We start from the raw sequence: 144,179 nt of genomic DNA on the forward strand, positions 1-144,179 counted from the left end.
CTCCTACAGCCTCTTCCATGTCCCGCCACGCCATTCGACATAGTCGGCATCGACTCATATGGTTCCCTACTTCTCTCCGATGGGGGTAACCATTGGATTATAACTGCTGTCGACCACCTTGCATGCTACGCTGAGACAGCCCCTGTACCGACTGGTTCCGCCGAAGAGGTCGCTAATTTTCTTTTTGCAAACAATTGTCCTGCGTCTTGGCGCTCCTCGGATGCTTCTAAGTGACAGCGGGACGGCGTTTTTATCGACAGTCGTTGCCGAAGTTCTTCATGCGTCATCCACTCTTCATAAGACAACCTCAAGCTACCATCCCCAGACTAACGGTCTGACTGAGCGATTTCATCGCACTCTATCCGATATGATATCCATGTACATCACACCGGATTACCGAAATTGGGACACTATTCTACCATTCGTCACATTCGCCTATAATACAGCAGTACAGCGGACTTCCCGGTTACTCTGTTTTTCCTCGTTTTTGGCCGTCCTCCCACTACAATGCTCGACGTTCCTTCTTCTCTACGCCCTACTATTCCTCATCAGTACCAGCCCAATTCTTATCCCGTGTGGCCAGATGCCGTCAGCTTGCCAGCCTCAACACAGATGCGCGCCAGGAAGACCGCAACAGTCGCTACCATTCTACGCATCGTGCGGTCTCTTTTCGTCCCGGTGACGACGTCCTGTTTTACACACCACTGCGCGCCTCTGGCCTTAGTAATAAATTTCAGCGTCGCTATCTTGGTCCCTAAAAGGTCATAAACCAAACTTCCCCCGTGAACTACCAAGTCACACCTGTTGATCCCCCAGCCGATCGACGCCACCGTGGAACTGAAATTTTTCATGTCTCCCCCTTGAAGCCGTTTGTGTGCAGCGGTGCATCGGTTGGTTAGGAGCGGCCAGCCTGGCCGCGCCCGACCCCCCTGGAAGGTTGTGTGAGCCTTCCATGGATCTTCTTTCATTTGTACATACCATAATCTTCTTCCTTCTTTTGTACATATCATCGTCATCGTCCTGCTGCGCCGGCTCCAGCACGAGCTTGGGTTCACCATCAGATTGAAACGCTGACACGGCGTACCTTGCCTTGCCGTCACGATTTGGAGTCTCTCATCTGGCCTTCTTTCAATATAAATATATCAGCTTGACTATGCCCACTGAAGGGTGAAGTCCTGTCCCATATTTCTCCAATTAACCAGGTTCTGTGCCAGCTGCATTCACTTGACCACCTATCTTTCTTCCGCCACCTGCTACGCTTTCCTTCCCTTGCAATCCAGTTTGTTACCATAAGCGATCATTGGTTATCCTTTCTTTGCACTACATGTCCTGTCCATGCGCATTTCTTGTTCTTGATTTCCACTAGAACGTTAGTAACTTGAGTTATTTCTCTGACCCACTCAGCACGGTTCCTATCTTTTATTGTTACCTTTTATGGCCTTCAGGGCCTGTAACACTGCAGAGCCTTCACCCATATATATATCATGTAAAGGAGCGAGCAGTCTACGAGCGCAAAGCGAATGTTCGGTTGCTTATACAGTTGGGTTTCACAGGAATTTGTCTTATGGGGATTATGGGGATAAAGAACATTGAATGCAAAGCGGAAGGAAAAACAACGCGCCGATTGTGGGAATCAAACCGACGACCTCGGTATGTCGCGCCCATTGCTGTTTCAACTGAGCTCCATCCAATTTTTTCCTACATGGTATTTATTTCACGTGGTTACGTACAGACAATGTTATGTACACAGGCTATTTATACGGCACTCAGCCATTGTTGAGCTGCACATCAGAAAACAAAATTAAAAGTGAAGCAAAGATAAACACCTTGCCACCAGCGGAAACCAATCACATTGAAAGTTATTTTCATCATAAATGTCCTTCAGTTGCAGCATCATTCCGCTAAAATGGAGTCCAGGTGGAACCACAGGTTCAGCGTTGCGATCCGACATGCGTGTCTCCCACAAGCTATGAATTCCAATAAGGAAGCGCATCGTATTGTGCGTAATCAGATTGTGTAATAGCAAGATACCGCACACTGTACGAATTTAGAACAAAGTATTTCTTTAGAGGTTTTTGCTGCATGACCCAAAAGAGAATTGCACCTCTGCAATGAGTGAAACAGTGCTCGATTGTTTCCGGCACATCACAGAGACGGCAGTTTACAGAAGATACAAAAATATGTTTCCTATGTCGAGCTTCGGTATGCACTTTAAAGAAAAATGTTTTCGTGTAAGAAGAAATCTGCATTTTACGCACCCAATTTTACACATCATGACCCTTACGGACGGCTGTCCCACCTTTCGCTTGCTTGGGTATATATGTACTATCCGCTTTATACATGTCAACGTGCACCAGCGCCATCCTAATTCCTAGCGGCGGATGTGAAACATCTTGCTATACTGCGAGCGTCACGTAGCACGTGATCATTAGGGAGGACAGCTTGGCTACACCCTCTTACGCTACCTTTGCGACCTCCAGACTGCCAGAAACTAGACCCTCGCAAGCTATTAAGCACACAATTGAGAGGGAAATCAGGCCCTCGTTAATAAAGAATTTAACGGAGCGAGCCGTCTACTACTGCAAGGCAAACGTACGGTTTCTTCTTTTCTATGTTTATATGGTTGGTATTTAGAGAAATTTGTCTTATGGTTATTATTTGGATAAAGAACATTAAATGCCAAGCGGAATGAAAAACAGGATGTCACACAAATTTTCCAATTATCTATTTTATCCTAACTACAGTTTCCGACGGTGGACTGTCCTTCTTCTGGGTATAATTCTGCCCTGGAGAAGAACGGGCCACCGTCCGAAACTGTTGTTAGAACGAAATATATCTGATAGGGAAAATTGTGTTACACACTGTTTGAATTTAACCCTGGCCCATTAGTCACAAGCAAACCATGTCTATATATATATATATATATATATATATATATATATATATATATATATATATATATATATATATATATATATATATATATATATATATATATATATATATTGTTAAGCGGGGATCCAGGCACTGGTAGTGGGCACTGGTAGCGAGTAAGACCGAAGCGGGGGTGGCTCAGCTTGTAGACAGCTTGTCCGCAAAAAGGCACTTCGTCTTTCTCGGCGATCTGTCCGCCTGATTGGAACTTCTTCTTTACAATCTTGTCCCCGCAGAAAAGAGGAGCCATCCTGCGACTCAAGGAGACGAAAGGATAGCGGGATCGTAATAGGGTTTCAAACGGTCCACGTGAACAGTCTCACGCCCACGGCGACGAATGTCGCTGGAAGCGGCTAGCGGTTCAACTAGGTAGTTGACGGGAGACGTCTGTTGGAGCACTAGATATGGTCCGTGGTATTTGGCAGTAAACTTGCTGGTCAGACCTGGTGGTGTCGATGGGACCCAGAGCCATACGTGAGCACCGGGAGAGAATTGATGCACAGGGTGGCTGCTGTCGCTGTTCGCGTTCTTCTGGGCTTGCTCGTCCGTAGTAAGCGAGCGAGCCAGCTTGCGAAATTTTTCAGCGTGCTTGGCAGCTGCTGAAAGTGATGTGTACATGAGATATCAAGACGGTAGGGGAGGATGGTGTCGAGTGGAGACGAAGGTTCACGCCCGTACAGCAGAAAAAATGGTGAGAATCCGGTAGTTGCTTGAGCGGCGGTGTTATAGGCATATATTATAAATAGGAGAATCTTGTGCCAATCGGAGTGGTCAGAGGTGATGTACTTGGACATCATGTCACCCAGTGTGCGGTTGAAGCGCTCTGTGAGGCCATTGGTGTGAGGGTGGTACTCGCTGGCTGTCCGTTGGATTGTCTGACATTCGCGTAGGAGCGCTTCGACAACCTCGGATAGGAAAGACTTTCCTCGATCACTTAGAAGTTCACGAGGGGCCCCGTGCCGCAGAATTAAATGATGAAGAAGAAAGGACGTGATGCTGTGTCCGGTGGCATCCTGAAGTGCTGCTGTCTCCGCATAGCGAGTAAGGTGATCGACGGCCACGATGATCCAACGATTCCCTGCAGGTGTATATGGCAGAGGTCCATACAAGTCGATGCCAACACGATCGAATGGTCGGTGCGGGCACGGAAGATGCTGTAGCGGAGCCGGCTGATGGAGAGGAGAAGGCTTGAGACGCTGGCAATCGATGCATGAACGCACATACTTATTGACGAAGGTGTACATACCGCGCCAGTAAAACCGCTGTCGCAACCATTCATAAGTCTTAAATACACCCAAATGACCACACTGCGGATCATTATGGCAAGATGCGCATATATCACTACGGAGGTGGCGAGGTACGACGAGCAGCCACTTACGGCCACCTGGCATATAACTGCGTCGATAGAGAAGACGGTCACGAAGGGTGAAATGCTGCGCTTGACAACAAAGGGCGCGAGGAGCCGGTGAAAGAGTGACGAGTTCGTAAGAAGATCGATTAGTGATGTTAGCCACGGATCCTTGCGCTGTTCTGATGGCATGTCGTTGATGGACAGAGAAGACAGGACAATGCTGGAGGCAGGTGACAAAGAGCGTCAAGCGGCACCGGCGAGCGAGATAAAGCGTCTTCGTCGGAATGCTTGCGCCCTGTACGATGGATAACTCGGATAGCATACTCTTGCAGTCTAAGCGACCAGCGGGCGAGACGGCCGGTGGGGTCTTTTAGTGAAGACAACCAACACAAAGCGTGGTGGTCTGTAACCACATCTAATGGGCGCCCGTACAAGTATGGCCGAAATTTCTGAAGGCGCCCAAACAATGGCCAAGCATTCCTTTTCTATCCATCAACAACGTATCCATCAACACCGGGTTTTCGTTGAGCAAGAGCAGCGCCGAGGCCGACGTCGCTGGCGTCGGTGTGCACTTCACTAGGAGCAGCCGGGTCAAAATGGCGCAATACGGGGGTGAGGTAAGTATCGTGCGCAATTTCGTAAAAGCAGCATCGGAAGCCAGCGACCAGGCAGAAAGATCTTTGTGAGCGCTGAGAAGTCGCGTCAGAGGGGCAATGATGGTCGCAAAGTTCCCAAAACGCCCAAAATAGGAGCATAAGCCTATAAAGCTGCGTAATTGCTTGATAGATATTGGCTTCGGGAACTCAGCGACAGCGTGAAGTTTAGATGGATCTGGAAGGATGCCATCTTTGGACACTAAATGCCCTAAAATAGTCAGTTGGCGAGCGGCGAAATGGCACTTTTTCAGATTGAGCTGCAGACCGGCGTTGATAAGGCATTGCAAGACAGTTTCAAGGCGAGTTAGGGGGTCGCGACGTCGGATGAAAATACAAAAATATCATCCAAGTAGCAGAGACATGTGTGCCACTTCAAACCGCGGAGAATATTGTCCATCATGCGTTCAAATGTGGCGGGTGCATTACACAGGCCAAATGGCATGACGTTGAACTCATAGAGCCCGTCGGGGGTGACAAAAGCTGTCTTGGCACGATCGTCCTCAGCCATCGGAATTTGCCAGTAGCCAGAACGTAAATCGATTGAAGAGAAATATTCCGCTCCATGCAAAGTGTCCAGCGCGTCGTCTATGCGTGGTAGCGGATAGGCGTCCTTTCGTGTGATCGCATTAAGGCATCGGTAGTCCACACAGAACCGAATAGACCCGTCTTTATTCTCGACTAAAACGACCGGGGACGCCCAAGGGCTGCTGGAAGGCTGAATTACACCCTTACTGAGCATCTCGTCGACTTGCTCATCAATAATGCGGCGCTCTGAGGCTGATACACGATAAGGGCGTTGGCGTAATGGGGCGTGCGTACCAGTATAGATGTGGTGAGAAACAGTTGATGTACGACCCAAGGATAGCTGCTGGATGTCAAAGGAAGCTCGGAATCGGTTCAGAAAGTCGAGGAGCTCGGCGCGTTGATCTGGAGCGACAGCACTGTCGATGGCTTTGTAAAAGGTAGCCAGAGGCGATGAAGGAGACGAGGAACGAGGTGAGCTAAGGGCACTGACGTTGTGGGACATTGTGTCGGCACAAATGGAGAAAACCGGTGGGACGGTTACAAAATTTTCTGATCGAACCGGCTCAGCATGTCCAACGCACTCGCCACGTTGCAACGTGAGTGGATAGAAGGAATCGTTAGTAATGGCTAGTTCGGTGCGTCCGCTTCGTACACTAAGGACGGCACAGGGCAGGGGAAGACAGCGTCGCGAGACGAAGAGGAAGATGGGGTAAAGAGCACTGTACAGTCTTGTAGAGAGGGACAGTTTATAGGCAAAATCGCAGCAGATGAAGGCGGGATATCAGTAGCATCCGCAACGTGACATTTGGTTTCCCCAAGAACGGTAGCGGCAGTCGATGCGGTGCACAGCGGAAAAAACTCTAATTCGGCACGAGCGCAATGAATTACGGCGCGATTGCGACACAAGAAGTCCCATCCTAAAATAATGTCATGAGAGCAGTCACTGAGAACGATAAAACGGATGACGTAGAGAACGTTCTGAATGGTGACTCGAGCCGTGCATGTACCGATCGGTTCGATGTGCTGAGCAGTGGCGGTGTGCAATGAAACCCCAGAATATGGCAGAACAACTTTTCGTAACAAGCGGCGCAGTCTAACGTGAATAACCGACACAGCAGCACCAGTATCTACAAGCGCAAGAGTACAAATATTTTCAAAGGTAAGTTCAATTAAATTATTCGGTGGCGAAGCAGGACTTTCACTGGTCGACGGAAGCGCACTTCGTGCCTGCGGAACTGCGTCTAGTGGTTTTCCGGCATTGGCGAGGTAGAACGGCGACGCATCTGCGACGGAGAGCGACGGCGCGGAGAGGTTGAGCGGTTGTCATTCGAGAAGTTGTAAAAGTTGGACGAGGGCTGAGGGGACGCACGGAGATGGGACGGCGGCTGCGCGTAGTTGACCGGGCTCTGATCGAAAGCGTACGGGGCCGGGTGACGGCAGCACAGGGGTGCAACATGGCTGGGGAGACCACATGTAAAGCAAATGGGCCGGTTGTCAGATGTGCGTCAAGGGCGTAGAATAGGTGGCGCACGGCGCTGGGTGACAAATGCCCGCTGAGGTGAACCGTACGATGGAAAAGGCGTAGGAGGTGGTGGTCTTGCGGCAACCTCAGCATACGACAGTGGAGTGTGTGCGAGCGTCGGAACAGCGTCGGCATGAATGAGCGGAGCTGTCAGTGGAGCGGCATGAAGACTTGGTTGTCGAGGGGGCGGAAGTGCGTCGGCAACTTGTTCCTGAATAACCTGCGTATGGTCGGAGCCAGGTGTGAACTGGAATGCGGAACGTTAGGAATTAGGGATAATTGCCGTGCAACGTCTTCCCGTACGAAGTCTTTAATGTCTTGATTTAGTGTGGAGCTGACAGGGGCGTCAGACATAGCCGCGATCGTGGCTTCAGGTTGTCGAGGGACGATGCGTTGCCGATGAAAGTCGTCGTAGCTTTGACACATTGTGACAACCTCAATTACAGTACGGGGCTCTTGTGCCATCAGAATGTTGAATACGCCTTCGTGGATGCTCATCATGATGTGGCGAATCTTCTCGGCTTCAGTCATCGATGCGTTTACACGATGGCACAAATCTAAAACGTCTTCGATGTAGCTAGTGAAGGTTTCTCCTGTCTGCTGCACCCGCTCGCGCAAACGGTGTTCGGCGCGAAGCTTGCGGACCGCAGGGCGACCGAAGACATCCACAAAGCGAGATTTGAACGAGGCCCAAGATGGAATGTCAGCCTCGTGATTGGTGAACCACAACTCTGCCACTTGTGCGAGGTAGAAGATAACGTTGTTAAGTTTCAAGACGTCATTCCACTTATTGTGGGTGCTTACACGCTCATACGACGAAAACCAGTCCTCCACGTCCTGATCGTCGGTACCGCTGAAGAACAGCGGGTCCCGCTGTCGAAGCACCCCGGAGCATGCAATTGAAGAGGCCGAAGAGGCCGAGGTAGCGGGGCCGGTGGTGTTGGTGCTGGAGTCAGTCATTGTGGTTGCAATTCGGCGACTGCGGAGCTCCAGGGCGAGAAAGAGAAGAGAACTCCCGCGACCTCCACCAAGTGTTAAGCGGGGATCCAGGCACTGGTAGTGGGCACTGGTAGCGAGTAAGACCGGAGCGGGGGTGGCTCAGCTTGTAGACAGCTTGTCCGCAAAAAAGGCACTGCCTCTTTCTGGGCGATCTGTCCGCCTGATTGGAACTTCCTCTTTACAATATATATATGGCAATTAGCCTGCACTGCCTTGACACCATTCCCCTTGTCTTGCCAAGTGCCCAGCAGCAGTTCCTCCGACAGACGCCTCTGGTCCAAACGCTTCTAGGTACAGGCTAGCACATTTCTTTCTCACACATACAGTGGGCACACCAATAATATATGATCCACAATCATTGGGATGCCACATATTTAACATTCCTGGCAATCCACCTGTAAATTCAATGTACGTACTCGCACGTGAAAGCCACATTTAAACGTAGTTCAAATACCAGGTATGCATGATGACACGAAATATCGCGCGGAACACAATATTTCAGTCTCCGATCGAGTCTTTTTACACGAATGTGTCGGGCATCTTGCTGGGCATGGTACGCTGCCATAGCATTCTTTATAAACTTCGTAAGAAGGCACGTCGTATCCGCTTTTGAAAAAGGCATAGATGTTTGGAGGCAATTTCTGAGTGCAGTTCTCGCTTCAACGTCGGCCTGTTCATCTCCATGTAGCCCGCAGTAAGCTGGTATCTATTGAAACATTATCCTGGCGCCTTGCCGTCGGGCAGATGGGACAAGCTTCATATTGTTTAGTGCCTGAGACTCGTAGGTAGTGTAGTGTAACAAATTTTGCACAATTAGCAATGCAGTCTAACAGTGTGAATATATTTCATTTTTGAAGGGTTTGCCCACACATATACAGCGAATAGATTCCCGAAAGATTTTCTTCGAGTATATTAAATTCTCTAACGTGCCAATATCAGGAATTTCTCTTGCCTAACGTAGCCCGTTACGCACCCAGCATAAACGTCCCGCATGGGTTGTAGACTAAAAAATCGGACTTGTACAGTTCCGCGAAGTATAGCCGGATTTGGTAATTCAGCGAAATATATATAGAAGTTGAAACGAACAGTATAAAATGGTTGGAAAGCAATAAAATAAGGGATGGAAATAAGGGCATTATATTTAATAAAACTTATTACTTGCGACATGTAGCTAAATCAAGTATTTCAAAATTAATAGAATATTGTAGTTATACTGGACGCAAATCAGCTTCGCAATGATGTGCAAAGCAGTCCATGCATCGTCTGTGTTATTTATTCAGAAGAATCAGGACCGCACGTATTCAAGCAGCTGTCTTCGTCTTCGAAGTTGTTGCAGTTCCCCTTACGTCCATACCATGCGAATCCTTCGCAGGTTTTGGTGTTATTGTCAAAGTACCACCGGAGGAAACGATTGTGCCCCATTGGGCCTGGCAACGCCGGACACCCACACACTGCGAAATTAAAAAACAAAGAGGTCAAAATCAAGGTTCACATTAGGTTATCGAATGTCTTTCTCCGATGCAATTTTTAATCGACAGCCATACCATATCCGGCTCGCATACAAGAGGCCCATGGTTTGAATCCCGCTTCCGCAAAGTTCTCTACGAGGTGTAAAAGATACGCGTGTTGATATAATTGGGTATATAGGTTAGGGGTGCGACCTAATTCCGTTGACCACTTCCGCCAATGCAAATTCTCACCAAAACAGGAGTTGGCCACCATGGTGAAGTAATTGGCCACAAAACTTCCCGTGGATAGTCTAAAAAACTCTAGCCCCCAGTCACCGGCAGCTGCAGAGCAATTAACCACAGCTACGGTCAGACATGTGCCGCAGTGAGGGTGGTAAAAATGCCTTGCTCCGGACAAGTCATCATAGGAAACTGACCCTGGTAACGTTTATTTCTAGAACACTAGCTAGTAAGCCCAGTTTAGCAGCGTTGTTAGAGTATCTTGGGGTTTGAAATGCGATATAACAGCGCTTATATATGCCATTTCATACCCCTATAACAGACCAGATAGAATAGGCAGAGATAACAAAGGTAATCGATAAACACAATGCGGCCGATATAAGGAATGATAACATTAAGAAAATTGCGCATTCTGTAAAGAACGGGGGAAGCCTTAAAGCAATGAAGAAGAAATTATGCATAGTCAGAAATAAGATATATGCGCTAAGGGACAAGGCGGTCAATGTCATCACAGATATTTACAAGATAGTCAAAGTAGCCGAGGAGTTCTATACCGATCTCTAGAGTAGCCAAAGAACTCGGGACAGTTATGAGATTGGCGGTAAGGAAATGCAGTCAGACGTTCCGCCAGTGTCGAAGGACGAAGTTCAGAAAGCATTGGAAACTATGAAAAGGGGGAAAGCAGCTGGAGGGGATCAGGTCACTACATTTTTTTTCAAGGACGGGGGAGTATCGTGCAAGAAAAACTGTCCACCTTGTATACGCAGTGCCTGATGTCATCGACGGTATCGGAACCATGGAAGAACGCAAACATTACCTTAATTTATAAGAAAGGAGACTCTAAAGACTAAAAATTACAAACCAATCAGCTTACTGTTTGTTACGTATTAGGTATTTACCTGGGTAATCTCTAAAATAATTAGGACTACCTTAGACTGCAACCAAGCAAATGATTAAGCAGGGTTTCGGAAAGGGTACTCTACTATCGATCATATTGTTACCAGAAAACGCGTGACCGATGAGTTGGTGCGTTCACAGATCGCGATGACGACCGGGGAACGCGTAAACGATGAAGTGTTCTAGAAGCCGACGACGCTGCCAGTGTGGATGGTGGACGGCCCCTGAAGACTTTGCGCCAAGTTCCGCTCATGGCAGCGGCAGTTGCTTCAAATACATATCCGTAACATCTTGGTTGAGGTCACGGGTTGGACACGATGCTGGATCTCCGCAGTGGCCGTCACCTCGGAACCATCTCGATGACATCCATCTGAAACACCAACTGTCAAAGTAGCACATCCCCATAACCGCGGACAATTCTGCGGTACAGATGAGGTGGATGTCGAGGACTGGTTCTCGCTTTATGAGCGTGTTAGCCAGCACAACGGATGGGACGCCCCACTGATGCTGGCCAACGTCATCGTCTACCTTACTGGAACGGCATGCGTGTGGTTCGAAACACCTGAATCGGATATTCCTTTCTGGGTGTATGCAAAGAAAAACTTCGAGGCCTATTCGGAAAGCCTCTTGGCCCTCAGATCGCCGCCAAGAGGGACCTCTCCACTCGTGTCCAGACATCTACCGAGCATTATATCACCTACATCTAAGACATTTTGGCCCTGTGCCAAAAGGTTGATAAAGACATGACGAAAGCTGTAAGGTGCGGCACATTCTCAAAGGCATTGCCGACGATGCCTTTAATCTTCTACTCTGTCGGGACTGCTGCGCTGTTGACTCCGTTCTACAGGTTTGTCGACGCTTCGAGCAGTGCAAACACCGACGCATTGCGAATCTCTTCAACCCGCTCAACAACACCGCTCCTAGCTCCATGTTAGAGGATCTTCCGACCGTAAGGCAGCTTTCAATCCCTGAAAACGTTACTCGTGAACTGGAAGCGCTCGCTGCTGCTGCACCCAACCCGCCGATCTCGGAGTGCAACATAGCGACTATATCTCTTATTCAAGGCATCGTCCGCCAAGATGTTGCCAAATTGGGTGTCACCTGTAGCCGCACCGCGGAACATCAGAGTTCGAGCCCCGTCCCTCCCATAGTCGCTATTGCTATGCCCCGCCTAGCAGTAGCGCCTATACCTATACGCCACCTTACACCACCTTACCGATACCGCAACCCTGATAAGTAGTGCACCCGTGACGATCGGCCGATTTGTTTCACGTGCTCGCGTATTGCCTATATATCTCGCCATTGCCGCAGCCGCTGGTCTTCACCACGTCGACCTTTATCTTACGTTGACCGCTACTCCGACTACGGCCGCCGCCGTTTCTCGCCTCGTTATGAAGCGCCCTGCACCAAGACAACTCCACCTCTGCGCCTTCCTGTGTTCAGTCGCTTTCCTTCCCCACCAGTCCCCCGTTCCCGTTCACCTCTTCCTCGCCGTAGTTCCTCACCGTCCTCCACTGGCCGCTTCATGAGAAACTAGATAATGCAGCTCCCGCAGGTGATGGAGCATTGGTACTCTAGTCTGGAAATCCTCTACTGCCTATTTCTTTGCTCTGTCACCTCCTCTCCCAGTTCGTGGATGGTGTTCTTGTCTCTGCCCTCATTGGCACTGTCGCTCAAGTCTCGATCATGAACTCATTTTTTGCCGCCGCCTCAAAAAAGTACAGCCCCCGCCACTTAGCCCACCGTTCGTGATGCCGATGGCAGTACTGTTGACGTCACTAGCCTATGAACTGCCCGAGTCACCGTTGATGGGCATCACATCCCTGTTTGCTTCACCATCCTCAACTAGTGCCCTCACAATGTGATCCTCGATCTTGACTTTTTAACGGCCCACTCTGCCCTTATAAACTGCTCCAGCTGCCTTCTTCGTTTGGACCTACCTGTTTGCTTAAAACCTCCTCAATGTACACCCCGCCTTCGCTCCACTGAGTTCGGTCGTCTGCCCCCTGCCTCTGCTATTTACCTACCTCTATCACTTTCTCCGCCTGTGCCTGACGGTGACTGTGTTGCTTGCCTCATCACCAAGGCCTTTCTCGACCGCAGCATCGTCCTTCCTCACCTCATCATCCGCGTTACCCAGAACAGGACCTACCTCCCTATCCTGAACTTCAGTCTATCGCCCCAAGCATCCCCAAAGGAATGTCTCTTGCTACTTTGTCTCCTCTCAGAGACTGCGCCATTTGTGCACTCACACCTGGCCCACCTTCAAGCACCCTTCAAGCACCCGGATTCCCCACCACAATTAGCGACCCTGTTCCCGCGATGATTGCCTCCGACCTCAGGCCTGAACACGCTCAGGACCGGCACAACCACTTGTTGTACTTCAACGACATATTTGACTTTGCCGCCGGTTATCTGGGCCGAACATCAATTGTAACTTACCACATTGACACCGGCGATGAAAAACCTGTACATCAGAGGCCTTATCGTGTGTTACTTCATTAGAGCCAAGTCATCTAACGGGAGGTCGACAAGATCTTGGCCAACGATATCATCGAATCTTCGAACAGCCGCTGGGAATCTGCTGTTGTGCTCGTTAGAAAGACAACAGTTGGCGCTTTTGCGTCGTCTATCGACAACTGAACAAGATTGCAAAGAATGATGTCCACCCGCTTTCTCGAATCGACAATACCTTGGATTGTTTACATAGAGCTCCGCTACTTCTCCTCCATCCAACTTCGTAGCGGCTGCTGGCAAATCCTGTTGTGAGAACACAGCTTTCGTCACACCCGATGGACTTCACCAATTTAAGGTTGTGCCTTTTGGACTTTGTAACGCCCCTGCCCCGTTTGAACGGATGATGGTCTCCTTACTCCGCGCCTTCAAATAGACGACTTGTATCTGTTACGTGGATGACGTGATTACCTTCTTGCCGTCATTAGAAAGCCACCCCCGTTGCCTTAATTTCATCTTGGCACTTTTCCGCCGTTCCGGACTCCAGCTGAACTCAATGAAGTGCAGTTTTGTTCGCCGCGAACTATAAGTGCTTGGCTATTTGGTGAATGCTACCGGTGTGGAACCTGGCCCCCACAAACTTTGCGCTGTAAGTGCTTTTCCATCTCCCCGTTCTTGCGTGATGTTCGCAGTTTTATAGGACTGTGCTCGCATTGTCGCCGGCTCGTCCCAGACTTTGCCGTCGTTACTCGCCCTCTCCCCAAACTGCTGCTGAAATGCGTCCCTTTTCTTGGGGGACCAGAGCAGGCTACCGCATTCTCCAACCTCATCACTGTTCTCACCAATCCTCCTGTGTTGGCCCATTTCAACCCGTCTGCCCCGACGGAACTCCGCACCGACGCCAGTCGCCACAGGATTGCTTCCATTCTTGGACAGCGACAACGCGGTCAACACTGCGTGATTCCGTACGCCAGTCGTCTCTTGTCTTCAGCGGACCAGCACTATTCTATTACAAAACAGAAGTGCCTGGCTTTCGTTTGGGTCATTCGAAAGCTCCGACCCCACTTATTTCGCCGGCCCTTCACTGTTATTACCGACCACCACGCCTTATGTTGTCTGTCTTTCCACAATGATCCTACTGGCCGCCTCGACCGCTGGGCACTGCGCTTGCAGTAGTATATCTTTTCGGTTGTATACAAATGCGGTTAGCTCCACCAGGATGCAGGCTGTATGTCCCATTATCCCATCGATCCACCTTCCCCTACAGACCATGAATTGTACCCTTGTGTCTTTTCTATATTCGACTTTTCCCGCATCGCCGACGAACAGCGCTTGGACCTCATTCTCAGCTCTCTCACTGACCTCCTCCGCACAGACAGCCGTGATTCTTCCCTCGCCCTCTTCCTCTTGCGTGGGAACCCGCTGTATCGCCGCAAAATGCGACCTGATGGCGCTCTGCGCTTGCTGGTCACTCCTCAATGCCTACGCACTGGCGCTCTCTAACAAATGCATGACGATCCTACAGCTGGTCATCTTGGCCTCTCACTCTACCGCTCCGCACAACGGTATGTAGCTGCTTGCGACCTCTGTCAACGCCGGAAGAAACTGACTGTTCTGCATCCTGGAGACCTGCAGCCGACTGCTATCCCGACTAAGCCGTTTCCTCATGTTGGCCTTGACCTCCTAGGTCCCTTCCCGGAGTCTTCATCAGGAAACAAGTCGATCGCTGTGGCCACCGTATATGCCACGCGGTACGAGATCACTCGCGCCATTCCAACTAGCTGCGCCACTGACGTTGCTGACTTTCTTTTTGCACGACGTCCTATTTCACCATGGTGCTCCCTGTCAACTACTTACTGACCGTGGCCGCTGTTTCCTGTCCAGAGTTGTTGATGAAATACTTTGTTCTTGCTCTATTCGGCACAAGTTCACCACGGTGTATCACCCTCAGACGAACGGCCTTACGGAACGTTTTACCGCACACTTACCGACAGGCTCGAAATGTATGTATCCGACAGTCACCGCGACTTGGACATTTGTCTGCAATTTGTCACATTCGCATATACCTCTTCGCGCCATGACACTGCTGGGTAATCTCCATTCCATCTTCTCTTTGCAAGAAACCCCTTACTGCCCTTCGACACTGCTTCCCCCGCTGACCCCGTCTCAATTTATGCCCGCGATACCATCGCCTGAGCCGATGCCGCTCGGCAGATTGCTCGTCACAAGTTCTCTACCTCCCAAGAACAAAAACGCTGCTACGACGATCACCACCGTGATGTTCATTATCCTCCCGGATCTCTCGTACTGCTCTGCCTCCCGTCCCGCCATGTGGGGTTGTGCGAAAAACTTTTGGGATGTGGGGGACGTGGTTGGTTGATCTACGCATGTGTGGCTATTGCTATATATTGCAGGTCGTTTCACTGCAATAAACCAGATGTAGCAGCGCCTGCCCCATGTCCTTCGATTTCTCTCGTGTGCGTGTGTGTTTTTCTGCGCTAAGAATGCCGTCTTAAGTAGAGTTCATTTTTACAATGAAAAGCGTGATTACTTAAAATGCGCCCTTGAAGGATTACATTTCCTTGTGTAAAGCTCTTGAAAGGGTAGAACCAAGACTCACAGGACCGGTCAGAGAGAAAGTTCCCCAGACATTTTAGCATTTTGCCCCGAAAGCCAAGCTCTCCTAAATCACGCAGGGTACCATACCTCCACTTAGTATCGTAGGCTTTTTCAGGGTCAAAAAAGATGGCAAGGCAGAGTTGCTTATGCAAAAAGGCTTCTCGGACTGTATTTTTGAGGCGAACAAGTTGGTAAGTAGCAATACATGTTTTCTTGAAGCCGCAGTAGTGAACGTCAAGCAGTTTTTGGGATTCGAGGACAAACATGAATCATATTATGAATATTTCCAAAGCTCTTTGCTTGACAGCTCGTGAGGGCTACATGCATATAAATTCCTGGAGGGTTTGGCGACTTCACAGGCTTCAAAAGTGGCACTATAATGACCTTCTTCCAGGTCTCCAGAATTTTCCCGGATATGCAGATTTCGTTAGAAGATTTCTGATAAATGGGCTAATATTTCGTAGTGAACAATATTTCGTAGGGTCCTGGTGCAGTGTGTTTGCCAGCGGACCAGTATGATATGTATTTCTTCTACTCTAATTAAAGCATCGAAATGTTCATTATCGCTACCAGTCATTAGGAGCTTTTATTCGGCCTTTAATTTGTGCTTTAAAAAAGACTGTGTACAATATGTAGAACTTGCAACTTCCACAAAACATTATCCCAGTGTGTCTGCTTGTTCGTCTATATTCGTTCGTGTGCAAGAGATTGTCTGAAGTGGAACTGTAAAGGGGGAGAATTTTCCATCCAGTTTATGAACTTTTTGCCATATGTTTTTGGATGTAACCAAGCTGTAGATGGAAGATACATACCTCTTCCATGATTGTTTTTCATCTGGGAGGCGGATATAGCGCACTTTAGATTTTGTCTTGCTGAAATTTATCAGGTTTTCGTGCATTTGGTAGCGGCGTAAAATTCCGCATGTTTTGTTTTGCTCCTCTTTTTTTTTCAGCACTCTTACGTATACCATGCTTTACCATTTTATTTCACCACGCCAGAACTCCAAGGAATGGCTAGGTAAGTGGCAGGAATAATACATGCTGCGAAAGTTTCGCTTAATTTGTCCACATCAGTACTGTCCGAATAGATTTTTTCTAGGGCTGCTTTTTCGCTAAAAAGCGCCCAGTCGGCCAAATTTCACTTTCAGCGCGGTGGTTTTGCTAGAGTGATTGATGGCGATGACTGTGGGCTGATAATGGCTGGAAGATGATCGCTCCCACAGTGGTTATCAGAAACTCCCATTTAAAATCGGTAAAAGCACTTTTTGAACAAAAAGACAAATCGTGCCAGCTGAATTTGTCAGTGCCTGGAGAAACGTCAGTGTGCTTCGCCGTGTTCAATGGAGCAGATATTGTTGCACGGAACAAAATTTTCCGAAATCTTACCTCTGACGTCCGTTTGTCTGCTGCCCCCAAAAGAAAAGTGACTATTAAAATCCCCAAGTAAACGATATTGCCGCGAAACCTTTAAAACAGTATTTGTTGTTTTTTAACAGCCGCCGGCATACAGGCTTATCACTCTGATTCTGGACCGCGTATCAGTTCCGTAATCTTTGTTTGTTAATGCTCGATGCCGCGAGTCACACCTTTATCAGTTTAGTTGTAGCACAAGATGCACCGAGATATGTCTCGAAAGTTCCGGCCACTCGGGTGTCTTTCCACAATGTTCCAGCCCGTGCTGGTAGCTGCTTGCGACGTTACCTAGATTGTTCTGTGCAGCCTTTAAATTGAGCGTTGCCGAGTGTGACGGGCATTCTTTGTTCGACGATCGACGAGCACGTTTGTTTCTATCGCCGCCGCCGAGTTGCTTAGTTATTTTGCGGGCGCAAGTCAGCCCAAATAAAGAGTTTCTTTAGTGCAATCATCGACCCTTCATTTGTGTCGTCGACCTCGTCACCACTACGTGACATCTGGTGGAGGTGCTGCCTTTGATCCTTCAAGCGAAGACCCAAGCCCTGTTCCTGTCGCCCTGGAAGACAAGCCTACAGGTCACCGAGCCAGCCGCCGACTTCGAGGCCTACAACCCGAACACGGTCTGCTGCTTGACCCCATTCGATCTCGAAAGGCATCGACGCTGACAATGGCCCAGCCTACAGCACCGGTTATTTTCTTTCAACCCCGGGAGCCCCCCTGCTTCCATGGACTACCGGATGAAGATGCGGGAGATTGGATGGACCTTTTCGACCTGTGTGGCAGATTTCAACGGCTGTAATGACGCCGCGAAACTTAGGCAAGTCTACTTTGTTCTTCAAGGACATGCACGAGTTTGGTTCGAAAATCATGAGGCAACTATGAAGGATTGGGAGACTTTCAAGGAAACGTTTCTGACTGCCTTTTCAAGCATCGTCCGAAAGGAAAGAGCCCAGGCCCTCCTTCAGTCAAGACTGCAACTTCCTAACGAGTCTGTCCTGGCGTACGTTGAGGAGATGAAGCGCCTCTTTCGCCGCGCCGACCCTAACATGACTGAAGGTGAGAGAGTCAAACTTTTAATGCGTGGCGTCAAAGAATCGCTCTTTGGAAATTTTGTCCGAAATCAGCCAAAAACAGTGGCGGAATTTGAAACGGAAGCGTCTGCCATCGAGAAGACGTTGTACACCCGGATGCGCCACTACGAGCGGCCACTTCAGCCAGACTACTCAAGCCACTGCTCCAGCGCATCTGCAAGTGGAGAGAACCTTCGTGACCTCATCCGGGAGATCGTGCGAGAAGAGCTCCGCCGAATGCAGCTATCATCACAACAACCCCAGGTGGCGACGCTCGCGGACGTCGTCCGTGAAGAAGTCCAGCAGGCGCTGGGCGTTCCTGAAGCGACGGCTGCGACTGTTCCAGCACAAGAGGCAACAGCGATGAACTACGCTGGTGCATTACGTCGCCCTCCGCCCCGACGTGATGACTTTCCGAGCCCTCGTCGCTACCGGCCTGTTCCTGAAAACCGCCCCTTGGCTCCCGCCCGCCAAGCCTACCAACGACCAACAAGCCCCAGGAAGTGCGACGCATGGAGGACAGCGAACAACCGGCCATTATGCTTCCACTGCGGTGAGGCCGGCCACATTCTGCGGCACTGCCCGTACCGACGAATCGGTATCCGCGGATTTGCAGTCGACGCTCTACGACCACGTCCAGGTGAACGACCGCAAGAAATCGACAACTATCTGCGTAGCGGTGAGATTGCGCCACCAAGCCGTCGATTCAGGTCTCCATCGCCGTACAGGGCCCGCTTTGCGTCGCCAGTACGTAACTATGATGATAGTGTGCGCGGAAGGTCCCCAAGCCCCCGTAGGGGAAACTAAAGGCAGCAACCTTTGGAGGTGAGGTTGCTCAAAGGCGAAAAGACGAAGATCCTCCGCCGCCGACGACCACTAACGACGACGCAGCCGTTTCACCGCCGCTCCACATGACGTCATCGACGACAACACGACCAAACTGCAAGCAGACACCGCCGCCCAGCGAAGCAACAACGGTATGCCCCGGCCATGACCTGAAGAAACGACGGAGCCGAGATCCGACACTAAGGCCCACGTGCAATGCGAGGACGCGAACAAGTGGCCTTGAAGTTGATGTCAACGGTCGCAGAGTTACTGCCCTAGTAGACACCGGAGCTGAATATTCGGTCATTAGTGGACCGTTAGCCTCTCAGCTAAGAAAAGTTATCACCGCTTGGGATGGCCCGCTGATTCGCACAGCAGGTGGCAACCTGATTACTCCATCGGGACGATGCACCGCAAGAATAACCGTAAATGGGCGTACTTACCCCCCCAGCTTTGTGGTCTTGTAGCAGTGCTCCCGCGACGTTATTTTAGGCATGGACTTCCTAAATGAACATAGGGCTATCATCGACCTGCGATCCAAGCTCATCAAGCTCTCGGCAGACAAAGCCATTCCTGCTACGACGACGTCGATGCAACACATGCCTCTAAACGTCCTCGACGAAGAATTGAACGTCCCGCCCCGATCAAGTATCGCAGTCTGCGTAGGTAGCGCCAACATCGAAACAGCTGAAGGCATCGTCCAAGGAAATATCCAATTGCTCTTAGAACGAGGTGTCGGCATCGCAAGAGGCATCACGAAATTCCGGAGAGGTCAAGCTCAGGTTCTGGCAACAAACTTCACCGAAGAATACCGGCACCTCAACAAGGGCACGACGATCGCCTTTTTCGACGAATTAGCGAAGCTCGAAGATGTATTCACCCTCCACGACCAAACGCTGGAAGACGCACCGGACCTATTCCGTCAGCCCACATTTAACATCAACACGGCATTGACCCACAACAGGATAGACCAGATTCTCAGTCTGCTTCGAAGCTACGGGGAGTGCTTCTCATCGTCATCGAAGGTACGACAAACACCACTGGCCAAGCATCGCATAATAACGGACGAACACGCCCGACCTCTGCGCCAAAGCCCTTATCGTGTATCGCCGCGAGAACGCCAGGCCATTCGCGATCAAGTGGAGGAAATACGTGATGACGTAATCCAGCCATCGAACAGCCCCTGGGCAGCACTAGTCGTTTTGGTCAAGAAGAAAGACAGCAAACTTCGCTTCTGCGCTGATTACCGCCGCTTGCATAGCATAACGAAGAAGGATGTCTACCCGCTTCCCCGCATCGACGACACTCTCGACCGGCTCTGCAATTCAAGGTACTTCTCATCGATGGACCTGAAGAGCGGATATTGGCAAATTGAGGTCGACGAAAGAGATCGCGAGAAGACCGCATTCATCACACCGGACGGCCTTTATCAATTTAAGGTGATGCCATTTGGCCTCTGCTCCGCACCAGCCACGTTTCAACGAGTAACGGACACAGTCCTGGCAGGCTTGAAGTGGCAAATTTGTTTGGTATATTTGGACGACGTTGTTGTCTTCTCGTCATACTTTGAAGACCACCTAAAACGACTACAGACAGTGCTGGAAGCCATCAAGTCATCGGGGCTAACGCTAAAAGCAGAGAAGTGTCACTTCGCCTACGAAGAACTCCGATTCCTAGGTCACATCGTTAGCAAGGACGGTATTCGCCCAGACCCGGAGAAAACGGCTGCAATCGCGCAATTCCCACCGCCTGCCGACAAGAAAGCTGTGCGCCGATTCCTTGGGCTGTGCGCTTATTATCGACGATTTGTCAGAAACTTTTCGCGGATCGCCGAACCGTTGACGCAGCTTACAAAGGCTGACGTACCTTTTAAATGGGAAGCGCCGCAAGGAGAAGCCTTTGACGAACTTAAGCGCCGCCTGCAATGCCCTCCTGTACTTGGCCACATTGATGAAAACGCCGAGACCGAAATTCACACCGACGCGAGCAGTGTAGGCCTAGGAGCCATTCTCGTCCAGACGACTGCCAGACAGGAAAAAGTAATCGCCTACGCTAGCAGGTCTCTCACAAAAGCCGAAGTCAATTACTCGACGACCGAGAAGGAATGCCTTGCGATCATCTGGGCTACTTCTAAGTTTCGTCCATACCTATACGGCCGACCATTCAAGGTGGTTAGCGACCATCAAGCGCTCTGCTGGCTGGCTAATTTGAAAGATCCTTCCGGCCGCCTTGCCAGATGGAGCCTACGACTTCAAGAATTTGACATAATTGTTGTCTATAAGTCGGGCCGGAATCATTCCGACGCAGACTGCTTATCCCGCGCTCCCGTCGATTCTCCCCCGAAGGACGATGACGATGACGCATTTTTGGGACCGGTAAGCGCCAGCAGTTTCGCAGAACAACAGCGATCAGACCCTGAGCTGAAAGCGCTAGCCGATTACTTGGAAGGAAAGACCGCTTCCCCTCCTGGTGTGTTCAGGCGACATTTATCATCCTTCGCGTTAAACAATGGCCTCCTCGTGAAGAAGAACTTCGCACCCAACAAGACCGCGCAGCTTCTCGTAGTGCTTAAAACCCTTCGGCAAGGAATTCTGCAGGCGTTGCACGATGAGCCCACAGCAGGCCACCTCGGGTTTGCGCGCACGTTGCGTCGAATCCAGGAGAAGTATTACTGGCCGCGACTGCCTGCCGAAGTTGCCCACTACGTGAAGACGTGTTGTGAGTGCCAACGACGCAAGGCGCCGCCGATCAAACCAGCAGGACTACTAAACCCGATTCCGCCCCCAATCCTGCCCTTTCAACAAATTGGGATGGATCTCCTCGGCCCCTTTCCATCTTCGTCTGTGGGTAACAAGTGGATCATCGTTTCCACTGACTACCTTACCCGTTACGCCGAAGCAAGCGCACTACCAAATGGTACCTCGGCAGAAGTCGCCAAATTTTTTGTCGAACAAATTCTCTTGCGACACGGCGCCCTAGAAGTGCTCATCACGGACAGGGGAACGGCGTTTACGGCAGAGTTGAGGCAAGCCATCCTGGAATACAGTCACACAAGCCATCGACGAACAACTGCGTACCATCCCCAGACCAATGGCCTTACGGAGCGCCTGAACAAAACGATCGCTGACATGATCGCTATGTACGTCGACGCTGAACACAAGACCTCGGACGCCATCTGGCCGTACGTGATCTCCGCGTATAACACGGCAGTCCAGGAGATGACCAGAGCGACTCCGTTCAAGCTTGTGTACGGTAGGGAGTACACGACGACGCTCGACGCAATGCTACCGCACGTAACCAACGAGGACAACCTTGACGTCGTCGCCTACCTGCAGCGTGCAGAGGAAGCCCGACGACTCGCACGGCTGCGTATTAAAGACGAACAGCGCACCGACAGCCGACGATACAACTTACGACGACACCACGCAGAGTACAATCCAGGAGACCAAGTGTGAGTTTGGACACCTGTTCGCCGTCGCGGATTAAGTATTTTATTTCTAATCTTCATAAATGATTTACCTGCTAGCGTTCGTGTTAATATGAGGCTTTTTGCTGATGATTGTATATTATACCATGAAATAAATTCGCCAATTGATCATGTAGCACTTAATGATGCACTAAAATCAGTACGTGAATGGTGCGCTAAGTGGCAGATGAGCATTAATACTGAAAAATCAGCCGTGTTACGAATTACCAGGAAACATAGTGTGTCCGAATTTTCATACACACTAAACAATATTCCGCTTCCCACAGTTACACAGCATAAATACCTAGGCCTAATTATATCAAATAATCTTAAATGGGACACTCACGTGAACTTCATTACATCATCAGCACTAAAACGACTTTTTTTTCTTAAGAGGCGCCTCCCAGACGCCCCATCAGACATTAAATTACTTTCGTATAATACTTTTGTCAGACCCGTACTTGAATACGCAAATGTAGCCTGGTTTCCGTTTACAGATAAACTAATAAAAAACTAGAGGGCGTCCAGAGGAAAGCTGCTAGATTCATCTATAACAAGTACAGACAAACGGACTCACCCACAAAACTAATAAACAAAGCTGGAATACTCACGTTACAAAACCGCGCCAGGCTTGTACGGCAGAAAGTGCTTTACCAACTCATTCATAAAATGATAAACATAGATACTTCGAGGTATATTGCAAAACCAGACACAAGAGCAACACGACATAGACATTCACAAACACTGGAAGAATATCGCTTTAACACAGACTGTTTTAAACATACATTTTTCCCGACAGCAATTAGAGAATGGAACAACCTACCATCATGTATAACACGTTCATCTTTAGAAACTTTTTTGCAGTCTTATGAAGCCCACCTACTCGTTTTACAATGTCAGTTATAATCATAGTTCAAACTCATTCAGTGCTCTATGTTAATGTCAAGTGTGCTTCGTTGTGGTGTGTTTTCAGGCATTTTTTTTAGTTACTCTCATGTTATTTGTAATCCGTTATTATCAAATACTTGCTATTAACTGTACTACTGTTTCAAACCGTTGTAACGCTGTATATTTTTGTACTTTTGTTGTGTATTTCCAAATTTGTGTGCCCTTCCTGCAATAATCCCGATTGGGATTGGCAGTATTTCCAAATAAATAAATAAAGTGAAAAGTTGTTGCGTCGATACTTTGGGCCGTACGAAATCATTCGCCGCGTCGGCCCACTGGGCTATGAAGTCATTCCCGACGGAATGTCAGCATCACAACGGCGACGCGCATGCCCAGAAATTGTACATGTTGTACGACTGAAGCCATATTACGTGCGTTAAAGAATATGTGGTGTTTAAAATTTGCAGTGCTTATGTTTAGTTGCTTTGTTTTGGAACATCGAGGCGATGTTTTTTTTTAAAGGGGGAGTAATGCCGCGAAACCTTCAAAACAGTATTTGTTGTTTTTTAACAGCCGCCGGCGTACAGGCTTATCACTCTGATTCTGGACCGCGTATCAGTTCCGTAATCTTTGTTTGTTAATGCTCGATGCCGCGAGTCACACCTTTATCAGTTTTGTTGTAGCACAAGATGCACCGAGATCTGTCTCTAAGGTTCCGTCCACCAAGGTGTCTTTCCACAATGTTCCAGCCCGTGCTGGTAGCTGCTTGCGACGTTATCTAGATTGTTCTGTGCAGCCTTTAAATTGAGCGTTGCCGAGTGTGACGGGCATTCTTTGTTCGACGATCGACGGTCACGTTTGTTTCTATCGCCGCCGCCGAGTTGCTTAGTTATTTTGCGGGCGCAAGTCAGCCCAAATAACGAGTTTCTTTAGTGCAATCATCGACCCTTCATTTGTGTCGTCGACCTCGTCACCACTACGTGACAATATGGCACTGGTAGTTGTATTAAAAGAGTTTCTACATCATGAAGTGTGACGGCTTAATGAGGTTCAGTGTATATGGAACATTTTGTTATATTTTCAGAATGGAGCACTGGGACTGCAACTGCTTCGTATGATACTTTAAGGACGATTTTTCGAATTACAATACCACCTTGGTCCACAATAGCAGTGCCTCCAGAGATTCTGATCGACAAAATAACGGCTTGAGGGGCGAGTTGGTGCATCATCGTATTCAGATATGTGATGCCAACAAACACAAACTCAGGAGAATACACTACACACGCGCGTGTGTAGTGTATTTTCTCCTGTGTTTGTGTTTGCGCCACATATCTGAATACGATTCTGATCGACTTCTGTCGGTCGCAACGAAAGATTTTATGCTTTTGGAGCGCAGCTCTTTGGCGCCCGTTCCTGCGTTTCTCGTCGTCGTCGGCGTCGGCATCGTTGTCCCTGCAACCTGCTCCGCAGCTGGCGCAGCGCGCACTTCTTCATTCACCACCCTCCCGCTTCCTCTATGGCGGCGACCTCACGTGTTAACTGATTGCTGCGCGCGCTCCCCCCTCTTTGGGCGTGGCGGCGAGGGTGCTCTCCGGTTGCCGAAAGGCCGGCTCGCTATCAGCGGATCACGGTGCGTGCATCGCAAGCCGAAACGCACAGCCACGTTTTCTATACTTGCTAGCGGCGTCAGTGGCATCTGTCAGTCGCTGCTATCTGTTCTCCACGCAACTTACCTATGGGCCCATGAGCTGCCTTCCGCAACCTCCCGATAACTTTCATTTCTCCGACCACAAATCTTCTTTTATGACAGCCGAGAACTGCTAGTGGAGTGTTTCTTGAAGGCCCGCTGACCTGAATTTCGATGTAGCATGTTTTGGGGGTAGTGGAGCAGGACTAGCCACTTCAACCAGGGGCACGGATTGCACCACTCCAGGCGCTCTGTATTTGGCCTGGAGCACAGCGGAATAGAAAGGGTGTTGGATTGAAAACCATTAGTGTGCTTCGGTAAACGTGATGTTTTCTTTTACCTGTAGAGTGATAATGTATTTTTCGCTCTTCACGCTTTTGCAGCATTTGTAGTCTGTCATAATTCCCATTTGTCGTCGTTCCCTAGACTAGGATACCATACAAATATTTGGAATAGAACAGGGAGTAATAGAGTGGTTGTTTTAGCCAGACAGATACAAGGGAGGCTATTGTTCTGAGACATGCGAAAGACTTTGCGAGCTCAGAGAGCAAGTGATTGACATAAGGGGTCCAAGACAAGTCTTCGCTAAACCATACCCCAAGAAACTTCTGAACACTCACTAGCTGTAAATTTTGTACACTGTATTCCAAGCGAATTTTTTCCCCTTGCTTATTGATCGGCTTAAATACAATGTACTTTGTTTTTACGGCATTCAGTTGAAGTTTGTTTTGCTGCAACCACGCGGATAGTTCGTTCAGATAAAAAGCTGCTGATTGTTCGATGTCGTGCAATGTCCTACCTGTAAAAAAATAGACTAGAGTTTTCTGCAAACATGGTTACTGTGGGGGTTGTTTTTAATTCCGTGATGTCATTCACATATAAGAGGAAAAGTAAGGGACCTAGTATCAACCCTTGCGAGACATCTAGTTTAATATCAGGTTGCTTTGAAGCAATACGCCGAAATAATAAGTAACTCCTGATAGGATCCACTGTAACGCCTTGAATCCCATAGCAATCTAATATTATAGCTAAGATTTCGCGGTCAACAGAATCGAACGGTTTACGCAGGCCGCAAAGTATCTCCAAGGTGAAAAGCTGATCTTCAAGATTTTTGATTAATTTACTGTTTTACGGTAAGAAGAGCGTCCTGACTTGTCTCTTTTTTTTAAAGCTGTATTGTGAGGGTGGTATTATATGATACATAGTTAGGCATTTTGACAGCCCGTTGTTGATTGACAGCGCGTAAACCTTAAAAAACACTGGTAATTCATAATATCATCAGTTCCATCTCCTTTGTATATTGGAATTACTTTGACCTGCTTCTGTTTGCCCAGAAAGGCTTCTGTAGAAAACAAGTTTTACGAGATGGGCTAGAACAGGGCTGACTATTAATGACACCTGCTTTATGGTTTATACTTTAATATCATCGTACCCACTAGCAACATTACTTTCAATGTGCATTATAAGATCAATAATTTCTGTTTCGGTAACGGCTTGCAATACGAATGAATTAACTCGGCGAGAAGGCCAGCAGTCCCCATCGCGATGAATAGATGACTGGGACACGGCCGCTTTGCCACTTATGGAACCATTTATTACAATTTGGTTTCCGTTAACCTGTGAGAAGTTTCTGTGGGTAAGGTAATCAACCTGCCCCCAGATCTTAGCTGGATTCGTTCTTATCCTAGAAAACACTGCTTCGTAATATGCACGTTTGACTTTCTTAATATCTGCGTGTAATTTGTTATACTTCGTAAATTATGTAAACAAGTTTCCGGCTTTGCATTGTAGGAATTTGTGGAACATATTATTTTTCTCTTTAGGGCGTTTTAGTAAGGCGGTGCCAATATAGGACTTCTTAGCTTTCCGAATGCATCTTTTATGCTATTTTAATGTAAATGCACGATTATAGCAACTAAGAAAGACGCCAAGAAGAACCTCATATGTTCAGTTTTATTCTGCTGTAGGTACACATCTGACCAGTAGGTGCGCTCAATGAAATAACAAAAATAGTTTAAGGAGGCATAATTCACCAGCCTATATTCAGGCCTGCGGCATTCATAGTTATGCTTTATTTATTTGAACATACTACAGGCCAATACTTCGGCCTGTGCGGGAGGGGCAATACAAGACATGCAATGCTTCACAGATAAAAAAATTACAATAAATAGGCAGTTCAGGAGGTTGTAGTCAGTAACCAAAAACAACAAAATACAGCACTTGTTTACTCAAAGAATGCTCCTCTAGAGCTTTACTAAAAACGTGTTGTGTGGCGATGTATATGGGTATATGGTCGCTGATGTCGCTTGATGATACGCATGCTTTAGAGTCCAATACATTCAGGTTGGAAACACATGTATCTATAGAAGTAGATCTGTTTCAAGTAATTCGGGTTAGCATAGCAATCGCATTTTTGCACCCGTAAGAGGACAAAAGATTCATCAAGTCCCCCGTAGAAGAGTCATCGGCCAAAGTATCAATGTTTACGTCTCCCAAAAGAAAGAACTGCTTATTGGGAATAAAACAATACATTATTACAATTTCTAACTGCTCTAGGAAATGCCGCTTGTATCCAGTTGGCGGCCTGCACAGAACAGTAACTAGAAACGTGCTAGTTTCCACAGTTAAGCCCTCTAGATCCCTATTCATCACTGTGTACTCAGCAACAATATTACATGCATACTTGCGCTGCAGGTAAATTATCAGGCTGCCCCCTCTGCCTTTTCTGTCTAGTCTTATTGGGATGTAGTCAATAAATGTAGGGGAGGGGTCATCTTCGTTTAACCATGTTTCTGTGAACATGAATGCAACAAAATTGAGTTGCAGGGAGTTTGGCCAAATGTCCAGCTCATCTTGTCTCTTTTTCATGCTAGGGATATTTAAGTGTAGCAAGGAAAGAAGTGGGTGCAACTGACGAAGATTTTTCTTTATGTGGGCGATTCCGTAATGAAAGAGTCCGAGTAATGCATCCTATTTGTTCGATAAAGAACGCTAACTCAAACACTGACGTCTGAGGGTATTTGATGCGGGTAATATCATCTTTGTTTGCAATTTGAATAGCGTCGGTATGTTCATCCTTGCGTGGCAAACGTTTCCCCCAGCTGACCTATACGTATTTCCATCCAGCCTTTTTCTTTTCCTTAAGCGCAGCACCAAGTGCTGCTTGCTGTGTCGATATGGTTACACATTCGCATTCTGCGAGAGTAGGTGCTTCATAAAGCGGCCTGGGAGTGCACTCTAACTTAAGCTGGAGTGGCATACACCATTCCTGCTTCGACACTGCACTGTACCTTTCTTAGTTTGCATTACGGCTTTTAATGAGTAAGAATGGGTATGATCTTGGTTTCTTTCTTATATAGCAGTTCAGAGATGTCATGCACTATAAGCGCCGAAAATACTGGATGGCATTCTTGCAGTTTATTTCAAAACATCAATTTCTGCTCTACGTGCATAGGTAAGAATACGCATACATACATCTATAAACGATCGACCCTAAATTCGAGTAGAAATACTCGTCAATAATGGCAAAGTCGGTACGTATGACAAGCCTCTATGTGGTGTTAGCCCAAAGCCTTATGATGGGCAGTATACAAAAAATTCCTTTGAGCGGGCACACCTGGAGATATTGAGCAAGCGCGCTGCGACATGGGCAGTTTGGCAGTGACATGAAGGAGGGCCACCACGAGCAGCGTTTGCAACTTATGTCACTATTCCTTAAAAATATGTACCAACTAGCTCAACTTTCCGTGTTATGTCACTGCATATGGTGCTTTGGGTGCAGACATGAAGCAGTTGTGAGCACCTGTTCGGTATGTTTAATAAATAAACTAGATTAAATAGAACATGAGACTGGCTTTGAAGCCGAAAGAGAGCAATTGGCGCATGCTCGGAGACATATCGTATGGACGCTCGAATTAGGTCAAGGCTACTGGCTTGACGGTGATGAAAGCCATCAGCTTGGATGAATCTCAGTAATATTTTCGTTGCATAACAAGCGTCTTCGCCTGCGTCTGCACCTTAAACACTTCATGACGGCCATGGAGGTTTTGCACTAACCTAACAAAAGATTCTGGTCAGATGTACGTGTCAGAATAGATTTTGCCTGCTGAAACGGGTCGAAATTTTCAATTAAAAATAGATTTACTATGTTCTCACCGCAAACAAGGAATCTCTGTTATGCGACCTTCCAGGAGCAGTTCACCTCGCTTCGTTGGGAGCATGTTGGTCTGTAGGACTGGCCATTAAGGAACTACACGCGACAATTGAGGTACCCTATCGTTTCCGAACCATAACCCACATGCCAGTTTCGCCTCCTAGAAAAAATAATCATGCGTGGGAGCTTCTAGTAATGAACAAGTGTTTGCCGGGGTTACGGAATCCAATATCAACAGATAGTCAAAAATGTGTCCGAAAAAAAGCCATAGAAGGATTGTACATAGTGTAGCTGCGCAATATACACGACAGGGAAGAGGCAGCTGCATTATTGGTAATAGAGAAAGAGCACTCGTTGCAAGTAATTCAGCGGCAGTGGCGTGTCTGTACATTGAACTGTAAAATAGCATTGACCGCAACTCCGCCTGGCGATCTTGAAGCCATGAGCTATCCATGTAAGCAGCCATACATTCGTTCATAGAAGATCCCAGCAAGCCAGTATGGACCGATCAGAGGTGTTCGGAGCAAGGGATGATTTACAAACCACCTGCAGCAGATATCAAGGACCCAAGCTTTGGACAAAAGTACAGAGCAGGCGAGAGCGGCGAATGGCTCATGGTGGCGATCGGGCCAGCATTATCTGTCCCGGCGCCGCACTTAGTTTGTGGTTTTCACTGCTGCTCGCATTAGGGATCAGCACAGTGTGAACACAATTATTCTTTCAAAAAGTTTTGAGAAGAAATCATTCTTTCAGAAGGGATCGTAAGGGGGCTCAATTTGGGTTTTAAGCGTTCACAAAAAACTCGTAGGGCGTAGCAACTTGTGTTTGAAAGTTGAGAAAAAATTATTGGGACACACATTCTGCCTTTAAGCGTATGACTCGGTAGTTTTTACTACCAGCCCACATATAAAGCCGCCCTCTAACCAAGTCGTATGAACTAGCTGCATGGCCTAGATTTAACGTGAATGGTAGTGTCCTGGCAGGCTGATTCTGATGTCACTCTCCCATATGGAAGAACACCGAGTTGACAGATTCTGCAAAACGTAATGTCAGGCAATCCTGCTTCCAGCTAGTGCTGAGTTGTGTCCACTTCTACCTATCGATCATTCGTTCAAAATGCCAATGCTGGCGGATAGCGACTGGCCCCGGATTTTTGGCGAACGGACCATTTAACGCTCTCGCGCTAAAATAAAATTGAGCAACTAAAGATTAGTAGTGTTAATAACATTTTAGGTAACCGTTCCCGCAATTCATTCTATGGCGCACTGTGTTGAACCGCTTTGTCAACAAAGCCTCGTAAACGACGTCGGAGCCCAGTACTCCACCACAACCAGTCAGCTAAAGTCGCATGTCAGCCATTATTGAAAGGTGCGCTCTGATTTCTAGACAAGTATTACACAGACCGGGTGTTCTCAGGGCGCTGAGAGGGGCTCTCTAAATACTGTGACTGTAAGTGTAAAACATTTATTCCTGTGAATTACTCGTCAAGACATTTATCACATTCTAAGAGCTCCTCTTGCAATGAAGTGCACTAGTACCACCACTTTTGCCATGTGCACGAAACATGGGTGAAAGCGATTTTTGCCATATGTTAGAAAACTGCCTCCAAAGTATTGACTGCATTCTTCACCGTACAAAATTGAAGTCTATTTATATTGTTTTATGTCGCGGGGCACCTGAACAGGAATATAGTGCCGCTGAGAAACCATTGCAATGCTTTTAAGGGCTAAACATCGTACCTCAGCGTTTGCAACGTAAAAAGGTGCACTACTCGTCATGCACTTGCCAATTTATTTATTTATTTTTTCTATACTGCCAGCCTTAGTAGGCCCAGGCGAGAGGGACAATACAATGCAATAGGAAACAGGGAAACATTAAGCCCATTTAGCAAAATTCCCACTAATTGACGCATCCTTCTTGTGTTTTGCTCCGTACCTACTCTCAGCAAAGCATTTCTACAGCACTTGCCTTTCACTGCTTTAAGTTTCAGAACTGGAAGGCTGCACAAAATTCCAACTTGGTTTTCGAATATCTAACTGCGATATCGTTATGTGCCTGCCTTTGCGCCTAGGGTTTTATAGGTGAATGCTGGCAATTTTCAATCCTTTGAGTCATTTAGCCTTGATCTCAAAATGGCGGGAGTATACCCAGTTCTTTCTGCGGTAATATTGGTCTTCTACGAGAATAACAAACTAGATTCCAAGGGAAGGAAACTGTAACAAGGGGCAGCAGAAAGGTAGGATGAGGTTAAGAAGTTCGTAGAGGTCAAGTGAATGCAGCTAGCACAGGACGGGGTAATTGGAGGAATATGGGAGAGGCCTTTGCCCTGCAGTGGGTATAGTCAAGCTGATGATGATGATGAGGATGATGACAAGTTTTTTGTCTTGTCGACAGTGCTTCTCTTAGAAGTAAAAGTCTTATATCTTCTAGAATGGCTTAATGAGGCAGTCGATAGACGAACTGCATACGCATTCTTGACATGAAAGTGAAACTTTGTAGCTGGTTCTTCTGAAATACCCAGGTATTTGGCAGGGTGTCTTGCAGTTATATACGCATCGCCGCTGTATTGGTCATTTCTTTAGGAACACCTGTATGTGCTCACATGCCGGCAGTTCTCGGTCTACTTGCCCTCTTTGATACGTTTGAACAAACCTATCTTAAGGGAGATTACATTCTCACTAAATGCACGCGTCATTGTGGTGCACATATTCAAGGTCATTGGGTTAAGCAGAACAAAAAAAAAACACGAAATCAAGCCCTGTTCACGTAATGTCCACATGGACACAAAAAAAGCAACACTTAGAAATGATGCAATAGTAACTCGCGTTTGAACAAATATTGTTGTCGTCACATAATAGCCAGGGAGATGGGGCATACGGTCTGATATTAGCCACAACAAAATTCTCGGTGAAAATGCCGAGAGATTGCCGAAGAAACTCATAGCAAATAGCACTAGACCCAGGATACGTGCTTTTTTAAAAACTCTTTGCAGCAGCAGCGCAACAGACGTTGCTTAGAGTGTGCAGATGAAGCATCGCAATTTGACTGATTAGGTCATCAAGTCATGCCTAATGAGCAGGTGTTCAAACTTCCCACAATAAGTTTTTTCGCTTCCTGTCACATTAGTAGTTTCCCCATTAACGCTGTACTAGTTTTGCTTTTGCCATACTCATTGTGCTATCCTCTAAAATAGTTCTTATGCACGCATGCAGGTACCAAAAAGCCAGCTGCCTTTAGAACGCTTGAGCATGCATTATCAGCTGGCACCTGCAGAAATAACGTCTACTGTGTAAGTCTTATATGGAAGTTGAGGATATGTAGGGGCATCAGTGCACCTGAAAGACATTATGGTAATTTCGCGCTGTCGGGAAGCACGAAATTTTTGGCTTCAGTGCCGGTTTAATACCTTTTTGCCGTCACGGCCAAGTTTATTCCTTTTGCCACAATCGCCTCTTTAAGGCCCGTTCACACTTGCGACTAGCAGCGGTCGCGCGACCGTTTTGGTCGAAAAGCGACAGTCGCAAATGGTCGCATCGGTCGAAAAGCGACTGCCGCGGGCCGATCGGGCACTGCTCGAATTTCTAGTCGCGCGATTACTAGTCGCAAATCATTTCACCAATCAACGAGGTCCCGGAGTACTCGATCGAGAACCTTCTCAATGCAATTAAAGAATACCCCCACCTTTTCAACAAACGGCATCCGGAATTTAAAGGCAGGGAGAAGGATATGGCCTGGGAGGAGATTGGAAAGATATTCGGACTATCCGGTAAGTACTACGGACTTTTGAGAAATGGGTTTTTCACGCAGGCGCAACATTTCATATTGACACCGTCTATTCGTCGTCGGCGTTCTCGCCTGAAAAAGCTGAAGTGTCTGGCAAGCGGCTGCTACAGACGTTCGCTGTCATCGCCCTGCAGCTTTCCTACTTCCAACTCGTTTTTTGAGAAGGCGACAGTCGCAAGTGTGAACATAGCTCCTCTCCTCTAATCGCGCGACTACCAGTCGCGCGACCTCATCTAGTCGCAAGTGTGAATAGACCTTTAAGCAGATGCTGTACCACAGCTGTAATGCGTATTTTGGTTCCCGTGAACAGGCTTGCTCGAAGAGCAATCGTTGCTTATAAGTGCCGCTAATATATTTTCTTGAACGTAATAAGATTTTAGCACTTTGAGAAACATTGTACACAATCTACATTTTTATGTTATTATCGCTTGTTGCAGTCAGACAAACCGATGAGACTTTAAACAACGTGTTCTGCATTTAAAAAAATGCAAAAACTCAATGAGAACCATAGCACAAGACCAAATTTACTGTTACGCTAACGCAATCACAAAACTATTTTGACAAGCAGTCGTGAAACCTACTTTAAAAAGCAGCCGCCCAGAGAGGGTTATTACAAAGCACCAAGAGCTTATTTCTAGCATGAACTTCGGATGTGAAACCTTCGAGTCTCCCGAGGCTTGTGAACGGCCTGAAAAACGACTCACAACAGTCGACTGCCCATACCAATGTTACTATCGCCCCTTAAGGCCCTTGCTTTGAATACTTGTTTAACGTTTTCTTTGAAGAGCCCAACTCCCACCAAAGGGGCAGCTGTTCTTGTTATGTATTTGTTTGTTTCGCGCGATGCTGTTTTTGTTTTTTAAACAAGAATTCAAATTTAAACTCAATTAACCCTCACTATGTGCCTTATCATTTGGTAGTATGAGAATCACCGCACTCAGTAAGGCCTACACGGACCTTTACAAAAATTTCATCTTTTGAAAACAACAAATATTTGAGTAGCCTAATGTACTCTTTATACTTCTGCTTTTTTGCAAATGATTGGTTAATAATTAAAAAAAGGACTAATGTGCACAAAACACTTACTCTCAGGAAACCAACACCGCTTGCTTCCCGGCATCTTTCCACATCCTGCAGGAAAGTTGATAGCACTTAGTTCAGGAATGTATATACTTGTCAGTCGGAAAGTAAACTGCATAACATAGCTGAGGAACTACACTGTTTAAATGTGTACAATTCAAACTACATCAATACTCTTCCCAAATAAGTATTGATTTATTTTGTGAAAATATTGTGAATTATGTTGAGCATTATCGTAGCACAGAAAACTAAATAAAAAAAGATCAATAAAAAAGGAGTCAAACAGCGGCAGCGAATAGTGATGGCACTTAATCACATCAAACTCCTATCATAATTAAGCGAGATGTCAACACATTTAGTAAAATGTGTGAAGTAACTCATTAGAACGTCTTGCACATTGAATCTTCGCGATGTTTTATTGTGTAACAAACTTCATTCGATAAATTTTATATAGTTGTCAAAGCTGTCTTACTTCTGATACCTGGTGAATAGTTTCCTCACACGAGCTTCACATTTTCTCTCCAAGATATGCCTATATGTCGCACGTCGCATGGTTCCAAGGCACCTTTTAAATGTATATTTATTAAGTTAAACATGAACAGCTGCGCAGACCTAAAGTTGCAAATTAGTGAAAATGTCTTTACGAAGCAGTCACAGCATGAGAACTATAGGCTGATTATTCGATGAATAGGTTTTTGAATTCATTTAGCTTATAGAGAAGCAGGGCAGTTACAGAGAGATTATGAGGTGAGCAGTTTGTGGCAAGAGCTCAGCAGTAAAACTGAAGAAAGCTGTGCAAAGTGCTATCAATGTCGCTCTATGTAGTTTTTTAGGTTTTATATTCTCAGCAATCAGGAACAAAATGCAGAGGTTAAACCATCCTTCAGCCATGACAAGACCATTAGCCATCAGCTGGTGCTGCGTTCGCTGCTGCTGCTCCGATCTTGGCTAAATTGCGCACTTTGTAATCTTCGCGGCGACGGGATAATTAGGCTACACTTGGCTGACACATTCCATTTCCTCCATTTAAGGTTTTCCTCACAACAATAATCTGTGCATCTGCAATAGATCACAAAATTCTGATTTATACTGTTTTCCACACAGATGTATTTGCAGTCATACCTCTTTTCTCGATATAAATTAAAGCGAGTGCAAGGGGTGCATATCCAATTGGCCGCAAAGCCTTTTTTTTGTAAATGTCACATGAGAGCTTTAACTGTCTAAACGCAGCTTCTAACAAAACACTTTTGTACCGTGATCAATGCACTGCCGCCAGCGTCAGAAGCCAGAAACTATAACAATTGCTTTGTGCAGTATCAAGATCGAGGGCATTCCTGGAAATTCTTTCAACGCTCACTCAAAACGGATATTGATTATTGAAATATACTGTAAGAGTTTTGCCTTCTGCGAAAGCTTCTAAGGTTCCTTGTAGCCATTTTGTATTCATGGAATCGTTTACCTGTAGAAGGGCGAGATGAGATATCGCCACGCACAGACACCATGTCCGCCAAATGCCACTGTTTAGAGAACAATGTGTTATCGTGCGGGAGTTGAATCTGCGCAGCATAGACATGGCTGCGTTCACTCGATGCTTATATATTTAAACTAATCTGATATATATATATATATATATATATGCGTGTGTATATTGTTACCCCGCCTAGCGGCGCATGAGAAGCAGCAGAAAGAGAAGAAGAAGAAGCAGGGGAAGCGAGCCGCGCGCAGACTGGTCTGGGTTTTCTGAGCCGTGTGCGTCCGTCCTTCATACGACGTTCATCTGTGTTAAAACCATTTCATCCGTTACATTTGGTAGAGGTGCTGGGTAAAAACGTTCTGGATCCGCCAGTACCTCGTCGCAGCCGTCGTGTAGCAGGTTTGCCACCTTTATCTCCTCAACAGCACCTTTCAATGGCTGCCACCCGCACGACGCAGACTCATGAACAGCGACCTGAAGAGACGACGACCTTTCCGCACCAGCGAGAGCCGCGTACGCTCCACGGTGAGCCCGAAGATGACGTTGAAGAATGGCTCCGACATTATGAAAGATGCATCAAGTACAACCGCTGCAATTCGATCGCACGTCTGTACAATGTTGTTTCTTCCTCGCTGGCACGGCTCTGACGTGGTTTGATAACCACGAAGAACTCCTCATGACCTGGGACCGATTCGTTGAAGAAATTACGAAGTCCTTCGGGGACCCCCTTGCTTAGAAGGAACGCGCTGAGCATCAACTTTTCCAGAGAGCCCAGCTGCCCGGTGAGACATGCACACGTTACATCGAGGAAATATTGAAACTTTGTCGCATTGTAAACAGGCAGATGTCAGAAGAAGACAAGCTAGGGCACCTTCTCAAGGGGATTTCTGAGGATGTGTACAACTTCCTTATTTCGCGGGACACCCTTGCCACAGTAGCAGATGTCATCAAGCAGTGCCGGGCATTTCAGGCTTAAGGCACGTTGGATAGCACCCAAATTTGGCCGTCTTTCTAATGTCACAACTGTCGCTGGTATCGACATTCTGGAGGCTGACGACATCGCTTCTACGATCAGAAGGATTATACGCGAATGGTTTAAAAGAACGTTTAGACGGGCTAGATGGTTTTCAGCTTCAGATGGCATTCTTAGCGCAAAAAAACCACACACGCACACGAGAGAAAAGGAGGGACACGTGACAAGCGCTTGTCCCGTGTCCCTCCTTTTCTCTCATGTGCGTGTGTGCTTTTTTGCGCTAAGAATGCCGTCTGAAGATTATACACTAGGAGCTGGATATTCAGCGGCAACGTATATATTTCGATGCACCTTTCCACCCGACATCGAGGTCCGTATCATCATGGGAACAGCGCACGCCATGGGCTGCACAAATAACTCCGAACCAGCTTACAACAAAGGCGTGGCGCGGAACCTGCAACCAACATCGCGCCCTTATTTCCTGCAGCATCCAGCCCATCCGGATTAAGTGTCTCGTGGTGCTCCTCGTCGCGTTTCTGTCGCCCCATCTCGGCCTCCAAGGGATCCTGAAGTGAACTACCAGAGCCGCCAGTCACTTCTATGTTGTTGTGACCATGCATATTCCGCGCTTGCGCGCACTATTGTGTGCCTGTGGGCATGGTATTGATATGTGCTGTTTGTTCTAGGGCTCTAAGTGAGCGTGTTCACATGAATCTTTTTGTGTGAGTATGCTTTGCTTTGTCGTGACCCTACAACTGCCATGTTGGCCCTTTCAAGGGAACTCCAAGAAAAATACAAAGAAACGTCGCCCTGTGAGAAATAGCCGGAAGTGCTTTTGTTCAACTGTTCACCCTTCCCGTCGAAAGGCGCTATTGTCAAGTGAGGAATGCTATTGTCCAAAGGAGACGATCGGAGTGACACGTCCGCTGACGTACAGGAGAAGAAAGGAGCATGAGGATTACGACCATTAGAGGATTTCCCGTGAATGCAGGAAAGAGTTGCAATTGCCGGAAAGGGACAATGCTGGGAGCAGTATTCGTGGCGCACACATACACTTGGGTTTCTGAGAAGTAAATCTACTTGCCGGAACCAACATAGCGGATCTTTGCAGAAGAATCGAAATTTACCTCCTCGCCGTTCCTAAGATCTACCCGACAACAATTGACCACGACCGACGAAACAATACTGGACCAGTCAGTGCATCAGACCATCAGTGCAGTGATGTGTTCAATTGGTTGCCGATATCTGAGGGGTGTGCCCTGGAACTGATTGGGCAGCATCTTCAGAGAGGGGCTGGACATAGGGGATTTAAGGACGTTGCAGAGCACGAAATGGCGCTCTGAGCCCTGGGTAAACGGCTCATCCAGACGCTTCTCGCTATGAACTCTTAACGCGTGCCATTTTGCTGATATACCCTTTTTTCATGTAAATAAGTTCTCTCAAAGTGCCATTAAACCTGCTTGTATATACTTTACCAACATCGAAGATTCAATCCTTCATCAACCCGGAGTCTCTGCACGCTACCAAGTGAAGGCCGGGTCGACTTAGTCCCAGCGTCACGACAATGTTACGGCTATGGGGGCAGCGGACATATCTTCCGCTTTTGTCCGTGTCGTCAAATTACCTGACCCCCTGTCCAACGAGCACCACGCTTCACGAATGGTGCCCAGTGGGAGCAGCAGCCACCCGCTACCTTCTATCAGCCCTCTTCGCCTCAACGCCTTGCACGGAATGACTCCCCTGTGTCCGATCGCAGCATCACCCCCCCCCCCCCCCCGCCGCAGCGACCACCCCGTTCTCCATCCCCACGTCGCCGCTTTGTTTCTCCACCTCTGGGAAACTAGGTGGTGCGAACGATGGAGGTTAGGTCGCCGGACGGTCCATTTCACGCATACCTCTGCCTATCGTCATGCTAAAGAACAAAGTGTGAGTGTGTGTAGACAATGTTAAAACGGATGCTTTGGTTGACACTGGCGCCGCTGTGTCAGTTGTGAGCCTTTCATTTAAGAACCGCCTTCGACACAAAGTTATGTTTGTGTGGGACAAAAACATTACGTTTTCTGGAGGTGGGGGTGAAACGTTAGTTCCGATTGGCCGGTGCACTGTTTCAGTTGTCATTGGTGACGAGTGCTACAGGAGAGAATTCGTTGTATTGAGACGTGCCACGCATGACGTTATCTTGGGTGTTGACTTTTTGCGCGAGTGTGGTGCGATTTTAGACTTTAGCGCCAGTGAAATTTATTTGCAGCCGAACATTATCCCTACATTAATAGATACCATGCTCATGCCTCAGAGTCATGAAGGAGTTCTCGCCCTGAATGAAGATGTGCTGCTGCCTGCGATGACGGCAATATTTCTCACCGTGAAGTCATCTGAATCATCTGAATCTTTCATGGGTAAACACTCAATAGTCTTCGAGCCAGATGTCTCAAATGGTGCGAAACAAAATATTTGGTGCCACGCTCCGGTCGTCGAGGCGGAGGATGGTCGCGCATACCTCTGGGCTGTGAACGTGTCAGAAGAGCCTGTCCGTCTTTCTTCTGGTTTGACACTCGCGAGATTTGAGAATTATGTGACTCATACCGTGACTGAACGTCGTATTCAGCAAGACATTTTGACAACGCATACCCAAGTGTTCGGCTTTGCCTCTAACGGATCGGGTAGCCATTTCCCAGCTTCTCGGCTACAGCACAAAAAAACACAGGAAATGCACCCCCATTCGAAAAAAACCTTACAGAGTCTCCCCGACAGAGCGCAAGATAATTCAAGAACAGGTGAACGAAATGCTGCAGAAAGGAATCATCCGAGAATCTTCCGCTCCATGGCCCGCACCTGTAATCCTAGTGCGAAAAATGACAATTCTTGGCGATTGTGTGTAGACTACCGTCGTTTGAATGCGGTAACAAAGAAAGACGTATACCCATTACATCGCATTGATGACGCTGTCGATTGTCTGCATTCGGCGTCATCTGTTGATTTGCGATCTGACTATTGGCAAATTCCTCTGCATCCATCCGACCGTGAGAAGACTGCTCTTGTAACACCAGATGGTTTATACGAATATAATGTAATGCCCTTTGGATAATGCAACGCTCCCGCGACGTTCGACCGATTTATGCCTCAAATTGGAAATATGCATGTGCTACCTTGACGAAGTTGTTATTTTTGGAAAGACCTTCCAAGAGCACAATGAGAGGCTCCATAATGTTCTTGAATGCATTTGCAAAGCGGGCCTCATTTTGAATTCGAAGAAGTGCCATTTTGGAGAGCGACAAACTTTAGTTCTTAGGTTCCTCGTCAACGAGGATGGTATCAGACCGGATCCACAGAAGATTGCCGCAGTACGCGACTTCGAAACTCCACTCACCCTGAAAAGTCTTCGGAGCTTTCTTGGCCTCTCTTCTTATTTTCGTCGCTTCATTGCTGGTTTTCCGCAACTTGCTCACCCCCTTACTTCTCTACTGTACAAGGATTCGCAATTTGCGTGGACCCCAGAGTGCGAATCCTCTTTCAATCTGCTCAAGTGTTCCCTAACTTCAGCACCACTGCTGCGCCACTTCGACCCTTCTGCTGTGACGGAGGTTGACACTGACGCCAGTGGCATCGGTCTTGGGGCGGTGCTTGTACAGCTGCATAGTGGGGCTTAGCACGTTGTTGCATATGCCAGCCGCACGTTGACAAAAAGTGAACGGAACTACACAGTTACCGAATTGGAGTGCCTCGCAGTTGTGTTCACTGTGCACAGGTTACGAACATACCTATATGGACGCTACTTCACCATAGTTACTGACCACCATTCGCTATGCTGGCTCATCGGACTTCGCGATCCATCTGGTCGTCTGGCACGCTGGGCAATGCGCCTACAAGAATACAACTTTGGTGTCGCGTATACGAGTGGACGACATCACAGTGATGAAGACTGCATGTCACGGCACCCATTGCCGACTTCCGTTAACGATGAAGACGGCTTCGACAGGTGTTTAGCCTCAATCGCGTCGACGTTTCCTAGTATGGTGACCTTTAGGCGAGAACAACGCAACGACCTGTCACTACAGCCTCTTATACAAGACACAGAAGGAAGAGCAGTGTCAACGCAGTTTACTATTGAATACGGTGTTTTGTTCAAGAAGAACTACTCAGTTGATGGGGCTGCCCTCCTTTTGGTCGTCCCAAAAAGTCTCCGTGCCAAAGTTTTGCATGTCATGCACGATGACATTACTTCTTGATATCTAGGCTTCTGTCGTACCCTGCACCGAATTCGCCATCGTTTTTATTGGCCACAAATTTATAAGACAACCAAGCAAAACGTTGCGACATGTCATCAATGCCAGCGACTTAAGGCACGCACCACCATGCTGGCCGGACCTTTACAACCCGTCAAGCCACCTACCTCACCTTTTGAAAAGATTGGAATTGACCTGCTTGGTCCATTTCCAAAGACTGTAGAGGGCTGCTGCTGGGTTGTCGTCTGCGTTGGCTATCTTACCAGATATGCGGAGACTGCTGCTCTCGCTACCACATAGGCTGCTGATGTTTCCTCGTTTCTTATGCATTCCGTTATTCTTCGCCATGGCGCACCCCGCGTTATTTTAAGTGATCGTGGTGGCAATTCACTGCTGATGCCGTGGGAGAAATGCTCCGACTTTGTGGTTCACACTACCGACACTCGGCACCGTATCATCAGCAGACCAACGGTCTCCCCGAGCGCACCAACCGCACCTTGACAACCATGCTGTTCATGTACGTCTCATCTGACAATCGCAACTGGGATACAGTGCTACCGTGGGTGACGTACGCTTATAACACTGCAAATCATGAGGTTACCGGCTATTCTTCTTTCTATTTACTCAATGCAAGAACTCCCCACGTTTTCCTTGACACCATCTTCCATTTTTCCCCAACGATGATGCGTCTGTCTCCCAGATATTATGCCGTGCCGAAGAAGCCCGTCGTATAGCCCGTTTACTTACACTGGCTTCTCAAAACCGCTCGAAAGAATACTACGATCTGCATCATCGTGCAGTTACTTACTCCCCTGGAGACTACGTCGGGCTTTGGACGCCCATTCGCAAGCGAGGACTATATTAGAAGTTTCTCTGCAAGTACGATGGCCCCTTCGGCGTGTTGGACCAACTGAATGACGTGAATTACGCTATCGCCAAAGTCAAGACGGATAACCGCCGATCCCGCAGGACACAAGTTGTTCATGTGGCTCGCTTGAAACGCTGCCACCTTCGATCTGCCTAATTTTATCGAGGACGAGAATCGTTTGCCCGGTGGGAATCGTTATGCCGCGTAGCGGCGCACGAGAAGCAGCAGAAATAGAAGAAGCAGGGAAAGCGAGCCGCGCGCAGACTGATCTGGGGTTTATGAGTTTCATACGACGTTCATCTGTATTAAAACCATTTCATTTGTTACAATATATATATATATATATATATATATATATATATATATATATATATATATATATATATATATATATATATATATATTTTATTTACATTTATTTATAGGTACTGAGCTCTGGTACAGATCATAGCAGGGTGGGAAAAACAAATAGAAATACAAGCATATAAAAGCACTCAAATTCATTAAATTTGCAGGCACTTTTCAAACATTAGTAAAGAACTTTCAGTTACAGTCTCGCTATTAAGTTTATTCCATTCCGTAATTGTCCTCGGAAAGAAAGAATTTTTAAAACAGTTATTTCGCGCGTTCACAGGGGTTATTGTTAGTGCATGCCTTTGTCTCGTATTATAACCTGAAGAGTAAGTAATATAATTGGAAGTGTTAATATTATAATGACCTTTTACGAGCTGGAAAAGAAACTTTAATCGGCAGATACGATTGCGCTCAGTCACAGAAGGTAATCCACTACGCTTCACAAGCTCGCTGACAGACGCACGGCCATATGAATTAAATACAAACCTAACGACGTTATGCTGTATGCGCTCAAGTTTATGAATGTTAGTTAAGGTGAAAGGGTCCCATATAATTACGGAATATTCTAACAGTGGACGGACGAGGGAGTTGTAAGCTAATAGACGGACACTGGGCGGAGATGACTTCAGTGAGCGCCTCAAGAAAAAAGTTTGCGCAGTGAATTAGCTACAACCGCATCTATGTGTTTTGTCCATGAAAGGTTGTTAGTAATCCATAAGTCCAAATATTTATATTCTGCTCCTCCAATAATGATGTGTTGTTAGTACCGTACACAAAATGAAGAGGACTTTTCTTGTGTACTGTAAACTTGGAAACAGTATGAAGCAATTTTTCACTTGTATATATATATATATATATATATATATATATATATATATATATATATATATATATATATATATATAAATATATATATACAAGTGAAAAATTGCTTCATACTGTTTCCAAGTTTATTTGTAATCGACGTTTCGGCAGGAGCCCTGCCTTTCGCAAGTCTTGAGAAAGGCAGGGCTCCTGCCGAAACGTCGACTACAAATAAACTTGGAAACAGTATGAAGCAATTTTTCATTTGTATGTAACCTCTAGCAACCAAGTACGTCTATTTACTTATACTATATATATATATATATATATATATATATATATATGTGTGTGTGTGTGTGTGTGTGTGTGTGTGTGTGTGTGTGTGTGTGTGTGTGTGTGTGTGTGTGTGTGTGTGTGTGTGTAACACAGGTTGTTCCACGTCCACGGCTATAATTGAGGGTGGCGCTGGTGAACACTCTCATGGTTCGTATGCAGGCAACATTAATACCCAAGAAAGTAACAGGTGGGACCGCGGCCAATGTAGCTCAGTTGGAAGAGCACCGGATGCGATATTCGGAGGTCGTGGATTCGGTTCCCACCATCGCCAAGTTTTTTTTTTCTTCTGCTTTGTGTTTAACTACCTTTCCCCTAAACAGATTACATTGCTAATTTATGTGATTACCGAAGTAAAAAATTAAAAAATAGGCATAAAAAAAAATCCAAAAATGCTTTCACTGGCCTCGCCAACTGTTGGCTTCTTTCCTTCACACACACACACACATATATATAAATATATCAACTCCAAGAAGGTATCCACAAACACCCCAGCTGAATATTGGAAAGCTACAGCACCCTGATTCTCGATCGTTCCTCGTAGTTGTTTCAACCAGCTTTCTTGTGGGTGCAGTAGGATGATGTGTTAGGCGAGTTGTCGAAGTTCATTTTGGTTGAGAAAACAGCGCAAAAGAACGAAGGACAAAGTAACAAGAGCACACAGACGAGCGCTGACTCGCAACTACATTTTTATTCAAAAAACAAAAACATGTATATATAGCATCACATAACCTTTCCTTCCCAGCACACATGTCCGGAGCATACCTTAGAACGCCACATCATAGGAAAACAGAAACACCCCAACAAACCGAAATCAGGAACAACGCAATAAAATACACAAAAGACAGAAAAAAGCTAAAGGAACAGGTGTAAAATCTTTAAAAACACACAATCACTGCAAGTGCTGTCAAGAAAGGCTATTTGTTTATGAACTATCAATAACGATGGCTGGTTATCGCATTCATCTTGTCTTTTGAGAATGTGGTATGCTTCACTAACTCCTTTGTTGCCTTATCTTTATGACGGAATAAAATACGCGTTTGCGCGAATAGTGGTCTGCACACTTTGTCATTAGCATTTGAGAAATCTTGGCAGTGTTTTTTAGATGGGAATACGCTGATTCGGAGAGTTATCTGAGATGTTTTCTGAGCTGAACATTGACACACCGGCCGGTCTGTGCAATATACACTTTCTTGCATAACAGAGGAATCTCGCAAACTACTGAGCATGCACATTTCACACATCTTGACTTATGTGATATGGCACAATGCAAGGCGCTGTTTCTTGTCAAATTCCCGCACCGGTTTCTTTTCATGCTGTAAAGCCCCCCAACCTTTGTGATGCAGAAAACAACGACCACGTAAAACTTTCCCGCAATCTTTTTAGATTATGTGCAGTTCGATGCACATACAGAATTACTGCAATTTTTTGTCTTTACTTTTTAATAATGCATTTGAGAAGTGTTCAAGTACGACGCGTAATAACTTTTCTCAAGTTGCGGCAGTCACTACTTTTGGATAACCGGTGGCTTCTATCCTTTGCACTTGCAAGTGCGCACTATCTGCTATGCAGTGGTGATACGAATGTGTCAGGCTTGAACGTATGTTGGTCATTGCAATTCCTATTTTCACTAGTTTTGAATGCGCCGAGCCAAAATTTAGGATTGGTTTTTGGGATCTTGGCGAATACATTCCTTAAAAATGTCTTTCGTAAATGTGGACTTTAAACTTAAACATTGGAGAGCATTTTAGACCGGCAACTTGAAGATAAAAGGCAATGCTTTGCCACATTCGTAAAACAACTTTAGAATGTGATTTCTTCTTGCATTTAAACAGGAAATATTGGAGTAGTAGGGCACTAATCTCGCAGTGCACCTCAATGACTGCTTCATTTGCAAAGATTAAAAATGTGCAGCTGACCTTCACAATGTGAAGGTTTTGAAATGGAATATGGACAAGTTAGCAAGTGAAATCTTCAAAGAATGTGCAATCAGGAACTCGGGAGACCAATGTGTTAGCACGCCTTCTGTGGTATTGTTGAAAAAGGAATTAGATTCTTTACGCTTATCGGCAGGACGTTAAAGATAAGGAAGTAGAAGCTTGCAGCCATGAAGTGAGGGCAGAAGATGCGCGGGTGCTGATCGACATAGTTCTCAGTGCAGCGTTGTCCTTGTGTATGTGTTTGGTTTACCTCTTTTGTTTTGTTACCTGTTGTGCGGCCTTGTTCATGATTTGTGTCTTTGCCATTTTGACCGCAATTTATTACGTACTGGGAAATAACGCGACCCTGAAGAACGTGAGAAATAGCGATAATCCTTGAAAAATCATGGGTAAAGTAAGCAAGCTTACCAGTCAAATGGTTTATAGATGATTACATCGTCACCTGCAGTTGTTAAATAACCCGCCATCCACAAGCGGAGAAACTTAAACGCTGCACTTGTTTGAGTGCTGCAGGTAACATCTCAGCTAAATTCAGTGGCACTGTACAACGTCAGATTATGGCAAAGCAGCAGTGAGGATGGTTCCCGGGGATTATACCCTCGAATGGTGTTTTAGGGGATAGCTGTATCATTGGACAGATCGGAAGCTGCTGGTTGGTCCTCTATGGAAATGTGACAACTAGCAATATGCTGAAAAAGATTCGTAAAGTTCGACGAAGCGTTGAACGGTCAGTCGAGGGAGAGAACAAAGTGCATAGAAGCGTAACGAAGCGCTGTCTTTAACACCATTCATTGTTGAAGTGTGTGAAACGGCAGTTAAAGATTGAGTACATTCGCAAGGAGACAGAAAAAAGGGGCACATGGTTTGGCAAAAATGCATCTCCCAATGAATTTGATGTGAAACGTGAGTTATCCAGATGAAAGTAGAAAACCTAATAACGGCCTGTATTCTGTATATACATATTGTACACGTGGCACATGGATGGCTCACTGCAGGTTAACAACTGGACATCCTCCACCGTGGTACGGTGCTTGCTGTCATGACGGCAAGAAAAGTATTCCGCGCCACACACGGCGAAGCTTGTCTTTTAGCCAAGCGATCCTCAAACGACGGTTACAGCTCATGCTTGAGACGTGAAAATACAGTAACTGTTCACCTGGAATGACTGATCCGTGTAAACGGACTTCGCAAGCCTTCTTTTAAAAAAGACACTATTGTCTTACACGCTTGGCTTCTGCACAATATAATTGTACCGCACAGACATTTTTAGTTGAACTATTCGCGTAGTCTAGAGCAGTGGCTGGAATTCACAAGCAGGAAAGAAAGCTTCTTTTGACCGCAGAGAAAAGTGCAGAATACGTAATCGTTTTTGATTGGAACAGATACCAATGATGGTGCCATGAAGAAATTTTACACGAATTTCATGAATTCCACCAGACAAGTGGAAGTGTTTGATATCCTTGTACTATCCTCGCAATTCTAGCAATCTTGTGCTTGGTGAGGGGGACCGCTTGCTTCAAGCGAAAGCAAAGATGAGAAGAAATACACTAACATAATCTGCCTTTCATTGTCTGACTTGTACAAGAAATTATTTAAGGTTCATGTTCATTACAACTTGGGCAAGTAAATAGCCACATGCTCAAGCGTAGTAAAAGATCGCATATGAATCGAAATCAGGGCACTTTTCTTATTACACGAAATGCTTTTAAGGCTTTTGCCTCAGATGCTCAAGAATATTTCTTTTCTTTGTTAGTAATGTCAAAATTTAAAACATGACTATAAGATATATGTTGAACATAACTACGACTTACTGAAGAATAAATATTTAGTTGCAATGTTTTTTCCGCTTTACAATTAACTTCGAACTATACAAAACAAAAACTATTCTAGAAAACAAGATAAGTAATTATTAAACATACGTGGCCTGGGCTTCCATTTTTTGGCGCTGTCGGCTAGTAGAATCAAACAGAACAAAGCAGCAAAACCTAGCAACAGAGTAAGGGTACGCATTGCGGAGCTCAACCCTACAGAAGTAAGGACCAGATTCGTGTTTAACGCGATCTTCCCCTCTTTATTAAAGCAGCCGAGGTTGATATTTACAATATTCTGCAATCGCAGTCCTGGATAGGCATTTCAGAGTTTCCCAGTATGCGCTCATACTATCTCTTCACATGAACTTTGAATCTCCTCGCTCAGCCAACACATACTTCCCTTGGGGGATATATGACAACGAAAGAACTTTTCTTTCCTTAGAAGGTAAGCCAGAATTATGAATATGTCACTGCTTATACCTTTCCACAGATGAGAACTATCTCTTGTTCACCTTTCTTGAAACAGTCAGCATTGAAATGTTTTACCACAACAAATATTTTATATTTCTATAAGTAAACATATAACCTATATAAATAAAAATAATCATTTTATCTTAAAAAAGTTCATTTTGGTTTTTCTAGAGCTTTTGCAATATCAAGAAAGACGATACTATAGATCATTCCGCGACCCTCAGAGATGACGGTTTGACTGGGCTGTTAAGTTAGTTAGTCATCCTGTGTTTCTACTTCTACGAGAGCAGCCCATTTCCTAATATGGCAGCGCCCTTCAGCCCTTCGTAAAATTGCCTATACATTCAGGGGATGATAAGCGGATCGCGTCATGATTAGAATACTGATTATTTCCACCTAGATTCTTTAGTAAGGGGCCCTAGAAAAATGCTCTGCGAGCTTTCACAAGGTACACTGCGAACTTTCGCCGCCTCACTCACTATTCCTACCCATACCTGTCTTTGTGTGGTGGCCATGCACAGTGGCTGGCTCATTGAAAACGACTATATGACGGGAGTTCGACGATATACATCCGGGCGGAACACTTTCTCTGAGTGTCTAGGGCATTTCAGTGGTTTTGCGTATGTATTTCGGGAACGTCGTCCCGTGACATACGAAGATTTATCCGCATTTTCCGTGATATTCCGCGTCATCAGACATGCTTGATACATCGACTTCGTTTAAACGTGGCTTTCACGCGCAAATACTTACATTTAATTGGACAGCTGGACTCACCGGAATGTTTAACTTGTGGCATCCCAGAGACTGTGGACCATGTATTATTGGTGTGCCCAGAGTATGCGAACGAAAGAAATGTGCTAGCTGCTTCCTTGAAGCGTTTAGACAAGAGGCCTCTGTCGGAGGAACTGCTGCTGGGCGCTTGGCAGGACAAGGGGAAGGGCGTCCAGGCAGTGCGCGCTCTTTGCCGTTATTTGAGCGCCAGCGGACTTGATTCACGTTTGTAAAGCAAGCTGCTGTGTCTGTATATATATTTCATATGCCTTCTCCCACATCGTCACCCATCATGACCTTCTTTCTTCTCTCCTTCCCCTTCCCCAGTGCAGAGTAGCAGGCCAGATTTGAATCATTCGGGCCAACCTCTCTGCCTTTTCCTTTCAATAAATCCATCTATCTATCTATCTATCCGCATTTTCCTGGGCGTCCGACCAGACTGGCGTCTCGCTCCAGGAGTTCTTTAAAGAAGCATTGCACCCTTCCACATCGATGTTACCTTACAGTGCTCACATTCAAAGCCGTTCTTTATTTTTCTCAGAAAGAAAAAGATCCCCGAGCAAAAAGCTACTTACAAAGTAGCTTGACTGGGCCCGGAGCCTTCTTCAGGGCAACATACAGCATACAGCATTCATACATGCTGATGGATCCTAAATAAATAAGAGAGTTTATGGTTAATAAACACAAATATATAAACATGTGAACAACTTTCACCAATGAAAAAAAAAAATTGAAAGTGGGAACAATGAAACCGGTAGTAAAAAATGAGAAACCCATACAGACAAGCAAATATGAAATATAAAGAAACCAGAACGCTCTACTACTCAGCTTTCGTGGAATCCATGAGGACGAAAACAAACTACACTTGAATGCATATATTACTTCTGAGATAACACAGATAGCAAACGAAGGCACGCCAGAAAAAACGAAACAGTTGATACTCAAGAGAAAAAAAACTATAATTGCTTATGATATATTTCAGGAAATTCCTCAACAAAACGTTCTTCTTGAGACCGGGATTTTCATGCCACTTTTCATTTGCCTTCAATGTAGCCGGTATCAAGAATTAGTACGTTGCTGAGGTACGGTCGATTTGAGATTTTGCCCTGTATGTCTAGGTCGGTCTGTTTGTTTTAAGGATGCTAATTTCCGAAGGATGTTTCACCGGTGAGAAGCCTTATATTTCCTTAGAAGCAAAACGTTATATTGAAGCATTTTGTTCACTGGTGAAATAATATGTAGAACAAATAACGGTGCGGTATGGGCTGGATAATCTGCAGATGGAATATTACGAATCGGTTTTTTTGCATACGAAGAAGTTGGTTTATATGTGTTTGGGCAGCGGTTCCCCAGACGAAATGGCAATTGTTGATTTGTGAGTGAAATAATTCGTGGTATATTATTTACTTCATTTCCATTGGAAGCATATCACGACATGGACACTGCACAACTACCGTTTTTGATAATATACTAGTGATGTGTTAAATATGGCCATACGAGTTAAGATGCTCTTCAAAAATTATAGAATTTTATGCTTGTTGGCGACTTCAATGTCATTGACTCAGGGAGTTAGCGACAGAGGTGCAGGTGTTATACGGTTTACAGGACGAAAAACTATTGATTTAGATGCTTTCTTGGTGTTCACGTGTAAGGAGTAAAGATTGGACCAATGCAGCAACGTTTCTAAAATTGAATTTCCAGTAACCGGTACTTCATTTGAAGCTCTGCTGTAATGAAACAGGCTAGCCTCATAGGCGTAAATTATAAATTCTGCCATTTATAATTTACCATTTTCGCAAAGTCATTAATATATACATTATACACAAGAAGGGCCTAATATATTTCCCTACGAAACACCACACTTCACATGTTCAAAGGGGGAGCACTAGCCATTAATGCTAACACATTGTTCGCGTTTATTGAGGTATGATTCAATAGGCTGCAATGCATTTCTTCTGGCTCCATATCTACGCAGAATATATTCTTGAATATCATGATTAATGTAGTCAGAAGCTTTATTAAAATCAATAAATATACCATAAAGTTCGTAGCTTGTCTAATATATTTTTAAATTATTTATTTTTGTGTCAGCAAAGCAGACTCAGTTGATAAGCCCGGGCGGAAAACAAACTGAGTGTCATCGATAAGGGAGTGTCTATTAGAGAAGCGTTCTAGACGCGTACGGAAATTTTTTCTAGTTACTTTGAGAATATGGGAAGAATCGACACCCAGCGGTAATTGCTCATTTCATGATTTGAATCACCTTTCTGGAGGACAATAACTTTCGCTTGCTTCATTTTCATTGGAAATATGATAGGTTGAAAATGTGCGATAAGTGAAGCACAGTATGGTCGGCAACAAATTTAATTGGCTTAATTGTGAGACTCTCAGTGCCGGAGCTAGGAATGTTATTTAGCGCTATAAACGTTGGGAATACTTCTGATAGATATGTAGGCTGTAGAAATAAGGAGTTAGTTACAGGCTTCGTAACTGAGCAAGCTGCATCTTTGTTGTAAGTAGTATTCGGAAGATTGATAAAATACTCGTTGAAGCGGTCCGCTAGTGCGGCGGCCCGTCAATTATTAGTTGAGTGATGCAATCGTTTTGATAATGGCTGTCGATTACCTCATTCACCGCGCGCCACGTTAATTTCGGATTGTCGCCCCCGTTTTTATAAAACAGTGGTTCAAAATAACCTCTTTGTGCCCTGCGTAGTTCAGCATTCAATGAGTTCCTGAGTTTCTTGAATGCCATTGCATCACCTTTCTCCCTACTTAATGTGAACCTTTGATATAATCTATCTTTGGTTTTAATCCTCCGAATTTTCATCCTCTAGATTTATTTCTCCATGATTTCCTTATTTTTGTGTCTTCGCTTTGTTATCAAACGAAAATGAGAATTGTAGATGGTTTTAAACTTTTCAATGAAAGAGATGTAAGCATCATTAACACAAACATGGTTGTAGATGTCGGACCAATCCAAGTTTACTATTTTTTGCCTGAATTCAATTAGGTTTTCATAAGTCAATGATTAAAACTTTATAAATGAGTATGTAGTAGTTGTACTTAGACGCTTTTTTTACTGATACGAAAAGTGGACAGTGATCCCTAATTTTACAGGACGTAGTGCCAGCACAGTGACCACTTGGGTCAATAATAACGATGAAGTGAATAATGCTCACGCTGGATGGCGTAAATCATGTTGGCGAAGATGGTTTGGTTTAGTTTGCGGAGTTCAACGTCTCAAAGCGACTCAGGCTATGAGAGACGCCGGAAATTTCGACCACCTGGGGTTCTTTAACGAAGAGGTCACACTGGTAAATCTATTCGATTTAATTTTACTGCAGCATGTTAAAGATGTGGGGCTCTCCTCGTGCACATTAATATTGAAGTCTCCACCCAAAGCTAACCTATACCGGTTTAAAGAGCAGAATTCTCGAAGTTTGTTGAAATGTTAAAAAGAAGGCCCTAGTTTCCTTTTGAAGGTCGGTAGACAACGCATACGATGTATTTGTTGTGGTGCAATGTTAAAATTTCATACTGATCTGTCATAGTCGTAAAGTCCTCGGTGAATTCACATTTATAGCAAGCTTTTATGTAAATGGCAACACCCGGTACTTGTGACTGACTGTTTATATAGTAGAGTGAAAAGTGATCCAAATGAACAAAATCGCTTTTTTTTCTTGACACCGAGCGTCACTAAATATGTAGGAATCAAAATATTGCGGGAGCTCATTCAAGAGGCCATCAAACATTTCATGTTTTACTTCACTGAATGGATATTTAGGTGCAATGCTTTGAAAGAATTGCTTTTCTGTATATAGGTTCGAAATGTATGAGGAAGAACACGATCAAAATATTTTATAACTGACATTCATAGGGAGGAGAAACCTTAAGTTATTGACCCAGAACAAAAGGGCTGTCAAGACAATATTAAGGCGAAAGCCTTTAATGGCTCCTGCTGTCGTGGACAACATGTCTCTCGCTCAATGACGTCATAGAGGTCTCGACCAATCAAAAAGCACCACTATAGTATGCGCGAAAGCTGCCTTAATGACTACATGGCAATCAATGATCAATTACTATTTGAAGATAAAAAGAAAAACATAATTGTAAAAAACAATTTATTTTTACTAATCAGTGACTAATTAATTAATTTAATAACCTACATATTGAATCCTAAATACTCTTTGAATATTACCACTTGCGTAGCAGAATGCGGCTGTCAGGCTTTTGCTTTAGCTACTTTAGTCGCTAAATTAAGTCCCTCTTATCTTTATTAGCCGTGTTCGTCTAAAGGAAACTTGGCTTTGATTGATCCAAAAATAAATTATATTCTGCTCACTAGGCATCTGCATGAATATAGTTACTAACGTATGAAACCTGCAGCACTCGGAAAGCGAGACCAGAGAAAGTAAAAATAAACTGTGTCATCAGCAAATGTGCAACGGTAAGGGTCCTTTCTAGAATAAAGCTTAAAGCCTCTTGGGGCTTCCGCAACCATTATGAAGCTTTTTTCACAAGTAATGCGTGTAGGTTTTGAAACTGAAAACGATAAATGACGCTTTTATGACACACAATCATGGACCCGTCAAGGAAAAGAGAGCGTAAAACGAGAATGCTTTTTATACACCGCATGGTTGGAGAAGTGGAGGTCTGTGCTGTGTTATCAGGTTCAATCATGTCGGCGCAAAATACTACACTTGCAGCGCCCAGTTTTATGGAGAAGTAGTCATGCTTAGAACATCCTCATAGAATGCAATATTGACGGTTTTTGAAGTGTCGGTTTGTCAGGCAAACATCTGGCCATTTAGCACCCAGACGTATTTTCATTTTACCTCGCGTTTGCGTGCAGTGGCTGCACCGAGAAGGAGCTTTAGTTCTGTGCATAAAAGCTCATTTACGAACACCGCTGGGTCCGAGTAATGCTCAAGGTCTGTTGCATTCAGGTTTACCTGGCAAGCTTTGTGAAGAAAGGTGTTACGTGTCAGTCTGCGAGTGAATTGTACTAGTACGTTTTTAACCGCAGTTCTTTGTCACTGAGACACGATGAACAACTTCGATGTCAATGAAATCAAAAGGAATTTCCAATTTGCGTGCAGTCTTGGTCAAAATGTCAGGAACGTTTTCCGATAAACTGTGCGGGACATCTTTGATCTAAACGTTTTTATTACGCGAATACTGTTCCATGTTCCGAATTCGGCTTTCAGGAGCCTTCACCTGGTGCTCAAGTGCACTGCATCATGACTCAAGGTTTTCGTTAGCTTTTTTCAATGCCGCGCTTTCAGTTCACAGTTCTTCGTACCCGTCACGCATGTACTTTAAGCTCGCCTTGATTTCTCTCATTTCGTTTCTGAACTCCCTCTCAGACGATTCCATAAAATCCTTTAGGTCAGCCCGGATTTCTTGCTTTACCACTTCCATAAGGGCAACAAGCTCTGTTGGCACCGTTCAATTGAAGAAACACTGTGGCGGCAGCAGCAAGAGCCAATCCCTTCAAATATTTTGGCGCACCTTTCCAATGCGACGCTTAAGTAGGTGACGGCTGGCTTGACACTGGTGTTGTTATCAGAGCACGTGGCACCACTTCTGCATCCGACGGTGAGCCGCAGAGGCGAGCACGCCTGCGTAAAGTTCACAGGAACAATTGTGAACAAATCAAGTCTGCTGTCGCCGCTGCTGCGAAGTGATCTTCACCTCGGATGTCCGGTGGTTTTTTTTTAGCGGCGCTGTCGCTGCTTGAGCCAATCCTTTCGATGATCCTTCGGCGCCCCTTTCCAATTCGATGCTTAAGTAGGTAGCGGCTGGCTTGACACTTGTGTGGTTATCAGAGCAGGTGGCACCACTTCTGCATCCGACGTTGAGCCGCAGAGGCGAGCACGCCTGCGTAAAGTTCACAGGAAACATTGTGACCAAATGCAGTCCGCTGTCGCCGCTGCTGCGAAGTGATCTTCACCTCGGATGTCCGGTGGTTTTATAGCGGCGCTGTCGCTGCTTGAGCCAATCATTTCGATGATCCTTCGGTGCCCCTTTCCAATGCGATACTTAAGCAGGTAGCGGCTGGCTTGACACTTGTGTGGTTATCAGAGCAGGTGGCACCACTTCTGCATCCGACGTTGAGCCGCAGAGGCGAGCACGCCTGCGTAAAGTTGGCAAAAGTAGTTGTCCGGAAGATTGCGTTCAAAGGCGGCAACCTTACGTGAAATATCAAGGTAACTCCTATTCATCAAATTTTAGAGTAGTTGACACCGAAGCTACAGCAATGTCAGAAAATATCAAGCTAGGATGTAATGCCTCAATCTGCGGCAACATGATTGTGTGCTCTATTTTGCCGAAACTCGTGACACTAAGTGCTATACCGCACAAGTTCTAAGGTGCTCAAACGCAAGCTGCCCCCATGAGGCCGCTTTGATACATTGCCCGTGGATAAAAAGGAGCGTCTTTTGTGAAGCAAATGGTCAGAGCCAACAGACGCACCGCGAAGTCGAAGCAATTATTCTCGAAAGACGTGTCCGACGCAAGAGGGATTCTATAAGGGCCGCTGCCAACGACATCCCCTATGCCCTCCAAGAAACTCCATCACGGCCTTATCATATTTCACCTCGTCCAACCGTTACCTGTCCGCGTTATAATAAAGAGCATGGCCGCTCGGCAAAGGGACAAATGAAACTCTTGTCAGCTGACACTGCTACAAAACCAGGAAAATCTCCGCTCGAGCTCACATTGGTCGTGTTAATGAAGATCGAAATACAGACAAGGCAAAGCCAAAGTGTCTTTTCAGTATCTAAGTGTTGTTTCTTGCTGTGTCGTACCAACTATTCAACTACCATGCTCTTTTAGGCTTTGAGCATTTGCTTAGGAAAGGAGATTGGTATGATTTTGATGCGCTGCGAATGATACCTCGAGGATTAAAAAATCACCCCTATTCAATAGTGGTTTTTGCCGGAATCGCTCTTCTCTTAGCAGCGCCGTTCGTCTTATGTCCACAGTTCAACAGTAGAAACGAATGAAAGGTTTCTTCGTTGTACTCTTTTGTAATGTGAAATTCTTGATGCGCTAGAAAAGCTTCACATATGCAGTATAAAGGTAACATATTTTGGAGAAGCCCCCACGAGTAATCCCCCAGACTTCTAATAAGGAAGTAATTACTCATCGACATTCACTCAAGCTTAGCCAAATATCCCTTGAATATTTGACCAGCACTATTTCCACTTCAAGTTATAGATCAATTCTGTTCTCGCCCTGGAATCTGATCTGCTAACCATCCTGGCTAGCTCAGTCGATGGAGCGACTGCTCCGGAAAGGTGGTGGTGCCGCCTTCAATCCCCGGACTAAGGCGAGATTTTGTTCAACTACGAAGTTCTTAGAAAGCTCTCCTTCCTTTGCAGCCTTATTGCTGCACTTGGGTAGATGTCAATGACCAATTACTCCCTTATTAGAAATCTACTCCATCTTCGGGAATTCTCCTAAATATTTGACCAACATCATTTTCCCTTCGAGTTATCGATCAGTTCGCTCTCGTCCTACCATCTGCACTGCTCACAGTCCTGGTTAGCTCAGTAGGTAGAGCGACTGCCCGGAAAGGCGATGGTGCCGGGTTCGACCCCGGACCAGGAAAAATTTTTCTTTAACTACGAGGTACTTGCGAAGCTCTATAGCTTTTCTTTGTAGCATTATGGCGGCACTTGAGTGGATGTCAGTGAGTAATTATTCCCTTACCAGCAGTCTGATTATAGCATGAATAGATAGCTATCGCTCTAAAACATTCCTGCTCAGTGTCAAGATTGCCCGACACCTGTGTATTATTCTGGCATGCCCCATAGCGGAATGCTCACCCCTAGTGTATAACACTGTGCCAGTGGGACAGTGAGCGCAAGCTGCAAAACACCTACTTCGCATTGCTGGATTCGGCGAAAACGTGGTACCAGGATCACGAAGCTTCTTTTACCACCTGGGAAGGTTTTCGCCGAGAGTTGTTCGCAACATTTCGTACCGACGAGATGAAAGAAAGAGCCGAACTAGCCCTGCACTCAAGATCGCAGCAGCCAAATGAAAGTGTTGCCATGTTTATAGAAGGCATGGCGCGACTCTTCCATCGGGCGGATTCAGCTATGTCCGAGGCCAAGAAAGTGCGCCACCGAATGCGGGGTGTAAAGGAGTAGTTGTTTGCCGGACTTTCCCGCAAGCCTACGAAAACTGTGGCGGAATTCACAAAAGAGGTATGGAGCGCTCGTTGCAAGAGCGGAGCGCGCAGTACGGCCGACTTGCTTCTGTAGCAACCGCCCATCGCTACCCGCCTACGTCGCTGCCCGCTGAGGAACTTCAAGAGTTCGTGCGGAACATTGTGCCTAGAGCTCCAGAAACTGCACTTTGAGGCTCCCCAGGCAGGCGTCTCTGCAGTAGCGGACGTGGTCCGGATTGCGATCCGCCGAGTGGTGTAGCCGCCTCCAGTAGCCCCGCAACTAGAGCCCTACATAATGACTTACAGCGATGTAATTCCTCCTGTTGCTACTTTACCTCTTGTGCAGTACCAAGTCCCAGCTGTGCCCGTCCAACAGCAGGAATTCAGGCCCGCCATCCGTAAGGCGGACGTGTGGCGAACGCGAAACAACCGGCCATTGTGCTACCATTGCGGGGAACCTGGTCACGTTCGTCGCGAGTTCCCACCGCCAGATGGGTCTGAGGGGCTTTTCTCCCGACGCACCTCGACCGCGCTACGGTGAGCGACCACAGGAGATCGAGCACTCATCATCATCATCATCATCATCATCATCATCATCATCATCATCATCATCATCATCATCATCATCATCAGCCTGATTATACCCACTGCAGGGCGAAGGCCTCTCCCATATTTCTCCACTTAACCCGGTTCTGTGCTAGCTGCATCCACTTGACCCCTGCGAACGTCTTAATCTCATCCTCCCACCTAACTTTCTGCCGCCCCCTGCTACGCTTTCCTTCCCTTGGAATCCAGTTTGTTACCCTCAGCGACCATCGGTTATCCTCTCTTCGCACTACATGTCCTGCCCATGTCCATTTCTTCTTCTTAATTTCTACTAGAATCTCGGTAACTTGAGTTATTTCTCTGCCCACTCTGCACGCTTTCTATCTCTTAATGTTATCCCTACCATTTTTCGTTCCATAGCCCTCTGGGTTGTCCTCAACTTAAGTAGCACTACTTGCATCGAGCACTACTTGGCCGCTAGCGTGCAGACCCCGACTGCACAACGACGCCAGTCCCGATCCCCGTCTCCAAGAAGGTTCTCTTCTCCCAACCGCCCGTCGACCTCCGGGCAGTTCAGAGGCACGTCCCCACGGCGGGAAAACTAAAGACGGCGTCCTCAGGGGGTAGGGCCGCCGCAGCTGTACAAGAGCCTTGACCCGACAATTTACCACGACGGCTACCCGACCCGACGAGCCTACCGACGAGCTGCGAAAAGTTGGTTTCCACCAAAATTCCAGTAACCGCCGACAATCGTAACGTAAATGCACTCGTGGATACTGGCGCTGATTTTTCGGTAATGAGCAGCCGGCTAACCACGACCCTCAGAAAGGGTTTGACGCCTTGGACTGGGCCGCAGATCCACACAGCTGACGGCCATGTGGTGACACCGATTGGTGTCGGTACCTCGCGAATACAGATCCTAGGCGTAACTTTCCCCGTCTGCTTCCCTGTGCTCTCCGAGTGCTTTAAAGACCTGATATTTGGTTTATATTTTCTCCGTGAGTATGGCGCTGTGATCGACTATAACGACCGAATCGTGTCGTTTGCCGCCCACCGCACTCTTTATGCCGAACCCCAGCAACACATACCGAAACTGCGAGTCTGTGACGACCATGTTGTGATACCGTCAAGATTCAGCATGTTTGTGACTGTAGAGTGCGATAGCAGCCCCGGAACTCGTGGCATCGCCGAAGCGAACATGTTGCTGCTTCTTGGTCGGCAGGTCTGTGTAGCTAGAGGGCTTATTGAACTGAAGGACAGGTTAACCCAGCTTTTGGTGACGAACTTCGTTTATGAACTGCAATGTTTGGTGACCAAAACATCGATTGCGTATTTTGAAAAACTCCCGGAATGCACATGGCAGTACGCGTTGTCAGAAATCACAAACGCATTAGAAACGTCGACTACTCCAGCTAAAACTGACATCAACCCGGACCTTCTGCCTAATCAAAATCGCTGCCTAGAGACCATTATCGACGCCTTCCGGAATTGTTTTGCAACGACTTCGAGGGTTAGACCGACACCGCACACAGAGCATCAAATTATAGTGAACGACAACCAGAGACCATTACGTCAGTCGCCTTGTCGGGTTTCTCCAAAGGAGCGGGATGCAATTCGCCGACAAGCTCCAGGACGACGTGATTAAGCAGTCGACGACCCCATGGACGTCGCCTGTTATCCTCGTGGCGAAGAAAAATGGGACCCTACGGTTTTCTGTCGATTACCGCCGTTTAAACAAGGTTGCCAAAAAGACGTTTATCCTCTACAGCGCATTGATGACTCTCTAGACCGTGTGCGCCACGCCAAATTCTTATCATCGCTCGATTTAAGCACTGGTTATTGGCAGATGGAGGTGGACGAACGCAGCCGGGAGCAGACCGCCTTTATTACCCCGGAAGGTTTGTACGAATTCAGGGTGCTCCCTTTCGGCCTATGCTCGGCTCCAGCGACCTTCCAGCGGATGATGGACACTGTGCTTTCTGACCTGAAATGGCAGTCTTGCCTGGTGTACCTGGATGACGTTATTTTTTCCGACACTTTCGAGGAACACCTGAGGCGCCAGCGCGCCGTTTTCGAAGCCATTCGTTCAGCCGGTCTGTTCCTTAAGCCAGAAAAGTACCATTTCGCTTTCCAAGAGCTGAAGTTTCTGGGCCACATTGTGAGTGCCAAGGGGGTTAGCCCCAACCCCGACAAGACAGCCGCCGTAGCTGCTTTCCCCATTCCAACCGACAAGCGATGCGCGCGTCGTTTTCTGGGTCTTTGTGCCTACTATTGGCGTTTTGTAAAGACCTTCTCGCGGATAGCTGAGCCCCTAACTCGCCTCACAAAAGAGAACGAACCGTTCTGCTGGGGTCAAAAGCAACAACGGTATTTTGAGAAGCTACAAACTCATCCACTAAGGGCACCTATACTTTGTCACTTCGACCAGCAAGCCGACACAGAACTGCACACAGACGGAAGTAACACCGGCCTTGGAGCGGTCCTTGTACAACGGCAGGATGGAGTGGAACGCATAATCGCATACACAAGCCGCACTTTATCCCGGTCCGAGATGAACTACTCCAGTACCGAAAAGGTTGTGTGGGCAGTGACAAAATATCGCCCTACTTATATGACCGGCCTTTCCGAGTAGTGAGCAATCACAGCTCACTCTGTTGATTGGCGAGCCTCAAAGATCCTTCAGGGCAGCTAACAAGCTCGAGCCTTCGACTTCAGCAATTTGATGTTACGATCGTCTATAAATCGGGCAAGAAGCACAGTGATGCAGACTGTCCCGCGCGCCTCTTCAGCATAACAGCACTGAGTTGGACGGCGATTTTCTATTCCTTGGCGCTATCTCCGCGGACACTTTGGCTCAACAACAAAGAGACGACCTTGAACTACGGCATCTCATTTAGTATATAGAAGGAAGTATTACGGCTCCGCCGCGAATCTTCTCGCGCAGATTGTCATCGTTCTGTTTACGAGACAGGATCCTGTACAAGAAGAACTACGGGTCGACGAAAGCTAATTATCTTCTTGTCATACCTAGGGCTATTCGCGACGACGTCCTGCAGGCGCCCCACGACGACCCTTCTTCTGGTCACCTGGGGTTTTCCCGAACGTTAGAACGCATACGCCAGAAGTATTATTGGCCTAAGCTCACTGCGGTGGTCAAGCGGTACGTCAAACCTTGCCGGGTATGCCAACATCGAAAGACACCGCCGACGAAGCTGGCCGGACTGCTACAACCTATTGATCCGCCACAAGTCCCGTTCCAACAAGTCGGCATGGATTTACTCGGCCCATTTCCGGAGTCCTCGCTTTGTAATCGGTACATTGTGGTCGCCACCGACTATCTCAGACGATACTGTGAAACGAAAGTTCTTACCCACAGAACTGCTGCTGAAATGCCGACCTTTTTTATACAGAGCATTGAACTTCGTCACAGTGCACCCGCAGTCATTATAACTGACAGGGGAACGAATTTCACCTCGGCGCTTACGTAGAAGGTTATGCGACTCAGTGGCACAAGCCACCGAAAAATCGCTTATCACCAACAAATAAATGGACTCACCAAACGGATTAATAAGACAATCGCTGATATGATTTCAATGTATGTCGACGAGGACCATCGAAACTGGGACGCAATACTTCCCTATATCACCTTCGCGTATAGTACTGCGCCGCAAAAAACGACGCACTTCACTTCGTTTCGTTTAGTCCACTGCCGCGAAGCCATGACTATGCTGGACGCAATGCTGCTTCCTGATAGTGTTAATCCCGTAGTCTGTGGTGCTGATGAATTCGTTCTATATTTCGAGGCCGTCCGCCAACTTGCTCGACAGCGTATCCAGCGCCAGCAAGAAAACGACGCTCACCTGCAAATTCTACGCCACAGAAATACGAGTTACGAGCCCGGAGAACGAGTTTGGGTGTGGAGCCCAATCCGTGTAAGAGGGCTGTGTAAAAAGCTGCTTCGGCGATACTTTGGCCCGTATGAGGTAGTCCGCCAACTCAGTGAGGTGAACTACGAAGTTCTTCCTCAGGAAACTGTCCGTTCCTCTCGACGGCCAACGTCCGAAGTGGTTCACGTTACACGAATGAAGCCCTACCATTCTCGTTAGCTGCTCGTTCGCCCCAGCCACCCGATACTACCGATGTTCCTTGTTACTGGGATCGCCAACGGTTAGCGCCGAGGACGACGCCTTTTAAAGAGGGGGAGTAATGTCGCATTACTAATCACTCTTGTGGCGCCGTCATGCGGCCTTACCGGATTACCGACGTTTTAGCTGGCCTTAGCCAAGCTAGTGACCCCGGCCTTCTTCGTCTTCTCTCTCTCGAGCTCCCTACAGCCTTACCGCGTTCCAGTGCCGCGTTACTGTGAATAATCCCACCTTCTAACCTTCTGGCTGTTTGACGGTTACAATATCGTCCTCCTAAAAATCCTCCCTAACATCGTTAAGCTATCTACCTACTTTGATGACAACACGTATTTGCGCCTCATCCGTGTCGCGTCTTCATGGGCCTTCACGCTTCAACCGGAAGTAGCGATAACTCCTTATGTGACAATGCTGGACTTTTACAGTCGACATAGTTTCGAATCTTGTGCTACATTAAACTCGTATTTTCAAGCGCATTCACTAATTTGTGTGCCCTTCATAGTCCACTCTTAGCCGCTTCTCACAGGTCAGTGTCTTCCTCGGGGCGCTTCAGAATTAGGAAGCATAGGAATCTACAAACACCCCCTTTTCGACGTATATTTGCCTAGGCTAGTATGTGGACCCAAAATATATCCAACATCAAGAATTCAAAAGCCTCACCTTCCACTTGTGCCGCTGCACAGACAGTATTCTGTTATTAAAAACGTCATAGAAGCGCAACACTCTTCCTTTCGAAAACTCTTCACCCCACGAGCACGACTCATTTTCTACTGTGGTGACTCCGTCTCCCGGGTGTGCGCGTTGACATTCTGGCGGTAGCAAAAATTGTAATTTATCAAAACCAGCCTTATGCAACTGCTGCTGTTCATGCTACACTTTGACTTCTGGGACCATACTGATGTCTATGCGGATGACTCGGTAACATCTACTTGTTTTACTTTCGCCGTGGGCGTTCCTGCCAGACAGGAAAAAATCAATTCCTAGTCAGAACACCTCTGCTAAGAACAAAATCCTCGTACTTCGCGCAGCGGTAAGGCACATATCCTGAATATCCCTCAAAATGTGTTTTGTGCTGGGACTGTAACGTTGCCCTGCATTGTTTTCAACTGCCGTGAACCGAAGGTGACCGTGTGCAAATTGTAGTGGAGGCCCAACATCTGCCCCATCAGGCAATAGTTAATGGTCACCAAATTATCTTGCGATGACGATTAAAATATTTAGACACTGTTCGCAACGATTTAGCAGATGCTGCTGCTCGATCAGCTCGCATTACAGCGACTGAGTGAAGATACTTATTACAAGAGCCGAAACGGGAATATATACATTTGAGTGCTCGTCATTGAGTATGCAGCAATGATCTGCCTACGGATGATAGACACCTCTTTCGTACAGCCCTTACTTATACTGTAAATGAAAGTTTTTATGATTTTATTTTGCCCTGTGGTGGTGCGGCGCTTTTCTCCCGACTGTGGCAGGGAGGGGTGTTAAGAAGCGTGTTTTCTCGTCTATCGCAAATGCAGGAACTCCTAAACATTAGGGGTGTGCGCTTGAATAAGCTATTGGGGAAATTTTTTTAAGTCTTTATTTTGAGCCAGAGCATGCCATTCGGGCTGCTACACTCAGCCACTTAAGTCTCATACCATTGCAGAAGCAGATATTCTGGGGCGTAGGATCTATACCAATAGAAACATTCTAGGATCTGCATTCTGAATTTAGCAGCGATAACCTGGCCTCTGACGCGTTTATTTTCAATTGAATCACACTCATATTCCCATTAGAATGAGAGACCCCAGTTGGCAGCTCCTGCCAAACATAACGCCAGGCAACCTACGTCCAAATAATATGCCACCATGTCTGGTGCCAGCTACCACCTTTCCAGCGCCATGCTCTTGATTTTTCGCTCACAAAGCTGAAGCCATATTGTCTGGTGAATAGGGCCCGATTATCAGAACCATAAATATATATGGCAAAACTTACGTGTTATGTAGTGAAGTCACATTTCGGCACTGTCCGCCGCTGGGACTTCAAAATAATTCAAAAGTAATTTTTCCCCGTTAAAAAAAATTTATTCAACTAAATTGTTCCAGGAAATAAGACGCTGATGTGCAGCCTTGGTCAAAAGTCCTGATGCCAAATGATTCCGTATCAGCCCTAAAATAAAGCCATTAACAATTCCGTTAATCTTTTTAAATAAATCATTTCCAGGCATTTTAAATCATGTTCGGGCTTTTGCTTGAAGATAATCTCTTTCTTTTCGGAGCTTTAAACTAATTAATATAAGAGCTGCTACGTTCAACTGCCGTCACATTTTACATTTGATATTATTTTAAAAATTAATTACCACAACCAGGTAAAACGTGAAAGATGTAACTAGGCTGGAAAAATATCCATGTTAGCGAGAATTCCCAAAACACAAATGTTCTTGGTCTTAGACTCCGATGAAAATATGCAGAAGCTGCTGCATTGTTGAAATCATTGTCTGACATGACACAACATTGCAAGCGAAATATTCTGAAATAACTATTCTCTGCATCTGGTTTCACGCATTTTTTTTTTTTCGCAGACAACTTGCGCTTCTTCGCCTTAAGTTCGGACATTGCTTACATGAATACAAAAATGTTTCTCGAAAAATAAAGTTCGAGAAAACACCTTTCCAACTGTTTCGCAGAAGCCCAATTTTTCATAATTTATAGTGGCCGGTTTTGGGGGTAGGGAATGTTTCCATGCAATTGTCCTTTTCCATGTGCGCGTATTTCTAATTGAACCTACATAACTACGCCATACACCTACACCACATCGCTAAAGACAGCGCCTAACTAGACATGATATCGAGACCACTCAGCAATGAGAACTCAGACTAGCATTGTCGAGATGTTTACTAAACGCGGAAGCGAGAAAACATTGTTGCTGCAGCGCTGATTGCGACTGCGGTCGCTGGTTAAAGGCCGTAAATTTTGGTTCAGTGGTAGTTGAATCTATATTCGCTTTATGTATTCGCGTTCTTCACACCCCTCTTTGGCATGATGAGTCCTCCACCCTCTCATCTGTCAGTTATCAGCATATAGGCATCTGCAAACACAGTGCTGCCACACACTTATAACCTTCTAGCTCGGAAGCACGGAGAAGGACATACCCAAGGTATTCCAAGCTATATGACAATCAGATTACTCAGTTATTGAAACATAATACAAAGAAAATATAGCTTTTATGAAAATTTTGCTTTATCACGCTGGCTTCACTGCTCTCCCGAACAGTGCGGAGCTGGTCTGTTGCTGAAACCGCCGAAATTATAGGCCAGATGCTGGTAGGGAAGCTTCCTACTGCACCCCCAAAACATTGTCAGACGGATGCAAGATGTCCCCCCCCCCCCCCCCCGTTCTATGCTCAAAAACATAACAATTTCTTCTTCTAATGCTACGTCACTAGGCATAATTTGCAGAAAAGGTTGTCGTTGCGGAGTTCAGAAAGCAAATACAGGGCATTATGCCTAGGCCTCGTTGCACAGTCCAGGTAAGGCGCGAAATAGAAACATTATCACATGAAATAGTCTGTAATTATCAAAACTATCACCTGCCTTATGAAAAACATTTTAAAAGACTGTATACTGCTTGCAGACGGAGATATTAGTATATAATTAGATAACGTACAGTCTAAGTACCGCCAAAATATTGTTCTGCCTACATCCATATGATAAAACTGGCATTATCATTCCTATTTCGCATATTTGTAATACTTTGACTCAAAGATCAAAGCTGAAATACACCTTCGAATTAAATTTCTGCAAACAGATGTTCTTTTGAGACTGTTAACTGAACAAGTCCGAGAGAAAGCGAATATTCAAATAAGATTTGGACACTTTTGTGATTTCCGACTGAACTCAACTGATTTCCGAGAAAGCGAAAACAACTCTCATGAAGAGAATGTCATTGACCAATGAGAAGCGTATTTAGTTTCAGCTAAATATTGCCGCTTGAAGCTCATAGCGGAGCTACTACTCCAAAATAGAACGCTCTTTTAAGTAAGCTTATTTCGAAAGCCAAGCAACTAGGCTTCGCACTCGCATCGAGAAAGTTAGTTTAGTAGTGCGCAGAAACAATAGACATTAGATCTGCCATTACGCTGATCTTCGTATTATTGAACACTTTATTTATTCACAATGCTATCTTTATCACCACTGCCTGGACACCAAGCCATCTAAAATAACACATTTGGAATCTGTCAATAGTAATTAATGTTAGCTTACGCCGCACGTTATGTTCGCATAAAATTTGCGAAAGCAGTTAATGACACCTGACAAAATGCATTCAACAAACTTGCATACTTATTTATTGACATATAATCTCCAAACATCCGCACTGTTCAGGATGCTGCTATACTCCGTCTCACATCATGTTTGCAGTACTACAAAAGGTGAGAGCGGTCTGGGCTCATAAAGATATTACGCATTGCAGGACTGTGATCCTAAACGTCTATTGCTGATGCCGGTACAGAAGAATACGCGCATCCTGATTAGCCTATGTTACCCTAACGTTTCTTGGTGCTGCAAACAACTTGTGAAACGGACTATAGTTCTACCCCATCGGCGTTCTATTCGAATCCGTTGACGGCAATCAGTGAGCGTAGATGGCATAAAATGCGCGCAAGCAGCAGACAATAAACGGACGAGGTAAAACTTGGAGGCCTCAGAACCCCTTTTAGTGCTTCAAGCCGGGCGAGCTTTTTCCTGTTAGTGTTGATGTTTGCCCAGGCAGAGCGAGTGCGCAGGAGCGAGCTGCCTGGAGCGGGGGCGGCATGTTATCGAAGCGAACCCGAGTGTAGATAAGCGCATCGGAAGCAAGGTTCGGGTCTTTTCGCCAGCTTGCCGGCCAGTGAAGGGTGGCCAGTGAGCGTCAAAGACCGACGGGATTTACTACACGGATGACGGAGCGGGGTACTGCCAGACGAATCCGGAAGCAGTGCCTACAAGAGTGGCTTAGGAGTATTAGCGTGAGTTGTGTCACGCCAGAAGCAATTTTTTTTACCGTCGTTAACGCTTTGGGCCTACTACTCGCCCTATTCGCGCTGCAGTGTGTTTTGTGTTGTCGGGGTGAAGCCCTGACACTTGGTCCGTTTTATTCTTGATAGTCCATTGTCGTGCACCCCGACGGCAGGTTTTCAGCGCAGTTATGTTCAATGTTGTTTCTTTTCTATTTGATACTTTTCTGTTGGTCCGGAATAAACCGGTGTTTTTTAATAAAGACTTGGTTTTTCAATCGTCGGGTGAGACCATCGCTCGCGGACCCGTATTCTTGAAGGCGGAGCCTTCATCTGGAGCCCAACGTGGGGCTATGACAGCTACGGGGAAGTAGAAGATGGCTTGCTTCTGCGGTATATACCTGCTCCGGACACCGAGAGTGGTGAATCCGCATTTCGTGTGGTCGTTCCTAAGGCCCTCCGCAAGCATTTTCTAGAGTACTTCCACGATACACGCCTGGCAGGCCACAGCGATGGCAAGAAAGCATGTGACATATTGTGTCGCGTCGCAACACTGGCCCGCATAAAAGCGATGTCCGGAAATACGTCTGCACTTGTCAGACCTGCCAGTCCGCGAAGTCGAGGGGAGGGAAATCCCCGGGCCTCATGCAACCTATAAAGAGCCGAAACCCGTGGGATATTGTAGCCTGCGACATAATGGGTGCCTATTCCAGATCAGTGAAAGGAAATCGCTACTTGTTAGTAATCACTGATAATTTCACGAAATGAGTAGAATTGTATCCCCTCAGTAGGCTAGACTGTAAGATAATTTGGGGTATGATACTAGAACATTCACCCGCTTTGGATTCCCAGCTCAGCTTATCACTGATACTGCCACGTATTTCACCGATAGGATATTAAGTGACACCTGCAAAGCTCTTGGCCTTCAGCCCAAAAAGCCTACGCCCTACCACCCTCAAGCAAATATTACAGAGCGAGTGAATCGAAATTTCAAGACTATGATGGTGGCATTCACGGAGCGGCACAAGGACTGGGACGCTCGTATCCAGGAGATGGTCTTCGTCACAAGAAGCACGGTAAACCGGTCAACAGGTATTACGCCAGTGGCCATTCTCCTTGGTCATGAGCTCATGTTCTCTAATGGGCATGCTCTGGATAGCTCTGATGTAGCAGGTCTTAGCCATTCTAAATTCACGCATGATCTTTCCAGCCGCTTGGCCGAGACTCTGAAGGAGGCAAAGGATAACTTCGGTCTTGCCTGCCTCAAATAATGCAACCAGTACAACAAGGGAAGGCGACATTTGCAGTTACAGTCGGCGACAAAGTCCTTAGCCGCAACGCACTCACTAGCTGATGCAGCAAAAAAGTTTGCTGCTTCTCTCGCTCCACGATGGACTCGTCCTTACATGATAACAAAGCGGGTGTCTCGGCTTTCGTTCTTTATTCGCGGTGTCCCTATTACATTGTCTGCTTTGTCCCTATTACTTGCGCCATTCGCGCCGCAGTGTGTTTAGTGTTGCCACGGTAAAGCCCTGACCCTTGTTTTGTTTAATTCTTGATTGTCCATTTTCGCGCACCTTGGCGGCATGTTTTCAACGCAGTTTTGTCCAATGTTGCTTCTTTTCTATTTAATACTTGGAGACGCTAGGTGGCGTCGACTAGAACAGACGGCGGAACATCGAGCTCCGGAATTTACCGTCTTTTTGCCAGACCATCAACCCTGGGACCTCCATCGCCCAACTCACGCCATTCGGCAAGTACCTGGGATCATTCTGACTCCTCATGTGCTGAATTTGATAGCTTTTTGGCTAACAACCGACCATATATAGGTTCCGATGATGCCCGAGGCTCGCTAAGCCTTGCCACGGATCTCGATTGTGTTACCATGGCAACGGCACCGCTGCCGCCACGTGCCGTCGATGAATTACCTGGAGAAACACGTGCACACGCTGCCGAAGCACGCGCCAGTGCCTCAGACGCCAGAGAAGAACGCGCTCATACCTCTGAAGATTTCGATGCGTCTGACTGGATTACCCCAAAGAGGAAAGGCAAACAAAAGATTCCGGCGACGCACTTCTCAACGCTGAAAACTGTCGTAATCAGGGCACCAAGTACACTCAATATCGCCCAGGTTAAACCCTACGAAATTCTTCAAGAAATTTCCTCAGCAGCAGACTTGGCGCCACATGAGCGACCGGCTCTGACTCTACAAATCAAATACCACCAGAATGTCATCCTTCTGAAGACCACCAACGAATTGATCGCCCGAAGGGTAGCAGCACTTTCCTCGTTATCCATCCGAGCCAAAACTCATAACATCCAATCTTACATGACGGCCCCGGTGGCATCGTGCCGGGGCGTAATTCATGGAATCGAGAAAGGTCTTTCAGAAGCCGAACTATTAGAAAGCCTTGAATCGTGGCATGCGACGATCCTGTCCGCTCGTATGATGGGACAGACCGAGTCTGTATTAATAACTTTTGAAGGCACCCATGTACCTCGACAAATTCTGTTCCGGCGCGTCTTGTACAGTGCAAGCCTGAAAGACCAAATGCTTTGAAGTGCAGCAGGTGCCGTGAATATGGTCATCGGCTGCTGAACTGCCCTTACCCTCCGACATATCAACGCTGCCCCACCTGCTCAGCCCAGCTCAGCCAACAAGATGAACCACATCGTTGCTCCGCCTATTGCTTCCACTGCGGTGGAACCCACCCAACTTTTGACCTCGCCTGCCCTGTACAGAAACAACAAGACCAAAAGAGCCACAAGGCTGCATATGACCGAAGGAAGAGTCTCAGGGAACAGCTGGAACCTTCTGTCCAAGAACAGAAAAAGCCATCTAATTCCCAGCGTCCCACTACAAAGCGACTATTGACTACGCGACAAAAAATGTCTGGTCACTCTGGCAAGAAGAATACGCCACCCCATCATCCTCCGACTCGCGAGGACTTCCCCCCTCTGTCACATGCAAATCAAGAGATGGCACCACCCCCTCGGACCAATGTCTGGCATCAAGAAGTTCAAGAACTGCCAGCTGCCCCACGTTCGCTTCTCAAGCCAGCTACGCTCCCACCCCCGGGTAAGCCGAGCCCGCCACTTCCCATTTCCCCTCCCAAACCTTTCTCTTATACATCTTCCGATTCCACACCAGTTATAACATCTGAGAACTATATGCGCCACATAAAAGATCGAAATGACCCTATTATCTGGTACCTTGCAGAAGAAATTTCCGCCATTCGCCAAGCATTCGAACTCATGCATACCCTCCTTAGCAGTCTCCTGCAGGATGACGAACGCATGGATTTCCTAAATCATTCTCTTAAACGGCCCCGTCCATCTGCATCCCCTGAAGCAACTGCTGCATCCTCTTCTGTCCCCCCCGAGAAGCGCGCTAACGTAGCTTAAGAATGGCAGGGAACAATCACATACACATTGTACAGTGGAATAGCAGAAACCTGCGTACCAATCGAACACTCTTTATCCAATGGCTCCTGACTTTACCCTCGCTGCCCCACGTCATTCTCATTCAAGAATCGCGTGCTCCTAAAGGTATTCCGGGCTACCGTGCCCTGCATGCAGCGCATGACAGCGACTGTGCCCCATTAGTGAGCACTTATGTTCGTCGGGACATCCGATTAGAGGCCATTGAAGTCCCCAGTCGTCTTGAACGTCACCTTATTGCGTTTACACTGTATTCTGATCACTTATCTCGCCCTTTATCCATACTAAATTTTTATAACCCTCCTACAGAGTACACGCCTTTCAAACCGCTAATGCACTTTACTTCAAGATTGTTTCGAGACTCCGACTTCTTGATAGGTGGGGATTTTAATGCCCCGCACGTTATCTGGGGTTACCCACAAACCTTCCGACCTGGCCGTATACTAAACGACGCATTAAACGGAGCTCAATTAACTGTTTATAACACCCCAAACTCCATTACCCGGGAAGGTTACAGAAACCAACAATCCGCCATGCCAGACCTCACAGTGGGCCGCGGACTGCGAGAGCTCACCTGGCAAGTTACAGATGAAAAATTGCTCAGCGACCATAACATTATTAACATCACTGTCCCTAGCCGTACCCGTCCGCGTAAATGTAAAATTTCGCACACAAACTGGAATACCTTTCGCACTATACGCGACACCTCTCATACTACTGGCAGTCTTCAGAGCTGGACAAAAGCACTCAAACATGCTCAGAAACAAGCTACGCAAGAGAGTTCCACTTCAGCCCCGTCAGATAATCCGGACCCTTACCTTGTACGCATCTGGAAGAGGCGGAAACGCCTCTTGCGCACTCTTCGCACTCAGCCCAACAATGCTCGCCTCTCCGACCGAGTCACCGAATTGACGCGACAGGTTAAAGAACACTGCGTTACACTTGACACCAATCAATGGAACAAAATTTGTAACACCATTAACGGCACATTAAATCAAAAAAGAACCTGTCATTTACTCAGAGAACTACTCGGGCCTCAACCGGCGCCTGTTCCCACTCTCGAGAAGCACTATTCTCAACTAGGCGCGGATGCCTTAACAGCCCAACTCCGCGATCTCTACATTCCTCCTCCCCTACCCAGCCTTTATACTCCGTACACTGGTGCTTCCAATGTAGAACTCGATCAGCCGTTTACCCTCTGGGATCTCGACTGGGCGCTAGAACAGCTAAAGCGGAAGTCAGTCCCAGGTGAAGACCAGATTACATACTCACTTATTCGAAATCTCTCTGACAAGGACAAAGAACATTTTCTGAGCATTATAAACTTACATTGGGAAGAAAGCACACTCCCAGCATCTTGGAAACAATCACTTATAACCCTACTTCCAAAGCCAGGCAAAAAACCTGCGCTTCAAAACCACCGCCCAGTTTCTTTAACATCATGCCTGGGAAAAACCATGGAGCGGATGGTGCTCAATCGGCTCGAGACTCATCTTGAATCCATAAATTTCTTTCCCCCTCAACAAACTGGCTTCCGAAAAGTTGTGTCTACTCAGGACCTATTTTTTCTCCTCATGCACGAATTTGACCCTCCGCCCACTTCCCAGATCTAAGCCATAGTGGCCCGTGATGTGCGAAAAGCCTTTGATAACCTTGCCCACGATCCTCTATTAAACATCCTTGCCTCTACTGGCTGTGGTCCAAAGATGTATGGCTACCTCACAGCATTTCTCCGCGACCGTACGGCCAAGTTCCGTCTCCCCGATTCGATATCTGATCCTTTCCCCCTCACACGTGGTACTCCTCAGGGCACTATTCTGTCACCCACCCTTTTTAACCTTGCAATGGCTCCCCTATCGCGTACTTTAGCGTCTATCCCAAACCTAAAACACACATTCTATGCAGACGACCTTACTCTTTGGTGCACTTCTGGGTCTCCTGGAGCAGTAGAGGAGACCCTACAGCAAGGTATCGATGCAGTCGTTAGTTACCTTGATAAAGTAGGGCTATCTCCCGCACCTGAAAAATCCGAATTGCTGCGGATTGCAAAAACTCGCTATCAACGCCAACATAACCAGCTGATCAATCTCACAATGGCAGGTCACCCCATCCCTCGTGTATCATCCTGCCGGATCCTCGGACTTCATATCCATGAGTCAACCAATCAGGCCAATGTATCTAGAACCGTTAAAGTTTGCAATCAGCTTACGCATCTGGTTCGCCGCATAGTCAATAAGCACGCCGGGCTACGAGAGGGTCAAGTCAGGCAGCTTGTCCACGCATTAGCACTTAGCAAAATTTTATATACGATTCCTTACCTTACACTAACTTGTCGCCAAAGACAACAGATTGAGGTTGCGCTTCACATATTGTACAAGGCCGCCCTTAACGTCCCTGTACATACGTCCACGGAGCGCCTATACTCTACGGGGCTGTTCTTGCCCCTGGGAGACCTCATACAACAACATCGCGACCGGCAAATGGCACGTCTTTCTAGCACCAAACAAGGACATTGGATACTACAGCAGGTTGCACTCAAACCTATAGACCTCCCTATAATTACCCTTCCTTCTTCGCTCCCGGATAACCTCAGAATAATCCCCATTCCAAAAAACTTTGCACCCGACACTAACACAGGCAGACGTTCCGCTCGCGTTTCCAACCATGTTCACCCGACAGATTCCACGATCATCTACACAGATGCATCACGAACTAACGTCTGAGCGGCTGCTTACTCAATTCAGAGCTGTAGCGATGTAGTGACGCATACCCTCGGTCCATACATAGATCCTCCTCCTACAGCGACTCTCGAGACCCTACCAATAGTTACCAGTTATCAAGACCTCGCACAAGCACCCCCTAACCCTTCAGGATATACTATATACACTGATTCAATACAAGCTATTGTTACGACCGTGCATCATCCGCACTTGCGCGCTCTGTTATTCGCCTGTGGGCATGGATAAGTGCTGTGGATATGTGGTGTTGGTACAATGGCTCTAAGTGAGCCTGTTTCCAGGAATCCTGTTTTGTAAGCCTGTTTTGCTTTGTGGACACCCTGCAAATGTCAAATTGACCCTGTCAAGAGAACGTCTAGAAAAACACAAAGAAATATCCCCCTGCGGGAAATAGCCGGAAGTGCTTTCTTTCTTTTCTTCACCCTTCCAGTTGAGAAGCGTTATCGTCCAGTGAGGAATGCCTACTGTCCAAACGAGACGACAGAGTGACACGTCCGCTGACGTGCAGGACAAGAAAGGAGCATGACGCATACGGCCATTAAATGATTTCCCGGGAATGCAGGAAAGATTTGCAATTGTCGAAAACGGACAATGCTGGGAGCGTATGCGGCGCGCACGTGCACTTGGGTTTCTGAGAAGTAAATCCACTTGCCGGAACCAGCCTATCGATTCTTGGCTGAAGAATAGAAAAGTACCTCCTCGCCGTTCCCAAGCTTTTCCCGCCAACAAGTGACCAGGCTCAACGAAACAATGCCGGGCCAGTCAGTGCTTCAGACCATCAGTGCAGTGATGTGTTCGATTGGATGCCGATATCTGAGGGGCGTGCCCTGGATTTGGTTGGTCAGCATCTTCAGAGAGGGGCTGGACATAGGGGGTTTTAAGGACGCTGCAGAGCACGAAATGTCGCTCTGAGCCCTGGGTAAACGGCTCATCCAGTCGCTTCTCGCTATGAACTCTTAACGCTTGCCATTTTGCTGATGTACCCTTCTTTTTCGTGCAAATAATCATGTAAATAAGTTTCTCAAAGTGCCATTAAACCTGCTTGTACATATTTCACCAACTTCGAAGATTGAATCCTACTTCAACCCGGAGTCTCTGCACGCTACCAAGTGAAGGCCGGGTCGACATAGCCCCAGCGTCACGACAACTGGTGACCAGCGTTGGGATCTGAATCTACAAGCTACAACATCTGGTGATTCGAGGTGGGATCTGAATCTACAAGCCACAACATCTGGTGATCGGAGGTGGCATCTGAATCTACAAGCCACAACATCTGGTGATTGGAGGTGGATCAGAATCTACAAGCCACAACATCTGGTGATTGGAGGTGGCATCTCAAGCAACAAGCAGGAGCAACAATCGGCCAACAAGAAAGCAGCTCGGAACATCGATCGCATGTGTGGGTGAGTGCTTGGCTTTTCTTCTGATGTGGACCAGGTTCTAGAACAGGGTTAGATTTTAGAACTGGTAAAAAGTGTTGAAACGCCTTTAGGTTTGGTAGTTTGCACTGTTGTTTCGGAAGTAGCCGACACTCGGAGCGATCATGGACCTACAAAAGCTGCAGAAACCGGAACTGTTGCAATTGTGTGAGGAATTGGGAATTGATACAAGTGGTTTGGCACGAAAACCCTTGATTATAAAGGCAATCACTGATCTGTGAACCGATGATGAGGAGCTCAGTGAAGCATGGAACCTCATCGGTCAAAAAAAGGAGCAGCTCAGACAGCAGAAAGAGCGGGAAAAAGAGGAAAAGGTGCGCGAACGTGAGTGGGAAAAAGAGGAAAAGAAGCGTGAAAGAGAAGCAAAAAAGCTGGACCAAGAAATTGAGCTCCGGAAATTAGAACTAGAGTTGAGCAAGAGGTCGGGCAATTGTCCCCAGCTAGCGGTACCTCTTCTCAACAAGGAGGCAGATTTCAAGATGTCAAAGTACATGCAGCCATATGTGATATCAGGGGATATCGGTCTGTATCTGGCTAACTTTGAGCGAGCCTGCGAAAAACTGTCCTTCCAGAGAGACACTTGGTCTCAGAGATTATTGACGGTTCTGCCCTGCGAGGCAGCGGAGGTTGTCGCGCGGCTAAGCAAGGAGGACGCGGACAACTACGAGAAGGTCAAAGCTTGCCTTCTGAGAAAGTATAGGCTTAGCGCCGAGGCGTTCAGACAACGTTTTCGGAACGCTACTAAGTCCAGGGACGAGAGTTACCCTGAATTCATGTACAATTTAAGAGTTAATTTGGGCGAGTGGCTAAAGAGCACTGATTCCTACAGTGATAGGGACGCTGTAGTCGAGCGAATTCTTTTGGAGCAGTTTTATAACTGCCTCCCAGAAAAAGAAAGAAATTGGTTACAGGACCGAGGCGACATTAAGTCGGCAACTGAAGCTGCCGAACTCATTGAGGAGTATGCTTCGCGCCGACAATTCAGCAACCCAGCAGTGGATAGGCCGCGCAATCCCAAGTTGAGGGTGAATAACCGTCAGAAAAGGCACTTTGCTAGATTTGCAAACGAAGAAGGGAAGGCTTCTTCAGGCAAACGCCCTAGAAAGGACGGCAGTGAGAAAAGTGGGGAAGTGACCAACGCGCAGAACACAAAGAACAAGCTTGGGGCTAGGAAGCCGCTCACATGCTTTAGGTGTAATGAGCAGGGTCACATTGCCGTCAACTGCCGGAAAGAAAAGTTTGCTTTCTCGTATGTCAGTGACTGCGATGAAAATATGCAGCTTTTGGAACCCTACCTGCATGACCTAGTAGTCAACGGGAAGCCTTGCAAGGTACTGCGCGATTCGGCCGCAACGATGGATGTTGTCCATCCGGCGTATGTGTCGCCTTCCGACTATACCGGGCAGTGTGCATGGATCCGCCAGGTAGTGGAGGAACAGAGTGTGTGCTTGCCAATCGCGAACGTGGTCATCGAGGGCCCTTTCGGCGAGTTAACAACCGAGGCTGCCGTTTCAGGAAAGCTTCCTAAGTGCTATCCGTATTTGTTCTCCAACAAATCGGACATGCTGCTGCGAAAGAGGGGCATCCTTTTCGGAGACAGAGTTGTGCAAGCCTTAACACGTTCAAAGGCGCGAGAACTAGCTATACTACTCATTCCAGAAAAATCCACAGCGGAGGAACCGGCAGTTAAAACAGTGGTCGATGCGGAAGATAGCGGGTCAGAAAACTTTGAGAGCGAGGCATCTCAGATAAGTCAACTTGAAAGTGAGTTTGATGAGACGCGGAATGAGGACGTTCTTGAGAGTAACCTCTTGCAGCCAGTGTCTAGTAAACTCACGAGACTTCTAAGTGGAACCCGAGAGGACTTAGCTATGGAGCAAGCCAATGATTCCAAAATACAGGAGCTTCTCAGAAAGACGGAGCAGAGAGGAGAACTAAAGAAATCCCAGCTGTCCGATCTGGGCGAGATAATATCAGAGTTTGAGGCCTGCTTCGTGGACAGGCCAGGCAGGACTGATTTGACTGAGCACGATATTGAGCTGACTTCAGACGTGCCAGTGCGATCAAGGTGCTACCGATTCTCTCCAAGGCAAAGAGAAATTCTGGATAGGGAAGTAAATCGCATGCTGGAATTGGGAGTAATAAAACCCTCGGAAAGCGATTATGCTTCGCCTATGATCTTAGTAGAAGCTCCAGGTAAAGATCATAGGCCTGTGGTAGACTACCGAAAGCTAAATTCTCTCACCAGGGATCAAGTGTATCCTATTCCGAATATTGAGGAGAGAGTAGAACAGGTCAGTAGAGCGGCATATGTGACTACGCTGGACCTTACTCGAGGATACTGGCAAGTACCGCTCACTGAACGCGCCAGCAGATACGCGGCTTTCGTCACTCCGACGGGCAGCTACCAGCCAACAATGATGAGTTTCGGGCTCAAAAATGCTCCATTTTGTTTTTCCCGACTCATGGATAGGGTTTTAAAGGGGAGTGAAACATTCGCAGTGCCTTATTTAGATGACATTGCGGTTTTTTCCGACTCATGGGCGGACCATATGGTACATCTAAGAGCTGTACTGAGCCTTTTGCGTCGAGCTGAACTAACCGTAAAGGCCGAGAAATGTTGCCTGGCAAGGGCGACCGTGGACTACTTGGGTCACAATGTAGGTCAAGGTTTCAGGAAACCCAGCGAGATTAAGATTTCTGCGGTAGCAGGCTACCCGCGGCCGAGCACGAAGACGAAAATTCGAGCATTCCTGGGTCTGACTGGGTACTACAATCACTACATCCCTAACTATTCAGCTTTGGCTAGCCCTCTGACCGACGCTCTCCGCAAGACAGAACCGACAAATGTAGTCTGGGACGAACAAAAGGAAGCCTCCTTCGTAAACCTGAAGGCTGTGCTGATTAGCCGTCCGGTATTGCGAGCTCCAGACTATGGCCGAGAATTCACGGTCCAGTGTGATGCCAGTGATCGAGGGTTAGGTGCTGTTCTCTGCCAGAGAGATTACGACGGTAATGAGCACCCCGTGCTCTACCTAAGCAGAAAACTGAGTTCTAGAGAGAGGGCTTATTGCGCGTCAGAGAAAGAGTGCGCTTGCATTGTATGGGCCATTCAAAAATTGCAGTGCTATCTTGGAGGGACCAAATTCACCGTAGAGACGGACCATTGTCCCCTGGCTTGGCTGAAAACTGCGACATCGAAGAACAGTCGCCTTCTTAGGTGGAGCTTGATTTTACAGCAGTACAATTTTGAAATAAGATACAAAAAGGGGAAGTTAAATGGGAATGCGGACGCGCTTAGTCGCTCTTTCTAAGCGGTCCGAGATGTTCCTCACCATGTATCCAAATTGATAATCAGGTCTTTTTATTTTTTTTTCTCGTGCACTTGTACATGTGTGACTATGTAAAGCAGCACATTTGGTTTTCTAGGAATACGTGGGTCCTGAACGTCTTGAGAGTGGGCTTTTCTCGAACAACAATGGCAGTTTTCTTTTAACCTGGTCTCTTCAGACGGGAGCCGAGTGCTTGCTTCGACATGTGGTTGAGTTTCAGACAGCTCGAGCAATTTGGCCTACGACAATCAAGACAACGCGACAAGCAACAGCGAGCTTCAAGCGTTCATGTGCAGGCCATTAAGTCGTCTCTTCATGCAGCAGCTGCGACTGCTGCCCTCCGAGACTCTTCTGGCGGGGGAGGAGGCTGTTACTACCGTGCATCACCCGCACTTGCGCGCTCTATTATTCGCCTGTGGGCATGGATAAGTGCTGTGGATATGTGGTGTTGGTACAATGGCTCTAAGTGAGCCTGTTTCCAGGAATCCTGTTTTGTAAGCCTGTTTTGCTTTGTGGACACCCTGCAAATGCCAAATTGACCCTGTCAAGAGAACGTCTAGAAAAACACAAAGAAATATCCCCCTGCGGGAGATAGCCGGAAGTGCTTTCTTTCTTTTCTTCACCCTTCCAGTCGAGAAGCGTTATCGTCCAGTGAGGAATGCCTACTGTCCAAAGGAGACGACAAAGTGACACGTCCGCTGACGTGCAGGACAAGAAAGGAGCATGACGCATACGGCCATTAAATGATTTCCCGGGAATGCAGGAAAGATTTGCAATTGTCGAAAACGGACAATGCTGGGAGCGTATGCGGCGCGCACGTGCACTTGGGTTTCTGAGAAGTAAATCCACTTGCCGGAACCAGCCTATCGATTCTTGGCTGAAGAATAGAAAAGTACCTCCTCGCCGTTCCCAAGCTTTTCCCGCCAACAAGTGACCAGGCTCAACGAAACAATGCCGGGCCAGTCAGTGCTTCAGACCATCAGTGCAGTGATGTGTTCGATTGGATGCCGATATCTGAGGGGCGTGCCCTGGATTTGGTTGGTCAGCATCTTCAGAGAGGGGCTGGACATAGGGGGTTTTAAGGACGCTGCAGAGCACGAAATGTCGCTCTGAGCCCTGGGTAAACGGCTCATCCAGTCGCTTCTCGCTATGAACTCTTAACGCTTGCCATTTTGCTGATGTACCCTTCTTTTTCGTGTAAATAATCATGTAAATAAGTTTCTCTAAGTGCCATTAAACCTGCTTGTACATATTTCACCAACTTCGAAGATTCAATCCTACTTCAACCCGGAGTCTCTGCACGCTACCAAGTGAAGGCCGGGTCGACATAGCCCCAGCGTCACGACACTATACGCGCCATTCACACGGGTCGCATTCCTGAAGAACTACACGATGATCTACACAGAGCTCTTACCAAACTACGTCCCCACACTGTAACACTGAGGTGGATTCCTGGTCACGCTGGAATCCCAGGCAATGAGGTAGTGCATCACCTCGCCCGCGAACTTCAACACCGGGCGCCTGGGATTCCCTGGCCTTATCCACCAACGTGGGACACTACTCTTCACTACAAAAAAGAAATCAACGTTCACTACGACAACATTAGAGAAACACTCCGTACACTTCCTCTTCCTGATAAATCTCTCACTACCACGCAAATCCGCATTCTTAGACGCATAGAACTAAATACACTGCTTACTCCTGCCCGATCTTTTCTATACAGAATCATACATTCCCCTGCATGCCCAAATTGCTCAGAACACTATGCAAACTTGGAGCATTGCATCTTTTCATGCCCTGTTGCCCTCCAATCTCCTCACTTTCCACACCCTCCTCCCCCAACGTGGCGGGCTTGGTTATCCTCTGACCAGCTGCAAGATCAGTTGGCCTTGGTGACCCTGGCCCAGGACATTCTTAACGCTTAATGCAATGCATTAAATAAAGTTGTTTCCTCCTACTCCTCTTTGTTGATCCGGAATAAACCGGTGGTTTTAAGTTTTTCACACGTCGAACGAGACGATGGCTCGCGGACCCGCATTCTAGAATTGGGAGCCTTCAAGCTATACGGGCACGACCTGTACAGGCCGTTTGCATGTTTCAAACTGAGCAGACGTAGCACTATAAAGCGCCAGCGCGTCAACATCGATATTCTAACCAGGCCGCTACACGACCTTCTCTCCCATCAGCGAACATCATGACGAGTGGATGATCGCTAAAGGATCAGTCAATGAATCTGCGCGTGCGAATTTAGGTAAAGTGTGTGAGATAACGCCACGTGCCTCGACTCATATCCGCGCACGCACCTATAATTGCTGGCATTTTATCACCCATCCTCTGTTTTGACGTAGGCTGCAAGAGTTTGCTGGCTTTGTCAAGATCTCTTTGGTGACGGCATAGAGTATGATATATATAAAGGGAGGACACTCGATGCCATTTGCGGCCCAGCTTGAGGTTTAACGACTCCGCCAGATGGCGTTGCAACTACAAAAAAGAACGTTTTAGCTTCCATACTGTACGTAATTAAAACTAGACTGTGGACAGGTCAAAGTAATGGAATATTAATTATTTTGTTACTAAAATTAAGCCAAGATTATGTGTAAATAGTATTAATTGCCACTGCTAAGTGGCATGCGCCGCAGCCTCCCGATTCAAATGGTTATGCTTTATCCATAGCCCCATATGCACTTTGCGAACACTTTTTGCGTCCCTGTCATTCATATAAAAGGGGCGCGAGAGTGGTCTTAGTCTTAACCCATATCATTGTTCTTTTGTACACGACAGTATCCTGTGTGTTTGGTAAAACACCGAAATCGAAAGTAACATTGCGGCCTTCGAGATTTGGTATTCTGAAGCGCCCCACTCTGAGGCTGGCGCTAGAATCCGATGTGCACTAAAACAAACGTGGGCCGGTGGAGCCCTCTGGCAGTGTCGTGTCCTTATATATATATATATATGAAAGGACACGACACTATATATATATATATATATATATATATATATATATATATATATATAGGGAGGGGGTTGAAGCTCGAATGGGTCCGGTAGGTCATAAACTAGAAGTAGGTGACACACGGTGAAAAAACAACACTTTAATCCGATGTTTCGGCCGGTGTCCGACCTTTATCAAGGAATGTAGAACGAAGCTGTTGGTTCCCATTTTTTATATACATGCACAATCGAAGAACACGTGACCAGCCACTGTCAACAAATAAACACCAAAATATCAAAAACAAGATTTCACACGCGTGATGTAATGGCGGTGCAAGGTATATAGACCGAATGACACGTTTTGCGCTAAGGTCATGCATCTTAATATGTTGCACAAAGAGAAGAAGATATATCACTAAACAGCTTGTTGCCACTATCAGGGCACAAAACAACACAACGCGAGGTTATAATGGGTGGAGTACATGTCATTTAATCCTGCAATATTCAGGAGGGGGAGGGGGGAGGGGGGTGATTGATCAACTGAAATATAATTCTCATTGCTAGGCGACAGTAGCAGATAACGCGTCAGTAGAATTTAACAGTGAAATATAACTATGATTTAGAGCGGTATACGCACACACAAAAAAGTAAACAGTCACTCAAATCGCGGCATGGTGACAAAACTCGATTTTCTGCTCAATGCTATGGGGACAAAAAGAAGCAGTTAAAGTTGACTGTTCGTAAACAGTGTTGATAACAAAAAGAATCGTGGGCAAGGTTATTGGATACGTTTCAATGATCAGTGCATGTTACGGCGGGAAGCAATATGATCGTGAGAAACTGGCAAACATGAAAACGATCAGTGCAAGTAAAGCATGACATACTGTGAGGGGCTTTGGGCTGTGACCATAAAAGCGCAAGCGAAGAGGCAAACAGTTCAAAATGGAGCCAATGTCGATTAAACATAATATCTTTTAAGAAGCTGCCAATAGGGCTACCATTTAGTTAAAATGCTACGACGAGAGACAAGTTCGCTTTCCAATGTTTTCATTCAGACCACAAGAAACCGTGTTAAACTTGTGTATTAAAAATAATTCGCGAACTTCGCGTTCATGGTGGGTTCTGAAACCTTATTCCAGTAAAGTTACTTGCATTTTTTCAAAGGGGTGCTTGATAATGTTTACATGCTTAGAGATAGGAAGGTTAGGCAGTGTATTACAATGAGCTTTATGATTATTAAATCGGTATCTGAAGGGTGTTTCGGTTTGGCCAATGTACTAGATTTTGCAGATAGAACATTCAAGCATGTAAATCACGTTGACCGTATCACATGAAAAGTTGCCTCGAATCTTTACATTAAAGTTCGATGCAGTGCTGAAAGCTTTCACTGATGTAGTCATTCGTGCACAAACTTTGCAGCGTGACTTGTTGCAAGGATGGCAGCCGATTGGTGCAGTGGGGCTAGTTTTAGACGAAGTTAAAATATCACTGAGGTTCTTGTTACGGCCATAGACAACACGGGGGGCTTGCTGATAAATTTCTTTTAGACGATCACTTTGCATGAGAATACTATGGCGTTTCTTTAATATGCCTGCAACATTGGGGACCGAAGCTGAATGCGTTAGCACGAGATTGATTCGTGATTGGCCGGATGGTTCCTTTTCCGCTTTGAGGAGTGCTTTGCGATCAAGAAGGCTTGCTCGTTCCACTGCATCATTTATTAGGCGCTCTGGATATTTGCGTTCCATTAGGGTGTTACGAAGGTTGGCACAGTGAAATTCAAAGTCGCGATCGTCTGAACATATCCGTTTAAAGCGGACGGCTTGTCCATATGGGATGCTAGTCTTCCAGTATTTAAGATGGCTGCGGTCGAAGTGCAGGTACTGAGATCTGTCACTGGGTTTCAGTGTAGATCAGTGATTAGTTTGCCATTCTTTATTGACACTGTCACGTCTAGAAACGCAATAGTGGTTCGAGAAAAGGAATGAGAAAAGTTTATGGCGTCATGCACATTATTAAAACTAGAGATGAATGATAGAAGTTCTGCCTCACCATGTTGCCAAATAAAAAAAATGTCGTCTATGAATCTCTTCTAGTAAAAGGCTTTAGCGGGTAGTCTTCGAGAAAGCGGTCTTGTAATAAGCCCATGAATATGTTGACGTAGTTTGGGCCAATACGTGTACCCATCGATGTTCCGTTAATCTGGACATAATGTCTGCCATCAAATTCAAAGTTGTTAAGTTCAAGTACCAATTTAAGAAGGATAGCCAGTGTAGAACCGTCAATGTTACTGCACAAGGTTCGATCTTCAAAAGCCTTTACAACTGACCGGATACCATCGGAGTGGGGAATATTGGTATAAAGTGACACAACATCCAGAGTTACGAGCAAGACGCCTTGCGGGATGGTGATACCAGCTATATCTGCTAGGAAATCAGTTGTATCCTTCATGTAGGACTGGAATGTGGCTGGAATCTTAGTGATTAGAGTGTCAACATAGCGTGAAAGGTTTTCCGTTACGGTTCCTATACCGGAAATGATGGGTCGTCCAGGGTTGTTAGGTTTATGAATTTTGGGCAATAAATAAAATCGACTTGGTACAGGGCTGAGGGGAATTATTGACTTTGCAGTGCTTTTGTCAATTGTTCCACTCAAGCTAAGACTGGATAAGGTTTCTTCCAAGACAGTTTTAAACTCCTCAGTCGGATCGCTTTCTAGCAGGCGGTAAAAGGAACCATCCGCCTGCTATATATATATATATACCGGGTGTCCCAGCTAACTTGAACCAATGGTTACAAAATAATATATTTTAGGTAGGTCAATAAAACCAGTTGTATACAACTGGCAGTCGCCTTGCGCACTACAGGAAATTTTTTGTTTTGCAATTACTTAATTAGCTAATTATGTTATTTTTCTAATTTATGAAATATTCATCTTAGACCGTGAATTGGAAAGTTGTAGAGCACCTTCAGAAACCCCCATTTCATTAATTGCGATAAAGAAAATCTCACGCGTATCTTTTTTTCCGGGCTCAGAAGAAAGCCCGCGAAATACAAATAATACCACGTGACTAGCGCATTTGTGCGCCGCGATCGTGGTGCTCTCAGTCGTGGTTTGAGCGAGCGAAATTAGCTGCGGCCGTGTCTTCTTGGCCCCGTTAAAGCGGCAGGCCGATATTCCTGCGATGGCTTCTTCGCCCGCGTCAGACAGCCGGCCCACGTGACGGTGCAGTAGCAGCGAGAGCGGCGAGCCGACCCCACCGACATTCTAACAAGGGCTTTGCATCACCTCTCTCATCAGCGAACGTAACGACAAACGGATGAGCGATAAGGTATCAGCCACTGAATCGGCGCATACAGGCTTGGGTAAAGGGGCGAGAAGACATCATGTGACGCGACTAAATTTAGCGCTGCACCTCCATTTGCCGGTTCTTTATCGCCATCCGCCTGTCGTGATGTAGGCTGCTGCGGTGCGCAGGCCTGGCCAAAATCGCGGTGGCGACCGGCGAGCTCGCTCGAACCATCGCCAACATTTCTGCCTGCCGCTGCAACGGGACTATCGGGTTAATGCTGCAGCTGATTTCGTTCGCTCAAACCACGACTGAGAGCACCACAATCGCGGCGCACAAATGCGCTAGTCACGTGGTATTATTTGTATTTCGCGGGCTTTCTTCTAAGCCCGGAAAAAAGATACACGTGAGACTTCTTTATAGCAATTAATGGAATGGGGGTTCTCTGAAGGTGCTCTACAACTTTCCAATTCACATTTCTGGTCTAAAGTCGATATTTAATAAATTAGAGAAATTAACATAATTAGCTAATTAAGTAATTGCCAAACAAAAAATTGCCTGTAGTGCGCAAACAGGCTGGCAGTTGTATGCAATTGGTTTCACTGACCTACCTCAAATACATTATTTTGTAACCCTTGGTTCAAGTTAGCTGGGACACCCGGTGTATATATATATATATATATATATATATATATATATATATATATATATATATATATATATATATATAATATTGTGACGGAGAAAAAGCAGAAACACAGCTGCTCCTTGGAATGCCCTGCTTTATTGTCTTCATCCTCGTCTTCTCCTGTTGCGCTCCTGCACACTTCACTTCGTCGTCCGCTAAGCACATCACACTCGGCCACGACTGCTGTCCTTAAAAGCATCAACCCCACATCGCTGCTGTCGCATCTGTTGCACATGACGGTTTTTTTTCCGGGCTGTCCTTTTGCGGAACCATGAACATGTTCGCATCGATAATATTTGCACATGTCTGGTCCAGTTAGTGGCAAGTTGCTCTCTGGTAGAGATTCTTTGGGTCGTTGCCACTTAGGCGTTCCTCCAAAGCCTTGTTGAGAGTTAAGTACCTCAAAGTTTCTCCTGTGCCAGCTATTTGATGCTGGCATGCTCTACTTTCCCCGATATTCGATGGTTTTCCCTGATCCGGAACTGCACTCGTGATGCATCCATAGTGCTGACGGAAATGAAAAAAGCTGAACCGAAATGCTTGTTCCTGCTGCCACCGCTTCCACCGGAAGCACCGTGCCGTGCACAGCTTTGCTGCGTATACCTGTAGGTGCGGTCTCGTTCTTTTCCAATGAACTGGCGGCGTTTCTGCTCAGACTTTACGTCTAGCACACTGACATTGGCAGCAGTAAGACCTTTTTCTCCTGGAATCACCTCATATTGACCCTCCTGCTTTTCCTGATGCGGCGAAGTTTACGCGAGTGTTGGAATGCGGTGCGGTGGACAAAAATGTTCTCGCCAGTGTCAGCGCGGCTGATGAAGCCGTAGCCGCCGATCACATCAAACCACTTCACTGTCCCATTCATCCTCCATAGAAAAACAGAGGCTTCCTTCTCGTGCTGCACCTTTTCCTGTTGTTGTTGCATGCGATTAGCCTCACCTTCAGGTTGCTTGTCCACAGGTGGGCTAGAGGCGGTCCGGAATGAGCGGAGCTGCAGTTCGCCGTTTTGGATGGATAGAGCCATGCATGGGGCGGGCAGCATGCTGAAGTGCTGCTAAAGTCCCGGCAGCAACAAGGACCCCGTGACGACTAGCTGTGTCATGCAAGGCGGCCGCCCGGTGTACAAATATGGAGAGGCTGTCCGTGTCCATTGTGGACATAATCAATACGTGGGTGTCATCGTGAAGCCCCTCGACAATGTACTGTTTGGCTGCAGACGCGGGCCACTCGATGTTGCAGGCCTGAAAAAGGCGGACCTTATCAAAAATGTAAAGTGCGACATCTTCACCTGGAGCCTGGCGCCACGCTCTCATAGTCGTGAGTTTGGCGTCGTGCGCACTGGGCACGGGTGTAAACGCGGCAAGAAGGGCGGAGGACCACGCCGTCCAAGTGGTGTAGCGGCGGCCTTTGCACTGGTGCCAGGCGCGGGCGGCACCACGGTGATGGTCCTCCGCGACGGCGAGCGTGGTGACGAGACCAGGCGGAACGCCGGGCAGCAGCGTCAACAAGTTCAACCCACGCTTCGGCATCGTCAGAAAAGCCACGGAACTCCGGAAGCAGTACCGGTGGTACTGGGAACCCAGAGGACATCGAGACGCGGCCAAACGCCGCGGCAAAAGTGACGGATACCTCTGGGACGGCCGAGAACACTTCGGGAAGGAGGGCAAAGGCCGAATCCGCCGAGGAGACATTGACGCCGTTCTCGGTCGAGATAGAAGTTGCGGGCGCCGAGTGAGCCGGTCGTGTGACTGCCCGGCCGCTGTGAAGGAGGAGCGGCGGGTCAGAGGTCCGGGTAGGGCCCGACGTTCGTCGACTGCGCCATTGTGACGGAGAACAAGCAGAAACACAGCCGCTCCTTGGAACGCCCTGCTTTATTCTGTCTTCATCCTCGTCTTCTCCTGTTTCGCTCCTGCACACTTCACTTCGTCGTCCGCTAAGCACATCACAATATATATATATATATATATATATATATATTGTAGGATGGGGGTTCATTAGAGGCACTGGGTGATCTAGAAGTCGTCAGGTACAGTCCACGTACGAGTAGATTCAGAGCACACACCTATAGCGATGTCACTGGCGACAGCGCACGGAAACTTCATCTTCGAATGTACATCTTCGTTTTTACAAAGGCCCCCGGGAATAAGAAGAACCACCCTGGCGACTTACGGCATAGGCAAAATGGTAGGGTTGTAATATTGTTTAAGGCGCTAGAAATGTACAGTTTCGCGGCCGTGTAGACGGAGATCGGGTGAGGGCGTCAGGGGTTCCACAATGTAATTGACAGGAGAAATGCGCTCCAGGACACAGTAGGGGCCGTGATAATTGGAAATAAATTTCGAAGATAGTCCGGGAGTGCCTGATGGAATCCAGAGTCACACAAGACTGCCAGAATGCAATTGTGGGGTCGTCTGATGGTTGACACGGCAAGATTTCTGGAGCGACTGGGTTTCAATTGGGAGATACCGGGCAATTTGGCGGCAATCGTCTGCGTGTCGGCCAGCTTCAAAAATAGCGGTATACACAGATGTGTCCGGTTGGTATGGAAGAATGGTATCTAGTGGAGGAGACGGGCGACAACTGTAAAGATAGAACGAAGAGAAACCGGTAGTTGACTGTGTAGCAGTTTTGTATGCGTACGTCACATATGGAAGGAGGAGATCCTAGTCAGAGTGGTCGAAGGAGATGTACTACTAAAGCATGTCACCAAGGGTACGTTTCAAGCGTTCGGTAAGTCCGTTAGTCTGCTGATGATAGGCGGTAGGGTTGATTAAGTTTGTGGCACTTGTTCAGTAGAGCTTTAACAACTTCAGATAAAAAGACACGTCCTCTGTTACTGAGTAGTCCATGAGGTGCACCGGAGCATGGGCCGACTCGGTTCAAAATGAATGAGGCTACGTCTGACGCTGTGGAAGATGAAAGGACAGCGGTCTCTGCATATGTCGTCAGGTGGTTTACCATGACGATGGCCCAAAGATTTTCAGCGGAGTGTACGGGAGCAGGCTGTATAAATCAATACCGACGCGATCAAAGGGACGTGATGGGCAAGGTTACGGCTGCAACTCGCCAGCGGAAACAGTAGGGGCCTTGCTACCTTGACTGACTAGGCATGAGCGTACGTATTTGATGACAAAGTTGTACATTCCCCTCCGGCAGTAATATAAGCGTAGGCGATGGTATGTCTTGAACACTTTCGCATGGCCGCATTGCTGGTCAGCGTGAAAGCAGTTGCAGATTTGCGAGCGTAGGTGGCGGAGAATGACTAGAAACCATTTGCGGTCATCAGGACTGTAGTTGTGGCCCTGAAGAAGGTTTTCGCGAATGGCTAAGCGTGGTGCTTGGCAGGGAAGCGCACGCGACGAAGCAGCAACTAACGTATCTGAAATGAGCTCGATAAGAGAAGCGACCCAAGGGTTTCTCCGCTGCGCAGAAGGCATGTCACTGATGTGAAGTGACGTTGTCGAGGCATCCAAGGTGGAAAGGCTGGCGACGTCACTTGGAAGGTAGCAGCGAGAAAGGACATTATCGTCTTGATACTTGCGGCTAGAGCGGTAGATTACGTTTACATCAAATTATTGTAGACGAAAATCTCACCTTGTAAGACGGCCTAATGGGTCTTTAAGAAGGAAAGCCAGCACAGCGCATGGTGGTCGGTAGCAACTTCATAGGGGCGGCCATAAAGGTAAGGGAGGATTTTGGTCGGAGCCCAAACTATTGCCACTCTTTTTCAGTGAGCGAATAATGGGACTTCACCTTCATGAGCGTTCGACTTGCATAGGCGACTACGTAATAAGAAAATCAAGATTTCCGCTGATTGAGTACTGCGCCGAGACCGACACCGTTGGCGTCAGTGGGATCCTCAGTAGGGGCCGTCGGGTCGAAGTGACGCAGGACGCGGCGCTGTCGTGGGGACGCGGCGCACGTGTTGAAGGCATCATCGGATTACGGAGACCAGAGCGAAAAGTCGGAATTCCCCGACAGAAGCCGTGTCAAATGGGGCAGCAATAGAGGAGAAGTATCGAATTAGCCGGCGAAAGTAGGAGCACAAGCCTAGGAAGCTGCGAAGGTCTTTGATGGATCTCGGCTTCGGAAAGGCAGCGACAGCGCCCCGGGGCAATAGACATCGCGAAAAAAACCTTCCTTGGAGTCAACTGGCCTTAAAATGGTCAGCTGACGGGTGGCGAAACGACACTTTAATTTGAGCCCAGGGAATGTTTATGAGAGTCAAAAGGGGAGCTAAACTCTTGAAGGAGGACAAGCAATTGCACTCGTTGAAGCTAAGGAAGACTGGCGTCGATAGAGTGGTGGAACTAGTCTGTGGAAGAGGGAGATGACACAGAAAGTGGAGGACTGAGTGCAGCCATGACGAGGCGCGGTAGGTCGTCAGTCATTTCATGGAGAAGAGATGTGATGGGTTGTAGCCTCCCGAGACATTCACCGTGGCGAAAAGCAGTGGGGTTAGATAGCCAGAGCGCAGAAGAGCCAGCAGAAATAGTTAACAAAGCATAGGGCAACGGAAGGCACTTTCGGCGCAGAAATGTATGTCCTGGAGGGAAGAGGATAGTTACATCGCACAGAGTCACAAGTGATATTTTCAAGCAGGGATGAAGAAGGAGGACTGTCGATGTCATCGGTGACGAGGGATTTAGCGCATGGATTAGAAGGAGCATTGTCTGACATGGGCTCGTGCAGCGCAGAAAATCCGACTTCAGCACGAGCACAATCGATTATAGCAGCATGATGCGACAGCAAATCCCACCTTAAAAGTACAGCGTCTGAGAAACTTGGCAGCATGACAAACTCAGTTATATAATGGCGATTCTAGATTACTATTTGAGCGGTGCAGGCTGCTAAAGGCTTGATTTATTCAGCGCTTGCCGTTCGCGACTAAAGTCCTGCAATTGGCTTCTTCACTTTCTTTAAAGAGCTACAAAGCTTGGCGTCCATTACCGAAAACGCAGCACAAGTGTCAATTAGGGTCATGACAAAAACACCTTCGACGATAACTTCAATGAGATTGGCTGCCGATAGATGCGATAGATGAGGACTTGGAAAGTTCCACGAGGTCGCAATCCCTACATCAGGAACAGCGGCCTCTAGTTTTCCTCATGTGAAGCAAAGACGCAAAGAGGAAGATGTACAGCTGCGAGTCATCCATAATAACGAGTCATGAAAATAAGGAAAAGGATTTTATGGAGAAAAAAATGTGTAATTAATCACTGCTTTTGTACATAACGGTGTGCACTTGACTCAAAATGTGATAGAACACCAGCAATATTGAGTGCATTATCCTTGTCATCGTCCTCCTCGAAAACTTGTAGTGCAGTCTGAAGTGACTCGCGCACCATTACACGCGTGATGGTGGGCTTTCTGTTGGTCGAACTTTCGAGCACCAACTACTCACTAAACGATTAATCCCCGTCCGATTCTCTTCTCACCATGGCCTCGGCATTGAGCTAAGTAGCTGTTAAGTAGCTGCTTGAGATTCTCCTGTGATGAGGAATCAACCGAGCGGTCGATACTACCCCCTTCACCATGTATCCGTCGACTCGAGATGCCATATTTTTCCTTCAGCCTTGTCAGCCATCCCCTTGAGTAGTCACGCCTAGACAGAGCGTATAAAATATTCCCTGAGTAAACATCACCATGTTTTACTGAACACAGGATACCTTAAGGCATCACAGCTAAAACCTATTAAGACAGAGCAGTATAACGATACGTATCCATAATTGTTGCCGAGGCAGCGAGCCTTCTCTTGAAGCATTTCGTTGCTCATGCCGCACCATTCGCGAGAACATTCCGAAACCACATTAACAAGGCTTACTCCATTTCTTCGCACTGTGCTGGGTGCTGTCGGACTACTGCTGACACTGCGGGTGCTGACGTTGAGGCATTTATCGGAGTCCTGTAGTATCGATGCTACCATCGACCTGGCGAGGCTGAGGCCTAGTTTACCTTGGCCCCAGTATCTCACGGCTTGGATTTACTTAGATGGCTTTGCCGCTTTTATTCACAGATTTCTTCCTTCGGGCCTACGTTCGGCTCTGTTATTTTCCGTTTAACTCCCGCCATGCCAAAAGGCAGACTCAAAGCCAGCTTTGCACTTTTTTGCCTAGATAACTTTTCTGCCTTTCCGTTTTTCTGATTCTCTCTTTTTGCCTTGCACTGTTTCCGTAAGGAAGTGAGGGAGTCAAGTTGGCGCGTTGCTATGCAGAGGGCTATAGAACATACCATCTTCCTGGCGCCGTTTTTATGTGTTAATTTCTATGAAATAAACGCTTCAAGCTGAAGTACGGTTTAGAACGACGTCTAGCCGACTACGAAAAGCTCTGACCGTGTCAAGGCCGCATCGTTGACTCGAAGCGATGCCGACATGCAAAAAATGAAAAAATGTGGCAGTTCGCAGAGCAACCGGGACGAAACAGAGGAGCATGAAAGGGAAGCGCGTCCAGGCCAAGACGCCCGGTCACGGTTGCGTGTACGTCACCTTTCTTTTATTGCTCTACATTAAAAAGAAGTTACTCAAGACCGGTGCAACACTCCACCCAATGCATACTCCAGCCTTCTGCGTATACAGCTTGTTCTTCCATCCTATGAAGGTGGACTCCAGGTAGAACCTCATAGGTTGGAAGAACAAGCTAAATACGCAGAAGGCTTGAGTATGCATTGGGTCGAGTGTTGTACTGGCCTTGAGTGACATCTTAATGTACGTGGAATGACACCTGAAGGATAACTTGGAGGGCTTACATTATTCCACCTTCAGGTATGTGGACGACTTTTTAGTATTCACAGACTGTGAAGGATTCAATCAACGAATGAAGGACATAATGGATGTTTTTACTGAGTGAGGATCCGGGCTGGAATTTACTGTTGAAGAACCAGTGGACGATAGGTTACAGTATTTAGATCTATTGATTCAATTCGGTGATGATCATGTTTGTTGGGAATACAACCCGAGATCGATGAAGCCGTTGGTAAGCTCCAATTCGGGGCATTACAAATTAGTGAAGAATGGGATGATCAACACGAGCTTATTAAATTCGTTGAAGAAATCTTGTTACCACGGCATGGGCAAGAGTTTTGAAAGACAAGTGACAAGAATTGCAGAAGCCTGTTATCGGGAGTCGGTTATTATTGAGGCCAGTTACCGGGTACTGAAGAGCCCTAAAAGAACGCACAGACTGAAATCCCTGCCCAGCATGGATGAGAGGAAGAGGAAGGTTGCAGTAGTACCGTATGTGCACAGAACTTCGCATGGCCTAGAAAATGTAGGCAAGGGGTATAGTGCTGACGTCGCATTGACCGCCCCGCTCAAGATGAAGAGGATCTGCTCGGCTATTCAAAGGGAAACAGAAGCGAAGAAACAAGAATGTGGGGTGAAACATAAAAACCCATATGTTGGATGCAAGACAGGTGTTTTGTACAGGCTTCCACTCTCTTGTGGAGCCAGTTATAAAGGACAAACAGGACGATGTATTAATAAGAAACTACAGGAACACCGGAACAACTTAGAAAGTGGAAAGGACAAAACGTTTCTGGTATCACGTTGCCATTCATGTGAAATAATGAAGAAGGAGAAGAAGAAGAGCACTCGTAAGTTTGACAAGGTTAGGATTTTTTTTTAAGTCGATATTTATTGCCTCAGGGCATCAGTAGGTTATGAGATGAAGGATGAATAAATGATTAAATGAATGGAAAAAGGTTGGCTGATTTTATGAAGTCCAGAAGTGAGCGATGATGAGGTCCCTGCGTCCAAGTGACGTATGAGGCAGGATTGGTTGCTGAAAGGCCAGCTATTCTCAGGTGCCGGATTCGTGTTGGCTTGAGTGCTGGGCAGTCCCACAGCAAGTGGTGGATGTCGGCCTCGACATCTTCGTTGTTACAGATCGGGCATCCTGGGCGAGGATATAAGTGTTGGAAGTATGACCACGTCCTAGTTACAGCTGGTGTAAGGGCAACACCGACCCGGATCCTCCTAAGCGCAACCTCCTCTGCACGGGTGAGACCGCGGGGAAGGGATATCGCACACGGAGGGATAAGTGCACGTGTGCGGCGCCGGAGGTGCTCCTTTCTTGACAAAAGGAGGGTAGCGTCGTCGACTTCGAGAAGCCGTGGGATTGATGCGTCTTGGTTCACGAGGCGGGTTGCAAAATCAGCTTGACTTTGGGAAGGCAGCAGATCCCGTGGGACCCACTCAATGCGTACTGACTGTGGGATGCGCGCCGCAAGCTGGTGCATGTCCTGGCAAATTTTAGGGCAGCGGCTGACACGTCGGAGCTGACGTACTGCTTGTAGTGCGTCAGTGCGGATGACAATGTGGGCTGTAGGGAGCATGGTTATAGAAATCACGGAGCAGAGTGCCTCTTGAACTGCCACAAGCTCAACGCAGAAAGATGTAAGTGGTTCTGAAAGCTGAAATGTAGTTGTCTGATTCAGGCTAGGTCTCCGTGGACAGTGGATTGCCGTTTTGGCTTCACAGCCTTGCAGGCTTCCATCTACGTACACTACTATGGAATCTTGAGGCAGGTTAGTATCTTGCTCTTCAAATCTCTGGCGTAGCAACGATGCAGAGTTGGCAGACGTCGGTCTGCGGATGTCAGTTGGCTTGTTGTCTCCTAACTGTATAAATTTCCAGGGAGGGAGAACTGGCGCAGGTGGCTGAAGAATAATGTGTGACGTTGCATAAGCCCTCAGTGCTTGCGTTGAATGTGACAAAGTGGCCTTGAGTCTGCGAGCATCTCGGCGCTGCTGCACCAGTTCATCGATGGTGTTGAGCTGCGCATTCACCTGTAAAGCTACGACCGGTGTGATTCGTGGAAGACATGTTATGGTCCTCATAGCTTCTCGATTTACGGCTTCAAGGCGATCCCATTGTGCCCTTGTAAGATGCTGGAACTGGGCCTGATAAACAATACGGGGCTGCAGAACCGCCCTCACTAACTGGCGTGCAACAGACGAGCCAGCGCCACCCGTTTTAGGTGCAATTCTTCTTATTAAACTTATAGTTTGAAGTGCTTGCTTTTTTGCCTGAGAGAGCCAAGCAGTCGCTGATCCTGATTGGTGAATTGTTAAGCCCAGAATTTTCAGACTCGAACTTTCTTGTATTGGGGTGCCTGATAGAGAGAGACGAATTGGATTTGAGGCAAGTTTACGGCGTCCCCAGCGGTTGGCGACTGACGTGTATGAAGTTTTACACACAGAAAGTTGAAGGCCAATGGAGGATGCGTAATCAGAGGTTACGTCTAATGCTGACTGAAGGGCGGCCTCTTGAGTGAGAAGATCATGGTGAGTGCTCCATACCGTGATATCATCTGCGTACTGCAAAAACTTGATTTCAGGGATATCATGTAAGCGCCACGCCAATGGGATGAAAGTAATATTGAATAACGTCGGAGACAATACTGATCCCTGGGGCACGCCACGTAGTGAAACGAAAGAACCAACAGTGTCACCGCTGAGGCGTATTGCAAATTTTCGTCCGTCCAAAAATGATGCGACAAAAGTGCGTACTCTCGGAGGGAGATGGAGCATGTCAATGGCATTCAGGATTGCAGCATGACTGATGTTGTCATATGCCTTTTCAACATCCATTGCTAATATGGTACGTACATCGCGGCTGCGGGTAGATGACAGAGCTGCTGAGGCCAAGACAGCCAACCCGTCCTCTGTACCTATGTATGGACGAAATCCAATTTGAGCAGGGTGATAAAAACCGTGCTGTTCAAGCCACCAAGAAAGTCGTGTGGCTAGCATTTTCTCTGCGAGCTTGCAAAGCGTTGATGTTAAGGCGATTGGTGGCAAGTTGGCGAGGTCCGTTGGAGGCTTCCCAGGTTTGGGAATAGGGATCACGACAGCGGTTTTCCAGCTCTCGGGTACGACACCATCAAGCCACACTTTGTTTATGGTCTCTAGTAGTTGACGAAGTGCAGCAGTACTGAGGTTTTTGTAAACCTCATACTGAATTTTGTCCAGGCCAGGCGCTGTTTTCCGTTTCGCATCGTCAATTGCAGCCAGCAGCTCGCACATCGAAAAGGGGCTCGCAATTCCATCTGCGTCGGCAGCAGATGGTAATTTCCATGCGTCTGCAGGGATACCTGCCAAATTAAGGTTTACAGCTGAAGGAGGGAGTATATCGTATTTTGGGAAAAATTTTCGAGCAGCTTCTTTGGCGAAATCACCCGGCGACAGATTAGCCGCAAAGCATGCTGTTGCTGCTGCGTCAGTAGAACGACGACCATGTATATTTTGTATCGCCACAAAGAGAAGATGACGAGAGAGATAGTGGAATCATATTTTATTTCAACGGACAATAAGTGTGTCAGCAAGACTTCTATTGCTCTTTCAAGCAAAGAGGTGTCTTTTTTAAGTGATTTTTTGTGTGCAGCAGGTGAACCCAGGGGTTGTTTCACGTGACGGTTTCGTTTTCTTCATGTTTGTTTCTTCTGGGCCTTTGAGTAAAGGGCTTAGGCATAGTTGTGAGTCAGCGCGTGTACTGTGGCTTTCTTTTATCTTGTCCTTTGTCTTCGTGTTCGCGCTGTTTATATTAATAATCAATAATTGCCAACTCGCCCAACAAAGTATCTTGGTAAGCCTACAACAACGGTCTCTCTGAAGACAGTCTTCCAAGCGGGTGAGTTATGCGCTGCCCTCACGCATTACGCTTGACCAACTCGACTCAAAGCCCTATCAGCCCTAGTTGGGAACAGAACATAGTGGTGTGTTGCACAAAAAAAGAAGAGGTGGTGCGATGCTTACTTACAGACGTTCAACTTCCCTCTGGTACGGGACTCATTCTGATGCGTGGGCATAGAAAACTGACTGGTGATGTGTACCGTGGGGTTATCCCGGTGCCCAATCATGAAACCAGTGAATGACTTCAACCCAATATCCGGTGGCGTGGTATAGAACTCGTAGCCATCATAAAGCTGGAACCACTAACGTAACCGTGCTCACTTTTGGGGCTCCACTGTCCCTCTCTTTGCACACTACAACTGCGAACTTGCCTCAGTTAGCCAGTACAAACACACGATCTCAGCCTGCTGCCGGTGTGGTGAACTGGGCCATCGAGCCGACATCTGTCCGGCTCCAGCAAACGAACGCTGCGGACAATGCGGCCAAAATGTCGGCTCCACTGAAGAGGGCATGGCGCCACATGACTGCAAGCCAACAGGCCTGGTCTGTGGGGGTAGTAATCTCACCAGCTCCCATGAATGTAAAGAAAAATTCCGGAAACTTCCATCACCCGGCGCGCCCGCTAAAAGGACTAAAGGGCCCCCATCAACAAGACGCCCGGACCAACAGCTGAAAAAGCCATCCGGAGATGTCAATAATGACGCGCTACAGAAGGATCCCGCCAAAATCTCCAAGTAGACAACGATAAGGGGCACCAGCAGTTGGCGTCATCAAAACACAAGAAGGCAGCGCCATGCAGCGGCAAAACCGGAGACCCAGCGCCCGGAACACGTCAGAAAAAAGGCGTCGTTGATAGCGTATCCCAGCGGGAACCAAGACAATCACAGGTGGGCAGTTGGGAACATAGTGTCCTCTCCTTCCTCTCTCCACTCGCCCACCTCCACCAACTCCATTTCTCCCCTCGAAGCTGAACTTAGACGTGAGCTTGCTATTTTCCGGGCATCGAATGAAAAGCTCAAAGCCAGCCTGAACACCCTGGCCACTCAAAACGCCTCTAGGCCCTCTCTTACGGAGGACGACGATAGCATAACAGAACGGGACCCCTCTCCCCAAACCGAAGCACACTCGCATGCCCTGGATACCCGAGTGGCTGCTATTGAAAACATTGCTTCCCAATATCCTCAATTCATAAACGCTGCCATTACCGCTGAGATGGCAAACATAATCTCCCGCATCACGCGTTCGGTAACAAGTTTAACCCAGAAATGAATGCTCGAACAACTACATCTTTCTAAACGCGCAGGACCCCGTAAGCTTCCCGCGCGTCCCGCCAACTTCTCTCGTCGCATGGACAATTCTGATAACGAGGAACGCCCCATCCGCGAGGCGTCTGGCACCAGTGGATCGAACATTTTTAACACAATGGCATCATTCACACCCTCAAGCTCGGATCATGGCCCCCAATCCTAGATCGCGATCATCCACACTAACCATCCCTTCGCACTAACCCAGTGGAATTGCAGAGGTTACAACGACTGGCAGAAGAGAGCGCACCATCGCTTTACCTTGAAGCATTTGAGTTCCTCGTGGCTCTAGTCGCCCTTCAGGAGCCAGAAGCTAACGCCAAACTCACTATCAGACTTTTCAGAGGGACACACAAACCTGCATCCTAGTCCAAAAAGACTACACAGCACAGCACAAGAGGTCACCCTTCTATTGAACCCACAATACTCCTGTCATGGTCACAGTCTTACCTTTGCGAAGAAAAGACCCCAAAATTCATGTGCTAAATATATGCTGTCCCCCAAACCTAAAGATGTAACTTTTTCCAAGTTCTTTACAAAAGCAATGCGCGTGGATGGACGTGACCCCCTACTCATGGTAGGAGAATTCAATGCTCACTGTCAGCAATGGGGCTACCTTAGAGATGAACCCAGAGAAAGAAAATTGGCAGAACTAATTTCGACCCTCGGTCTTACCATCCACACCGATCCGGCCAATTCCACTCGCATGGGCAACTCAGTAACCAGAGATACATGCCCTGATTTGACTCTTACCCGCAATATTTAGCACGCCGACTGGCTTAATACGTAAGACTCTCTGGGCAGTAACCACTGTATTCATAATACCACTGTATACACACGGCCCCTTAAACACCCCATACCACAAGCGCCTATTTCTGATTGGACGAAGTTCCGCTCGACACTTCCCTCTGTCGACATTGTCTGCTTGGGGTATCACGAGTGGGTGACCTCTTTAATGACAACTCTCCGCACTAAGGAACAACACATCCAGCTACCGACTCCACCCCAGAAGTAGACAACCATCTCCATCTTTGGGAGGCCCGCAGCAGTCTTACCAAACAATTGAGAAAACAGAAACACAACAAGAAACTCAGACACCGCATCGTTGAACTCACCCAAAAGGCTGCCGACTATGCCGCTCAGTTAGCCGAAAATAACTGGGTGGAGTTTTTAGTGGAGTGAACTTGCAGAGCGCAATAACTTAATAATCATGAATACCTTCTTCAGCAAACGGAGGAACCGGAAATGGACATGGAAAACTCCTAACGAAGAGACTAAAATGAAATTGACTTCGTACTGTGTTCAACCCCCGCCATTATTCAAGGTGTAGAGGTAATCAGGAAATTGCGATGCAGTGACCACAGGATGGTGAGGTCCCGAATTAGATTAAATGTGAAGAAGGAACGCAACAGATTAGGAAGAAAGAAACCCATCAATGAATTAGCGGTGAGGGGGAGGGTAGAAGAGTTCAGGATCTCGCTACAGAACAAATATTCAGCTCTAATTGAGAAGGGCGACATTACCGTAGACGAAATGAACAAAAATTTCAGAGATATCATTACTGAGTGCGCTGTAGAAGTAGGCGGTAGGATAGTTCGAAGGCTACAGCTAAGCAGTCTAAGGAGACGAAAGATTTAATTAAGAAACGCCAGAGTACGAAAGCTTCCAATCCAACAGACCAGATAGAATTGGCAGATATATTAAAGCTAATCAATAAGCGCGAAGTGGTAAAAGGAAGTATAAAATGGAGAAAATTGAGCGTGCTGTAAAGAATGGAGGAAGCCTTAAAGCGGTAAAGAAGAAATTGGGCATAGGCAAAAACCAGATGTATGCGTTAAGGGACAATGCAGGCAACGTCATCACGAATATGGACAAGATGTCAAAGTAGCCGTGGAGTTCTATACAGACCTCTACAGCAGCCAAAGTAGTCAGGACCGTAATGACATTGCCGGTAGGGAAAAACAGTCGGACGTTCCACCAGTGACGAAGGACGAGGTCAAGCATGCACTAGAAACTATGAAAAGGGGGAAATCAGCTGGAGAGGATCAGATAACTACAGATTTGCTCAAGGACGGGGGGGGGGGGGGGGGGGATATCAAGCTAGAAAAACTAGCCACCCTGTATACGCAGTGCCTGGTGTCATCGACAGTACCGAAACCATGCAAGAGTGCAAATATTATCCTCATTCAAAAGAAAGCGGACTCTAAGGACCTTAAAAATTACAGAGCAATAAGCTTACTGTCTGTTACGTATAAGGTATTTATTAAGGTAATCGCTAATAGAATCAGGACTACCTTAGACTACAATCAAGCAAAGGATCAAGCAGGTTTTCGGAAACGGCACTCTACTATAGATCATATCCATACCATCAACCAGGTGATAAAGAAATGCTCGGAATAGAACCAGCCCTTATACATAGCATTCATTTATTACGAAAAAGCATTTTACTCAGTTGAAACTTAGGCGATGATGCAAGCATTGCGAAATCAGGGGGGAACGAGCCGTACGTGAAAGTGCTGGAAGATATATATAGGTACTGCACAGCAACAATAGTTCTGCATAAAGAAATTAACGTAATTCCCACAAAGAAAGATGTTAAGCAAGGAGACATGATCTCCCCAGTACTATTCACAGCTTGCTTAGAGGAAGTATTCAGACTTGGAATGGGAGCAGTTAGGGATAAGGGTAGATGAAGAATACCTCACTGACCTGCGATTTGCTGATGACATTTCCTCGCTAAGTAACTCGGGGTATAAACTGCAAATATTGATTGATGTATTAGACAAAAAAAGTAGAAAGGTAGGCTTAAAAATCAATACGCAGAAGACTAAGGTAATGTTTAACAGCCTCGGGGAGGAACAGCAGTTTACGTTAGGTAGCGAGGCACTGGAAGTAGTAGACAAATATGTCTACTTAGGACAGGTAGTAACCGCAGATCCGGACTATGAAACGGAAATAACAAGACGAATAAGATTGGGATGGAGCGCATTTGGCAAGCACTCGCAGGTTGTGACTAGCAGCTTACCGGTATCGCTCAAGAGGAAAGTATACAACAGTTGCATCTTACCTGTACTCACCTATGGGGCTGAAACGTGGAGGCTAACCAAAAGGGTTCTACTTAAGCTGAGGACAACTCAGAGGGCTTTGGAACGAAAAATGGTAGGGGTAATAGGAAGCGTGCAGAGTGTGTCAGAGAAATAACTCAAGTTACTGACATTCGAGTGGAAATTAAGAAGAAGAAATGGGCATGGGAAGGACATGTAGTGGAAATAGAGGGTAACCGATGATCGCTTAGGGTAACAAACTGGATTCCAAGGGAAGGAAAGCGTAGCAGGGGGCGGCAGAAAGTTAGGTGGGCGGATGAGGTTAAGAAGTTCGCAGGGGTCAAATGGATGCAGCTAGCACAGAACCGAGTTACATGAAAAAATATGGCAGAGCTTCGCCCTGCAGTGGGTATAGTCAGCATGATGATGATGATGATGATGATTATGGTGAACTGGGTAACACGTGGTGTTTGTTTCGTGCACTTATAGACCCCTCTCAAACACTTGCAGAAATGACGCGGCATCTCCACCGTGTCTTCATAACTTTCCGGTACTACAACAGTTGGCCCGAACACTGTGTGACAGATATCTTTGTACCACAGTGGACCCTCGTCTTTCCCAGTGCTCATGCGCAGGCCAAGCAAATCTGGAGCTGGATGGCACGTTCCACCTCCATGATTTGAAGGAGGCCCTAGCCAAAGTGAAGCGCGGTACTGCACCGGGCCGGGACAAGATTACTGTCAAACTTCACGCAAACCTTCCGGATGCAGCGCACCATGCCTCCTTGAATTTACCAACCGAATCTGGCTGGGAGAGATTTCTCTGCCCCAGGATTGGAAGACAGCCCTAGTGACATTTATTCCTAAGGCAGGCAAGCCAATTGATGAGGAAAACCTGTGCTCTATCTCCCTCACATCTTGTGGCGGCAAATTGATGGAGACTATGATGCAAGACAGGTTGTCCACTTACCTCAAAACGCATCGCACTTTCGCGGACACTGTTTGGTTTCCGACCACAGAAGTCCGCAAAATATATCCTTCTACAAATTCATCATGACATATTAGAGCCCAAAGAGCTCCCTCACAAGGAGAAGGTAGTAATGGCCTTAGATTTGAAAGGAGCCTTTGATAACGTGAAACATGAAGTGATACTAAATCATCTTCAAGATACCAACTGTGGTCAGAATACGCATCGATACATATGGCAATTTCTCACGGGTCAACACGCCTATATTCGAATTCAAGACACGGAACATGGATCCTATACCACCGTCTCACGTGGTACACCACAAGGCGCAGTGGTGTCTCCTCTCCTCTTCAACCTTGCAATGAAAAACCTTTCCGCAAAATTAAGCTCAATGCCTGGCATCCGATATGCCATATATGCGGATGATATCTTTATCTGGGCAACAGAAGGTAATCTTGGACACATGGAAACATGCCTACAACAGGCATGTGGTGGAGGTGGTGGAAGCTTACACGGCATACTGTGGTCTGCAATGTGCCCCCGCCAAATCAGAATTTGTCCACATCCGTCCCTCCCCTCGGCACGAAAGATCAATTCACCTTACACTTCTTCGGGTCCGATTACTGAGGCCAAGGAGATCCGCATTCTTGGTCTCTTTATTCACCAACAAAGCAGACCGGACACAACACGAACAAAACTTCGCATGTATGGCGACCAGGTAGGCAGTATGATCCGCTGGGTCTCCAATAAGCGTGGGAGGTTACGAAGTAAAGATACCTTGCGGCTGGCACATGCATTCGTTACGAGTAAAATTCTCTACTCAACTCCCTACCTTCACATGCGCAAGCATGACGAGGACCAACTCGGGGTCATTCATCGCAAAAATTATAACACGGGCTCTTGACCTTCCCATTGCCTCTGGTGTGACAGGTAGCTGGTGGCTGTATACAAGTGGTTTCTCTGGTCTATATAAAATGTTATATTTTTAATCGTTAGCTAAATTTTGCTTGCACCTCCTGTATATGCGTGTTTTGAGATAAGAGTGTACTAGAGGTCGCATGACCAGTTTTATTTTCAATTAAGCTTTCATATAGGGTGACAAATGTCTTTACACAAAGAAATAAAAATTAGTTCTGCAAGATATGCAGTAATTGTTTCGGAAACAAATCAGAATTACTAGCGTTGGAAAATGCCGTTTTTGCCATTTCAAAAGCCTGCGAATGTAAAGCCCTGCGGCTCCCACACTAAAATATTGTCGTGCATTATGCTTTACTCAATTATATATACGTAGCCTTTCTTTTCGGAGAGTTATTAATATAATTTTCTTTCTGTCCGAGCTTGTTTTAACAAAAAAATTGCACACTTTGCTAGTGGACGAACGTAGGCATTGCAAAAAAGATGATTATCAATCCTACGGCCTGGCACGAGGAATTTAATCCAAAGGCAAATTTTCTATCTGCAAGGTAGCTGCTCTTCTCCGCTGTGCGTCAAATTCGGCCAAATTTTGAAAACAGCAAAAAAAAAAAAAAAAAACTCAGAAATTTGATTCCATTTTGAAACAAACATCATCTTCGTGTTTATTAAACTCTTCCTGAAGGATACTCAGCACATAAGAATTAGTAGGGACCAGTAGGTGTAGCATTGTACCGTTTAAAAATATTCGTTTATTATAAGTCTCACAGCTTGTACTGAAAATTATCGATGTTAACTCTACATTTTAGCTTCATGCAATAAGATGTTGCCGTTGAAACGTTTTCTCAGTATTACGCAGGTATTGTTCTTTATTGCTGAAGAATTTATTACCTGTGCACTTTTCTGTTCGTTCTGCATATTACTTCGAAATTGGACAAAATTCAAAAATATAAAAGGACTACTTTGATCCTAATTCAAAACGCATCACAATCTTCAATTTTCATTTAAACCAAAAAAATACAATACTGCGTTCTTCGCAAATATCAGGCACTAAAAGGTATTACATTACTTAAAAGAAAACTATAAAATAAAAATAAAAATTAGTAATGGCTTTATTTTATGCCATCGCTTGGGCCTTCCCCTTATTAAGTAGGCGTCGGAAATTTATATTGATAATTTGCGGAAACTATTGAATTATAATCAGGCAATATCCAAAATTTTCTCAGTGCTTATAAAGTATTTTTCAGCTTGTTGACTTTTATGATAGCTTAAAACGGAATAAATTCCCTATTGCCAATTCATCGCAAGCATGGATCATGGTTTAGTTTTTAATCTATACTGTAATCGTTTTGTATTTTTCGGTTCAGTGGTATTCAGTTGAACTCATAATTTTATTATTTCGTATCTTGGTTATGATGAAAATTAACATATCTTTGTGAAGGCGAATTTCCCCGAGTGCACTTGTGCTATCATAAGCTTAATGCTATGCAACATGATAGCTTCGGTGGAATTATATAGTTTTTATAACTGCGGCACGAATGAGCCGAAATGGTGAGTGTTCTTGACGACACAGCTGCCTACACTAGGCGAGTCGAAACGACACAAGCAAAGCCACCATCCATCTAACCTGCAGTGCATCGAGTCTCGCGTTTAACTTGAGACTTTACAGGTTAGGTACATGGCAGGTTCGCATTTTGCCTCGCCTTTTCTCCTTCGACAGTAACCCTTGTCATATCGGCTCATTCGCGCAGCAGAGCACTTAAGTAAAATAGTCTTCAAAAACTTGTTGCTGTTAAATTTCTTCCTAATCGAAATATGAAGTACTACAATTAAACTTTGGATTGAATACCACTTCATCGCACTATAAAACATATTACAGGATTAAGTAAAAGCTAAAGCGTTACTTGGGTTTTTCTATGAAATGGCAAAATAGCAAATTTAGTTCTTTTAGGCAATCATGAATTCAGCCAAAACGCAGAAAACGGCTATAAAGCACTGAGAAGGTTTTGGATAATGCATGTGACGAAATGCGACTAAATGTAGCGAATAACGAACCGAATTTCTGTCACGTACGACTTGAGGGCGAGGCCTAAACAATTTCTTAAAATAAAATTCTAGGGGGCACTTTGGACAACTAAAGTACGATAAGGTGAAACCATTTAATAGCGTGGTGGTCCTTAGCCCTCCACTACGGCACCTTTCTTCTTTCACTCCCACCTCCATCTTCCTTACAGCTAGGTTAAGGTGCTCATGGAGAATTAGGAGATTTGATGGGTCATGTGATGTAGACCAATTAGAAACACCCCAATTAGCACAACATAGGATATAATGTATGGGCTTTCGCTGGGCCCATGGGGGCAGCCAATACAGGCTCCATGCGAAATTTGGAACTCGTGCTCAGCGGCGCCTCGTGTGGGCTGTCCAATTTCGCCGCGATCGGTCCCGATTTGTATCCGTGTGGGGAGCCCAAATAGGGCTCCTTTAAAAAGGCAATGACAGGGTCATTCGATGTATTGCCGTTTTATACTTCTGTGAATAATATACAGGTTTGAGATTCTACTCGCAAAGGTTTAGTGCCTAGCGCGTGGTGCAGATTACAAAATAACGCGATAGAAATCGGAATTGGGAAACTCCTCCCACCGAGAGCAACCGCCATTTTGAAATCCTCGTGTGAGGTCACAGGGGTCAGCGGCTGAGCGTCGTCTGCAATGCAGGCTGCAATATCAAAAGATACGTCTTTTTTTTTTCTTAGGAAGATAGACACAGTGGTCGACCCTGATGCAGAAGTGCTTGATGAAGATGTTACCGCACGAAAGCGATATAGAGTAAGGCATGTTTTCTTCAGCGTAAGGCACGCTCACAGTCAATGAGCTGCACGGTTTCTTAGCTCTTCGACACACTGATTTTCGCATCACACTGGCAACGACGCCAGCACAGCCAACGGTCGCCTATCACCGTACTGTGAGATTTTCGGCCCCGCGATGCCGACAGAACTGAGCTGCGGATGGTCGTTTGATCTGTTTTGGTCGCGTCGGAGGTTGAGCGAGAATTTGACATACGACACTCGAGTTAACAGCCTCAACAGCTGCGCTAGTCTGTAGCCTAACCGAGTTAGAAAAATTAAAACAAAAAGCTACACTAATGTGTTCCTCCTTGCCATCAGCAATGAGCTTGACCAGAAATGTCAGTCGGCGCCCAAATGCCGGCTAGTTCAGCGACAAGTAGGCCTAGCGCGATTACGCGCGTTGGTATCTATAGTTTCGGCGATTACAGATCGCGCATTCACAAGCTTTAGCGGGTGCATGTGGTCACCGAGTGTAGATCTGGCTGTGGCGACCACAGATTGACGATTGCTTACATCACAAAGCGAATGCACATTGATCGGGAAGCGTCGATATGTGACCCTGTCTAGCGAGCGCAGCCGGCAGCTGCCCGCGCCGCTTGTTTGTATACCCGGTGCAGACAGGGGACGTAGCATCCACAGCGCTTCTTGCAGCGCAGTTGTAGTTTGTGTATTTCTTTTTTGTGTTTGTAGATTCTTTCTTCGTAACACCTGGAGCAAGTTAGCCGAGAAAACTAACCGCGACGACGAATTAAAACAAGTGCTTTCGAACTTAGAGGTAGGAAGGAGCGCTTACAGGCCGATAGAAGTCACTTGAAAGAGAGCTTCCCAAGAGAATGGAGTCTTGTTAAAGGGGTGCAAAGGGATAATTCCAAAGAGCTTCAGGACATAAATGCTGGAAAGAATTTATCAGGGACACCTGGGTGCCAACAAATGCAAAGAAAGGGCAGGGCACCTCGTATTCTAGCCAGGCATCAACTCAGACATAGAAGCTTTGGCTAAGTCATGCTCTGTATGCAAGATGTATTATTACCGACAGCCTCCAGAACCCATGATGTTGCGCCCAACGCCTGAAGACCCATGATATCGTCTCGGTATTGAAATCTTTTAGCATGGTGGAAGGGCATACTTGTGAGTCTACGGTGCTTTATCTAACTTTCCGGAAGTTGAGTTGCTCAAGGAAATGTCCTCGAAAGCCTTCATTGAAGCAACAAGTGCAATTTTAACTGGGTATGGTATATCAGTGGAAGTCTACTTGAAGACAATGGCCCACAATTTGCATGCCATGATTTTGCATATTTTGCCCGCGCTTACGATTTCCTCCATATCACTTCCAGTCCGGCTTACCCCCAATCCAATGATCTGGCTGAAAAGGGGGTTCAAGTAGTTAAACGAATTTTAAAGAAAACTAGTGCATTGAACCAAGACTTTTAGCTGGGTCTCCTAGCCTATAAGTCTACATATTTGGAATCCGGGCTGTCACCTGGCGAAGCGCTACAAGGAAGGAGATTACGAACAACTTTGCCTGATGTGCGGCCGCGCCCGGTTCGCAATGTGCAGAAGCGCCGACAGATAAGTCGTTCTAGCCGACAACTTCCACCGCTCAACCCTGGAGACATTTTTCGCGTCAAAAAAGGGGCATGAGCAACCAAAGCACAGGTCCTTCAAACTCCAAGGTATCCTAGATCGTACCAAGTCATTACTGAAGACGGAACGATCCTACAGCGCAATCGACGGCACCGACTGCAAACAAAGGAGGTTTTTCGCAGAAGCTCATGGGACATCGGTTCCGATTCCAGCCAGGAAGGTGATCAAATTTCTACTTCAGCACCATGCAGCCACAATGACGCAGAGGTTCCGACAACTCCTGAAAACAGGCATATCACAGACAACGATCCTGTCAGCGTTCCCGAGCATAATCAATCTTCACCTGCTCCAAGAACGTCATCGCGACCACGAAGGCCGCAACAGAGGTTGACCTATGACCGGAACTTTGAACAAGTGCCATAGCCTGTGCTCCCAACAGTTTGGGTCCCTTCTACAGTGTGATGTGTATGATTTCTTTATTAAACAAGGGAGGATGTATCCTATCGAACGTGGCACGAGCCACGCGTCGATAAAGCGCGTGACATCAACAAGGAGCGTTCCACGCACAGGAAGCACACCCTCGCCCAGTTGCGGTATTTAAGCAATTGATGAATAAACCTGCGTCTGGTTGTCCACCTTGCTCATTGTCTGCTATGTCCTGTCTGTGTTCCTCAACGATACAGTTTGTGAACAAATAAAGGTGCAATTGATGCGGAAATAAGTGGATAGTTTCGGTATTATTAGCTCAGCCTGCGTTTTATAACGCGCGAGCGGGTAGCATACATCCATTCATTGCAAAAGCTGTAAGCAAACACGCTGGGGGCGCAGTCATAATCCGCGAATCGGCGCCTTTCTCTGGGAGTTTAGGGTTCACACACTAAATACTAAATGGTGTATGATTATGTTGAAGTACTCACGAGCCATTTGCTGCAGAAGCACTAGAAAACGGAAGGTGAGGCTCGTGAGTCCGTCGAAATCGCGCGCGCGCCGCTGTGGGGGAGTCGAGATGGAGACGGCGTGACTGGGAGGCTCTTCTTCGATAGGGGCATGCAGTGAAGAGCAATCGAATCATCACATCACATCATCACATCACTTTAATACCTTAAAGACCCTCATTAGAGGGTATTACATAAGGGGTGGGGCGCACAGACATGAAAAACAGAATTGGTAACATATATGAGTAAGTAAGTTATAAAAATACAAGATTTTCACTGCGCAAGTACACGTGTGATTTATTCAAGAAATAAAGATGGGCATGTGATAGCAGCAAATTCTCGGGGAAGGCCGTTCCAGTCGTTGGCAGTCCGGGGGAAGAATGATGAAGAAAATGTAGTGGTGCGGGCGCGATGTCGGGACACTTGCTGCTGATGACCGGTGCGGAGGGAGATACGTGGTGGGGGTGCGCAGATGTAAGGTTCCTGTCGTAGCTCGGAGTAAAAAAACTTGTGAAACAAACATAAACTAGCAATGTAGCGACGATGAGCAAGGGGTTTTGCGATGACGGGACTGAAGTGGCGGCCGCGGCAAATTCTTTCGTGCGCTGGCCATGCGTAGACTGAAGATAGTTTTGCAAAATAGTTTTACCAGCCAAAAATAATTGCGTCTGACTGACACGCACATATAACAGCAAGTCAGGAGGTAGCGGTTCGTTCAACATTTTGGATGTTCCTTTAAATTCGGAAGGCATGCTCTCGCGTCAAGGTATGCTTTTTCGAAATTGACTCTTAGAATTTGGACCCAAAGGCGACGGCAATAGCTCACAATCAGGGACATAACGCTTTTCCCTCCCCATTTCCGCGGCACATGTATACAACCACCGAAGGAAACAATGAACAAGTGCCTTTTTATATGCGGGAGCGCTTGTTGCTAAAACAAGCTAATCTTCACAACGCAAAAATAATGGACTTCTGATTGCTTGCCGGAATTATATAACATGAGTCTGTCGATTTCGGCCTCCTCGGCAATCTCTAGACGAAGCCCAAAGCAGGTCCGAGGATCTCTAAGGTTGCATATTATAGTGAAGGCTTCTCAAGGAAAAGAGAATATGTGAATAAATTATTTTTGCTGAGGAAAAACAAAGTCTCAGGGATCACTATCCACGACGCGCATGCAAGAGTTCTGCTGGCACCGCGAATAGCAGACGACATGGGGACGTCAGCGCTGACGTTGTGACGTCAGCAGCCAATGGTTGCATGTCCAGAAAGCTGATTCCAATATCAATATTATTTTAAAACTATATACTGCACGGAATGAGTTCAAAGTTTGAAGATTTTTAATTTAACGTATGAAGAGTGAAATACAATAATCAGTTTAGCTCAATTGTTGGCGTAATGGCCCCTTTAAGTTCGAGTCGACGATCATACCTAGGAATACAGAACAATGTGTTAGAGGTATAGCTACATTAATAATGTATTCTGATAGGGCTGACGTAATTTTCTTTGAAGTGCGTGAAACACCATGAAATTTGCTTTGACGGGTTGACTTGAATGCACTTAACACAGGTCCAGTTCATTACGTTTAGTAGCGTCGATTGAAGTTTTGCAACTATTTGTGAAGTTGTGCTAACAGATGTCATTATGGTTGTGTCATTGGTGTACAAGAGGCAGTTGTATTAAATGTGATTGAAAATCGTTCATGTATAATGAAAAAGGATGGGCCCGATAATTAAACATTGAGGAACATGGCTTTCATTACTTTAGGGGATGATAGTGTGCTTTACATAAATACGCTGTGTGCCTGTCAAAAAAATAACTTTTCTATCAAAGTTAATGTCGTGTCAGTGATGTCATAGCCTTCATGTTTAGAAAGGGACATACCATGAATAATATTACCGAAAGCTTTAGTATATGCAATGAAGGCAGCTCCGGTATACTACAGCGATCAATGTGTTGTAATCCAGCCACAAAAATATAACTGGGCGCATTCCTTTGAACGTCCCCTCCAAACACAGAATTGTAAAGTTGACAATATATTTAACTTGGCATAATAGGTGTGTATTTATATTTGTAGTAGTTTTTTTAACGACTTTGCTTAGGAAAAACAGTAAAGAATAGGTCGGTAAATCTGCATTTATGACCAATCTGTTTTTCTCAATATGGAAACTTCCTTGGCCCATTTTAATCGACTGTGAAAAATGTAAGGGGTTCTCAAAATGCGCGCGGAGGGGACATCCATTAGCCTGACGACGGAAGCCTACAAAGAGCGGCTGAGGGGTAAGCCGGAGCTCCCAGACAGCTGAGCATTGTTTGGTTGACTCCCTGCTCCCGGCCAAAATCCTTGAATTGGAAGGGGGTTGTTCTTCGTGTTGTGTTCCAAGATAGGCGCCGCGAAGCGACGGCACCATACCGTAATCACTCCAGTGTCGGTACCTTGAATCGGACAGCGAAGGGACGACGGAGGTGATCGCTTAACAATGGTCAGACGGGTTAGGACTGAAGAGGCGTGGGAGCGAACATCTTCACGGGTTCCAAATGGGTCCGCTTCAACGAACAATTTGATTGGCCCCATCACGCCGCTTAGCGTCATTGATTGGGTCGTAAACCTGAGGCGTAAACGGAAGATGCCGAATGAGAGCAGTGTGTTCTTTGTTTGGTCCTGTTCTAGGTTGGTGCCCTGCACCATCGGCTCGGCCCAAAAGGGCGAGCATCATCCAAGATGAACACAGATCAGCCTGATCAAGTTTTCGCTGTGCCTTTTGCAATCTTGAATAAACCTAACGTGTCAAAATGTTGTGCATAAAAAGTCATAAGTTAAGCCAGCATGACCTTTCTGCCTCGCCCAAGATATCCGTCCTGGGGAGGAGCACCGCAAGCGCAACGGACCTCCTTACTGGAAAAAGAACCAGTTTGAGCAAATCCCTGGTTGGGCGGAACGCGGTTAGAAATGTACTCAGTTCAGTCGTTCAGTCGTGTCCGACTCTTCGTGACCCTATGGACCATGTCACGCCACGCTTTCCGGTCTCTCACTATCTTTCTAACATCCCATAACTTCATCTGCAGTGCCTCGAGGATGCCATCTAACCATCGCGTTCGCTGCCTACCCCTTCTCCGGCGACCCTCAACTTTTCCCAACCTCAAATCTTTCTCCAGCGACTCCTCTCTTCTCATCAGATGACCAAAGTAGCTGAGCTTTAACTTTAGAATTTGACCCTCCAATGAGCAGTCAGGGTTTAGGGCCGACAATATCGACTGATTTGATCTTCTGGCAGTCCAAGGAACTACCAAGAGTCTTCGCCAGCACCAAAATTCAAACGCGTCAATTCTTCGGCGGTCAGCCTTTTACACAGTCCAACTCTCGCGTCCATACATCACAACTGGAAAGACCATAGCGCGAGTTATACGGATCTTGGTTGGCAGACTAACGTCTCGGCTCTTTACTAGGTGCTCTCTTTCCCAGAAGCAGGCGTCTCCTAATTTCATGGCTGCAGTCTCCTTCCGAGGTAATCTTGGAGCCCAAGAAGAGAAAATCTGTCACAGCTTCCACTTGTCCATTGATGCCCCAGGACTTGATAGGGCAAGGCGCCATGATCTTTGTCTTTTTAATGTTCAGTTTAAGCCCAAACTTCTCTCTCTCTTCTTGTACGCGCATCAGAAGTCTCTTCAGTTCCACTTCACTTTCTGCCACTGAAGTGGTATCATCCGCATATCTAAGGTTGTTGATACGTTTTCCAGCAATCTTCACTCTAGCTGAAGACTCGTCCAGACCGGCCTTCCTCATGATGCACTCTGCCTATAGGTTAAATACGCAGGGCGACAGTATGCAGCCTTGCCTCACTCCTTTCTCAATCGGAAACCAATCAGTAAGACCATGCCCAGTTCTGACTGTGGCCTCTTGTCCTTCATACAGGTTCCTGAGGAGACAGATGAAGTGAATTGGAACTCCCATCTCTTGGAAAGCTTGCCGCAATCTGCTATGATCTACGTAGTCAAACGCTTTCGCATAATCAATAAGGCAGAAGTAGATGGGTTTCTGGAACTCTCTTGCTTTTTCCATGATCCAGCGAAATGTACTACTCCTGTATCAAAGATAACATTTATAACGTGAGGGAGAATGATACGTTTTATGCACGTACGTGGTGATGAATGCATATTATCTATTACAGCGCCTGTATTGATTAGAAAAGCGTTAACGTCGAACAAGTTCTGGGCCATGCATGATCTCAGAAAAATATGACAGGCTGAGAGGAGAGAAAAAAACGTCAACATAACAAAATGTTTCAACTTCCGAAATAATTCATAAAATGCATCGGATATTGCTAAGGGTTCTTGAAAAGTAATATTTTCATTATGACAGTCTCCATGGAGTGGTAACTGATTCTTTTATTTAGGATCTGAGTGATGATTCTCCATTGTTGCTTGTCATCATTGCTATATTCGATGAGTTTGCTATAAATTTCAGAGCCTTGATTGTTGGGACGCCAGCTTGTAACGACGCAACAGTCGCGGTTTTAATTGTTGCCTTTTTTCTTTTTAGTATAAGTTGTCTTTTTTTCTTAGCGATTCTAGTAGACCGGAAGAAATTAGAACAATAGAGTGCACGCGAAAGTAATTCGTCACCAGGTTGTACAGAGCATATTCTAAATGGAAAACAATGGTTTTCATCTCCTTTATTACATAAAGCTTTCAAGTGCACGGAACCCACGACAGCGACATAACCTATCCCTTAATCCAATATTTTGTACCACAAAATACCGCGTGAATGCATTTTCCCCCATACCATAAACAAATGGAATTCGAATCCTGTAGAGATATTATAGTAAGAAAACTTTGCAGACGATTTGTAAAACATTTTTTTCCCCAAAACTAGTTCAAATATTGCAGTGTTTGTAATACACTTTATGGTATGTATTTCAAATTCCTTTATACTGTTATACTATTTAAACTTTCTCTTGTCTACTACATTAGTTTGCCATATGTTTGTAGATCCATAGGTGCAATTTTCACTTTTCTTTTTTCAGTTATTTTGTTGAGTGACATTTCATTTGTCCGAATGACACTGCTACAGCTTGCATCCATTTCATTACTTTCTAATATGCACTGCTAAAATGCAGAAATACACTTTATATGATTGATGATAACTGACTGAATGCCAGTTCGTCGTCTGAATTTGCAAAATTGCCGAGAAATCTGCCCATTCTGTTCGATCGTTGCTAGCCTCTAAATTGAATTTCGTCTTAGCATGAGTATTGTGATCATTGTTGCGACGCAAGTAGAAATAAAGACAAATAGTTCAGTGGTCTTTAATGTCGACCTCGGTCAGTCAAACATTCGGTAAAACATCGATATTGAATAGAATAGTGTCAAGTAAAGAAGGTGTATTCTGCATTACACAGCGGGTCGGTACACCTATGATGGCCTAGAAAGGTACCGAGTAAATCATTTGGTAGTGTTCGTTTAACGGGCATAATTCGTCAAGTAAATTGATGTCGAAGTAAACTAATATAGAACATTTTGTTTTCCAGATGGATATTTTTCGATCACGGCGGCAAAAAAGGTGCAAAAATAAAATAAAAAATGAGCATAGAAGAGATCAATAACTAGTTCCAAATATTGTTTCTTTTGCTGCACTCAGGTAAGAAATTTGATGTTTCTAACAATAACGAATCGGATTTATTGACATTAATACTGAAGTCATCTCGCCAGGTGTAGGAAAAAAAATGAAACAAAAATGGCTACTCCACCGTGAGAACTACTATTGCGATGGACAAATTCAGGTCTCCAGTCATGCAAAGAGAGAAGTTTTCATCCACCGGGTAAAGCCATGCTTCATAAAAACAGATAAGTGAGAGGCGGTGATTTGTTGAGTGTAGAAAGGTATTAACCTCATCAGAATGTTTCCTAGGCTCCCAACATTGATGTGTACAGAAGCAATAAAGCTGCCTCTGGCTGTATCCGCTGTATCAGAAGTAGAAAAATAAGGCGATGATTTGGCAGTTCCTCTGATTCAAGTGTGAGAAGAAATCTGCAAAAGCTTATCAGATGTTATCCTAAAAGCAGTGCTCTCTGTTGTCCGGTGTACTTTGATAATATAATTGGTCGTCCAAAGGAACTTCAACTATTCTCCTTTAACTTGAGCGCTGCACCAAACAGCCCTTCGTTAGATGGCGTGAGGTGTTCGTTTACGAACACCACACCTTCGGAGAGCGCAGGGCTAGGTAATTTTTGTGTGTGTGATGGATGTTTTACGCGCCTTAGTCATAAGCTGGTTCTGCTCTTCGCAGGAGCAGAAACATGCTATCAGGTTCCTGAGAGGTTGATGGTTGTTCCGGGCCCCAGGGGGCTACCGCTTGTGGTGGGGGCTAGCCTGCCAACATAACATTATCTGTTGTAGGCCGTCATTTCACCTGCTAGCGTTTCGGTGGTGGACGAAGGCTGTTGCGACGCGCGCCTTTCGCCCCTTCTTCTTTCTTCTCTATTTTCTCTTCAGTCCGCTCGAAGCAGCGGAGGTGGCTTAGCTACAGAGCCAGTAGGAGGCCCGTGTATTTTCATTTCATTATTCCTTCAGTCGCAAAACCTATCACGTTCCTGTCGTGAGAACGTGTAGGAACGCGGTGCACAACCTTGAAATCAGGAGGCCCAACAGCAAGGCTCATATCTTGTCGCTTAATGTTTACATTATCTGGACGAAGTCTTTGGCTTTTGTCGAACGTAGGTACTTTATCTCTAAGCTGTTAAGTCAGGAGTACTGCTCCAGCTCAGCCATACGGTGAGCGATCTTCTTGTTGCTCTCTGCAAAATTCTTTTTTTGGGCCTCACGATCGGCATGTGCAGTGTTTAGTTATTGAAATATTTTGTTCATGAAAGCCATGTTTGATTCCGATCTTGATTTTGCGATCTCATTCCTCAGCTGGGCAGACTCGGTTTTAAATCCCTCCGCTTATTTCTGTTTTTGTATAACTGATAGCTTTGATAATTTCTTCCGTTTTCTTTTCAGGAAATTCTTGAATTATTCGACTTCTTTTGTAAAAGTCGCAACAGTCACCATGCACTCAGGATTCGAGTGCTGTTTTGTACGGAAAAAGGAAAGTTACACAGTACCTGCTGAGAACAGAGGGATGTGCTTAGCTGCTGCACCAGGCAACATTGCCTGCAGTCTCGCATTGTTTGTGCAGCAATATTCTTTAAGTGATTCCCATTCTCACGTAATGGTAAATTGTAGTGAACAAATAAAGCTTGACATGACTACAATACACTCTTTATTGGGCTGACCTGCGCCCCCAAAACATCTAAGTAATCAGCGACTGCGATAGAGCAATGGTACTAAGCGGTTTTCAATCTACGAATGTGCATTTACTCGTCAGCACAAAGCCGCAAATGATGACTAGCACAACCTGGAAAATTACAGATACGCACACGATTGGCTGTAATGTTCTAGACACGTCTCGGCGCATCTTGCGCGACAAAGAAACTGAAAAAGCTGCTTCTCGATACAAAGAGCATGAACAAACAAAGAATAAGGATAGAACCAGGTGCCAGAATCAGATTGACAGCCCCTTGCCGGTGACGGTCGAAAAAAGATCAAAAAACGATTTTAAAGTTTTGCTGCACCACTACGACTAATATGGGTGGGTCGACCGCAGAAAGTCGCTGCTGTGCTTCCAAATTTCGATCTGCGTACACGATGTCCACGTAGCTGGGCAGGCAGAAAACACTGGGACATGCTTATCGGCTGCACCAAATTACGTGGCCTGCAGTTTCAAATTGTCTGTGCAGCATAGAATCCGTGAATTCATCGTTGTGAATCATTGACGTTAAGAACACTTAAAATGAGCGCCGTGTTTTTGTGGGGATTTTTAACTTTGAAGTCAGAATCATGAGCACTCTTGATTCAAGGTCTGTTTTATTGGTGACTGAGAAACAGCGAGGAGAAAGAAGTATTGGGAGAGCACTTTGATTGAAAGAGATTTTTATTGCTTCCCTTTTTTTCATCCTACATCTCACAATTCGATTAATTGTGCTGTGTACTATCCAACCCCTTGTCAGTGTGGGCAAGAATGTAGTCAGTGTATTATTGGCTGCACTACAGCAGGTGAAGTTGTGAGCTCACATACGAATAAAATAGTGGGTATTGTAAGACGTCGAGTTGAATGGAATGCGCTTACTGCGGTGCGCGAGCAGGTACAATGTGCTCATGCGTTCTCAGCTTAGGCGCCACATACCTCATCATACTGTGTCGGTGGAGCTGTGTAGAGGGCATGGTTGAATAAATCACATATTAGGGGATTTATTTGAGCGCGTGCAAAGTGGATGAGGTGCCTGAAAGTGGCATTTATGGTGTTTTGGGTTTCTGATTTTTTTTTTTTTTTTTTGCGGAGCTCGCTCGTCTTTGCTGTAATCATCCGGTCATTTGGAAATGTCAGACGGACGTGTGCTTCAAATGACGGCAGGTGTCCGGTCTTTCTCGTCTGCTTTTTGATACCGAAGACCTATTAGAAAAAGAGGCGCAATTCTTGTGCAAACGGAGCATCGTGGTTAGCTCTTTATAAATTAGTACTTCCACAAAGTATGTTATATTATAGTCATGGAGGTGGATCTGCCAGTGTCTGTGCACCAGATCACGCTAGTTAATTGAGTACTGGGAATGATCGCATGAAGGAAGGCTTTTATTTGGGCTGATGGGAATTGAGATGGATGGTAATTGCAGTACCTTTCCATAGCATATGCTGCCAAGAGGTGACAATATTCACAGCAGGTAGGAATGTGGTGGAGGGACTGTGTGGTGACAAAAATGTTTGCTGGTTGAAATTTCTGATCTACTTTGCATGCTCATCTAAGATATAAAAAAATTGAACATACTAAAAGCTCTACTCGATGTGTTAGTTTGTCTGCGCTACATAAACATGAAATCTTGCCACACGTACCACATGGTTCTTATTTCAACGATTTATACATCTATAATGCAAAAAACATGTTTGAGTAAGGAATAAATATTTTTTGTTAGGAGACCTCAGCTATGGCTACATTTCTTTGTGTCAATTTATTGAAGGAAGAGGACACCAACAACGAAAAGCAAGAATGCAGGGAAAAACACGTAAGCTATTACGAAGGAATTGTGATTTTCTTTCTGTGCTATCCAAGAGCCTGCTAGGGAAGAAAAACGTGCGCATGCCAGAACCATGACCTCGTTTATTCAAGCAAGTTATAGAGCACTTGAGAACTTCATTAGTCACCAGTATATCATTATTTGCCAAGCACTCCCAGATTATGACTACCACCTTACCGGTATCGCTCAAGAGGAAAGTATACAACAATTGTATCTTACGTGTACTTACCTATAGGGCGGAAATATGGAGACTATAAAGGTGTTATACTTAAGTTGAGGACACCGCAGAGGGCTATCGAAAGAAAAATGGCAGGGATAACGTTAAGGGATAGGAAACGTGCAGAGTGGGTCAGAGAAGTAACTCAAGTCACTGACATTCTAGTGGAAGTCAAGAAGGAGAAATGCGCATGGGCAGAACATGTAGCGCGAAGAAAGGATAACCATATGGTCGCTTAGGGTAACCAACTGAATTCCAAAGAAAGGAAAGCGTAGGGGAAGGGGGGGGGGGGCGCAAGATAGTTAGGCGGGTAAATAAGTTTAACAAGTTCGCAGGGGTCAAGTGGATACAGCTGGCACAGGACCGTGTTAATTGGAAGAATATGGGAGAGGCCATCGCCCTGAATGAGGATAATGTTTGCATTCTTACATGGTTCCGGTGCCGTCGATTACACCAGGCACTGCGTGTACAGGGTGGCCAGTTTTTCTAGCACGATATCCCCCTCATCCTTTAGCAAATATGTAGTTATCTGATCATGTCCAGCTGATTTCCCCCTTTTCATAGCTTCTAATGCTTTCTCGACCTCGTCCTTCGTCACTGGTGGAACGCCTGACTGTTTTTCCCTACCGCCAATCTCGTACTGTAGAGATCTGTATAGAATTCCTCGGCTACTTTGACTATCTTGTCCATATTCGTGATAACGTTGCCCGCCTTGTCCCTTATCGCGTACATCTGGCTTTTGCCTATGCCAAATTTCTTCTTTACCGCTTTAAGGCGTCCCCCGTTCTTTACAGCGTGCTCAATTTTCTCCATGTTATACTTCCTTATATCGGCGACCTTGCGCTTATTGATCAGCTTTGATATTTCGGCCAATTCGATCTGGTCTGTTGGATTAGAAGCTTTCGTACTTTGGCGTTTCTTCATCAAATGTTTCATCTCCTTGGACAGCTTACCGGTATCCTCTCTAACTATCCTACCGCCTACTTCTACCGTACACACAGTAACGATATCTCTGAAATTACTGTTCATTGCTTCTAGGGTAATGTCGCCATCCTCAGTTAGAGCTGAATAACTATTCTGTAGCGAGCTCCTGAGCTCTTCTGCCCTCCCCCTCAACGCTAATTAATTGATGGGTTTCTTTCTTAATAAACTGTCGCATTCCATCTTCAGATTTAGGCTAATTCGGACCTCACCATCCTGTGGTCACTACATCTCACTTTCCCGATTACCTCCACATCTTGCAATAAAGGCGGGGGTTGAACAGATTATGAAGTCAATTTAATTTTTAGTCTCCTCGTTAGGACATTTCCATGTCCATTTCCGATTCTTCCGTTTGCTGAAGTAGGTATTCATGATTCTTAAGTTATTGCTCTCTGCAAACTCCACTAGTAACTCGCCCCTACTGTTACTAGAACCAATGCCATAGTCGCCTACTGCTTGGCCTCCTGCCTGCTTTTTCATTACCTTGGCATTGAAGTCGCCCATTAGTGAAGTATACTGCGTCTTTACTTTTCGCATTGCCGATTCTACATCTTGTAAAAGCTTTCAACCACCTGGTCATCATTACTACATGTAGTTGCATAGGCCTGTACAACCTTCAGTATATGTCGCTTATTAAGCCTAATTACGATGCCTGCCACCTCTCATTTTACTATAGAATTCAGCTTTATTATTATACCCGCTATATAACATGGAAACCTACTCCTAGTTGTCGCCTCTCTGGTAACCCTCGATAACACAGTGCATGCCCATCCTTCAGTACAGTATAAGCCTCCTTCGACCTCCTAGCCTCATTAAGCTCTATGCCATCCCATTTCATACCATCTAGTTCCTCTTACAGCCCTGCTAAACTAGCTTCACTAGCTAGAGTTCTAGCGTTGAATATTGCCAGCGTCAGTTTCCAATGGCGGCCTGTCCATCGGAGCCAGAAGTTCTTAGCACCCCCTGCTGCGTCACAGGCCTGACCGCCGCCGTGGTCAGTTGTTCCGCAGCGGCTGGTGACTGACGGCCGGGATTTTATGGAGCTTAGCATGAGAATTTGCGGCCTTATGCACCAGGGTGGCAAACTCCTGTTCTGGTGAGGGAGTGCGTTTCCGGAGGTGTTCACCGGCATCAGGTCGCACCCCAACCCTGTTTATGCAATTCCCTCGACCCGCAAATATTTTTGTATTTAAATCGGGCGGAGAATTGCGCTCCACCGCGATTTGAACCCAGGTCCTCTTGCATGCGAGGCGGATGTTCTACCGCTACGCCACCATTTTGCGATGAACAAAGGCTGGCAAAGTGACGAGGTTATACTCGGACCATCCGGAGAGAAATCGAGGCCTTGGCTCCTCCAGCACTCACGTCTCCGCCGCCAGACACTGTGGCCACGATACAGGTAGTTTTCGTCAAGAACTCGCCAAAGTGGGTATCTCCTCCAGCCCCGTGCCGCCACCGCCACCAACGCACTCTGTTCTTGTAGTGGCTGCTGCTACCGCGTGCCAGGTTTCCCCACGTCGCTACCTTAGTCGCAATTCTGCAGAGTGGCGCACCTCTGACGACAGGCCAATTTCCTTCATTTGCTGTCGCGCCGGCCATACATCTCGTTATTGTCGAAGCCGTACCTTCTTCGCCCCTCGCTCTTATTACAACGCCGACCGTCGATACTACAATGGACTTCGACGCTTCCCTGCCCAACCAGAGGAGCCCCGCCTCGCCTATGATGGACCTGGACATTATCTTCCTCAAACACATCAGCCTCGCAACGAAGCCGTCCCCGCTGCCCGTCGCGCCAGCCGATCTTCATCCCCACTGGCTCGTCGATCCCGCTCACCGGTTCCTCTTCGCAGCTCCTCCCCATCATACGTCGGCATCTACTCGGGAAACTAGCGACTGCAGCGCCTGGGAGTGACGCTGCATTACCGACCCGGACTGTCAACTCGGACATTTTTGTGGACGGAGTCTCCGTTTCTGCCCTTATTGACGCTGCAGCGCACATTTCAGTCAGTTCATCATTCTACCAACGCCGCAAAAACGTTCTTATGCTCGCTAACACCTCTACACTTCGTGTTGCCGATGGAAACACTGCTACCATGATCGGAATGTGCATTGCGCGCGTCAGCATCGCCGGCCATCACGTCCCTGTGCTCTTCGCCGTCCTTACTACTTGTCCTCAAGACGTTATTTTAGGCCTAGGCGTTTTAACAGCCCATTCCGCTCTCATTGACTGTGCCTCCGAACTTCTGCGCCTAGCCCTGCCCCATTGTGCTTACGACCCTAGTGCTGACCAATCCCAGCCTCGCCTCCGCTCCAGTACATTTACCCGCCTACCTTACGAGGCGGCAGTATACGTGCGCATGTCACCTTCAATCAATCAATCAATCAATCAATCAATGTATTTTATTTTTCCAGAAAACAAGCTGGATGCTCTCTTGGGCTAAAAGCTCCTCAAGAAGCTTGACTAAGGCCTAAGAGACCACTACATGGCAGTAGCAAACAAAACGAAAAACACAGCAGCAGGATATAGCACCAACAGACGTTATATAGTTGGTTGATAAACAGTCTAAAACATGATATTTACATTGGACATTAAAAAGAAATACCAAAAATCAAACAATTTGTTAATTACATCCTAAAACTGTAAACACGAATAAAGTTCAATACACAAAATTCACATCCGGGATGACAAAAGAAAAAAAAAAGTAGTGAAAAAATTCAGTAGCTTCAACTTAAAAAATGAGTTGTTCGATCTAAAAAAAGTGTAAAAAGAATAAAAGCAGCAAACAGGAATTTTATTGCTTAAAAAAAAAGAAACAGTAAACAGGAATTTTATTGCTCTAGAAACAAAGACCTGAGCTTTTTTTCGATTGGGGATTACTATGTGCAGAAATTTGTTCAGTATGGCTGGTAGATTGTGATCCAAAGATTGGAGCTTGTAAAATGTACGGAATCGTGGAATTTAACATACATTCAGATTTCAGGTGGGTATGTTAGTATTTCGGCGTTGTAAACTTTCCAGTGATGCCATGTAGTTTGTAACATCAGGAGAAGAAAAACACTATGTTTTTAGCAATCGGAATTCATAAATGCGTTCTACAGATATAATTTCATATAACCGAAAGGCATTTCTTGTACTGGAAATATATTCCATATTTATAATGTGGCGTATTATTCATTTTTGTATCATGAAAAGCCTGTTTAAATTACCTTTTGTGGTTGTACACCAAACTAAGGTGCCGTAAGATACATTGGAAGCAAGCAAAGCTTGATAGCTTAAGACTGTTTTCACAGGTAGTAGGCTGGGACAGCGTGATAAAACTATAGGTATCGAAGATAATTTCTTGCTTAGGTAACCAATGTGAGTGTCGCACCTTAAGTCGGACGAAAAATATATTCCAAGGACTTTATGGTCATGAAGAATTTCTATTTCTTGGGGATCATTTTTTCTAATTCATCCCTCCCTTCCTGACGGCGACTACGTTGTCAACCCCATCACCGACGTCACTCTACAGCGCAACATCGTCCTACCTCAAAACATTGTACACGTCGAGAATAACCTCACCAACATTCCCGTACTCAACTTCAGCATGTCTTCGCAAGTTCTCCCGGAGGGCAGTTTCCTTGCCGAGCTGTCACCTTTGTCCAGCTTTACTGTTTCTGCAGGACTGTCCGACCGTCAAGCCTAGATACCTACACAACCTCTCCCGTCACATAGTCCGGAGGACCGCATCTCAGCCATGGTTGCCTCGGACCTGCGTCCCGAATACGAAAGCACCCTTGCCGGCCTTTTGAGGTCATACAGCGACATTTTTGACTGCGGTCACGGATCCCTGGGCCAAACATCCGTCGTCACACATCGCATCGAGACTGTAGATGCCCGCCCTATTCTCAGACGGCCTTACACAGTTGCTCTTTCCGAACGCCGGGTCATTCAGGACGAAGTGGAGAAAATGTTGGCCAGCAACCTTATTGAGCCGTCGAGCAGCCCCTGGGTGTCTCCGGTAGTACTCGTTAAAAAGAAAGACATCAGCTGGAGGTTTTGCGTAGATTATAGACACCTAAATAAGATAACCAAGAAAGACGTGCACCCTCTTCCAAGGATCGATGATGCCATCGACTGCCTTCTCCTCCATAGATCTCCATTCTGGATATTGGCAGATCTCTGTTGACAAAAGAGATCGTGAAAAGATGGCTTTTGTCACCCCAGATGGCCTCTACTAATTCAAGGTGATGCCATTCGGTTTATGTAATGCCCCTGCGACCTTCGAGCGCATGATGGACTCTTTACTACGCGGGTTCAAATGGACCACATGTCTGTGCTATCTCGATGACGTCATCGTACTTTCATCAACCTTTGAGGGCCACCTCTATCACGTTTCGGCTATTCTTGGCGTCTTCCGATGAGCTGGCCTCTAGGTGAACTTCAAGAAGTGTAGCTTTGGTCGCCAAGAATTGTCCAAGGACACTTGGTCAACACCCATAGCATACAGCCGGACCCCGACAAAATTCGCGCTGTAAGTGATTTTCCTATACCGAAATCTAGCAGCGACGTGCGTAGCTTCCTCGGACTTTGCTCACATTTCCGGCGATTTGTAGCAAACTTCGCGGAAATCGTCCGTCCACTCACGCAGCTTCTGAAAAAAGGGGTCTCCTTTTCCTGGGGCCACGAACAATTGGCCGTCTTCGTCGCACTTATTGCCCACCTCACCGGTCCGTCAGTATTGGACACTTCAATCCATCAGCGCCCACAGAAGTACGCACCGACGCAAGTGGTCATGGAATTGGTGGGGTTCTCGCACAACGTCAGCTCGCTTCCCCTCGCGTCATTGCCTATGCCAGCCGACTCCTCTCTGCTGCCGAACAGTTATTCATCACTGAACGTGAGTGCTTAGCCCTAGTTTGGGCCATTACGAAGTTCCGCCCTTACTTGTATGGGCGGCCATTCATAGTAGTCACAGACCACCACGCATTGTGTTGGCTTTCCACACTCAAAGACACTACTGGCTGCCTTGGACGTTGGGCCTTGCACCTTCAGGAGTACAATTTTTCAGTAGTTTATAAGTCTGACCAGTTGCATCGAGGCGCCGATTGCCTGCCCCGTCATCCAGTCGACCCACCAAGCCGACAGAATGTGACAATGACGCTTGCGTGCTCTCTATTTCTGACTTTTCCAACATTCACCGGGAGCAACGCCAGGATCCACAGCTTCGCGAGTTTATCAATCGCCTCAGTGCCGATCGCCATGACCCTTCCCTTCGTTTGTTTGTGCTCCACGACGGCACCTTATACCGGCACAATATGCGACCTGATGGCCCCGACCTTCTACTAGTAGTCCCTCAGCACCTACGCACAGCCGTCCTTGAACAGCTTCACGACTTCACCCCACAGCAGGTCATCTAGGCGTCTCTCGCACATACGACAGTGTGCGCCGTCGGTTCTTTTGGCCAGGCCTATGTCGCGCAGTACGCCGGTACTTGGCTGCTTCTGACCGCTGTCAACGCCGAAAAAAGCCATCAGGTTTACCAGCTGGACTCGTGCAGCCGATCGACACCCCCATAGATCCATTTTCGTGAGTGGGTTTGGATCTTCTAGGGCCTTTTCTACTGTCCGCATCGGGGAACAAATGGATTGCGGTGGCCACTGATTATACCACACGCTACGCGGTCACACGAGCAATACCAATCAGTTGTGCAAATGATGCCGCTGTTTTTCACCTCAACGACGTTATACTCGTCTACGGAGCTCCCCGCCAACTGCTCACCGACCGTGGCCGTTGCTTTCTTGCTCGTATAGTCGACGAGGTCCTACGATTGCGCAACGTTTGTCATTCTTTAACGACTGCATACCATCCACAGATGAACGGGCTTACTGAAAGCCTTAACCGGACATTAACTGACATGCTGTCTATCTACGTTTCTGATGACCACCGCGACTGGGACATAACGCTGCCATTTGTGACATTCGCATACAATTCGTTGCGTCACGACACTACCGGCTACTCCCCCTTCTATCTTCTATACGGTCGTGAACCTCTGCTTCCTTTTGACAGCCTGCTCCATTCGGCCGCCACTGCCAGCTCATATGCTCGTGAGGCCATAGCCCGAGCTGATGCTGCCCGCGTTGTTGCTCGCAACCGACGCGCGGCGTCCCAGCACTCCCAGAAACGTCGCTATGATTGCTGCCATCGCAACACACAGTATTATTTCGGCTCTCTCGTGCTGCTTTGGACCCCAGCTCACCGCGTTGGCTTCTAGGAAAAACTGTTCCCCGTTATACAGGACCCTACCGCATTTTAGGACAAGTGACTCCAGTGACATATATGAAATTGCGCCTTTGCACGCGGCAACGCATACCTGTACACCACGCACCGAGACCGTTCATGTGGCAAGCCTCAAGCCGTACTACACGGATCCTGGTTTGGACGCTAGTACGCACCGGGACGGTGCTTTTCAGCCGGCGGGGTAGTACTACATTGGGCGGTGCATGCACTAGTATCTGCATAAGGACGGAAGAAGAAGCTCGAGAGTTTTGGTGAAGATGACGTGCGAGCAGTGTCGGTTGGTGCGCGGTTAACGCTGCTCTGTTTCTGTGTGCTGTGTGCAGAGTCATCTTGGACTAATCTCTTGGCCTTACCTTGCCACGTATCAATATTATTATTGTCCCCCGGCACGCTGCAGATAGTAGAACGACAGACTGTGTATGGAAACGGGTGCTTAGCGGCTGCCGGAACAGGGAAACCGTAAATTGAGAAAAGGCGAGGTGCATCTCAGTGAGAAAACGACGCTGTATATATAGACCAGAAGGAGGAGCTCATGAAAATGATAAAATGCTGCACAATCCCAACATAATGTAACGTGAAGTAGCTAAAGGAAGAATTCCATTCGAAGAGAAGGCTGATAGGAGAGTTGGACTGAGCACCGGTATGATGGCTGCCACCGAGAGAAAATGGTGAGTAACAGCAACGAAAAGAGCACATTTTATGGAGCGTCAGGTAATTGTCAACGTAACGGTTGTGCTACGGGAGGGCGCTAATTGTTACTGGTGGTAACGCAAGCTGCACAGGTTAAGCGAAGGCCCAGATTTTCTGTAGACAACGGATACACATTAGATACTGCCGAGGGAGAGGGTCCTGCAAGCTCCGTGCTGCCCCCGGCAATATGACGGGAGTTGCAGGTGCCAAACAGCGACAATAATTCAGCTGCAGTGAGAGGCGGGCACACGTCATCAAGGGGATATTGCATTGCTTCCCCTACTTGTGAAAGAAGGTCAGCCAGGCTAGCCAACAAGACAAGGTATGCCATATATCTTGTTTTTATCGTTAAGTCGACCTCGAGGTTCGTGCCACAGGCGGCGCGGCGGGAAGATGACGACGGTATATACAAGTGAATAAAGATAATGAATGTTGGGCTCAGATAAGCTGCCCGAAGGTTCGGAAGCGGGCAATCTGTCCACCCCTAAGCAATCGATGTACTGTGGCGCGCACACTGCTTCAAAGGAAACGGACAATTTCAGTGGCATAGTGGCGCCAATCTTTTTGGCATTAACAAGTTTGAATCTGTGCTTCACTCGGGAGTTTTGTTTCATGAGCTTGTAAGGATCAGGCTTGCGGTTGTCAACATTTGTCACTAAATTCAGGGGTGGTTAGCGGTGTTTAAAGTAGTGCGCCATAACCTGACCATTATGTGACCTTCAAATAGATAATGGTGTATTGTACGTGTACTCCTCGTCAACCCGGCGCTCCACCTGTGGCACGTGCCTCGGGCTCAAAATTAAAATAAACGGCAGACATGACATACCATGTCTTGTCACCTCGGCCTGGTCTTGTTCGCAAGTAGAGGAGGTAAAGCTCGATCCCCCTGCTGCCTTGTACACTGCCTTTTATTAAAGCTGCGTTGCTGTCGCTGTTCGGAACCTGCAACCACCGTCATATAACCGAGGGCAGCCAGAGCCTGGAGGACACTCTTCCTTGGTCAAGCAGGCACTACCTCATTTGACTATGCTCACCGTACAATGTAATCTCTCGACGTTAGCTGGTCACGAAGATCTCGATGACTGGCTGGACATTTAAGAGCGCAGAGAAGGCCTTTCAGGTATGATCTGGATCAAATTCCCTTAGAATATGCTGTGGAAGTGAGGAATCGATTTCAAGAATTAGATCTAGAAGACAGAGAGCCCGAAGAGATGTGGACTGATGTTCGTGATATAATACAAGAAGTTGCTACTAAGGTAGTTCCAAAGCAAAAGAAATGCAAGAAAGCAAACTGGTTATCTGAAGAGGCTTTGCAAATAGCTGAGGAAAGGAGGATGGCAAAAGGTATGGGGGAAAGAGAAAGATACAAGGTTCTCAATGCGGAGTTTCAGAAAATAGCAAGGAGAGATAAGAATGCCTTCCTGAACATACAGTGCCAAGCAGTTGAGGACAACAGCTAATTAAGGAACACAAGAGCTCTGTATAAGACAATCAAAGATATCAAAGGAAGCTTCTGTGCTAAGCTGGGCGTGATCAAGGACAAACAAGGCAAGGACCTCACTGAAGCCTCTGAGATAAAGAAGAGGTGGCAGGAATACACAGAAGAACTGTACAAGAAGGACCCAAATGTGCAAACCCAACATAAGACGGTTGTGATTACTGATCTCGAGCCGGGCATCCTGAAGAGTGAAGTTGAATGGGCCTTAGCCAGCCTTGCTAAAAACAAAGCTAGCGGAATTGATGGCATTCCAGCTCAGTTGCTTCAAAACCTCAACCATGACGCTGTTAACATTCTGCATACATTATGTCAGAAGATTTCGACAACCCTGCAGTGGCCAAAGGATTGAAGGAGGTCAATTTGCATCCCCATTCCAAAGAAAGGCAGTGCGAAAGATTGTTCCAACTACCACACGATCGCGCTTATTTCGCATGCTAGCAAGGTGATGTTGAAAATCCTCCAAGGTAGGCTGCAGCAGTATGTGGATCGGGAGCTTCTGGACGTGGAAGCTGGTTTTCGCAAGGGCAGAGGAACTAGAGACCAAATTGCTAACATTCGCTGGATCATGGCAAAAGCAAGAGAGTTCCAGAAACCCATCTACTTCTGCTTTATTGATTATGCGAAAGCGTTTGACTGCGTAGATCACAGCTGTCTGTGGCACGCTCTCCAAGAGATGGGAGTTCCAATTCACCTCATCTGTCTCCTCAGGAACCTGTATAAAGGGCAAGAGGCCAAGTCAGAACTGGGCATAGTCTTACTGATTGGTTTCCGATCGAGAAAGGAGTGAGGCAAGGCTGCATACTGTCGCCCTGCCTATTTAACCTATATGCAGAGTGCATCATGAGGAAGGCCGGTCTGGACGAGTCTTCAGCTGGAGTGATGATTGCTGGAAAACGTATCAACAACCTTAGATATGCGGATGATACCACTTTAATGGCAGAAAGTGAAGTGGAACTCAAGATACTTCTGATGCGCGTACAAGAAGAGAATGTGAAGTTTGGGCTTAAACTGAACATTAAAAAGACAAAGATCATGGCGTCTTACCCTATCAAGTCCTGGAGCATCAATGGACATGAAGTGGAAGATGTGACAGATTTTCTGTTCTTGGGCTCCAAGATTACCTCGGAAGGAGACTGCAGCCATGAAATTAGGAGTCGCCTGCTTCTAGGAAAGATAGCAATGGTTAGCCTTGACCGCCTAGTAAAGAGCAGAGACATTAGTCTGCCAACCGAGATCCGTATAACTCGTGCTATGGTCTTTCCAGTTTTGATGTATGGATGCGAGAGTTGGACTGTGAAAAAGACTGACCGCCGAAGAATTGACGCGTTTGAATTTTGGTGCTGGCGAAGACTCTTGGTAGTTCCTTGGACTGCCAGAAGATCAAATCAGTCGATATTGTCGGCCATAAACCCTGACTGCTCATTGGAGGGTCAAATTCTAAAGTTAAAGCTCAGCTACTTTGGTCATCTGATGAGAAGAGAGGAGTCGCTGGAGAAAGATTTGAGGTTGGGAAAAGTTGAGGGTCGCCGGAGAAGGGGTAGGCAGCGAACGCGATGGATAGATGGCATCCTCGAGGCACTGCAGATGAAGTTATGTGATGTTAGGAAGATAGTGAGAGACCGGAAAGCGTGGCGTGACATGGTCCATAGGGTCACGTAGAGTCGGACACGACTGAACGACTGAACTGAACTGAACAATGCCTACAACTGATGAGACGACGCTTTATATTTCCGCGACAATTATTTCTAACAGATTGAGATTGCCAGATAGCGGTTCCTAAATGGTCAGCCCTACATCACTAACTAAACCACCATCCAAGAGCATTAACTTCATTACTTCCATCAACCAGCAGTTGATGGAAGTCAATAGAACCAGCATTTTTCTGACTCGGCTGTTCAGAAGGAGGCTGCGAAAAATAACTTGCATTCAATGTCCGGATTAATTATATCGTCTTACATACTTACTTTAGATTTCTGGAAATATAGTCTCATCATGCGGGAAACTTAACGCGTACGTCACGTCCTGAAAGTAATCAATTCTGAGGCTACTACCACCCTATTTGCCCAGAATGCAAGTGTCGATTCAACCATTACCATCAGCTAACGCATCGCCCAGATGCAGTCCTCCGATTGCAAACCAGCCCCGCTATGGCCCCGGCATCTCCGGATCTCTATTTACGAGCACTGATTTGAGCGATCATCTGCGTAGGGTTCCAAACCGTGAGCCTTATCTGTCGGCACGATGGTATCATTCACCCGCACCTTGTTATGATGCTTGTCTTTCCTACACAGTTAAGAAAGTGTTCGCAGCATTCACACACCCTACCTCATATGACCCTCCTGCATCCAGCTCAGTTTCTACTTGCGCTCACGTCGCTAAATCATCTCCCTTTGTCCCACACTCTGACCAGCGCCGGTATACAACCAACGCAATGGTCTCGATACAAGCTGCGAAGTCCTCTGAGGCACTCAAGCGCCCCTATAGACCAATGGCCTACTACTTTTAACAAGGGAACATGTGCCCCGCTTCTGTCATCCACGCCATTAGGTCAAGCGGCAAGGTTATCAAGCCTTCCAAAGTGAGCCTAATGCTATTCCTATTATCAACTGCGGCCTGTCTCCTACAAGCCTCACCGAAGCCGGCCCCATTTCTTTTCGTCGTACAGTTTTCCAAATACAGACCGAAACAGCTCTCCCTGTCTGCTATTCTGAAAACTACGCGATGCAGTTTCCTAATGTCAAACTACACTTTGCGAACTGATTAAAATTTCTGCAGATCATCTGTCGAATAGGAGTTCTGTTTTAATTGATGGATTACCGGTCAAACTTTGACTAACACAGGGGCAGTAATTTCTGTTTTTCACGCTGAATTGGGCTACCATTTGCGGAAAGCAACGACAACATAAGGGGCCTCATCTTCGTGGAACAAAAGATGTCGAACTGAGCTCTTCAGCAAGGTGCAATGTGCGAGTTAACGATGGTGTCCTTCAGCATGTCCTATTGTGTGCGCATGTGATTATTTTCGGCTGATATTTCTTGTCAAAAGATTCAGCGTTGATTCCTTGTGGCGACTGTGCCATTTAATGACAGGCTTACGTTTTCATCTCATGTTTGTGACCACCATCCCCTCACGGCTGGGGCGGATAATGTTTTGCATTCTCAGTACGAAAAACAACTCACCGTTGTTTCTACCACAATACTGATTGGGGCATCACCTTTGCACCACATCATCATCATTAAGCAAGCGGAACAGCCTTCTCCTCAAGTCTTGTCCGGGTCTTCATTGGTTGAGCGACCGCAACAGCCATGAACATTTCACGCGAATCACTGGTGCTGCCTCAAGGAACTTCACTTTCATGCGTAGAGGATGGTCAACCAATGACCGCGATGGTGCCTACCGTTCTTCGGCCTAACCAAACTGTTTCAACAATTGACTCTCTCACTCTTCTTTTAAAGACGATTGATGCGTACCTCACGCCGAAACAACGCCAAGGATTACTGAAATTCGTTCGAAGCCACATAGTCATTTTGATGACACTTCTCCAAAACTGTTACGTGTTAATTTTTCACATCAACGCATCCTAACAAAAGGGAACTCGATCGCACGCTGAAGGGCTTATCGGGTGTCTCTCTTCGAACAAAATGTTACTCAAGAAAACGCCAATCATATCCTTCGCCGGCATATTATCTTTGCCTCATTACGCCCGTGGTCCTCCTGAGTAGAGTAGGTAAAAATGAAAGGATCGGTGCGATTTTAATTTGGTTATCGTGTGCCCGACACAATTACCCGCAAGATGTCTACCTCATAACACGGATCGAGGACGTCCTTTACTCTTCAAGGCGCTGAATATTTCTCGGTCTCGGACCTATAATTAGGTTTTCTGTAAACACCCATGAAAGAAGCAGAAAAAGAAATAACCGCTTTGGAAACTCCCGTTGGACTTTGCGGAATTTATAATGCAATAGCAACATTCGAAAGAATGATTGAACTGTACTTCGTAGCTTGAAGTGGAGAACCTGTTCGCTTTACTTGTACACATTATTAACTTTTCATCGCTTTCAAACCACCATCTCACGCGCCTGAATAAAGGTCGCACTTGCCTCAATTCACGGACCTCAGTACAACACCGAGAACTGCAATTTTCTACAGAAGAAAATAATTTTTGTGATATCTGTTTATCCATTACGATAATCGTCAAGACTTTTACCAATTTTTCGCGGTCCTGAATATCGATCGTTTGCAACGGACAACAGATTTGCATTTTTTATGCCTGGACTTCTATCTCTGGCGTTTTATGTCGAATGTAGCAAACAGTGCGGCACTGATTTTAACAACCTGAAGCATGCCCTCACATCGGAATCTGTCATTCGGCAATTCAGTGACACCGCTCCAACCATCCTGCCTACTGATACGAGTGGTCAGCATCCCTACGCTGCACGCCTGCAACTCGATGCAAATTCGCGTGAGAAAGCGATTGCGTTCTCCAGTCGGATCATAACGTCAGCTGAGATAAAGCTATTACCTATCATGCATGTCTTGCCGTCGTCTGGTTAATCCACAAATTCCGCCCTTATCTATAGGGTAGCCACGTCATTGTTGTGATCGATCGTCATGCTCGTTGCTGGTTTTTTTGCTGAACAATTGGACTAGACGAATTCGTCGTTGGATTCTACAGCTACAAAAGCGTCATTTAGACATAATTTAAAATCCGGTAGCCAGCACCAACACGTTGACTCGCTTTCTCGCTCCCCTCTCTTTCAATCAGCCTGCTGTTTTTCTAAACAGTTGATTTGGTCCCCTGAAGAGAACCGACCCTCTCTGACGCACAGCACAGCAGATTCTTTTGACGACTATAACAGCAAACATGCCCCCCGCTCGCAGCAACTAGCCTATTTCTGCTGCTGCCCCATCATCTAGCTCTTTACCGCCGCTTCGAACCCGCCCAATGTTAGACAGCTACGCAAATACAAGGTAATAGATGCCATCCTACGCCGCTACGTGTTTTGCCCTGATGAAACCCGCTGGATCCATGCCGTATCGCACTTGCTGCGCACCCATATCTTAGCGGCTCTCCACCATGACGTTACTGCCGTACACCTAGGTTTTTACAAAACCTACGACCATGTGAAAAGACGATTCTTTTGCCCCTGCGTTTATTCCACCATCACCAAGTACAACCCTTCCTGTTGGCATAGCAAACAGCAGACTTCTCCTCACACTGGGATACTTCAACCCCATTCCTGCCCGCCACGTCGTTCCAAGTCCGCGTCGACTTACATGGTACCCTGCCGATCCAATCGGCATAAATATTGGGTCGTTATAGCGGTCGACTATCTTACGCGCTAAGCCGAGAAAGCACCCGTGCCCAACTTGGCGATGTTCTTCACGCATCATCCACCCTCTATAAGACGACCTGAAGCCACCATCCCACACCAACGTTCTGATTGACTTCACCGCCTTCTATTGGATATGGTCGTATGTCACGCCGGATTATATAAATTTGGGAAATATGTTACCATTTGTTTCATTAGCCTAACAGTGAACTATCGGTTACTTTCCGTTTACCTCGTTTATGGCAGTACGTCCCTGCAATTCCCGACAGTTCTTTCTTTTATTCACACGAGCATTTCTACACATCAGTACATACCTAGTTGCTATCCCGTTTGACCAGATGCCGTTACCTTGCTCGCCGAAGCACTAAAGCCTGCCAGGAAGGCCGCAAGAGTAGCTACCCATGCAGCTCGCCATCAATGGACCGCCATCAGCCCAATATTGGGGCCAATATTGTCGTTTTATTGGGGCGCTACCCGCTCACAATTTAATCCAATCTACTAGACTGGCTTTCCTGCAATGGCCAACAATGACAGACTAGGTTATTTATTGGCATGCAGTCTCACTCAATAACTACCCAATATCTTCCACCCAAGCACACCCAATGGCTCCTGTATAACATACATCCAGCCACTCTCACTGGTTATCGATTCTTTCAACCAAACGTACTGGCTTTTAATAACTGCTATCGAGCTAGGCTCATCGGCTGCCCAACATCGCCCACCCAAGCTCTTCCACTGGTTTTGCATCACTGGCATCCAGGCAATCCCATTATTGTTTATTATTGTTTCTTGTGACTATTTTTTTATTTGATGGATGTTACGGCGCAGAGGTAGCTAAGGCCATCATGCGCCAAACACAGGGTTTATTTTTGTGCAGGTATTTTACATGGAGCTAACAATATATATACAGCACCCTGAAAGTATACATGCATTCACACAAAAAAGCCAGAATTGTTCGTTTCATAGATATTTATTCGGTCAGCATGTGGTATAGTGAAAAAAAAACTATAGGCAGAATTCTTTCAGATTTTCAGGACTTTACCTCTGGTTGGGTCCATTGACAAGGTTTCACAAGCCATGAATACCATTCCTGCAGATGAAGCATCAGACTAAACAGACATCGCAATTCCTGCTGTGCGTATGGCGCCTACTTTTGTAAGAGAGATTACACTAAAACGACTTTTCTAACATCCTCATAAGGTTTACACATCTTTTCAGTTTGATTAGATATCTGTCCGGAAATAATCATAGAGAAATGGAACCGCTAGCCAGCAAGCTTTCTGTAATGAAAGGTTTTATGATCAAAACACCAAAGTGATAGTGTCTGTGGAGTTTCAAAGAGAGATTGTAGAACGTAAATATAGGGTGCACATAGATTACATTATCAAGCCACAGCTCCAAAAAGTCTTTCTCAGTGGCTTGAATACTGAAACTAGTCCCATGAGATAAAAATGCAGAGTACGCAGACGCCCGCAATATAACAAATCTGGGAACCACTACTTATGAGACCAGCGCCAGAGTACCCAGTACATAGGACCGGCGTCGACGTATACTATTGGAGTTATATGCTATCTGAATTTTTTCAGTAGACGCCGTCAACGTGAAGCAGCGGGTAGCAGCCATCACAAAACTGGGAGCCACCTATCCAAGATATGGGATCCCTGCAGAAGAGTACACCAAGAAGGGGCTTGTAAAGGCTAGCTTTAGCTGCTGTCCAAGAGAAAGCGTAATCCGGGAAGCGATGAAAAGCCGCGCATAGCTCCCGTCGTCGCAGACACCGACAATTGTAGGGGGATGGTCGTCCCGAGTTTCTAAATGGGAAAAGTTCGCATTCGGCGAAAGGAGCGGGCGGTGCACAGTGCCCTACGAGAGATGCCACTAATTAATACCGTGTAGGAGCTACGCACTGGCGGAGGGAAAAAACCACCGCGAGGAGTAGCGGATTAGGCAGGCGACCTCGTTGGACGGCCGTAATGAGCGTGCAAGGACGTCCTAGCTCATTACAGCCAAAAAGTCACAGGGAGCGGAGGCCTTGAGCATTTCCCACAGGATGGGAGAACAGCAAAAGCGAAGCGGTTTTGCCGAACAGAAATCATGACCATTGTATGGCGGCAACGACTGGTCGGTATAGTGCGGCATATGACATATTTGTGGAGATATCTGGGTCAAGGAATCTGCGGAAAGCATGTGCATGTGTAAGTCTGTCTGGCAGCAGATAAAACTTTCTGCTGGTCTGGAAAGGCCACCGGACTGAGCCCACTACGTGATGGCACCTCTGCGAGATTTTGTACACTTATACATTTCAAGCGAATTTGTTGTTTGTATTTTGCGTGTATTGCGCTTTGGGGGAGGGTTGTGCACCTTCCAAAAGTTACAGAGTCATGTCACTTGTAACCACATAACGTTGCATGTTTGCAGATATAGGGTGTTGCAATATGTGGGGAGTTCTTAGGGGTCGGTAAACCCAATCCCCAGAAGCCGAGAAAGTGTTCATTGCATCTTCGGCTATGCCTAGGAGGGAATATTTCCCTGTTAGACGGATCCAACGTTAATCTCTCTTGTAAATATTGTGAATTATGTGTACATTTAATGTCTCCAGCTTCTCATCATAACCACTGTGTGCAAGTATTCGCTACACCGTCTCGTACGGGGTGCTTCTGGCGCACGCAACATTCACGGCACGTTCACCGTCCTTGACAGAGCGCCCCAAGTGCAAATGTGCCGACAACGAGAGATACAACGTGCGTTATTATTACTGGTCTCTAGATCGCTAGTTGAGGTGTAGGCTTTTTCGCAAGCAAGTTCAACTTCCGACATATTATGCCGGGTGAGAGGTGACCTGATAAAATGGTTTAGCGGCAAAGAAGGTGCCAATAAGCAAATAAATATATAGGAACATCGAAAAGCTGAGCAAGATTTTTTTCCTTGATCTGCTTAGCTACAGGTCGACTCGACCCTGCAGCAGTTGAAGAACGGTCCCTGAAATAATTGCTAAAAGGAAGACAGCTCAGGTGAACCGTTTCATGTGTCAGAGAACAACAACGATGCCAGCATGAAAGCATGTTGACACGAATGTCACCCGTTAATAATTAGGGGGTATTATTAACGATGCGCCCTTAACGGTGCGTACACTCCCAGACACCCTTTGAGTGGGGGTAGCTGTTCCGGTCGCAAAGGAGATGCCCTCGACCTGCGCGGCAAGCTCAGCCGGAATTCAACTACCTTGTGGTGACAGAAGGGGGTGGTCGTTTGGTGCCCAGCGGTCGCCGGTTCAGACCAGAGAAAGGATCGGAGTCAGAAGTAACAAACAAAACACAATTTATGCACAGCAAGAGACGATACAAAGGAATACACAAGATCACTTGAAATACATAGACGAGAGGTTCACAGAATACAAACGCTAAGCATGCAATTACACAGGTATCCAATAACGTAGAGGCTTTACAACAGATGAAACACGAGAGAGTACATAAACAAACACCAAATTGTTCACCGGGCACTGTTGCAGTCCGACGCCTCAAGAGTCACGATGTGGCCGCCATACGAGACGAGCGCCGCTCCCTTGAAAGTCCGTGGGCTTGCCAGCAGCGGGTGATCCCCGGGAGTCCAGCCGAAGCGCAGGCGATCACGTAGCAAAACGCTGACGAACTGAATGACTGACTGATTGGCTGACTCATCAAGCGGCGCGGTCTCTTTAAATAGGGCGCGCCGCGTCTGTTTGTTAGCACGCGTCAAAGCTAGCGCGCACACACACATAACTTCGCTGGTTATAGCTCCCTCTTCTCCTCCAGTCGAGCCGCGCGTTGTCATTGGCCAGGTCCCATAGAATTTTCTCGAATGGCCTGGCACATTCCTGGCCGATGAACCACCGTCCTCCCCGGGCAATGGGAAAGAGGGTCACGGCCACGCGTACAAAGCTACGCGCTCTCCCGCGCGGGGAAGGGGCTTTTCTCTCCATGCTCTCCACGCGAAGCCGCGCGCGCCTAGCGCTGTAACATTGATGAAAATGGGCGCCGATTTCGTGACACTGCCCCTCCCTTAAAGAATATTGTCCCACAATATTCACAATAACCACGAACATCGCGCGCACATGCATGCGCTCACAATTATATGGGGCAAATGTCCACAACACACACATTGCACAAATTTCACAAACTGTAATAACCCATTACAAAATTCACACATCAATGCTATGAAATTCACAAACATAGCACTACACTGTTGTCGGATACACGTAAGAATCAACAACACAGAACCACAAAGTTACTCAAATATGTAGCGCACAACGTAAGGCATGCTTTCGCCTATATTTCCAAACTCGTGTTGCACTTCCTCCTTGGAACGTATCAGTTCCTCTCCATCTTTCAGATACGCCAGTTTTCATTCTCACAAAGCACTGGTTTTTATTTCTTTCGCGTGTCCTGACTCTTTTTCTGGTTCTAATGATATTTCTCATCCGCGATTTTGTCTCGCTCCTCCCTCTACTATTGAGTTCTGCTTTCCGATCGGAAGCTTGGCCAGAACTAACTCTACCTAGCCTAGCGGCGCTTCGAGCAGGCCGTCTCATTCCTTCTCGGTCGGGGCGGCTCTCCATGCGCTTGCGCATCCAGTCGTTCAGCCGCTTCTTCCTTCTTTTTCTATGGGACATTTCCCTGTCGACTTTGCCTGACATGGCAGGTTTGGATTTGTTTCTTTTTGTTTCCAATTTTGTTCGCACCTTCGGCCGAGGAATGCTTGATCCAGTTTTACCCGCATAATCAGAACATTGTTGTCTGAAAGGAACGTAATTTTGAGAACTTTGTTCTCCCCCAATACTTTTCATTTTCTTTCTTTTCTTTGCGACCTTAAGTCGTACCCTCTCAAAGCAGGACTCATTTTCAACTAGGGACTCATTATCCTCACTTTTGGTTACCTCCTTTTCCTTAAAATGTTTCTTGAACCTTTTCATTGCAGTGCCGTCTTCGCTTTCTTCCATTTCTGAATCCTCAAGGTTAGGATCTGCACTGCCACCTTCATCCAAGCTTTGGTGCTCACTGCTATTTGAAAGCTCCTCATCCCGGTCACTCATGCACTCAGCCATGGTGTCATTTAATAAGGAGCTACAATCCTGCCCTTCTTCATCTCCAGGCGATGAAAACACGAAAGAGGTTTCTGGCTTGATAACTACATTCACAGCTTTGCCGCAACCTATCATTTTGGAGGGGACAATCTCACTTTTCTGAGAATTCTGAACTCCAGTTCGGTCATCTGAAGTCTCTGTTGCAGGAACACGCTGATCCACAACCTCATTCTGGCTGCTGGAGCCAGTTTCTACAGTACCTGTGGCTGTCAATGTATCGCTTGGTTCGCTGTACTTTCTAATATAAGGAAAGGTAACCTCCGGAGGCTCGGTAATACCTTTCAAACGCCGAACTTCAGCCAGCTTTTTGAGAAGGATCTCTCTCTCTTTTAAGAATTCTTTTTCTTTTTCTGCCTGCTTCCTGAGCCATTCTTTTTCTCTTTCTGCTCGTTTCCTGAGCCATTCTTTTTCTCTTTCGGCTCTCTTCCTGAGCCATTCTTTTTCTCTTTCTTCTTCTTGTCTCTTTGTCTCTGCTTGTTTCCTCTGCCATTCTCTCTCTCTTTCTTCTCGTTTTCTCCTTGCTTCTGCTTGTTTCCTCAGCCATTCTCTCTCTCTTTCCTTCTCAGCCTCTTCTTGAACCTCTCTTTCTTTTCGGTCCACCCATTCCCGCAGTTCAGCTCCTTTAAGACCTTTCTCTAGGCCCAACGCAATAATCTCCTTGAGATTCATCTTCAATGTGAACTGCCTAATGCTAATACATAGCACTCTCAATGGACCTTACACACCCGCTTCAGCGCGGTACCTCTTGCTATCGCTCTGCTGTTACACTGTTTACGACCTCTTCGTAAACTCTTCCAACTTTTTCTCCGTCCTCTGAGCTTGAATGCACCAAACGTCCTGTCGCGGACGCCAGATTAATTGTCACCCGTTAATAATTAAGGGGGTATTATTAACGATGCGCCCTTAACGGTGCGCACACTCCCAGACACCCTTAGAGTGAGGGGGGGTAGCTGTTCCGGTCGCAAAGGAGATGCCCTCGACCTGCGTGGCAAGCTCAGCCGGAATTCAACTACCTTGTAGTGACAGAAGGGGGTGGTCGTTTGGTGCCCAGCGGTCGCCGGTTCAAGTCAGAGTAAGGGTCGGAGCCAGAAGTAACAAACAAAACACAATTTATGCACAGCAAGAGACGATACAAAGGAATACACAAGATCACTTGAGATACACAGACGAGAGGTTCACAGAATACAAACGCTAAGCATGCAACTACAGAATGATTCAATAACAGAGAGGCTTTACAACAGATCAAACACGAGAGAGTTACATAAACAAACACCAAATTGTTCACCGGGCACTGTTGCAGTCCGACGCCTCAAGAGTCACGATGTGGCCGCCATACGAGACGAGCGCCGCTCCCTTGGAAAGTCCGTGGGCTTGCCAGCAGCGGGTGATCCCCGGGAGTCCAGCCGAAGCGCAGGCGATCACGTAGCAAAACGCTGACGAACTGAATGACTGACTGACTGGCTGACTCATCAAGCGGCGCGGTCTCTTTAAATAGGGCGCGCCGCGTCTGTTTGTTAGCACGCGTCAAAGCTAGCGCGCACACACACATAACTTCGCTGGTTATAGCTCCCTCTTCTCCTCCAGTCGAGCCGCGCGTTGTCATTGGCCAGGTCCCATAGAATTTTCTCGAATGGCCTGGCACATTCCTGGCCGATGAACCACCGTCCTCCCCGGGCAATGGGAAAGAGGGTCACGGCCACGCGTACAAAGCTACGCGCTCTCCCGCGCGGGGAAGGGGCTTTTCTCTCCATGCTCTCCACGCGACGCCGCGCGCGCCTAGCGCTGTAACATTGATGAAAATGGGCGCCGATTTCGTGACAACGAATCAATCTCAAGGACTGCTTCCTTCATTTGAAATACGCCGTATTGTCAAGATAGAACAAATTGCTAGAGCGCTGTGGAATCTGCAGTGTAGAAATGCGAAAGCCTGAGGCGTTAATTGTACACACGGTGCATCCCGTTTGCTCTCATTATTATTATCACCCTAATGCGTTGTCAGTATTATCGATAATGTCATTATTGTCATTATTAATAACTGCGGTGTCATTGTCATCCCTCCTATCATTCGGAAAATAGACAAGGAGAATAAGGATCTGCGTTTCACGATCCTGTGCATAGCACAGCTTGTAAAGCTCTCGGCTGAGGGTCCAAAGAAGGGAGGTTCAGTTCCCGGTGCAGGTAGAATATTTATAATCACACTGTTAAATAATTTTAATAATAATTAGGAACAGCAGTTTACTTTAGGTAGCGAAGCACTGGAAGTAGTAAGCGATTATGTCTACTCAAGGCAGGTAGTAACCGCAGATACGGACCATGCAAAGGAAATAACAAGGAGAATAAGATTGGGATGGATTGCATTTGGCACCTACTCGCACATTATGACTAGCAGCTTACTGGTATCGCTCAAGAGGAGAGTCTACAACAGTCGCATAGTACCTGTACTCACCTATGAGGCTGAAACGTGGAGGCTAACGAAAAGGGCTCTACTTAAGGTATGGATCATGCGAGGGGCTATGAAAAAAAATGTTAGGGGTAATGTTAAGAGATGCAGAATCGCGCTGCCCGTTTTATATCTCAAATTATGGCTATCGTTTCAGCATCAGCAATTTTAAGAAACCTCTCGGTATGAGCCCTTTAGCCCTAAGACGCAGCTTTTCTCGCCTATGCCTGTTCCATAACCTGTACCACAACTTCTACCATCTCCGTGATGCTCTGTTACTTCCACCATTGCGCACACCATCTCGTCTGTTCAATTTCATGAGCATCCAGCGCTTACATGGATCTACCGTTGTCTTTAATAGGTCCTTTCTACCAGCCGCAATTGAAGAACGGAACCAGCTCCCCGAACTCATTGTAACTGAACGTGACCCGACTAGATTTAATAAGCGCGTGACATGTCATTTCGCTTCATAACCGATTGTTTCCCCTTCCTTTTTATTTGCAGTGCCTTCCTCTTTTGAATAGTTGTATTTCAGCATTTTTGTACCTATGTTTAGATCATGAACAATTGTTATCTTTATGTGTTTATGTAATGCCCCACCCGGGGCCTTTAAGAGTATAAATAAATAAATGATAGGAAACATGCAGAGTGGTTCAGAGAAATAACTCAAGGTGCTTGCACCTTAATAGGAATCAAGACGAAACGGCCTGGCAGGACATGTAGTGCGAAGAGAGGATACCAGATGGTCTGTAAGGGTAACAAGCTGTACTACAAGGCAAGGAAAGCGTATCAAGGAGCGGCAGAAAATTAGGAGGGCGGATGAGGTTACGACGTTCGCAGGGTTCATGTGGATGCGGCTAGTACAGAACCGGATTAATTGAAGAAATATGGGAAAGGCCTTCGCCCTGCAGTGAGTATATTGCTGTTGATGATGGTGACAACGTTGAATAAATTACGAATTATTGTTGTGGTATCATCAGTATAGTGGTAAACTATGAGAGGATGTCAAGACGAGGATGAGAACGACGAAGTTCTGCTGCGCTGCTCGAGCTCGCTTGTGTGCCTAGACTGGCTGTGTTCTAATTTGTTTGTCGTGCAGCTTATGCACCTGTTAAAGCAATCAGAAAAACAACTTTACACTTGAGTGAGATGAGGATTCCCTGCCGCCCTGCAACTCGGCTGCCGCACACTCCCGACAACGTTCTGTCTCCACGTCGCTGTTCACTGTCATCAATGCGCCGTCGACCTACACCTGCTGAAGAGGGAGACTAAGTTCTACGGTTCCTGAAGCAATATCGACGTACTTTGCGAAAAGTTCAAGGCCTCATATTTTCACCACGAACGTTATAGTGATCTCTATGGATAGTGTGCCTATATCTGCGCTGGCCGATACAGTTCCTGCAATTTCAATTATTCATGAATGACTCTGCCCACGATTACGCAAAGTTACGACGTCATTTCACGGTTTTTCGCTCCGCACTGCTAGCGAAGAGAGAAATGCACCTTTAGCAGCATTTACAGCACCTGTCGTCATTGAAGGTCTTTTGTACAGCGTTGGGTTCATAGTCTTGTCTTGTTCTCACGACGTTATCCTCAGATGGGATTTGTTGTACAAAAAGCACCCTGATTTATTACACCCGAGCTGAGGTGGAAGGTTTTGCCCTGTGTGACGCACTGCCCGATGGCAATCGTTCGGCATGTCCTGAAAAGCTAACCATTGCTGAACACGTCGATGTAGCACCAGAGGCTTGTGCCCTTGTGCCTATTTAGCGTTTGCCGTGTCGGCCGCTACTGTTTTATTTGCGCCGTCTGCATCCTTCATCCACCGCAAGCACCTGCTGCTGCCGCCTGCTTTTCTCGATGTTCACGGTGGCTTCACGCAGCTACTCATCCCCAATCCGTCTCCGCGCCCGCTTACTCTACTACGTGGTGAATCACCCGGTTCTATTCAACCAAGCCACCTTTCTCCTACCTGGAAGCCACCGAGTAACTACATCGATACTTTGCAGTGCACTCCGACGCCTGATTCGTTGCTAGATGACTTCTTCAAAACCGTCATCGATGACTCATTTCCTTCCACCTACCGGACGCAGTTTGAGGCTCTTTTACAGACGTTTCTCTCCGCTTTCGACGCCGCACACACACACCTCTCGGACATAGTTCCACAGTCACGCATCACATTCACACCGGTTCTTACTGACATTTTTGACAGCGACCCTGTCATTTGTCAGCGGCAGAACGTCGCGTAATTAATGAACAAGTTGATGACATGCTACGACGTGGTGTAATCCATCCCTCTCAGGTGGTATTCACTAGTGGTGCTAGTAAATAAGAAAAATCGTTCGATTCGCTTCTGTATCGATTACCAGCGCCTCAATAAAAGTAGCCACAAGGACAATTACCCTTTCCGCGTATAGACTACGCTCTTGATTTCCTCCAAGCTGCCGAGTACTATTCGTCTCTTGATTTACGCCCCGGTTATGGGCAAGTGCCAATGGCCCCCTCTGACAGAGAAAAGACCACATTTGTTACGCCGGATGGTCTCTATACTTAAATTTGATGCTGTTCGGTCAGTGCAACGCGCCTGCCACATTCAATAGGATAAGATCTTGCTGAAGTTCAAGTGGCACATCTTCTGCTGCTTGGACAACATTGTTTTTTCCATTGACTTCATCACGCACATAGAGCGCTTGCGGCAAGTTTTGGTTTGTCTTACTGACACCGGCTTACAACTGAATTTCAACATGTGTCACTGCGGTGCCTGGAAGTTGATCTTTTCGGACCATATCATCTCTAAGGAAGGTGTTCGCCCTGATCCGGCCAAGCTGTGGGGCATTGGCGGAGTTTCCTATATCGGTCTTTCTTAAGCAATGTCGAATCTTCATAGGTCTCTGCTCGTATTTTCGGCGCTGCTTAAGCAATTTTGCTGCTATGGCCAAACAGTGACTTAACTGCCGAGTGCAATGAAGCGTTCACCACATTGCGCCATCGTTTGAATTCGCCACCAATCCTTCGTCACTATTACCCTACAACAGCCCTTGAGGTCTATATTGATGCGAGTGGCGTAGGCCTCGGAGATGTCTTGGCTCGACGGAAAAATTGCTTTGAAGTATACGTCGTCGCAAATGCAGGTCGTGTCCTCTTCAAACCTGAATGCAACTACTCAGTTACGGAAAAGGAGTGCTTCGCCATTGTGCGGGCACTGACAAAATTCCAGCCTTACTTTTAGGGTCCCCAGTTTGACTTCGTCATGGACCGCCACGCGTTATGTTGGCTGTACTCTCATAAAGGCCCGTCCGGCCGCCTAGCACGATGGGCTCTCTGAGTTTAGGAATTTGACATCCGCGTTATATATCGATCTGGCCGTTAACACAGCTGAGCCGCAAGTGTGACCTAGCTCGCTACCACTGTGTGACTTCTGCTAAGACCTGGCTCCGTGACATCTGTTGTAGGTGCTGGGAAAAGTAACCAATAGTCCGGACCTCACCACCAAGTAGCCGAGACTCCAGCCCGCAGGGATATCCTAGCCTCACATCGCGCCAATTCATCAGGGTAGGCGACAGCTTCGAGGCCTTGAGTCAGAGTTTTCCCCTCTGCAATTCCGCCATGCTGTGAGAACACTACGACATGCTTCTACATCACCATCGGCGACATCGCAGTCACCCTTGATCATGCAGGTAGATACTTCTGCGCCGTCCACCACAAATCTCCCTATCGCATATTATTCAGGAAGAGGTCAACCAGGCTCTCAGTCCACCCCCTTCTTTCCAAACGGTCCCACCACAAGCCATGACCTACGCCGCAGTTGCTCATCATGCCTGTGTACCTTCAAGTCAGCACCAGGAGTCCACTGCATACGTTCGTCCACCACAAGGTGCGACGATCAGTTGGGAACCTGAATTATGAGGTCGGTCTGGATGGCTTCCAAAAGTTTCGATGTTCCGTGCTCCCTGAGGTAATCCACGTGGTCAGCCTGAAACCCTATTACGACCGAAACAATTGAAATTTGTGTTTGTGTGTGTGCACGTATGTGAGCCCAGCGACTGCCTTCCGTGTTTTTTTCTCTCTCAAGCACCACCTCCCTGCATTGGAACAATGCTTATTTACCCACGGGGCCAATGACGCGGTGCAATCCTCGTCGTCGATTTGGGCTTATTGCGTGCGCTTGGCTCCGCCAGACGAAGAAGCCGAAGGTGGGACGTTGAGCCACTGGGCTGATTTAGCTCGCTACCGCTGTGTGACTTCTGCTTGGTGACTTCAGCTAAGATCTCGCTCCTTGACTATACCAAGAAGACGAGAATGCGAACGACGAAGTATCGCTTCTCTGCTCGAGCTCGCTTGTGGGGACAGACTGGCTATTTTCGGGCGTGGTTCTTCACGCAGCTTACCAAGGGTTATATTCCCGTATTCTCTGGTAAAGCACTCAGTAATATTCGTTATAAATATTAAATTTGACAGTTACGTCGATGACGTCATCATTTCTTTGATCAGACCCCCGCTGATTAAATTTTCGAAATTGCCGCCTAACCCGCTGTGACATCAGATTGGGTATGGTGTGATAGAAATGTGTGACAGAATCATGGCCGAGAGTATTAGCGGTTAAAGGCTTTCACCTTATTAATCATGGCCACACAAAGTGAAAGTGGTCGGTAGAACACTGTATGAAGTGTCATAGGCGGAGCCAAAGAAAGGACCAGCTTCTCAGAGCGGCGGTGCTTATTAGCAATGTCACTGATGACGGCTATCAGCACACCACAACCCCTACTCAGTAATCTGAAACTTCAGCTCCACTTTTCAGGCTATAGCGCACGTTTCTAGTTGTCCGCGAGACGATCCACTACTACTACACTACGCGCGCAATTTTCATTAGATGACTTGAAGTATCGGCGTATTTTACTCATTTCAAGAGAAAAATTGTATCGCAATATAAAAATCTCTAAGCCAGTTTAAGTTGCTTTACCCTTGTGCTCTGTATACGGCGAGCCCCTTACCATACTTTGTCGCCATTGCAACTGCCTGGTAAATGTAAAAAGCACAAAAGAGACCGTTGAATAACCTTCCTGTTGACGGTCTGTCATCACGTGGTCCACGACAGAGACATATAATGCAGGCACCATTGCGAGTATCGGGGGTGGTTGAATATATTTAAAGACAGACTCTGTAACCACCTTTCAGTAATCATGCACAGATACCACATTTCACGCGTAGCTGAAATAACGCGATGCCGCAAGGCTATATGCTGCCAGCACACAAGCCATATGGCGTACTATCACCGCAGATTTCACAGGTTCTTGTACCATTTTGCACTCTGCAATATAGATTAGATGATATGAGTAACTCGGTCTGATATACTGGTTAACCGTTCTCTTGGAGTATAGTACTCGTAAATATAATAAACAGTGGAATCAACAACCTTCTATAAATATTAACATAGGCAAAACATACTTATATCATTACTTTGGCTAAAGAATAGAAGTAAATAAATAGGTGGGAGCACACTTTTTTGAAAGTATCCTTCAAAATCATGTGCGCTCGAAACGACGACAAACACGACAAGATATAGCACTGCTCCGATCATGACGATGAGCTGCAGACAACGGATATCTGATGAGCCGCAAGTCAACAATATTTATATAAGGGAAGGTTCGAAATTATGTACCCGTTATTGCTCGATAAGCTAAATATAATCTGGAAAATGTCTGGAAAAGGACCAGTGGTTAGATAAAAGTCGGAAGGCCTATGACAGCTTTACTAACATATTGTTCAACTCAGTGCCCTTTTTCACTAAAGTTCATAGCGAGATATTTTTTGTAACAGAGGTTTTTTTCCTTAGCTACAGTCATTTCAAATCTGGAGTATTGTTTAGGCCTTGCACTTTACATCAAATGCCATGAAATTCTCTATGTCAAATCTGCAAAAAAACGGCAGCGTTGTAGAAAACCGAACGCAGCGATGATATGTGCAGTCTAAGAGCAGACGTTTACTTCATATTTCGGAGAATACATCCATGTCTTCTTTAATAAAAGCCTGCATTTTTAATTATTGTAACGAATCAAAAAAGTAAAAATATAGATGCACACTTCTCGACGCATTCAGCACTTCCTTGGAACCATGAATCCGTCAAGATTCAATGCAGCAATTTTCATTATTGTGCTCTGAACTCAGAAAGAATCAAGAAAATTACTTGACGATCATACATACTGAAGAGCACTTCTCCACAGAGAACTGAAGATTCCTGACGTTGGTCATGGAGGCCTAAGTTGTATGAGCTTCTGGGGCTAGAGACAATGTTTATCTTTATTAAATATGTTAACGGGTCTATGATGGCAGCAAGGCTGACTTGCTTGCGTCGGCTTGGGCTGAAATCTCAGTCGTGGCGAATGTTTACTTTGTTGATGCCTGCAATATTAAAGCGTCTAGTCGTTTTATTATTCACCTGCATGCACCATTTGCAAGGACCTGGCTAGTAGTGCTAGAGTAAAAAATATGCAAGTAGCCTGTCTGCAGAAGCCACAACTGAAAGCAGGCAAACAGAGACATAATAATCTGTGATACCCTTGC

General features: G+C 46.6%; 2 long non-coding RNA genes across 2 annotated transcripts; one reads left to right on the plus strand and one right to left on the minus strand.

Annotated features, from left to right (window-relative positions):
• Nucleotides 1–9,123: 9,123 nt before the first annotated feature.
• LOC146174971 (uncharacterized) lies at nucleotides 9,124–47,034 on the minus strand. Its single transcript, XR_014701723.1, has 3 exons — nucleotides 46,898–47,034; nucleotides 34,016–34,060; nucleotides 9,124–9,438 (listed from the first exon to the last, which is right to left on the minus strand). It is a non-coding gene; the product is annotated as an uncharacterized LOC146174971 (long non-coding RNA).
• On the plus strand, nucleotides 32,611–113,194 carry LOC146174972 (uncharacterized). Its single transcript, XR_014701724.1, has 3 exons — nucleotides 32,611–32,912; nucleotides 111,480–111,589; nucleotides 112,952–113,194. It is a non-coding gene; the product is annotated as an uncharacterized LOC146174972 (long non-coding RNA).
• Nucleotides 113,195–144,179: the final 30,985 nt, after the last annotated feature.

Source organism: Amblyomma maculatum, chromosome 11 (genome assembly GCF_055883805.1).
Source record: "Amblyomma maculatum isolate TAMU_Amacu chromosome 11, ASM5588380v1, whole genome shotgun sequence".
Taxonomy (NCBI): domain Eukaryota; kingdom Metazoa; phylum Arthropoda; class Arachnida; order Ixodida; family Ixodidae; genus Amblyomma; species Amblyomma maculatum.